Raw genomic sequence first — 115,534 nt, forward strand, 5'->3', positions numbered from 1 at the left:
CTATCTGAGCGTTACTAGGAGAATAAGGTTTTTGCTTGTACTGACAAAAGCCTGGTGGATAGGCAGGATAGTTTTGTTTTTAATCTATTTGTCCAACAGTAGATTGTGCTTCATAATAAGGAGCAATAGATAGGTACATGTATGCACTTTGTAGAATGGGGTGCCCAATAATTAGTCTTCGTTGGAATTAGCAACATTCTCATCTCACCGTTCAGAAGACTTGATTTTGGTGAAAGACAGATAGGAAATAATGGGTAAGCAGTGGTGCTTGCTCTCCAGGTCGTGGAGAGCTACACTTGAAATTACTGTCACCCAAGAGACACATTTCCTTCCATCACTAGCGTGAGGCCAGCACCTTTCCCATTCCTCCAGCAGCCATTGTTTCAAGCTGGGGACCAAATGCCAACCACAATCTCCACCAGGTGAGGGCCTTGCCCACTTTCCTGAAATACAGGGTGGATGCCACACTGGGAAATTGTACACAGAAAAGCCACATGGTGGCATATTGAAGAGCCACACGGTTCTCAAGCTGCTGAGTCGGTATCACTGTATTAAAGTATTGGGCTAGGATAGGGGAGAGACTGGACATGAAGCTCATTGTGAGTCTTTGGGTCAGTTATTCTCTCGCAGCCTATCCTATCTTAGAAGTGGATAAAATGGAGGAAGGGAAAACCATACACGCTAACAGAAGCTCCTTGGAGAAAGGGCAGGATAAGAGATATAAAAGTGCAAGAGGGTGCACAAAGAACAGTGTGAACAGCATATGCCCATGCTGAAGTCTCTATTGAGGGCTGCAGTGTTAAGTTCTTGGAAATCTGAGCATCCTCCTGGCAACGGGGCTACAGTTTAACCAGGTTGCAATCAAAGGAAGGACAGACAGTGAAGTGAAAATCTTCACCAGCATGGGCTCTGTGAGAAACCCGGCTACATATGGTTCTGGAATTAAGCATGCAAAGTGGAGCTTGGCTGCAAGCAGGCCCAAATTATTGCTGACAGCAGCACTCTTGGGAGGTGTGCCCATGAAACTGTACAGGATACAAGAGGAGTGTCTTGGGATTGTTCAAAACGTTCTAGGGGATGCTGAAGCACAACGCTTATGCAATCTGGAAGTTGCATCCCAGCACTTTGTAATATGTCATAAAGGATCCTGAGGCTCTCCTTTAGGCTCATAAAGTTCCAGGGCTTGCCAAATTCCAGGACTGGGCCTGCACTTTCATGGTTTTAGCCTTCTTCTCATGGTCTCTAGAGGAAGGAGGAAAATAAGACAATAGGCTGTCCCATCCCTTTAATAAGAATCATAATTTATGGAAGTGGGCAGTGGAAGCTTTTCATGGCATAGCTGTAAATAGCATCCCATTAAGCTTCCATTAGAGAGACAGGACATTTTCCTCCAGGCGTTTGGGAACCTTATTCTATGAACTAAACTAATGAGGACCTGAAATATGGGGCAGGGACACTGACCCCTTAATGGCACTCTAGAAAGATCAGAGCCTCTCTGCCGAGAATGTACACATGTACGCGCACACACACACAAGGAGCTAAGAGCATCTTTGCAGATGGGGATTTTAGCCTGCAGCTGGAAAGCTGCCCTTTGTTTTGAGTTGGAGCCTAATTCCGTCTGTGTCCTCAAGTTGTCTATAAACCACAGTAAAACCCTAAAATGACTGGGTCCAAGACAGCTTACAAAGAAATCCAGACAAGAACAGGTGTGTTGCCCAAGCTTGCTGCCACGCTAATCTGTATGTATGTTTTTTTTAATTGAAAAACAAGCTGGGGAGGGGTGTGTGTGTGTGAAGAATCCATAGCCCCACAAAGCAGGAAGATTCCAGCCTGAAAAATTATGAAGAAAAATCTTTTAAAAGGGGGAGCAGCATTTGAGCAAAGCTTTAGAGCCGGAGTGGGGAACCTCTGTCCTGAACTGAGTCCTGTGGCAGCCTCCCTGGGGCTGGTTGGCCAATGAGGATCATGGGGCCCAGCCGCGCTGTGCAGCAGCCTCCCCAGGGCTAGGCAGGGATCACAGGGCGCATGATGTACTGTGCGGCAGCCTCTCTGGGGCCTGGCTGGCTGGCCAAAATTGTTGCAGGGCCTGGAAAGGTTACTGTCACAGTTCAGTTTGCATTTGATTATCCCAGATGGTATGGTCTAATATGCTACTGAGTTCCTGCTGGGCTTTTTTTACAAGCCCTGGACCTATGTAATTGCCTAGGGCGGCAGGCCATGTGTGTGTGCCAGATTAGGTTCTCCCCACATTACTTCAACTAGAAAAACAATTATTTGCATTAATTTTGCTGGCCTGAATCATTTTCCCTCGGTGGAGCACTGTTTTTTAAGTTGATAATTTTTTATGGCCCGCGAATGATGTTATAAATATCCATATGGCCCTTGGCAGAAAAAAGGTTCCCCACCCCTGCTGTAGAGAGAGGGCTGCCAGCTTCTTTAACAAATAACCCTGCTCCTGTGCCATTAACACAGATTACACACTGATCTGTAGCAGGTGAGCCTTTCTTTGTCCAAGATATAATGTGATGGGTAAAGCTTAGTTTCTACATATCTGCCTGTTAACTAAAGGTTCAGAACAGACAGTGGGGGAAAGAGTTGGCAACTGTCAGGTGTTAGAGAAGGAACAAGGAAAGGGGAGACACCTATGCAAACTGGAAGAGGTACACAGTACCAGAGCTTACAAAAAGGCACAAAGCAATTTGTATTAATAACAGTTACTACAAAAAATCCAAAGTCAGTCAGTTTGTAAATAAAAGATAACTTTAGTGAAAAGTCCAAAACAAGAAAGTATTAACAGTGAAGCCACTTATACTGTTCATACATTGACCTATTCAGACTTTGATACTGTGCACCTCTTCTTTTCCAGATATTACAGAAAACCAGGATGAGGTTTTGCCATTCCCCCAATGGTTTTGCTCAATTATGCAAGCCGCCGGGTCCCCATTGGAGAGAAAGGTGGGACAATAATGTAGTAAGGTATAAATGAAGTAAATAAATAAAATTCCCATCCTATTATTCTTCCCATAACTATTTTGCAATCTGACAGGGAAAAAAAATTCAAATTTTAAATTGCTTGCAAATGAGACATGAAAAGCAAATGTATATATAATCTTCAAATTTAACTCTGATTTTGTTTTGCATTGCAGAATTCAGACAGAGACTTCTACATTTCTTTAACACCCTTGCAGATTAAACAGTATGTTTATCTCATCACCTGCACTGAGAGTACATGCCTGATCATCCTAGAAAGATAAGCACAGCAGTTTGATCTTAAAGCTGGAAGGAATCTCAAGGACTTAAAGCATATGCTGAATTGCTTTTCATGATTCCCCGGTGTCTAGGGGCAGAGAGCAGGGTGTTGTCATCCTTGCTGCTGGGGGTGCTGCTGCTCTCTCTCTCTAGCAAAACTTGGCTGGTAAAGCAGATCTTCATGCTGTTGCCTGAGGCACAAAATCCAAATGTCACGCTTCACTTGTTAACATCTGGCTCTATCCCCCTGGAAATGCTTCTATGCAAGTCATATTTAAATGACTGGGAACGCCCATGAAACTGCTTTAGTCAGAGAGCAAGGTCAGTATTGTTTGTTCTAATTGGCAGCAGCTCTCCAAGGTCTCAGGCCAAGGTCTTTCACATCACCTACTACCCGATCCTTTTAGCTGGAGATGCCAAGGACTGAACCTGAGACCTTCTGCATGCAAAGCAGATGTTCTACCACTGAGCCATGGCCCCTTCCCTTCTGGGAACGACACAAGGGCACACCAGGTACACAAATTTTCTGCTTCATAGGCTACATCAATCTGACTCCCACCCTTTCCTTTTTCTCTTCCTTTGCTGGATTTTAGACCATGTGTTCCCAGGGTTAGAAAGGCAAGTGGCATACTCTAAATTGCAACTTGAGCTCAGTGACATTTTTATTGGCAGGACTAGCTGTATAGGCAATAATAGAAGCAGAGCTTTCCCAGAGGGCAGATTTCCTCCTTGTACGCAGTGATTTAGATTTTATTCACCAATGTTTTAGGGTCACCAAACTCAACCTGAAGCCTGGAATTCTCCCAGAATTACATCTGATCTCCAGACTGTGAAAGTCAGTTTCTCTAGAGGAAATGGGAACTATGAAGAGAACTATAGCATCCCATCCCTGTTGAGCTTCCTTACCTTCCAAACTCCACACCTCCAAAATCTTTGGGAAACTTCAGAGTTTGCAACCAGAGGTTTTCAAATTATGTGTCCAGGGTCTGGGAGACATCCCACAAAAGCTTCCCAGGATAGATCCAAGTGGGCAGCTCATCTGAAGAAGTGTGCATGCACACGAAAGCTTACATTATGAATAAAACTTTGTTGGTCTTAAAGGTGAAACTTGACTCCTACTTTGTTCTAAAGCTTCCTAGGAGTTCTCAATCAGATCACCTCAGCACCATCCATTTTCCCTCATGAATGTACAGCCACAGAGGTATGCTCAGTCTTTACTTTCAGTTTGTATGGTGCACAAGTGAGGTCCACAAAGCCAGAACCCCAGGTTGACCACTAAGCACATCAGAATCCTTTGCAATTCACAGGATTCCTTAGCAGACATGCAAGGATGTGCTGGCAGTTCCCTGAAATGGCCAAAAGTTTGAAAACCACTGAGGTCAGCAGCTGAGTCCGGACCTGGCAAAAGCCACTAAACTAAACCATCTCCAGAAGGAAAAGGGGATGGGGGGAACAGCAGCTCCTATTGTTTTACATAAAGGAGAAAATCTGCTCCACCAGGGCTGGTCTCAACCTGCACATTCCTCTTGCCAGTAGCTGGGAGGATGTCAATGTACAGCTGACTTGCTACAGCATGGAAGAGGCCATTGTTAGTCCTACACAAGAAGTCACAGCGGGCACAGATATCTCAGTGTTCCTGGCCCAGCACAATCTTCCCTTTCTCTCCTCCCTTCCCCCCCTCACAGCTGCAAACCCCAACCATTTGAGAATAAGGCCTGCTGTGGTTAAAAGATAGTTTATCACTAGACACTTCTGTCTGGTCTCGACCCCTGACTTCAGGGTGAAAGGAGACCACAGGAATGAAAAGATGAAGGGGTTGAAAGAGCCAAGAGACCAACAGACAGAAAGACGAGTCTTGGAGAGCCCACATCCCTGCTCCCCACCTCACTGGACTTCTGCCTCTAGGAGAAGGAATGAGACACAAATGAAACTGGAAGTTGGGGGGCATACACAAGAGCAGCAGCAAGGACCTCTCCTTGCTTGAGGCTACTGGCACACCCATCACACTGGGAGTAACAACCCACCCCCCTGCAGAAAAGATCAGGCTCCTTTTCAAGGCCCTGATAGCAGGACCAGCCCTAGACTGTCTGGAACCCTAGGCAATGCTAACTTCTTGCAGCCCCCTCCCCCCAGGCACTGATAGTCACTGGGTCACATAGGGGTGTTTAATTCATCACCCCAGAAGGTTGGCACCCTAGGCAATCACCTAGTTTGCCTAATGGCAAATGGCTCTGCTTGGCGATTAGAACAGGCCAGACAAGGGGAGAGTGCACATCATCCACAACCCAGCACGTCAGTATGCAAACTCTGCCTCAAATGGCACGCTACCCCTAAGTGTTCCATCCTCTCTCTTATGCAGACTGTACTTTGCTTGCATTTAAAAACAACAACAAAAAGTGCATTCACATAGAGGATCTGAAATGAAAGGGAATGACAGCAAGCCACTGAGATCAAAGTTCTGAATCAGTCATTACGGTCTGGCGGGGCAAGGGGGGGAGGAGGATGAGTTTAGATCAAAGTTCAGCAAGCTAAGCCTTTGAGTGAAGCCAAAGGAAAAGTTCAGAAATGTTAATACTGGTGGCCATGCAGTGTCACACTGCATAAAGTGCCCAATACAGTTAGTGGTACAGGATCATATTATCTGACTCCAAAACTGCCCAGGAGGCAGAAGAAAGTGGTTCAGGAGAGGCCAGTCAGTTGATCGATTGCAGCCAGAATGTTGGTTGCCTGTGGAGTCTCCAAACAACATATGTGCAGCGTTTGGTACATTCCAGGAGCCTGGATCTTGCTTAGGTGGGAGACTTGATGTGGGGCAATCACAACAGCATAGTCTGTTTTCACCCTTCAGCTACTGCCAGGAGAGCCTATGAGAATCCAGCTGTGTTCACAGAGGAAAGCTGGAGGAGCAACAAAGGTTCAGGAGATCTCTGCAGTGCCTGCTCAGGCCCAGCCTCTTTGTTTTTCAATGCCAAGACAGGAAAGAATGTTTCCTGAATTCTGGAGGGAAAGGAATAAAGCTGCAACTACCCCACATTCAAAGTACCATAGGCGCAAAACTGGAAGACAACAGAGTAAAGGAACAGTGTGGTAAAAGCCCCAGGTCAAGTAACAAACTGCGAGGCCTTGATGAGCAGATATTGGGATCCAGGCTGGTTCTCACACATCGTTTCCTCCCCCTGCTGTGCTTCCAAATTGTGGGCTGCCTCTCCAAGGAAACTGGACCCAAGAGCAGGAGGTTCAGTTTCTTCTTGGCACACATGGGATGCAGGATGGACTGAGGGAGAGTCACACAGGAGCAACGTAATTCCCAGGGAAAGTGCCAAATTTTTGTGTTCTTCTGGATACACCTGAAGTAGAAACAGAAGTACAACAGGAAAGGGTTCAAGGTTGCTCAGGCTGCAGCGAAAACTCTCCTCTAGAGTGCCCTGAGCCAGTATAAATACTGGCAACAAGGAAGCCAAAAATGTACCTTGCTGCCTTGTTCTAAGCACCAGCCAGATGTTCAGCTCTAAGGCACCCCCACACTCTGTGCTTCTGGGGACCTCCTACTGTTCTGGCTGTACATAACCCTCAAGCAGAAATGCTTTTCTACCCACATGCTGCTGAACTGCACAGCCCATAGTGAATGGGAAAACTCAAGAGGAAGAGGCCGTTAATCCATGAAAAAACCTCTGCTTTGCAGGCAGAAGGTCCCAAGTTCAATCCCCTGCATCTCCAGTTAAAAGGATCAGGTAGGAGGTAGTGTGAACGACCTTCAGCTGAGACCCCAGAAAGCAGCTGCCAGTCAGAGTAGACAGTACTGCCCTTGATGGACTGATGGTCTGATTTAATATAGGGCGGCTTATATGTACCTGGTAATGAATGCCAGGCCAACAGAACTGCAGAGGTTCAAGAAGTCCTCTGATTTGTATTATGCTCCTGCCACCTAAATGGCAGCTTTCAATTGGTATCCAAAGTCCAGCCACCGGGACTTTTCTAAGATCATGCAATGGAGCCGCTGAAGCCCTTTCTTAGCTTTAGGAAGAGAATCTTTGCAACAGCCTCTAAGGGGGGCTTTCCTTCCCCACTTCTGGTCCTAGGACTGCCTTCCTTTTGTGTGTGTGTGTATTTTGTGTGTGTGTGCATGCCTGGAAGTCATGGCAGACTTCTGGCAACCCCTAGTGGGGCTGGGAGGCAAGGATGTTCAGAGAGATGTCTTCTTATTGCATGCCTCTGCATCCCAGCCCTGATATTCCTTGGAGGCCACCCACCCAGGTACTTGCCAGGATTGGCTCTGCGTAGCTTCTGAGATCTGATGAGACTGGGCTTGCCTGGACTATCCAGGTCAAGGCCTAGGACCACCTCCCTGACATCATTGTAACATCAGGCTTTGCAGCCAATTCTCCCTTCTTCCCAAAGACATACCCACAAACCAGCCGTCGTCACACTGTTGCATGACGTCTATCCGGTCTCCTTCCAGAAGCTCCAGCTCATCTTCATTTTGAGGTCTGTATTGGTACAGAGCCTTGTATCTGCAAAGCACAAGCATTTGGTGAGCACATGTCTCCTTTATTTATGAGCAAAGAGCCGCAAGCCAGTTTTCTAGCATTTTTTTAAAGTATTCAAAATGCTGAAAACTTAAAAGCAAATAAAATTATGAGTGCGTGCCCTGTTGTTCTAGAGTTCTTCTCTGCAGGCTGTGCGAGCTGCAATGAACTGAGCTATGCTTTACACATGGAAAAGGAATGTCCCGAGGCAAAGTCTCTGGCTGCTGTCCTCCCCCCCATCTCATCCTCCCCTGTGGGGGGCTGGGGAAGGCACATCAGCTTGGAAGTGCTGAGTTGTCTCATCCTTTCAAACAAGGAGCTGGAGTCTGCAACGCCTGGCAAAAGGCTGGTCAAGGTGCAGGTACAGCAGCCAGCAGCTTCCGCTTCCTTAGGCACTGTATGAGCCGCACGGAGAAAAAGGGCCCTTGTTCCCAGCACAATCCAGACACTGTCCCAGTCTGGCACCCCAGGAGGCCGTCTGCAGCCAGCCCTCCCCACGGGTCACTTCACAGGGATGCATGGCCTGGCCAGCTGCCAGCCCAAGCATGGTTTCCCCTCTCCACCATTCCACCACGGGTAATTAGCCTGGCTTACGGAGTCCACTGTATGTCGGCTGGGGCAGCTTCAGAGGGGCGCTTAGTGGTGCTTGGTTGGGAAGCTCGAGGAGCAGCTGCTTCAAGGGCTGAGCTCTGCAGAGAAAGGAGGGTGACATGCTGAGCACCACCTGAGCCAAGAAGTCGGACAGAAGCACAAGGGAGGGAGGAAAACATTTCTCAAAACGGGCAGAGGGTTCAAGAGTGGAAATGGACAAGGTAATGCTGAAGGATGGCACCATAGCCCACCTGTGGGACACAGAGGACTATTAATAAGTACAATATTGAATGTGGTGAATGAGGAGAGGAAAGGACCTAGAAATCCTTGCTGATTCTATGGCATACCCAAGAAGTGCAAATTCTGTTCCAAAGTAAATAAAGAAAATAATCATAATGCATTTTTGTTTGCCACAAAGGACTATAGAAACAATAAAACAAGGAATTAATAATACAGTTATGGCACATATGGAAAACTGAAGGACAAAAGATCTTTGTAGATATGAAATTAAGGGCCACTCAGAAAGGAAGTGGGGAGCTGTCTTTAGATTGGATACTTAGCCTCCTCTGCCCGATTATTTGGAGCTCTGTTTGAGGTTGAATTTCTTTCTTTTTTTGGGGGGGGGGGATATAAATCTCTCCAGCCTCCATGACTTTCACTTAGAGCCAAACTAAACAATATGTTTTCCCACAAGTCAGGTCAGGCCCCCCAGGGCCATTTCAGGTTAGGAAAATGCCATCAGAGGGGGTAAAACCCCTTTCCCCCCTGTACTGTGGGTTCCTGATCTGAATTTGGCCCCAGTGTGCTTGGAAACAGAGTTTCCAACAGCTGCTGTATGATTAGAATCAGGTTAGGGAAATCCTGACCCAACTTGTGGAGAAACATATAATCTAGTTTTGCCCTAACTGTGAAGGATAGACAAGAAGCTAGATGCTTTGTGAATGGATTGCAAGCATGGCTTTTGTTGCTAAATAGTATCTATTGAGGTTTCTTAATTTGGAGTGAGGCCCTGGTGAGTAGGGAGTGGAAGTTTAAGAATTCTTCCACTATGTCCCTTTCTCAACCTCAAATAGTACTCCAGTACTGCTCTTGGGCAAATAGCAGCTTCAGGGGAGCCATCTGTAATCAGGGTATAGAAGAGGGGAAAAACCCTCCCACTGTTGTCTTGATCCAAATTGAGGGTGCCTGCAGCTGCTATCCAAACTGAGGGTGCCTGCAGCTGCTATTCAGTATTTAAAAAAAACTCCTGATAGAACATTAACAGATCTCCCAGCCTCTTGTACAGTTTGGCCCTCAAGACTAACCCAGTTTATTTGATTCATATTAGTCTCTGGGCCTAAAGACTGGAAAATAGCCAATGTCATACTGATTTTTAAAAAGGGATCAGGAGAAACTGTAGCTTAATGTGTTATTGAAGACAGAAATGTTGAATACATGGAAGGACAAGCCTTGTTGAACAGGAATCAGCATGGTTTCTGGAAAGGTAAATCCTGCCCCACCTAACATTTATAATTTTTTTAGAGTTTCAACAAGCAGGCAGAAAGGATAACCCGATAGACACTGTATACTTGGTCTTCCAAAAATGTTTGACATGGGGCATTTCCAAAGATTGTTAGTACATTTAACAACCATAGGGTAGAAGAATCTGTCCTTTCATGGCAGTTGTTTTAAAAAGCACACACACAGAGTGAGAATAAATGGGCAGTCTTCACTGTGGAGGGAGTGGAACAGTGAGGCGCTGGGATATGTGCTGGGATGAGTGCTATTTAATTTATTCATAAATAACCTGGATCTGGGAGTAAACAGAAGTAACCAAATTTGTGAATGACACCAAACTGATAACAATGGTGAAAACATAAGGGGGTTATTTGAGGTGCTCCAAAAGAACCTCTCCAAACTAGACAACTGAATGGACCATGAAATGGCACATAAAATTCATGGTCCATAAATGCAAAGTAATGGCATCGGGGGGGGGGGAATACATTTAAAAAATAAAAATAAAAAAAGGACTAGGAATCATAGATAGAGAATAAAACTGCCAGCATAGCAATGCTCTCATGCAAGCCCTCGGTGTGGCCTCATTTGCAATACTGTGCACACTTCTGGTCACTGCATCTCAGAAAGAGCTGAAGGGCTGGGGAAAGTGCAGCAAAAAGCAACCAAAATGATCAGCGAGTTGGAGCATCTACATGCCCTGTGAGGCAAGGCTAAAACATCTGGGAGTAGGGAAAAATGCAACTAAGAATGGCATGACAGAGGTTTCCAGAACTACATATGGGAATGGGGAAGAGAAAGCAGACAGAGGGAAACTTTTCTCCCTCTCCTATAATACTAAGGGTCCTCCCTATGAAACTGACTGGCAGCAAATTAAAGACAGACAAAAGGAAATTGTGCTTCACATAATGAGTAGTTGCCTTGTGGAACTCACAGCCACAAGTATGAGGCAAAGATATTGGCTTAGATGAACCTGGAAAAGCGTTGGAGGAAGAGGGAAGACACAGATCCCTTCTCTTGTTTGTCCATTTTGCTATTTTTTTTTAAACATACATGCCCCAGCCCACATTTTATATATTTGTGGGGGACAGAATTTAAACCCTTAGGTCTGTCACCATAACACCTAATCTGAGCCTCTGTCGCAGCACCCCCCTTCCAGTGTCAGGTTAATAACAGCTCACCTATCAAAGGACTGTTGAAAGGAATGTTGCGAGAAAGTATGGGAAGCACAAAGAACACTTCAAAAAACCTTGTATAAATGCTGAGACATATCTGCTCTTTCAGCTCATTTTATGTTTCTAGTTGCAAAACTGGCATCCTTTGCCACTTGGAATTTGCTAGGTTATTTAATCCCATTGCCTCTGAAAATATGAAATTGTTCTCACTGTCAAGTGAATGGGGAGGACTTCAGGATCTCCCCAGAGCCAGAATGTAAGTAAGTTCTCCCTAGTGCTGTAGAAGTGGGGAAAGGAAACGCCTAACAAGAACACAGCCAGACATCTCACCTGCAAGGGAAAGAGCACTCTTGGTGGTAAAGCTGAGGTAGGGACAGCAGGCCGTGGCATCTCCTGCTTCTGGAAGGTCAAGACCGTCTGTGGGGTGCTAGATGCTGTTACTGGACTCTGGTTCGGGGGAGAGAATAAGGCAGGTCGAGGAGCACTCTGGGGTCTGTGGGGCACAGCCTCAGAGTGTTTTAGTTTGGGGGACACGGGGAAAGTGAATCCAGAATGGCTAGAGGAGGATGAGAGCACATCTGTGGCCAGGGAGCTTCGCAGGGTTGAAGGCAAAGTGTCAGACTGCCATCTGCTGCCCGGGCTGGGTGAATGCAGCTGGGATGGTGAGCCGGAATGGGCTGTCCGGAGACTTGGGGAGGGAGGAAACTCCTCTGCATTCTTCACTCGTGGCTCCTTCAAGACCTGCACATAGTTAGCTGGGAAAATGCCTTGCCGGCTGGTGCCAGAGATGCGGCCTTCGTACCAATTCTGGTCCACTCTGCGAACCAGGCAAATGCGCTCCCCCTAGCAACAAGGGAAGAGGAGGGAAAGAGTTAGAACATCCTCAGCAATTTCCACTAAGGCAGGGCCAGCGTGAAACTTCCAGCTCTTTGTAGTTAAAAACTGAAGCCTGGTTCCCCAATACAATGGAGCCATCTTGATACACCTGCAGACTCTTTCAGCCAAGCTATAAGTTATCCTGCCCCACTGGTCCCTCCGGTTCATCCTTAGTAGAAGCAACCCCAGCTAATCTTGCCTTATGGAGGAAAACAATCTCCTGAAATACAACACGACTCATTTTACCCCAGGAAGCACTCCTTTTGGCATGTGGTTTTTTTGTTGTTGCTGAAAAAGAAGGTCTCTGGATAGGTTTTATGGCCAACAGCAAGGTAGCTTAGCGATTAATGGTATGTGTGTGTGCTGATAAGCCATCAATGGCAATAGCTTTTAGTGTGTATGCAGAAGCCAATGCCCCACATGCGGCATAATAACCCATCTTCCGCACTAAACTTATAGTTGGAAGCACGTTTCACGTAGCATTCTGTTGTGTGTGAAACAACCCTTGCGTGGTCTCCTGCATAGTCACAAAAAATAGAAACTGTACACAATCATGCAGTCAGCCAACAGACAAAAATGCTACAATCACTGCCTCGGAGCAAAGCAATGATCAGCATGAATGGGAACAACAGCTGTAGTCTATCAGGAAGGCAAGATCAGACTGCTGACTGAACCTCTTCCAGCTTCCCAGAGATGCTGCTGGGCCCAGAGTGAGTTTTGGCTCACCATCACCTTCTCCAACTTAAACAACAATCTTGGCTCTTACACTGCCTGTACCAGCCAACTCAGGTGATAAATAACTAGGTATGTCAGTGAACACCCTCTCAAGCCCATTTAGAATGCCTTATTTTAGGAGACTGGCGCACCTCTGAGAAGGATTACATGTTCACATCTACAAAAGAGAAAATGACCTTCAGTGTTCTTTTTTTAAAACTTCTTTTTGTTTCTTTGTTTGTGGTGGCAGGGGAACAAAGTTCCAAATATTTTTTAACAACTAGAAAATGTTCAGCATCTGCAAAACAACCCCATGTTCAGAGGCATCACTTAGCTATACACAGATTCCTGTCCTTCCTTCCCAGCTTCACGACAACCCTCTTCCCAGAAGCCCCCAGGTATCCCTGCTTACCCCAATGCAGTTTGCAAAATAACCACCACATGAAACATCTCTGAGTGCTGTTGAGTTGTCTGTTTTTAAAATGTTTTTGTTGTATTTTATTGTTTTATCATATGTTGTACTCTGCCCTGAGTCCTACAGGGAATGGGCGGAATAGAAATATACTAAAATAAATAAATAAATAACCCAGTACAAAGTTTCAGAGGGGAGCCATGTTGGTCTGCAATAGAACCTCCGGGTTCACCAAGAGACCAACAAGCAGCACCTTAAGAGACCAACAAGATTTGGAGGTACAGGCTTTCGAGGCAAATCTCCCTTTGTCAGATACGGGACAAATGGAGCTTTGACTCTCAAAAGCTTATATTGCAAAAATCTTGTTGCTCTCTGAGATGCTTCTAGACTCAATTCCAGCTGTTCCCATGCAAAGCTTTCAGAATAATGGTCAGGACACAGCAAAGAATAAGTAGGTTAATGCTCAGTTAAGCAAAATTGCACAAAATGTCTCTCTAAGTTATGTTTTGTATAGTGATGTTCTTTGGTGCATCATTTTCCAAGGGGAAAGGGAGAGGAAAAGGTCCAGGATGAAGAATAAAATCCAGGCCAGCTGGCAGATTTTGGAAGGTACCGCTAAAAGGCCATAATTTTTAAGTTATTACTTTTTTAAACCTCCATGGGAGGCTCCATTTTGGATGTTCTGCCTTGGGCATCAATAGATCTTTGGCCAGCTGAGATTCCACTTTATGAGAAGCAGAGACAGATGATCAGACAGACAGTAAGGAGCAGGCTTTGAAGCCCCTTCCTGCTGGCCCCATTTAGAGCTTGAATATATCCTCCCACCAGTGGCCTCCCTAATTTTCTGCTTTGTTTGGCTTTGGTACCTTGCGAAATGACAGCTCCACCTGCAGGTCTCCTTTGAAGTTGTACTGAGCCACAGCCTCTCCATACTCCAGGACTTGGATGGTGGGGGATTTGATGGGCTTGGGGATTTCTGTTGGAGGAAGCACCTATTTAAAAGAGAAGCAGCAACTGGTTATAGTATTATTGCCAAGAACGCAGGATTCTTGAATTTTAATTCCATGCTGAATTTATGGGAAAGTCATATTTCCAAACTTCCAGCATTGTTGGGCCATCTGGAACTCAGAGAAAAGGACAATCATGTACCATGCTGGTTGTTTACTGTCTCAACTGCTGACAATCTATCTCCGCAAATATGGGGTAGTTTGGACTTCCATGTTCAAGCAATGCTGAGAAGGGAAGGGATTGTATGGATTTATTCACATAGTGCTTGCCCTACACCTCATGTTTTGCAAGTTGTCTGCTTCCAAGGTACCACCACAACTTAACTACCAGGAAACTTTACTGTACTGCAGAAGATTCCAGGGCATGTTCTAGATATGGGTGTTGAACTCATTTGTTATGAGGGCCAGATCTGCAACCTTGTTGGGTTGGGCCATTTGTGTCATAAAATGTAATGCCAGGTAGGGGAGATATAAACTTTATAGAGAACACAAACAAATACACACACACACACAGAGCCTAATCCACCTCATTGACTTGTTGAGCCTCAGCCAATAAAAGGAAGAGAGGCTTGGCTTAGTAGCTCTGTTGTGCAACTGAGAGAGCCTGGCAAAGCTAGCTCTCCTTCCCCTACTTCCTCCTCAAGGGAGGAGCTTTGCTCTGCAGCTCCTGTGCAAGTGAGGAAGCCTGGCAAAGCAAGTTGTGATGCAGAAGTAAGCAAGAGAGGGAGAAGGAAGCAGACAACAGTGAGTTGCTTGCAGGCCTGATAGGAGCCCTCTGTGGGATCTGATTCGGCCCCTGGGCCACATGTTTGACACCCCTGTTCTAGAGTGCCTATCAGTTTACATGAGGCACTAGGTATTGACTATGGCTCTACTTGAATAAAGTGTGGACCCTACAACACACTCAATACCTCCTGAAGTTGTGCATTTCAAAAGAAGATCTGAAGTAGTAGCCTAGAGATTTCATCAATGAGCAGCACCCAATAAGTTCCCAAGAAACCTCTGTGTCCTACATTGACAATCACTGGTTTAAGTCACAGCCTGTCCACCTCTTCTCTTCTGTTTGGCTTTGCCATCCCTTGCTGCAGACTTAATTTTGTGGCAACACAAGCACAGATAATGTCTATGGCTTCCCCTAAACAACGTATCTCAGCGAAGCGAAAGCTTCTGCCCACAAAACAGTGAAGAGTTGCTCTGTGATGATTTCAAGAGGTCATCTTTCCATGTTATGCATGAACTGTGCTGCATAGTGCTTTGAAACTCTCTGGTTCCTAAATTCCCATTGCACTAAGAAACAGGTGCCAAGATATAGAAGGCAATATCAGTTCTCAGCATCTCCCATTTTTTTTCCTACGGGTCCAAGTTTTTAAAAAGCTGCAATCTGCAAGTCCTTCCCCCTCCAGCTCCACCTCTTCTTATTACCTGAAACAGGTTTATGCTCCTGGATGTACAGTTACTGTCTCAGATAGGAAGCAAGGCAGCCATTCATATGTATGGGAGGGAACTGAAGTGCTACATGGGCAATGCAATCCTAAACACGGCTACACCCTTTCAAACCAATAAATGCAATGTATTGAGAAGAATGTATTTCCTAAGAATGCTTAGGATTGCACTGATGGAGACACAGCTGTGGTGGGAAGCAAGTGCTGCACCTTTTCCCAACATTGGTTTGCTCAGCCTTCACTGGGAGAGACACCCCACTCTGCGTATGCACCCCACCTCCAGGGCTCTGTGCAGCACACAGGCCCCTCCTCCCACTCTCTTTCTGCATACAATGATGGCCATTTTGCTAGTTTATCAACAGTGGCCTTGAAAGGGCTAATTGGGCAGTCAGATTCCACAGTTTAACTATGCCCTGTATGGAAACATTGTTCCTTTGTTTTGGAACAAACTGCTTCTTGCTTTTTTTTTTTTTAAATGCATCCTCCTGTGGGACTCTTCTAGCTTTTTCTTTTGCCTCCAAGGTCTGCTTCCCTCAGATGGCCAGAAAAATCAGAAATCGTCTGCTGCCTTCAAAAATTTTTGCTCCTCTTCTCTTGGGCCTTTCACCAGCACCTGCCCCCTCCCATGAGCATCTTTTGTAATGCTGCCTCCGGCACAAAGCACTAGTCCTCATCCCCCGTTGAAATGAATCATACAGTAAGTGGAACCAAAGTGGAAGCACGCTCTTCCTCCTGTTTCCTGTCACCTACTTCCTTCCCCTCCCTCCCTCTCCTGTGCAAAATTTTAGATTGTGAAATCCTCAGAGTGAAACCATGCTTTCTTGCTATTCTGTAAATATTGATGGGGTTTATAACATTGATGGAGTTTATAATGACTCAGTGAAACCTCTGGTTTTGTCCCTCAGCTGCAGCTGAAGTGAAATTTAAGTTGTGTAAATAGATTTTGCCATACGATTCACTTCTCCAGGGATCTCTTTTGTCCTCCTAAAGGATTATAGCCATCCCCTAAGTGAAAGACCCCCTACTCAACTTCTTCAACATACTCCTCATGCAAACACAATGTATGTTCATCCATGAGTGTCATATTATACCTAAAAAACCTGTAGTGTCTTGGGGGAACAGTGAGAAGAAAGGAAGGACACAAAGATAGGTAAAACCAAAAAGGGTAATGTTTCTGAAACACAATTTTTTTTGCCACAAAAGCTGGCTTCTGCACTACTAACTCTGCCCTTAAAGCTGAACAAATTTAATCAGAAGAATGTTGGCTGCTACCTGTTTCTACCACATGCCAAATAAAACATGTATCCCGATGTGCAAGTAGGGTATTGTCCCAGGATAAGCAAGGTCATGCTCTTCAAAAGGCTTACCTCCACATAGTTGGCAGGGAAAATGCCCACCCTGCCATGGTGTTCTCCTTCCAGCCAGTTTCTATCGACTTCCTTATGGATATAGACAATGTCACCCTTCTGCAGAGTTAGTTCCCTGAAAGGTCAAACGGCAGCATAGGAATCCACCAACAGAAACAGACCACATTAAAAAACAAAACACGAGCCATGTACATATGCTAATAATAATGCAAAGAGACCAAACATTGCTAAAAACCCTCCAGGTACCACTGTACTCACTTTGGAGACTCTGCCTGGAAGTCAAATTTGAGGCGAGCAGCTTTCATCTGGAGAGAGAACAAAATGGATTAAAGGGGATATGAAGTTTGAAAAATACCCATCTGGAGCCTTTGCCACTGGATTTCAGAAGGACACCTGGGCCCCTAGCCAGCACAGGCACACAAAACAAAACAAAACAAAAAATGCAACTGGAAACCTCAGGATCAGATCAAAGCGAATACATTCCACTAGACTGCAGGAGTCTATTGGCTGAGAAAGAAAGCTTAGTTCCACATGAACAACAGCAAACATCTTTCAGGACTTGCCAAAGAGGTTTAGTTCAGGCAGCAAGTGCTTTACTATTGTGCTGCCAGCCTTCTTTCTATGTCCAAGCATACACTGACAACAAGGGAAGAATTTGTGCTGATCGAATTCCAGTAAGAATATTCCAGGATTCTCCTCTGTTGTCTCCCACTTCTAGAAAGGAAGTAACATACACGGATCTGCCTTATACTGAATCAGATCATTGATCCATCAAGGCTGGTATTGTCTTCTAAGACTGCCAGTGACCCTCCAGGGTCTCAGGTAGAGGTCTTTCATATTAACTACTGCTCTGGTCCTCTTCAATTGGAGATGCTAAGGACTGAATTTACGACTTTCTGCATGCAAAAAAGAGGCTCTTCCATTGAGCCACAGCCACAACCCCTTGGACAGAGGCTAGGCTTATCCAGCCTCAAAAATTCACAGAGATTACGGTCAGATTTTACTCCAGCAGCATCTTAGAGATCCAGCTAAGACAGAGGTCCTGTACCTGAACTGAGGGGGATTAGAGTCGGGCCTCCAACTCCCAACCCTGGACAGTGCATCTCTTGTTCCAGCTCAGAAGGTGAAGAGTCTGGGAGTGATACAGGATGCTTCACTTACTATGAAGGCCCAGGTCACAGCAGTTGCTCAATCTGCCTTTATTACCTTTGGCAGGCCAGACAACTGGCACCCTATCTATCCCCCCCAGGATTTAGCTACAGTGATCCATGCAACGGTCACTTCCAGGCTGGATTACTGTAACTTGCTGTACACAGGCTTCCCCTTGGGACCGATCTGGAAACTCTAACTGGCGCAAAATGCGGCAGCATGGCTGCTAACTGCACTGCCTTTACAGGCAAGCATCGAGCTGCTTCTGCGCCAATTGCACTGGCTACCAATTGAGTACCAGATCCACGTCAAGGTTTTGGTATTGATGTTTAAAGCCTTACACAGCCTGGGACCGACATACTTGAGGGACTGCCTCTACCCATATACACCACAGAGGTTGCGATCTGCTACCCAACACATCCTGACCCGAAGGACACCCGTTTTGCTTCAACCAGGACCAGGGCTTTCTCAGCTCTGGCCCTTGCCTGGTGGAATCAGCTCCCTATGGAGATCTGGGCCCTACCTGAGTTATTACCATTTTGTAGGGCCTGTAAAGACAGAGCTATTCTGCCAGGCTTTTGGTTGAGGCAGTGGGCATCCTATTCCAGCTACTATTCTGTCAGTTGGGCTCCCTTGTTGTGACATCATGCATTACAGCCTTGTCGAGACATCATGTTTCACTATGGTGCTATCTTATTTATTATTACTATCATTTCTTCTTGGGCCAAAAATTGCTTTATTCTGGAAAATGTGCACTTTCGACTTGTGATTCACCTTATTTTGTTCTATTGTTCTTGGTTTGCTAATTTTATTGTAATGTTTTTAAATTTAAATTAAATTGTAGGGTTTTATTGTTGTTCAGTTTATGTTGTGATCCGCCCTAAGCCCATTATGGGAAAGGGTGGAATATAAGCCTACTAAATAATTAAGCCTACTAAATAACAATATTTTGGGGGCATAATCTTTCTAGAGTCAAAGCTCCCTTCATCTCTCTCAAAATTACTAGGGTTATGTAAAAGAAGAGTAGGTTTTATACCCAGCTTTCCACTACCATAAGGAGTCTCAAAGTGGCTTACAATCTCCTTCCCTTCCTCTCCCCACAACAGCCACCTTGTGAGTCAGGTGGGACTAAGAGAGTTCGGAGAGAATTCTGACTGGTCTGAGGTCACCCAGCAAGCTTCACGTGGAGGAGTGGGGAATCAAACTCGGCTCTCCAGATCACAGTCTGCCACTCTTAATCACTGCACTACGCTATACTCTATCCCCACTTTAAATAAAAATGTGAAGTGCTGGATTTTCCTTCATCTACCTCCTCTCTTAGTGGGCACAAAATAGGAGTTAAAGTGTGTTAATGATTTATTAGCTAAAAGCAAACATCTGTGTGACTATGGCCTGAATTAGTTGTCTCAGAACAGCTAAACATGCCACTTGGGAAGGAAAAACATATAAGTGTTGTTATCAACACTGGGGAGATAAGATGGGATAAAGTTTTAATTAAAAAAAATCCTCAGTGGTATTTATGCGCCAAAGCTGGGGGAAGATACCTTCTGACCACAAATGCAGTGACTGTACAGACATATGAGCTTTTCAAGTGGCAGTTCAATGGAAGTCCCCAGAGTACCCTAGGAATCTGATGAGAATTCAGTTAGAACCTTTTGACATCCTACTTCCAGGGAGTGCAAATGGGCATAAACCAGTTTTATGTCTTCAACCTATTATTTGTGTCCTCTTGCATGGAGATACCAGGCAAGTGGTTAGAACTTCCCATCTCACCTTGTTCTCTTCTTTCTTTGTGGGACTATCCAGGACTGCGTCCAAAGCCTCAGGAAAGGGGATTCTCCCCACATGCCTCAAAGGATCTGTGTGAAAACATATAAATAAAACCTCTCTTGGTTATTTCTTAAAACTGCCTTTCCTAGCAACTACAGTGATTCAAGGGTGCTTAGTAAAGGTCTGAAAGCAGGTAACAGACAATGAAAAGCAAGCTAATTATCCCTTAACAAAATGCTGCCCAGAATAATTATCTGTAAACCACCCATCTACAAAGCACAAACTCACATGTCTTCAAGAGGGTACCTCCACACATACTCTGAGGGAGTATTATATAAAAGCAGAACTACCACTAAGAATGAGCAAAGGCTCACCGTACAACTTGGCATGAGATTTCAACATGAAGGAGGTTCTAAAACAGGCGTGGCCAAACTTGCTTAACATAGGAGCCACACAGAATAAACATCAGATGTTTGAGAGCCAGAAAACATGAACATCAGATGTTTGGAAGACACAAGACAGGAAGACAGGCAGGCAAATAGGTGGGGGGAGGGGAGGGAGAGGAGAAAAGAAAGCAACTTTAAATGCATTGCAAAAGCTGCTATTTGGTTTGGCTTGGAGAAGTGATTTAAAGAGAGAAATGTCTTCTCCAAGCTGGCTGACAAGGCAGGCTTCAAGAGCCACACAATATCTGTGAAAAAGCCACAATGTGGCTCCCGAGCCACAGTTTGTCCACCCCATTCTAGAAGGTCTCTAGGGGTGCACAGGAGCATAATAGAAAAGACAGTCCTTTAAGTATGCTGCTCTCCCCAACTGTGTAGGTTCTAAAGATCAAAACAACCAGCTTGCATTGAACTCAGAATCATACTGGTTAGTGTAGCTGTTCCAAGAAGAAAGTAACATACTCCTCTTTGTACATCCTAACTAATAGCCAAGCAGCCCTATTTGTACTAACGTCCAGATCATCTTGAAGGACAGCTCCACATACATCGTACTGCAACAGTTACAGAAGCATGAGTCTGTGCAGCCAGGAGCATAGAATGCTGGAAGGGAAATAATTTCTTCAACAATTGCAGCTGATAGAATAAATTCTTTGCCACTGCATTTACCTGACCTTCTAACAAAGACCTTCTAACAAAGCTTTTTACCAAATAAACTTAAACTTACCCTATCCAAAGTGGGCAGAGCACTTTACTGACTAGAATTACCTCCATCTTGTCTGAGACAGAGGCCATGACTCAGTCGGAGAGCAGCTGCTTGGCATGCAGAAGGTATCAGGTTCAGTCTCCAATATCTCCAGTTAAAGATCAGGTCAAAGGTGATGTAAAAGACCTCACCCTGAGACCCTGGAAAGCTGATGCCAGTCTGAGTAGACTATGATGGATCAATGGTCTGATTCAGTATAAGGCAGCTTCATGTGTTCATCTGGATTACATTTTGGCTTGTTCTTCCTCAGTCACCCAACCACAACCTCCAAGCACTGGCACAGAGAGTGCTGCCTCTGACAGATTGTTCAAAGTATATGCCAATGACATGCAGCTCTATAACTTCCCAGACCCATCAATGACACTCACCTCAAAAGCTGCTTAGACATTCCATTTAGAAATCCTCCACTGTGTCTCTCAGGGTCAAGTGACACATCATGATTTGTCATGTGCAAGGCCCAGGTTCCTCTAACCATACTTTGACTGAGACAGTCAGGTACAAGGGAACTCAGTTCCCAAGCATTTGGGAGCATGATCGGGACTGGGGAAAAGGGTCTTCAGCCTTCCCCCCATGCCATTTTCCCCACTTGAAATGCCCCTGGGGAATCACTACTTGCCCTGTTGGGGAAGCCGATGTACATGTAGCCGATGAATACATGAGCAGCCTCACAACAGACAAATAATGTCTCCATGGGATCATTTAAGGCGGGAAAACAGCACAGGTTGAAGCTCCTTTTTCTTCCATTGTGTTATAGTCCTGATCCAAAATCAGGGCACTGTACACCTGGGGAATAAGTTCCCACACACCTGATATTCTAAAGTCAGGGGAATCAAGAGACTGCACATTACAAACCATAACAGAAGACAGAGGTCCTTTGCTTGGGTCGCTGCGGCCCGGGAAGGGAAATCCCCCTGCCAGTTTTTGACGGCGCGCCGCTGACAGTGTCGGGCAGGGTCAAGAGCCTGGGGGTGCTATTGGAGCCTTCTCTGACGATGGAGGCTCAGATAGCAGCCACTGCCAAGTCCGCTTTTTTTCACCTTAGGCGGGCGAGGCAGTTGGCCCCCTTCCTGGAACGCGACGACCTAGCAACAGTGATTCATGCTACGGTCACCTCGAGGTTGGACTACTGTAATGCCCTCTACATGGGGCTACTCTTGTGCCGGACCCGGAAACTGCAGTTAGTGCAGAACACTGCTGCCCGGCTGCTACTAGGGCTCCCAAGATGGGAGCACATTCGGCCGGGGCTCCGGGATCTGCACTGGCTGCCAGTAATATTCCGAGTCCAGTACAAGGTGTTGGTCATTACCTTTAAAGCCCTATATGGCCTAGGACCTGCCTACCTTAGGGACCGTCTCTCCCCACACGTTCCCCAGAGAGTACTACGCTCGGGTTCACAAAACCTGCTGGTAGTCCCTGGGCCAAAGGAGGCCCGCCTAAAATCCACCAGGGATCGGGCCTTCTCAATAGCGGCACCTTATTGGTGGAACCAGCTGCCGGAGGAGGTGCGGGCCCTGCGGGACCTAGGGCAGTTCCGCAGGGCCTGTAAGACAGCCCTCTTCCGGCAGGCCTATAACACCTAACTGATAATGAGAACATCTCTGGATGGAACAAAATGCTTCTATAGACCGCTGGTTTTATCTTATCTTGTTTTATTAATTATGGTTTTAATTGTATTTGTAAATGTTTTAAATCGAATTGTATGAATTATTATGCTGTGAGCCGCCCTGAGACACTTCAGTGAGAAGGGTGGGATATAAGTCCACTAAATAAATAAATAAATAAATAAATAAATAAACAAGTAGTTTGACCATCAATTCCATTCTATCCTAAAGACAGGATGATAATATTGATCAGTATACAGTGTCAAACATGGCAGAAAGACCCAACAAATCAAAAGGTATGTGTTTTCTATATTCAATGGTATTTGAAGACTGTCCACCAATGGGACCTGTGCAACAATGGTCTCTAAGCCAGACTTTAAGTCTGAAATGGGGTTGAAATGGGTCAATCCCATCCAGGAAAAGTTGCTCCACTGGTACTCTTTCAATTAATTTGCCCAAGAAAGGTAAATATGACACAGCTTGAAAACTAGCAATGATATCCCTGTTAAGAGAAAGTAAATGATTGCTTCTTTAAAGGTCTTTGGAAACTTACCCCTCTATCTCAAGGAGTCAATAAAGTGAAACAATGGACCCTCACAGTCTCTCTACAAGTTCTAATTAATCAAATAGGAAACGGTTGGGACACTTCTTACAATTCTTGCCAGGTACTAGAGCAACAAGCTAGGAATGCATGCATGAACACGCAGGGCCAGATTTCATCTCCCTCCTCCTGGGTTACAGAAAATGGAGAGAACAAGGCATTCCCCCCTCCCACTATGCACACATATGCACACTGAGAGAGGGGCTGCCATTTGGCCCTTTGAAGTTTCTCAGCTTCCCACACAAACAAGAATTATACCATTTCTTGGAGGAGAGCTCTTCCAGTTATTCCTGGCAATGCCGGGACTCCCCTTCTCCATTCTCGGGTTGGCAGACACGTGGCACTGGGCTGCAGGAACGTTTTGTCCCGTGGAAGGATGGGTACTTTGGTCAGGCAGTGGGCCGCTGGGTTAGAAAAAATAATAAATGTACATACAGTAAGAAAGACATGGCCTACCAAATGGAGTGCTGATAACAGAACTGGAAGACCACCGAATCCAAGGGTTCACCAGTACCCTGTAACACCCAGCACGTTTCTCTACCATTCTGAGCTCCAGGTTTCTTTTAATTTTCCCCTGCATTCTGGGACCTCCCAACCTAACTTCAATTATCTGTATGGCAGAAACTCTGGATCAGAGCATAGAAATATCATGGTCTAATGGCAAATTGGTCGGCCCTCATGAGGATGGTGAAAGCAGCAAATCTCGGCCACTTGTCAACATATTTGGGATAGGGAGACTCCCATACATGCAACAACACCACCAAAATTACTTTGTAAATTAGCCAAAAGGAGGGGGGAAATCTCTTAAAATGGTATGATGAAGACTTAAGATGCCCCAGAAGAAGAAAAAGAATTTGATTGATACCCCACCCTTCACTCAGAGTCTTAGAGTGGCTTACAGTCTCCTTCCCTTCCCACAATAGATACCCTGTGAGGTAGGTGGGGCTGAGAGAGCTCTGAGAGAACTGTGACTGATCCAAGGTCACCCAGCTGGCTTCATGTAGAGGAGGAGTGGGGAATCAAACCTGGTTCTCCAGATTACAATCCACTGCTCTTAACCACTACACCAACCTGGCTCTCAGGGAAAGGAAGGAATGTTGATGCAGACTGAGAAGGCAGGGGGGAAAGATAATATTTCCAAATTATCCTGTGGTGCAGTTTCTCTTCTCTCCATATTAAAAAGCTTATTTTGATGTGCAAGTACAGGTCAAAGTTTAACTACCAGTTCACTCCCTAGACTGATTTGCAAAGGTGCCAAGAAAGATGCAAAAACTCCACTGTAACATCATAACTTCCTTGAACACTAACAGATCATAATAAAAATCCTTGGTGTGCAAGCTCAAAACATGATTCCATCTTCTCTTAGATCCCTGCATTCATTTTTGAGGCAGAGTAAAAGGAGGAGAGATGAAAAAAAATATTGCGATGAGATACACAGGTGGACAGAACGGAGTGAAAGCTTGTCTGCGCATTTTAGAGACAATTCTACATTTCAAGTAGGAGACGACATAACCCAGTCTAATATTTCCCTCACTGTTTGCCAAATTCCACATCTGCAATGTACAGAAATAAAGCAACTTGCTAAAACTCATTCTGTGTCCTCACAGAGCCACGTAGGCATGACTGATGCCATCAACTCCATCTGTTTCACATGCAGAATTGTTCCTCAGGGCAATCTCATCACAGCCGGAACTGAAGGAAAAAACATGCCTTCCAGGAAAGACCCAGCACTTGAAAGCAACCGCAAAGCCAAGCTTCCTACCTGAGAACCCTCCCTATGATCTCCAAGTTCTTACCCACCACAGTCTCAGAACTACCTGGCTTCCACCTCCTCTATTTCCCAACTCCCATCCTTCTATGCCAGATCTTCTCTGTGAAAGAAAAACCAACTGATAAGGCTGTTAGAAATAGGGCAGGGAGGCTGGAGAGGAGACCTCTTGTACATTGCCTCCCTTACCTCCCCCCCCCCACCCCATTCCCTATTTTCCTTTATGTGCAATGGACCTGCCAGTAATCCCTTATCCCAGCCCAGGGCCCCTGAAGCCTTCTTGGCAAGCTGAGGCCAAGCTCAACAGGAAGCACTGAGGCAGTAACAAAAAAAAACTGGCAGGCAACAAGCTATTTTGCTGAAGTTTAACTTCAGGTTTTTTGTATTTCTTAATTTAAAGGGACAATGCCCACTTCCGGGGTGGGGGAGAATGAAAAGTGCCCTCCACATTGGACCACAACCAGAAATGAAAGGGTCTGTTGCTCTAGAGGAAGCGGCAGAGTTACCACTATTCATTCTTCATGGATTAAAAGTCTGAAGTTTTGAAGTTGCGAGTTGCCTAACAACGAATGACTAATCATGCAAGCCAAATAGTCCTTGATTTTGGTGTCGTCCTCGGCCTTGAACTCACCAGGTAATTTTCAGCAAGCTGCTTCCTTGGTGTGGGGATAATACAGATCTATCTTAAAGGTTTGTTGTAAGGCTTACTGATATATCTAAAATACTCTGAAGCACTTAAACAGAAGACATGTGCCAGACCTTTAAAAACAAACCTCTTTCAGACAAAGCAATCCTCAGCTGCTCCAACAAGGTCACCAAAAGAACAAGGATCCAAACCCAAAAATAGGGCTCCTGACTTACTGGAGAAGTCTACATGAAAATAAATAATATCTGTTTTTACATCTAGTGGCTAAAGAACAAGTCCTACATCAGTTTCTCCCGGGGGTTATTTTAGAGGGATATATGCCCAGAGGAGAGGCAGGAAACAGTCCTACCACAGAATACTCTTGATTTCTGGCCTGGATGAGTCTGCTACAGCCAAAATGACAGACTCTTGTGGCACCTTCAGGAGTCACAAATTTAACATGTCAGAAGGTTTTATAAACCAGGGCCTACTTTTTGAGATGCACAGAGTTGTCATTCATTCAAATCTAATGGGGTTTGCGCAGGAAAAGCCTTTGTGGATGCTGTTTCATATTAATTAGAAGTCTAGTTGTACCTTGAAGATTAACAAAACTGACTCCAGCATAAGCTTTTGTGAACTGAAGGCTCACTTCAACAGTTGCATCAGCGTCTTCTGGTGAAGTGAGCTCTGGACCCAATTTTACTAGTCTTCAAGGTGCCATTAGATTCCTGTTTTCTTTTACTGCCACAGACTAGGATGCTTACTCGTTTGGAATTAGTGAGGTGGTGGGGAGAGGAGAACCTGCCCTCGTGCACCAAAAATGTCCTCTGTCATCCCCGACCAAATGACAGCTTCTAACCATGCCAAGCGAATCAGATGATTCTGCAGTGAGGTGAACACGTCATAAGATTAGCTTGGCCATGAGCCTGCAGTTTCTTGTCTGTGATCCACAAATCCTTTGTAGGTGTTTCAGGACTTTGGAACTTGAATTTTAACACAAACATCTAAGGCCCCTCTCAAAGACCTGCAGAGGCAAAAAAAAAAATTCCACCCATGTGACTTTGCACTACCCAGCTTCTTGTTTAAACTGGGATGCAATTCATGCAAATCAGCTCTGCGTGCTCAGTTAGAATGCCACCCCAACACTCATCCAGGTTGTCAGTCTTTAGCGTGCCAAACAAGCATAGTTTGCAGGGGTAGTGGTGCAGTTTAAATGATTGACCAGGGCCCAGGTCTCAGTTCCTTTGTCACATGTTTAAATCAGGCCCAACTTGGAAGAAGCAGAGCGTGCAAATTGAGAACGCTTGTACTCCACCTCTTGCTTTCTAAGGTGCTCTGTGCAAGCAAAGAACAATAGTGTGTTAGGGACTACTGCTGGTTTTTAAAAGCCAGCCTCACCACCCTCTGGAGTTGGCTCCTACAAATTCAGCATACCACATCTAGAGTTCCTATATCAAAACAATTGTTATTGCCACTACCAGTAAGCATGATGCATACAAAAATCATTAGAAAAGTCCTGTACAGAAGAGTCCCATATTGGAACAAATACTGAAGATGCAAGACACCCAGTGTGATACTATGGTTAGAGCACTTGCCTAGGATCAAGGAGACGCAGGTTCAAATCCTCATTCTGATATAAGACTCACTAATTGTTTTTGGATTACTCTCTCTCTCTAATCCACCCTACAGGGTTGTTGTGAAGACACAAATGGAAAAGACTACAATGTATACTACTCTGAGGTGGGGCAGGATAAAATACACTAAATAATAAAACAGCAATGCAATGGAAAGTACAAGAACATTCAAGGTGCGCCTCCTCAAATACAATACTCTCAGTATTTAAGCTGATTCTTGCCTGTTGCAGCCCTACAGTTTTTATCTACACAGGGTCCTGAACTTCCAGTGTGTTTTTTGGTCCTGCAGGGTTTCTCCTGGCATGAACTGGGGCCTCAGCACAAAGGAAAGGGAGGTTAATACACCCCACTCCAAGCTTCCTCAATTGAAGACACCTCCCCAATGGGTTCTTGATTTAAGAAACGGAACAGTGTAGATAGAGGGGAGAGCTTACTTCCCCTAGTGCTGCTGTTCAAATTCCATCCTGCCTGGCCAACAGCTGACAAAGAACATGTCCAGAGTTCCAGACACAGCATACTGCATTCCTGTGTAGTTTTGCTTTAGGGATGCCTTCCTATGGAGCTCCCTGCACCCATTCCAGAGGCAAATCAAGACTTTCCCATTTCCATTTTTTTTTCATCATTTGCAGCTCCCATTAATGCAACTCCGAATCTTCTGCATCAGCATTGGTCTTGTTGTTAGTTCTTAGGTGTATTTTTAATTTTTATGCCGCAACCGCTGAGAAGCAATGTATAACGAGTTCAACCCATAAAGCTGTGCTCAGCATACAATGAATGGGAGTGGAGGCTCCAATAAGCTCCTCCCCCCTGGGTGTGGCGATTAAACAACAGCTGCAACAGTATCCTCATCCCTCCTCCAATATGGAACCAAACTACATAGCACCAGGGCTGTTTCTGACACTCCAGACAGCCATGATGACCCTTGCATTCTGCCATATTGGACTTTGCCCTTTTACCTCAACTACTACCATAAGTCAAACTCTAGCAGCAGACTGCTTAAAATGAACATCAAAAACATGCACCCCTCCCCCCAAGCCCTGGAAGCACCTGGCTCCTTTTCCTAACGGCCCTCTCACAGGCAGCAATCACACAGGAATGGATATTGCACAAGTTTTTTACTACAGCCATAATCCACAACTGGATTACTTTGATCACACAGGAGGAAAGATCTAGCATGAGTTAGTGCTGTAGCGCAAGGAATATTCAGCATCTCCAGCAAGGAATACTCAGAGTTTCAGGTGGATACAGCTACAGGAAGCTGGACAAGACACCTATGAAAAGATGAGGTCTGTAAGAATTGCCTTGCTGGGTTTGATCGAAGAGACATACTGTCAGAATTTTAAGTTAATAGTTCAGCTGGTCATCTGGTCTAGTGGGATGACAAATGGCACAGTGAGAACAAAATTTTTGTGCACTTTGCAATGTGGGGTGTAATAAGAAGCTAGCTTTCACCTTTACCTTTTTAGGTTGTTTCTTAAAAATTGGAAGGGGGAGAAGAAACATCATGAAGATGAATACTGTCTTTCTTTCCCTGTTACTTCCCCATCCTTATGGTTGGTATGGGACACTGCACTGGTGCCTTGCACAGAGGAGGTGGGGGGCTAGAAGCTTAGAATAAACTCTGCACCCAGTCCAACATTCTGTTCCCAACAACAGCCAGCCGCATGCCTCTGGAAAGTTCATAGGCAGGTATGATGTCACATCCTTGCCCTGCTGTTTGCCCCTGGCATCTATCAATCAAAAGGTAGACTGCTTCTAAGCATGGAAGCTCCATTTGACAGTACCCCAAAAAAGCTGTTTTAAAAAAATCTTACAAAAGTAACCAACCAGTCACTTCACCCAGGGGCTCCCCTACTCATCTTTCCCTTAAACATTACACAAACCCTATCAAACCAGCTTGTGCCTGGAGCAAAAAAAAAAAAAAAACGGGGGGGGGGATCCCGAGGACCCTGACCAATGCAGTTCTCTCTCCTATCCCCGTTCCCAGCAGGTTCTTCCCTCCTTCCCCCCCCCCACTCTTTTCTAGCTCATCCTGCACCCTCTTCATTGCTCGTCCCCCCCCTCCTCCTCCCCTCCCTTTTCCTCCGCTCCAACTTTTCCTCCAGCGTCGGATCCACCCCAGATGCTTCAAGGATGACGCCACCCGTTGCAAGCCAAGGTGTGGCAGCTGGAAGAGGAAACTCCTTGGGCACCGCTCGGTGTGTGCCAGCGACTCACAACCGTGCCCTGTCCGTACTCACCGGCGGGCAGCAAAGGTCGGGGAAGCGACGCCGGCGGAGGAGGAGGAAGCGGCCGAGTAGCGCTGCGGAGAAAGAGACGGAGAGGAAAGAGCTGAGCTGGGCGCCGGAGCTGCGCAGGGCTGAACTCCCGTCCCGTCCCGCGCAGAAAGGAGCCAGCAACAAAACAGTTAGCCAGCGGGGAAGGAGGGCGGGAGAGCGAGTCCCTCTGGCAGGGCGCTCAAAGGAGCCAGAGCCGGCGTAGGCGGGCGGGACACAGCTGGGTCCTAAAGACCAACAGTACAGCGCAGGCGTCTTACTCTATGGCAAATGTCAGGAGTTTGGTAAATGTTGACACTCACCGGTAATTCTTTTACTCCTTTATCTTATTATTTTAAAATTAGTTTCCGTTTGTAGTCACTTGTATAAAGCATTCTACGATAATATACATTTAACAGAATGGCAGACGCTTCAGTGTCTTTAAATTAATCCCCCCCAAATACTGACTCTTATTTTCCCTGCACTTCTTTCAATACAACAGTTTAGATTAGTCTAATTCTTTAATATTTTAAGTCTCCATATGTACATACCTCTTAAGGAACAAAGTGATTTAGTTCTAAATTAACCAGATTAAGGTTAGATTGAAAGAGAACGTTACAAAACCTCAGTGTTTACCAATAATTGTCAAAATCATTTGGGATCTTTCAGTAAATGGCAAAATATCAAATTCATTTCCATCATTTACTGATAAAATACATTTTCCATGGCATATCTTAAGCAAGCCCTATAAAATTCCTGACATTCCCCCCCCACTTAAGTACTACAAGTAAATGTCAACATTTACCAAATTCCTGACATTTATCATAATATACAGCTGTGACAAAGTGACAAAAAAAGGAAACGGAAAATGGGCAAGGCAGCACAAAAAAGTATACAAAATTTTAATTAGTTTATTTACCAGAAAGCACACCAAGGCATCTTGCTGAACATACTTGGAGTATTACATTCTCTTCATCAGAGAAAACCTCCTTTTTCTTACTTATAGGCACTTTTATCTTCTTGTTGAGTTCCTTTTACTGATGAGAAAACACAACTGTAAAAGGACCTCTACATCTAGGGGGATGAGTAGCCTATAAAGAGGTGGGGAAGAGTTTGCTTTGGAGAAAGGGTAAATAAAACTGGCAGCACCATCTTGCCACCATTCAACTTCCATTGCGACTGTTGTTAGAAGGGGTTCTGGCTCAGTGGTGGAGAATCCTGTCAGTTTTGCATGCAGATGGTCCCAGGCTCAATCCACTGCATCTCCATTTAAAAGGATCAAGCAGTAGATGATGTATGTGAGACCCTGGAGAGTAGCAGCTCAATGGTCTGACTTAAGACATCTTCATGTGTCCAGTGCCTTTAACAGCTGCCTGACACACAAGAATTAAGCAAATGAAGCTTTTCCCTCTGCTTTATCTCCATGCCCCCAAAATCTCACATCCTGTTTACATGCAGACTTCAGTATGTCTAACCCAGCATACTTCAAATTGATTTTCTTCCTGAAACTTTTTTTTTATCCTGCCTTTTCTAAACGGGCATCAGCGAACATATTTTAGAAACATTAAAAACTTAACCAATATTCAAATTAAAATAAAATACAAGTAGAATAACCATAAAAAACAAAACTAAGCATGTAGCCCTGACTCAGCAGGGCTGCCATCACTTATGTTGCCCCTAAATGCTGCACAGAATTGTTTTAAAAACTTGCAGGGCTTTTTTTGTAGCAGGAGCTCCTTTGCATATTAGGCGACACCCCCTTGATGTAGCCAATCCTCCAAGAGGTTACAGGGCTCTTCTTACAGGGCCTACTGTAAGCTCCAGGAGGACTGGCTACATCAGAGGGGTGTGGTCTTATATACAAAGGAGTTCCTGCTACAAAAATACCCCTGCATTTGTATTAAGTTGATATTAAAGATACAGAAGCTAGACCACTGAAAGAGTTAGCAATCCTTGGTAGAAATGCTCCTTAAAGTAGATTTTCTGTAGAGGTTTTACAGTCCTCTGAATATGGGGCAACTTGTTCAGTGCATGGGTAAGACAAATGTAGTAACACAACATCAGGATAGCCAGTGCAGCTGCAAGACACGCAGACATCTGTGCTGCTAGCTACTAGCAGTGAGTGCCAACACAACAGTTACCTTACGGGCAAGCTGGCGAATCTCAATGGCTCTAATGTCCTTGTCCAGCTCTTCACTGAGCTGCTGTAGCTCCTTCTCCAATAACTCCTGGCAGAGGATAGAAACATGCATGTCAATTACTGTATATAACAGCATTCAAAGGACACAGTAAACCAGACTGCTTCTAGGAAGAATCAGATAAGAAGACAGAGGAAACAGAGACATTCCTGCTAAGAGATGCTGAGGAGCTAGGATCAGGGCTGGATGTAGAGCATCTGCTCTGTACACAGAAGGTCCTGGGTTCAGTCCCTGGCATCTCCAGGATTAAGTAGTAGGTGATGTGGAAGACCTCTACCCAAGATCACTGCCTGTGAGATGCACAAAAGGCCTGACTCAGAATAAGGCAGCTTCATGTGTTCATCAGTCCATGATGGGGAGATGTTGCTCCAAGATGTGGACATTGCTATAATGTGGTAGAAAGTGTAGTCAAGTCACAGCTGACTTACAGCACTCCCATAGGGTTTTCATGGCAAGAGGCATCCAGAGGTGTTTTGCTGTTGCCTGCCTCTGTGCAGCAACGCTGGACTTTTTTGGTGGTGACTCATCCAAATACTAACCAGGGCTGACCCTGCTTAACTTCTATGAACTGACAAGATCAGGGTCATCCAGGTCAGGACCAGTGTTCCCTCTAAGCTGAGTTAGTGTGAGCTAGCTCAGTTTTTTAGCCTCCGGCTGACATATTTTTGTCTTAGCTCAGGAAGTTTGCCCCAGAGCACAATAATTTATGCAGTAGCCAAGTAGCTCACTCACAGCTTTAATGCCAGTAGCACACAAAGTAGAATTTTTGCTCACAAGACTCCACAGCTTACAGGGAGTATTGGACAGGACTGGTACCTAAACTGTGTGGTGTGTGACCACCAGATACTATTTGTGTTGACTGACAGTTCAATGTGAAGGGACAGAGGCCTGGAGCGTGTCTTGATTCTCCCTGCAGACGGAGGAATCACATAGGGATTGCATACTCTGCTTCGCTGTTCCTGCACCAAGAAACATTCTCACACATAGAAAACTAGCATGGCAGGGAGAAGGTTTGGAAGTGACTGAAAAATGCCTGCTGAAATGTCCAGAGGCAGAAAGCCATTGTGGAATAGGCTTTAGTGCCTTGAATAGCTCCTTGCCCCTCACTCCGCAATCCAGGATCAGTCATGTAACATAATACTCCCCCCCACCCCCCAAAAATGTTGAATATATTATATAAAACAGGAGAAATTATACCACTGCACTCAGTTTACATAATTTATTCAGGCATCTTCTCTTGGCACAGGGTCTGGATTGCTTGGGTTGCAGAATTAGTTTTAAGCCTAAGTGCTCATGGTGCAGCTGGCGCTGTGGGGTCAGTTCTGAGGGACCAGGGCATCATTTCATGGTTCTGAGTCCCGGACTACTCTACTTCACTGCCTGCAGTATGCAGGTCTTTTGGCAGCTTGTATAATAATCCTCAAGGCAGAGGAAGGGGGGAGAGGAAATAACAAAGAATCCTACTCCATGGAAGCCAGTAAACACAGCTGTACTTCTGCCGTCTGGGAGAAGCCTTCAGGGAGGGTCCTCAGCACACTGCCATCCCCTCCTGCTTGCAATCATAGCCTCTGAGCTGCTCTTCCTTTTTTCCAAAGACGTTTATAGCATCTGCTTGGCCAGATCCCAGTCCTGGCTTTGCAACCACAGGCTGAGCGTGTGTTTCCCTTGGCACTGCAAAGCACACTCACCTCAATCGGTGGGGATGACGTGCGATGTTGTGCTGGCAATGCTGTGGGGGGTTTCTTGGGCTGCAAAGGGCAAGAGAGTGCAAATTAAATGATAAGCAAAGAGGCTGCTGTGTTCATTAATAATCCTCATACTAGATCCTTTGGTCTATGGGGGGGACTTCCCACCACAAAAAGTAATTCTCCAGATGGAGCTCCGGCTATTGTTCAGTATCTGTGCTTTTTCTCTCTCTGTAGTTTGGGTATTATGAGCCATGCCATGTAACTGTAGAGATGCTTATGTAGAAATTAGTTGCGCTGAGTTCAATGCAATCCACTTAACCAGAAAGTGTGCATATAAGGTTATAGCCTTGGCACCCCATTATGCCTGGACTTACTGGATTGTGTATGTGATTTATAGGAGAGCATTACTTGCTAATGAAGCTGAGAAAATTCTGAAATAAAGTTGCTGAAAGACATCGCCATTCCCTGTCCTGGAAACCCACTGATTTCATTCCTTTGGTATGTCAACTGACTCTCATGTATTGTTCTTCAAATACTGTTCTTTTCTCTCAAGAATTTCGCAATGGCTGTTGTTGAATCAAATAAATGAACTGAATTAATTGGATCATATATTGTCAAATCCAGACACAAACTGGGCCCATTGCTGATGCAGCTACATTGTAAAATCTATGGTGGGCTGCCTACTGAATCAGGGTGTTCAAGGATGGACGATTTCCCGGGTTCATAATCAAAAATACTCCTGGGTTCCTTGGCTGTAGCATCAACCACTTCCCAGTTTCGCCTGTGAAGAAAAGAAAAGTTGATCTCAAGAGGGCTGTGAGTGCCTCCATTTCCTGATCCAGTTATTATTTTCCTTACGGTTGTCTAAGCCACATATTGTGTGGCTCTCGAAGCCCCTACCACCCCATCACCCAGCTTGGAGAAGGCATTTGTCCCTTTAAATCTCAAGAGGGCTGTGAGTGCTTGCAGGTGACTTGAAGAATGCATTCAAAGTTGCTTTCCTTCCACCTCTCCTCCCTCCCCCATCTATTTTCCTTCCTTCCTTCCTGTTGTGAGAATTTTGGATTTGGGTCTTAAAAATTGTATTCTTGTGCTTTATATACTATGAATGTATTAGACCAACTTTAAGTGAACCAAACTCCCAAAATGCTTTTCAGCTCTCTGACCTCTCACTGACTACAACAGCCAAAAGTTGTGTGTAATTCTCTGTTCCCAGGAAAAGATAAGGAATGACTTCTAAGGGTAATAAAAAATTAATATTGAGGCATCCCTCTGAAATGCAAGAATTTAAAGTATTTATGTTACTAAATGGCCTGAACCTGTAAACATGTAAATAACTGAAGGTATGGAAAAGTGGTTTGTCAGGATGGACCTGTTGTTACCAAAGCAAACAATAGCCAGCAGAATTTACACATGTTACAGGATCTTCAGATCCTTTGATGTCTTTGATGTTCAACCTATATAAGCTGTGCTTTTCAGAGAATCAGGACCGCTTGGTCAGATCAGCAGAGAAAGTTACTCTATCTCCTGCTATCTGCCCACGGTCTGAGAATTCTCGTGTGTGTGTGTGTGTGTGTGTGTGTGTGTGTGTGGAATTTCTGTTACTTTGTCTCTTACTTTATTGCTAGTATAGCTTTGATAGAAGGACTACTGTATAAGTGTTTTGTTGAATCGTCTGGGCACCAGAGGGCTGCCCACCCCAAAATTCTGTCAAGTGTTAAATGTTAACTTTATTTACAAATAAAGTTTACATTGTTGCATGAGTTTAGTATTGCTTGTTTTACTTTTAGCTAACCTTAGATAGTACAAAAGCACCAGTGTGACTGCCTGAGCCTGGGTAAGGGGCCATATTAGAGACAAAGGACCAAGACTGGTAGAGGGTTGCCAACAGTGGGAATTCTGCCCACACTTCCTTCCCAAACATCTGAGGATTATTCTATGTGGCTCTTACAGTAAGCAAGATTGGCCACTCCTGGTCTAAGCACTGGGGAGCTGGAATGGGACTGGCACACTTGAACTGGTTCAACAGTTTTAACACTGGTTTAATAGGGAACCAAGTGCCAGAACTGCAGGCCTGCCTATCATCCTATAATCTATTTATATAATTTCAGAAATAAAACAGAAACTTCGATTTCATAACTCATGAGTTTGTGGCTCCTACCACATGGGCTTTTTGCTCTGGTTTGGGCTCCCAACTGCAGCAGAAAAGGTCCAGCAGGAACTCATTTGCATATTAGGCCACACTCCCTGATGTCGCCATTGTCTCACACAGGTCTTTTTGGTAGAAAAAGCCCAGCAGGAACTCGTTTGCCTATTAGGCCACTCCCCCTGATATCACCATTGTCTCACACAGGGTTCTTTGGCAGAAAAAGCTCAGCAGGAACTCATTTGCATATTAGGTCACATACCCTGGCACCAAGCCAACTGTGTTCCTATGCGTTCCTGCTTTAAAAAAAAAGCCCTGGAATTCACACTGTGCTTTAACTCCTCCTCCCTGCCTTGCAATCTTCCCCTGAAGTAGGATTTCCAGTTCAACTTCCTCACATCTGAAGAAGTAAGCCATGACTCATAAAGTCCATCTTGAAATAAATTTTGTCATTTTCTAAGGTGCCACTGCTCTTTTGTTCTATTGAGCTCCAAAATGTGCCCTCTACTTCACCACTACTCTCATTGCCATGTTCTCCCTCAGCCACAATCTCCTTCCCTTGTGCCACTAGAAGGGCTTTTTTACATCAACAACAGCTAGTTCACTACAGTATTGTAATGTTATAACTATTTATTTGATTGGTTGAATTCTCATCTTAATTTTTTTTTTAAGTCTCTAGCCCTTTTTATTGCTGAGAAATTTTTCTTTCCTTCTATTCCAGAGAGGAGGAGGGTACATGAAGGACTATCTCCTTCTGTGTTTGAGCTGCCCACCAAATGAAGGCCCTGCTCTGTTGGTTCCCACTGCATTAAGTAATTAACTGAACAAAGGAACCAACTATTTTCTGGGCTCTATAATGCCCCAGGCCTTCACTACCTAAGAATAAGCACTGCAGTTAACCCTATCAATCTGTTAATGCTGCCTCTATGGGTAGAAGCATGACAAACTCTGGGCAGGTGCCAATGTAGGAATTGCCTTTAGCCTCTGGTGATTTACACCACATAGTCCTAAGAAGAGTTATGTCATCCTAAACCCACCGACGTCAACAGACTTAGAAAAGTGTAGCTCTGCATAGGGTTGTGGAGTTACAGATGTTGCTAAGTGAAGATCCGAAAATGTGGCCACAGCAGCCCCTAGGACCTGGCTGTTCAAAATGGTGTTTCCAGGATTCCTGCAGTCTGTATTTTATAATCCTTTGTGATGCACAGGGATTATCGGCAAAATGACGAGGAAGGGCTTCCGAAGGATAGGAACCCTGAAAGCCTTTGGGATGTGATGGAGGTGCTTTCAGCTGCAGTGCCTCGTCAGCAAGCCGTAACGTCATATTTCAGCACTGCAGTCAGAACGGCTCCAGATGGACATTGCCCTTAGTTTAACTTTCAGCCCTCCCTACATATCAGAGTGAAGTCAGCATCTCCTATAGCTCCAAAACACCAGACCTTCTCCTTTACATAATTGTTCCATATTTCTCCCTTTCCTCTTTGTTTCTGCTGCTACAATTCTTATTTTCCTCCGGATTATTATTTCTCAATTACGAAAATCCACTCTCACGGTTCTTTTCTTCAAACCATTCAGAATCAGTTGGCCAGAAAGTAATTTTTCTCTCTCCTTGTTTTGACAAAGGCACTCACCCTCTCCGCTTTATGTGGTTTCCCTGCTCTCCAAACAAAACCCCCAGAGGATATTACCTTGTCCATAGAAGCCCCTGCAAACACTGTAGAACTATGGTTAGACTAAATGGACATGGGTGGCTGACTAGAATTTTTTGCCACTGAAGAAGCATAAAGAATGGCAGGTGTTAAGTTCATCTGGAGAAGCAGTAAGTGAAAGGAAGATGCTGAACCCTTCTCCCCCTGCCCTCTACCACTTTCCTCTTAGCTGGGGGGGCGGGGCACGGGGAGGATGTAACATAAAAGTTCAGACCGCCTTTCTCCTTCTGTTCTTTCTCTGCACTGAATCATCTATTCCTCTCACTTTAAAGCCATTAGGTGATGTCTGCATTTGAAAACACAGGTCTGTTGCCATCATCTGTAGTTCTGCCCTAGATTCTAAGAAATGCATATTTCCTTTGACAAAATCAATGGAGGCAGACCCAGAGGGCCCCTATTATTACCCTCAGAGGCATTTCTAAACTAAGAAAGCTTTTAGCAAACAAAACTGTGCCTCTTCCCCATCCAAAGTACATTCAGTGACTCTGAGCAGACATAAAGAAGCAGAAGTGGAGGTGAAGTTCCACTTAAAGCATTTTTTTCCCAGCTCCTATGGTTGGTGTGCACTGACATGTGAAAAAAAACCCTGAAAGCTTTGTGTGGACCAGGTTCCTGAATCAACAGATGGCGACCAAGGAAATAGGATTGCCAGTCTCAGGGGTGGGGGCTGGAGTCCTCCCAGAATTACACTCGACCCCCAGACTGGAGAAAATGGCAGCTTCTGAGGGCAGACTCTATGGTATCCCACAGATTCTACATGAAATCCCTCCCTCTCCAAATCCCTCTCTCTACTGGCACCTCCCCTCCTCCAAATCGCCAGGAATTTCCCAGACTAGAGCTCACAACCCTTGCAGGAAGGTTGATTTGGACTGAATTTCAACTTTCCCAAGTTTTAAAATGCATGTGTCATCTGAGCCTTTATAAGAAGACTGCCTTTAGAAGTCATATACCTGTTTATATCAATTTGATTGCCATGGCTTTCCAAAAGCATACTAGGAATTGTAGTTTAGAGAGGGTACTGAGAAAGGACTCCTTAACTTCCCTCACAGAACTACAGTATCCGTGGTTCCCCAGGAGATGTCCTATCAAGATGCTCTTTCTCTCCACCCCTCTTAAAACTCCATATCTCTCTTGATAGTACACGCTTTTCTGACTTCTTCCTGTAGTTTAAATTGTTGTAGCAGCTCTCGGCCACAAAACAGAGTCACATTACTGTATTCACCAGTTTAAACCATTCTGAAGGCTGGAGGGGCTGTTTGATGCCAAATCCAGTGGTCGGCTTTTCTGCATGGACTTTGGAGACCTGGCATCTGGAGGAAACAAAACTGTCATTATCCAAGGCAAACTTCAAATACTTTGTCAAAGAACAGCAGTATCTTAAAAAGAACATAAGAGAAGAAGAATTGAAGAATTGCAGATTTATACCCCGCCCTTCTCTCTGAATTAGACACTCAGAGCTGCTTACAATCTCCTGTATCTTCTCCCCCCACAACAGATACCATGTGAAGGGCTCTCACAGCAGCTGCCCTTTCAAGGACAACCTCTGCCAGAGCTATGGCTAACCCAAGGCCATTCCCATCAGGTGCAAGTGGAGGAGTGGGAAATCAAACCCGGTTCTCCCAGATAAGAGTCCACACACTTAACCAATACACCAAACTGGCTTAAAGAAGTCATGTTGGATCAGGCCAAGGCTCATCCAGTCCAACACTCTGTGTCAAACAGTGGCCAAAAAAACTCCAGGTGCCATCAGGAGGTCTATCAGTGAGGCCACCTGATGGCACCTGGTGTTTTTTTGGCCACTGTGTGTGACACTGTTTGCCTGGGAAAGTGCAATGTGTATATATATATATATATACACAGTGTGTATGTGTGTGTGTATATATATATATATATATTTGGCCGCTGTGTGACACAGAATGTTGGACTGGATGGGCCATTGGCCTGATCTAACATGGCTTCTCTTATGTTCTTAATAGTTCTTATACCACAGATGACTGGCTAGCAATCTACTTTGTGGAAGTGCCTTGCTCTCTATGGGTATCATCCCTAGATGCACCCACTTTTGTTTTTCTTTGATAGTTATGAACAGCTTTGTTTTAACTCCTGATTCATGTTGGAAACTTCCTTAGTGCCTTGCACTAGATTTTCTCATCGTCCATCCATGAGGTTCTACATCTTACTCATCATTTCTTATCCATTATTTGAGAATCTCATTTTTCTAGACAAAATGACCACCTCATTGGGTTTTTATTCACAAGCAGAAACCAGTTCCTACCTCTAGAGCTGTAGCAGATGTCCCAGTCCTGTTCTGGTTCTGAAAGAGACAAGAGAAAAGCTTGTTTGAGCAGAGACAGAGACAATGACTGCTTGCACAGAGAAACAAGAGGCAATGATTTGTGAAGCTCTCAGTTCTGCTGAAGATACAGAGGCACTTTCAATGCCAATGGAGCATTCACACAGTTTCCTGGCATTTTCCTTGCCTGATCCCTCCGTGGCTGCCATTCCACCCCAGCCATCAGAGGGTCTTTTTACTGCCAAGTGGCAGCCAATTTATAGAGACCCTAGTAGGGTTTTCACAGCAAGAGACTAACAGTTGTTTTACCATTGCCTGCCCCTGCATAGTGACCCTGGTATTCCTTGCTGGTCTCCAATCCAAATACTAGCTGGGGACTACTCAGCTTCTGAGATCCGACAAGATTGGACTAGCCTGGGTTATACAGGTGAGGGCAGTAGGGGGCTATTTATTTATTTTTAAGACTTGTTAACAGTTACATAGGTATGGTGTTATAATGCTCTATTGCAGCAACATTATCCCAACTTTTTTTTTAAAGCAAGTATCTAGCCTAGGGGTCCCCAACATGGCACCTGTGGGCGCCAAAGTGCCTGCCAACACCTTTTCTGACCAAGTGTTTTTAGAAAGTGGATGGCCACTGGAGATTTGATTGGCCATACAGGTTTTTAAAAGCATTGCCTTGGCAGCAGCTGTCACCACAGCACAAAGATCTTCACTGTGTAAGTGAAGGTAAGCTTCAGCAGCCATTTTATAGCTGGCTCCACCTCCTGCAGCAACTGTTCTGCGGCAACCATTTTGTGGCCGCACCAACTGCAGTTTCTCAGAATTTCAAAAGTGCCCGCAGGCTTAAAAAGGCTGAGGAGCCCCTTCTATTGCAGAATTATAAGAGGCCTCTTCAGCCAGTATGTTTCAGCTTACAATGCTGCAACAAAAGGGCCCTTAAAAAAAAAGAAAAAAAGCTGGAAATGATAACACTGGTAAAATAGACATTATAATGCTATTGCTGCTGTAATAATTGCTGGTTTGTTTTGAACCTGAAAAAGCCTTCCAGTGGTTGGGAGAGAGGAAGGGCAGCAGTGGGAACTGAGGTAATGAAAATGATGCCAATGTGGGCAAGCTCTCAAAAAATACACATTTTCCTATCCACATGATGTTCAGAGGCACTTTGACTGCCATATGTCCCAAATCAATTTTAAGGAAGATTATAGCATATTGGAAGAAAAAGACAGAAGCAGGACAAATGGAGGATGGCATCATACAGAGGTTCCTGAAAAAAATACTTCTGTATGGAAGCCAATGCAGAGCAAACGATCCATGTGGAAACAATATCTTTTTAGAACACATGTCGACTACAGAAAATGGATGGTACTACAGCCCATCCTGAACATGTGATAGAGGGATCTGGAACCCTTAAAGCTGTGTTCTATATAGGGATCTGACAGGAAATGAGAGTGGTTAAGGTTTACATTTACTTGTCAGACAACATTGATAAGGATCGCAAGTGAAAAAACCATTAAAAAGGGTATGTCGCCAAATGATGAATGGTATCAGTATCACAAGGGAGGTGGGGAACTTGTCACAATGAGGTAATCCCATGACTATTAGAACACCTGCGGCCAGTATTACTATAATCTCCATATTGCTGTTTGGGATTTGTGTCTTTCTCAGGGCCATCTGATGAATTCATGGCCAAATCTTTAAGTGACTAAAGCTTGGCTTGTTGTCCCACTTATGCTTGTTCTAGCTTATTTTTCTTTCTGTTATGAAAGCTGGGGGCTAAGAGACTGATCTGTGGCCCAGGAAGATGCTGGTTTGAATCTCACATCAGCCACAAATTCATGAATCGGCCTTATGCAGACCATTCTCTTTCAGCCTCAGTTCCTCCACCCCAAGAAGCATCTACCATGTGGAGATAATAGAACTGCAATGGAGGAGGAGATTGGATTTATACTCTTCCCCTCATTCAGAGTCTCAGAGTGGCTTACAATCTGCTTTCCCTTCCCCTCCCCACAACAGACACCCTGTGAGGCAGGTGGAGTTGAGAGCACAGCTCTTAAAGAACTTGTGACTGACTCAAGCTGCAGAAGAGTGAGGAATCAAATCTGGTTCTCTCAAACTCCTAGACTGCACACTCCTAACCACTACACCAAGCTGCTAGTAAAGGGCTTACAGCAAGCTAACATATGTATAATAATGTAAACACTATTACTGAGATATCTGGTGGTGGAGGCTTAGGGTGACTCCATAGGGTTTTCAAGGCAAGAGACATTCAGAGGTGGTTTGTCATTGCCTGCCTGTGCATAGGGACTCTGGACTTCCTGGGTGGTCTCCCATCCAAACACTAACCAGGGCTGACCCTGCTTAGCTTCCAAGATCTGACAAGACCAAGCTAGCCTGGGCCATCCAGGTCAGGGCATTGTATTACCTAACAGGCAACAAACAACAGCCTGGAAAATAATGCAATGAAATATTAACCACAAGAGGGTGCTCAATAATCACATGCAGTAAAGCGTATGTGTTCGGGGGCAGACACTGCCAACATCTTCCAGGGTTACTGGTTTATTCCTCAAGAGTAATTTGCCGCTCTGACATTGCCTTACCAGGGAGTTTGCTATGGATCTGCTGGAACATGCTGCGGTACCAGTCTCGGGGGCTGTCCACACTCTGTAACAAAAACCCAGCATACCAAAATCACTAGCAGAGAAAAAGCTAAAGGAAGAAGTCTATGAGGCTGGGATAACAGTGATTGGCTGGGCAATTTGCATCTTCCCTACAGAATTCTGCAGTCTCTGGCACTTTAATACTTAGTGGAAAGCATGACCATTACTAGAAGAAATATAGGTTTCCTCAAGCATGAGGAGATTGTGCATTCAACTGTATATACACAACCTATATCCGTTGTTTTTTATGCATAAACTTTGTTTATAATCTGCTGTTTGTATTAAGATTCAAGGTGGATTAAAGAATTAGAAAACAATGCAGTAAAAGTAGATTACAAATTAAAGAACAATGCAATAAAAACAATATAATAATCCAAAAAACTCCCAAAACAATATTACATAATATCCACAGACACTAAAATTACAGTCTTATTCCATTTATAAAAACACTCTCCTAAATAGCTATTTTTTACACATTTTGCTAGGGTTGCTAATCCCCAGTTGGGGGCAGGGGATCCCCTGGTTTGTAGGTCCTTCCCCCCACTTCAGGGTTATCAGAAAGCGGGGTCGGGGAGACAGCCATCGGGTACTCTATTATAACCTATGGAGACTGGTTCCCACAGGGTATTAATGGAGAATCAATCTGTGGATATATGGGGTTGGGGGGGAGGGGGCTGTTTTCTGAGGTAGAGGCACCAACTTACTGACATAGCATCCGGCGCTTCTCAAAAAACCCTCCAAGTTTCAAAAAGGGGTCTAATTCTACGAGCTCCAAAAGGTGTCCCTATCCTCGATTATTTCCATGGAATGAAGGCATTTAAAAGGAATACGGTCCCTCTAAATGTGGTGGCCAGAACTCCCTTCAGAGTTCAATCATGCTTGTCACAACCTTACTCCTGGGTCCACCCCCAAAGTCTCCTGGCTCCACCCCCAAAGCCCCCAGATATTTCCAGAGTCAGACCTGGCAATCCTACATTCTGCAGAATTATAAATGTGTGGAACTCTTCCTGACTTCACCAGGCAGGGCATTCTACCAGGTGGGAGCCACAACAAAGAGTGCTAGAGTACAGGTAGTTGTTGATCTTACCTCTTTTCAGAATGGCTCTTTTGGAAAGCTTTGCTCAAATAAGTGAAGCTATCTCAGTAGAGCATACTAAAGGCAGCAGTCCTGCAGATATGAGGGTCCTAGCCCATGAAGGACTTTGAAGGTAACAACCAGCACCTTGAACTAAATCCGGAAACTAATTGGTAACTAATTGAATGACTGCAGAATAGGTATTATGTGCATACTCCATCTAGTAAATGAGCTGCAGTGTTTTGCATCCACTGGAGTTTCCACGTCATCTTCAAGGGCAAAACCATTTAGACAGCATTCCAATAGTTAGCCATCCAGATTACTACAGCATGGACCCACATGGCCCAGGTTAGTCCTGCCAAAGCTAGTGGGACCTGCCCTCATTGCAAGTAGCCCTCCAAGGCAACAGCCCATCAGAAATTTATCTGAACATTAAATAGCCAGCCTGCCCCTGATTGGAAGCCAGACCTCCAACAGGCATGCCCCTTCCAGCTTGATGGCTCCTCCCCATCTCTGGGGCAAATTCTCTCCTCCCACTTCCCCATCTTACATCCAGGACTTTTTTTGTAGCAGGAACTCCTTTGCATTTAGGTCACACCCCCTCTCAAGTAGCCAATCCTCCTGGAGCTTACAATAGGCCCTGAACTAAGAGCCCTGTAAATTCCAGGAGGACTGGCTACACCAGGGGTGTGTGGCCTAATATGCAAAGAAGTTCCAGGTACAAAAAAAGCCCTCCTAAGCTACATCTGTAAGAGTGTTCAAATTCTGCTTCAGATGGGAATCCTAGTTAGGTAAGGCTGACAAGGAAAGGGAAATGGAAGCTGTATTGGAGAGGCAATGAAGGAGGGCAAGGGAACATGCTGTCTTAGTGCTGGCCTCCTATTAGCAAAGTACTATTTTGTAGAGAGACAACATTACATCTGTTCCAAATCAGTGTGTTTTCTTATTTGTGGGACAGCTTTCATACTCTCAGTTCAAAATAAAAAAATGCCAAAATGTGTGTGGTATATGATTTTATAAAGATGATGCTCATGTAGGTCATTGGAAACATTGTTCATTTCAGTTCATGCACCCACAGCATTCCCTATTAATACAGATTTTGGATAAACTTAAGAGGTTTGCATCCAACTGCAGACCCAGTCCAGCTTTGATAGCTGGAGAGAAAGACCAAAACATTCTCAGCCCATCAGTATGGCTGCATACACAGAATTTAGACAAGAGGCCAAAAAGCTGAGATTCTCATATGCTCTTTTTACATTTATTCCATCTGTGCACTCACCGATCGTGAGGCAATGGGCATCCCAGACTCATCCACTGGTCCAATCCCATCATACTTCACCCAGCATTTTTCCTTTCTCCTGTCCTTCATCCAAGTGGCTGACCAGTTGGGTTGTATGGCACCATTTACAACTGGCCTTGTGGCTGGATCTGCTGGCCAGGGAACAGGTGCTGCTGCTTGAGATTTCAGTGGTTTAATTTCTTTAGCAGGCCAGGTTTGGTACCAGTTGCTTGCTGCAGAGAGATAAGAACAGTTTACAACAAGGATTAGACCAAAGGAGCCAGCTGTGCAGGGAGTAAGGGAACTGTGTTATTTCCTAGACTAGCAGCATGCCATGCTTGTGCGTTTCCCAGAGGCATCTGGTTGGTTGTTTCTTAAAAGGAATGTTGAGTTAGGCCAGAATTGCTTGGCCTGATTCAGCAACATAATTTTTATGTTCGTACAAGTCCTCAGAAGAAACAATATAGCAGGATATTCCAGGTATATTAATTCAGAGCAGGGAAGAATGGATTCTGGACAAACAAAAGCTACAGGCAACCCCTCTGAATTCTTCTAGGTATACTTAATATCTCAATAAGGGCGGACATTGGCTCCAGTTCTCTTCACACCCATCATCTGTACTGGGTAACCAGGAATACGTCCCACCTAACCTCTGAAGGGGGACATGGGGGTAGTAGAGACAAACAGAAATTTGCAAAGAAATGATATGATGAAACTGGACTGGACTCCGGTCCTCCCCCCCTCCCCCCACAGTAAACTCTCTTGCCAAAAGGTTATCTTGTAAGAACCTGTCAGCTTTTCTATAGGAGCACAGAGGCAGCCAAGCTTGGGGATTTTGAAGCTGCTTTCTATCAAACTCAGAGATGTCAGCAAAAGGACAACAGGATGATAAACAGGCAAAAGGCCACAATGTGTTTAATCTCTTTGCCAAGAAGAATCTTTTATCCCACTCCCACCCCCCCCCACCCCCCAAAAAAACATTTTGGCTGGAGTTACCAGACTTCCATTGGGCTGTTTTCCACGGTTGTGACATCCCATTGTTCACAGTGCGAGGACTTGTGTCATGGAACTCAAAATTCAGGGTGTTAGAGCCACAGTTACGAATCACAGGGACCTTCAGGGAACGGATACAACACAGCCGATTAGCACTGTGCTGCTGTTCTCTTCTTTCCAGTATATAACAGTTTAAAGACTAAAGTGTATTTAGACTAAAGTGTATTTAGTGTATCTCTTCCTTCAGAACTGGTCCCCAGATTCAATTTAAACACCATCCTTGGAAGATTCAATGGCACATACATGAATAAATTTGTCCTTCTCATCTTGGGGCAATAGACAATTTCTCCCACTATTTTTTTTCTATTACATTACTAAGCAATAAAAATGTGGGTTAAAACTGCTTTCTCTTGCTGATTTGTATCCAAACAGTTAAAGTAAAATACATGTGTGGAAATAATTCATGATTTACTCAGCTGAAGTCAAAATTAATATAAAAATAACATAAGCTACTTCTTCATGCTTTAGCCTATGCATTCTTACATGTTCTAATTTATGGTTGTGATAAGCTTGTCACAGTTTTAATACAGTATTCTGGATTAGGGCCCGATAAATTCAATTTTTATTGTATTAAAATTCTATGTGAGCCAAGTTAAAGGTAGTAAGGTAGCTTAGGAATTTCCCAGGAGTAATGTCATCCAGATAGCTATTGTTTTATTTTTCTTCCACCACAGCATGCAGCAGCAGTCAGAAACAAGCACTGGGGACTGGCAAGTCTAGCTGAAATGTATGCTTCTTGTTCCATATCATTGTTTGCACTTACATCATTGTGATCCCCAGTTCTGATTTGGAGGGCAAGCACAATGGCAAACTATCACAAACTGTGACTTTCTGTGAAAGCAGAAGAATTAGAGTATGTGAGAGGGAAGGATGAAATAGGCAAACTGTGGTTTGGTACTCCAAAATGCCTACCAAAATCTCATGAGGTAATCTCACAAGATGAAGTGGACTCTGAGTTCTGCGGATGCACTTGCCCTCTGAGTTCTGTGGCCTCCGGGGGAGGTGTTCTGTGCACATGGCAGGGAGCGTCAGGGCAACATAGGTGGTTTCTGGGTGGGGGGGGGGTTTGTCTGCTGCTGGGCTGCTCACTCCCAGACACACATTCCAGCCGCTGTCTATGACAGCGACCTCCTGCACTTGGTACTTCTGCTTGTCTGCCTGCCATTGGCAGAGTCTCTGACAGCAGGAGGGTGTGAGGGGATTGACGGCTTCTCCATGGTCCCGTGCGGGCCTGTCCCGCCCCCACCCCAACCTTGCCACCAGGCCAGGCTTCTCGTGTGCGCATGCCCAGCCTCACTTTTGTTTCCTCCCCATGTTGGTCGGACGCCTCTCCTTTGCCTTTGGTGGTCTGCCCATCATTGGCTCCGTTCTCTGGTTGGGGGTGGGTTGGGGATGGCTATCAGCCTCTCTGGGGCCTCCTCTCCCCATCCCTGACTGTCATGAGCTGTGGCGAATGTGCCAGGACTGGCCAATGGGGGGGGGGTGAGCTGGCCCTCCCCTCTGGCTGCCTCCACCTCCCTTGCATGCCTATGCCAGCAGCGTTGCCATGGCGACTGTCTTCCTCACGGCAAGCTATGCCTTTCCCCTCCCCACGCTCCAGCATGCCAAAGTCCTCAGGAAGTCTACTATTGGCACGGCAGTTACACCATGGCCAGCCACCACATATGTCTGGATTGGGCTGTTAGCCTACTATTCTTTGAGCTTATGTATTTTTAAAGAGAAAAAATTCAGATAAACCAAACAATTCCTTGCTGGCAGGATCTTCTTTTCGTCAAGCCAACAACAAATTTCAGAGGAGTAACCATATCAATCTGTTGCAGCCAAAACAACAGAGTCTTGAGGCATGTTAAATGACAACAAATTAACTGAGGTAGACACTTTAAAGCACTGTAGCTTAGGCTACTTTTTCAGATGTGTGAACATTCACTGGTCTGAATCTCTTATTTTTTAATGACATGTTTTCTCCAAAAAGCACAGATGTTTTCTCTCATTTTTACCACACAGCCCTTCCTTCTATGATGTGTGTATGACCAACGGTTCTTACAGAAAAGTAAGAGAAATATGCATGTTAAACTGATACTACCAATCTCACAAACTTTATTATGTGTGAATGAATCATAAACAATATGTTGATTTTTATGGGCTATTCTACCATTTGAAAGATACTATGACATCTCGATTTGTTTTCATATGGTATGGTGTGTAGATCACATAACTGTTTTCTGGTTGCCTCTGCAGTCTCTTCCTTAAAAGACTCTGGTACTTGGTTATCTCATTGCTTTGCCACTCAAGATTTCAGTTTCTTTTGTTAAGGAAACAGAGTAGCACCTTTAAAACCAAATAATGCTTCACTTAAAGAGCATGAGTTTTTGTAGGGTATTATGAACTCTCCCTAGTAGATAAAATGACTAAATTGACACTATCGTACTTTGGTTGCATTATGAGAAGACAAGAGTCACTAATACTAGGAAAAGATGAAGGCGGTAAAAAAAGAGGAAGACCCAACATGACTTAAAGCAGGGGTCCAGTACTGGTCTGCAGCCTGTTAGCAACCAGGCCACTCAGCCACACCACCATGCCCTCACCACAGTGCTACGAAGCCTCGTCCCCCCGCCCCCCACAGTGCCTCCTCCCCCCTCCATTTTTACAACTTTAAGACCCGGGAAGGAGAGGTGGAGTGCCTCCCAGGCTCTTTAAAGGCTGACACCCCTCCACACTGATCAGCTGATCGGCAGGGAAAACTGCGGCGGGGGCGAGCAACCTGCTGAAAAAGCGGTGCTGCCCTTGCCTCCTCCCCACTTTCTTCCTGGGCATGGGAAGGAAGTGGGGAGGAGGTAAGGGCAGCACCGCTTTTTCAGTGGGTCACTTGCCGCCGCTGCAGTAACCCCTACCGATCATCTGATTGGTGGTGGGGTCAGCCTTTAAAGGGCCTAGGAGGTGCTTCACTGCCCCTTCCCGGGCCTTAAAGTTGTGAAAACGGAATGGGGGGAGGCACCACAGGGGGGGCGGGGGGGGGAGGCCGAATTCAGTGCCCCTACCCTGCCAGCTCTGGGGCTGCGATGGGCAGGCTGGCTCTGGGGCTGGTCCCTGATGCCAAAAAGGTTGGGAGCCATTGACAAAGGAAGCCACGGCCCTCAGTTTGCAAGAGCAAGGCTGTTAACATCAAGGGAGCGTGGGATATTAATATGATTAAATAAATAAGATTAAATGAACAATAGGACATTAGGGAAGTTATTCAGCCATAGGGTCACCTTAAATCACAAGCAACTTGATGAAACTTAACACACACATCTACTTCAGGGATTCTCAGTTTTGTTAAGCCAGTGGGCACTTGGAATTTTGAGAATGGGAATTAGGTTATATCAGGGTGCTAAAGAGAGCTGAGTATTCTCCTACAACAGAGGCAACTGTTTTTGAATGGGTACTTCCTATATACACAAAGGGGATACTTTCTGGGTTCTTTTGAAACATTTCTAAAGGTGGGCACAAACTGGGAAAACGTGGTTTGGTTCATGACATGCTCAGTTCGCAAACCACAAGCTTATAGCTGCCAAATAAACCATTTCCATTCATGAGGTTTGTGACATGATAGAATGCACCCCCCCCCCCTCAAGCATGCTAGAGATACTCCAGGATCTCCAACTGACTCTCTATCTGCCCTCCAAGTTTAGTGAGGATTGAAAAGTGATTTCTGGGAAGATGAGAGGAGCATGACCAGGAGGTCCAGGAGTGTATAGAACAGACTCTGTGCAAGCCAAGCACATTAGACTTGCAGGGTACCTCGCCCTGATACTCCTCTACTTGACCTCCAAGTTATGTGTAGATTAAATTTCAGGGGTCCAAGTTATGACCCCTCCCAAAGAAGATGCCCTCAGGAAAGTGCTTTTGGGGGAATGTCAACCACAGGTTCAAGCACACATCAAATGCACAGGGAATCTACTGGTTTTTCCAAGGCAGGAGAATTCTTCCCTGTCCTTTGCTTTGAAGTTGCTTTGAAGCTTGGTAAACCTTTTGTTTGAGTGGAGACAATTCACAAACTGCTATGGACAGCTTCAAAATTAGTGGAAAGGCTGACCTGCCTTGAACTTCAGTTCGCAAACATTGAACCAGCTGAAATTCATCATGAATTTTGTGGGCCAGTTTGTGTGGGGGGTTGTGCCCATCCCTAAGCATTTCCCGCTTTTTAGTATGGAGAAGAGATGCGTTGTCAAATAAACAAATGGGCACCAGGAAGCTCATGAGGGAACACAAGGGGATGAACAGATACTACATGGGGGATCACTAATCTGGCCAATGTGAGCTGTTAGAAAGAGAAGAGGACAAAGTCCCATTGCCCAATTTGAGAACTGGGTCTCCCGTAGCGCAAATCAGCCATGGCCAGGCTATTAGATGTGATGAGTTTGTCCCCATTCATATAGAAAGTGGAGAGCAATTGTTTTTAAATGGAAAGGAATCAAAGGTAGCAAAATTATCCCCCTTTATTTTTGTTGCTCTCCATTATTTGAAGAACTTTTCTTCCTAAACCTACTCACTTCCAGTATGGAAGCTGGGCTGGAAGAAAAATGCGCAGTGAGATATAGTAAGAAGGAAGACATTTACCATCCATTACCCCTCACACAGTCCTTTTCTTGTAAAAATTAGACTGATGTGTAGCTGCTTGTTATATGGATGTACAGGACAGACACATGAATAAACAAACATGGCTGCCCCCAGCCAAGGGTTGCCAACTCTGGGTTGGGAAATTCCTGAAATTCCCCCAAATTCCTTCTCCGTATGGAGATAGGTGGCCTTTGCAGACATTACATCCAAATTACTTCCTAAAGAAAAGCTAGAAAAGAAATCTAACACCTCAATGCCATGATTTGAGTACCTTCAAGTTTTACACTTGCTAGACAACCCGAAAATCAAAACAGGAATGAAACGCCCACACGCAGCATTTGAAGCACTAGTCATGCAACCCAAGACACAGAAAAAAAGAATTATCTCCAAAATTTACCAAATTTTACTCCTCCTAACATTAAAGATGGTGGCTAAACGTAAAAACTGTGTTGTAATAGGTGGTTTTAACTACCTGCAGATTGATTGGATCAATATGTATTCAGGTCAAGAGAAAGCGATTGAGTTTCTAGACGCTCTCAATGACTGTGCTATGGAGCAGATGGTCACAGAACCTACCAGGGGTGGGGCAATCCTGGATTTGGTCCTAAGTAATGCCCAAGACTTGGTGAGAAATGTAAAAGTGATTGCACCGCTTGGAAGCAGTGACCATAACGTTATTGATTTCACCATTTGTATAAATAGGGAGTTGCCCCAAAAGACCAGCACAACCACGTTTAACTTTAAAAGGGGTAAATTCTCTGAGATGAGGAGGCATGTGAAGAGGAAAATGAAAGGAAAGGTAAATACAGTCAAAACCCTTGGGGAAGCTTGGAGGCTATTTAAAACTACAATCCTAGAAGCTCAGATAAAATATATGCCACAAGTTAGGAAAGGCACAAACAGGCCTGCATGGTTAACAAACAAAGTAATGGAGAGTTTCCGGAAGATGGCGGAGTGACGCAAAGCTCCTTTCCCCGTCTCGGGAGGGAACTTTGTTTGTGGGGTAATCGAGGGGGCTTCCCGGCCGGGAAGTACCTCTTAAGGAGCTGTCTGGAGACGCTCCGAAGCCTGGGGGGCTTTCTGGACGTGGGGGAGGAACGGAGGTTCCTCACTCAGTGCCAGTTTTCCCCCTGGCCGATACCCCAGCAACACCTCGGTGCCTAACTGTGCCGCCGGGAAAGGGAGATTGGAGAGGAACCTTAACTCCCTCAAGTGCACCCCGTAGCGTTTTTTTCCTACCTGGGTCGTCCCACCCTTGGAATGCGAATGGTGCAGCTCATGGCGATGGCGAGAAGAAAATAAAGCTGGTAAGCGGTTTGTGTGCTGCACAGGCTGATAGGGAGCGGAGCCGCGGCGTGTGGGCATCGGTGGAGGACGTGAATGGCTGAGGAGGCGGGCGGCTTGGCAGCTTAGCGGCGACTGAATGAGCGATCGTTTTGAGGGGAAACAACAAAGAGCTTGGCTGTGATCAAAGAATATTGGCAGAAGGAAGACAGGGGGAAGTAGGGGGTTGAGAAGCGATTCTTCTTTTCCTGTCTCTGAGACATTAAAAGTGGCTGTCAGTCCGTGACCGATGTGAGAACTGTGATCTGAGTTAGGAGAGAGGAAGCTGTCGGTAATGGCGGACGGGAGCTGAAGTTCTCCTTCAGGAGGCCGGACGTGGAAGACGCAGGCGGCGCTGGTGGTGAGCTGAGACAGAAACTTTCTGAGTGCGTTTGATGATCTTAACTCCCCCCCCCCTTCGCTTGTCCACCTCTGGTTTTCTTTATTTTTTTCTGCCTTTCATCTGCGTTGTCGCTGGAGCCTTATTTTTCTTTTGTTATTTTACTTTTCACCTTGTTGAAGAGGATGGGTTTTGTTTACGCAAATACCTATTTTTGGGATAATTAATCGTTGGTATCAGCTCAAAGGGTAGAGTAGTGGTTCTTAGCAGCTTTTGCTGCGGCTGCTCTCTATTGAAGATTGTGGTTTTTAAATTTATAACTATTGGAAACGGATTAGGCACTATATCTGGATCTTTGAAACCTTCCTTCTTGGAGTATAAGAGACTGGAACTTTTGGACTCTAGAAAACATTTTCCTTTTCATCTTTCAAAATGTGGGGATTTATTAGGGCTAAAACTAGAACTTGGCTTTTAGAACACTGAAGACAGCTAAAAATCTATTTGACACTAAGACACTAAGACATTAAAATTGGACACTAAGCTACCAAGACAATATTAAGATCCTGAAACAGTTAAGTAACAAGAGAGGGAAGAAAGAAGGAAGAAGAAGGAGCAGAGAAGATAAGGAACAGAGAAGATAAGACTGTGTAAATACTTATGTTGATTATTTCTTGACTCAGAACTGTAATTTTTGAGTTATTTACTTATTCACTTACTATAAATAATTCTAGGGCTAAATTTTGATAGGTAATCCCTAATGCATTAATGAAATGAATTGATTTAATATCTGATACCTAATAATTGATTGAATTATTGACTGAGCTCAAAGAATTATTGATTTTATAGAATTGCTGTATTACTTATTGAGCATTTTTATTGGATCCCAGATAAGCTTGAATCACTGACTGAGCTTAAGAAGTTATTTAGCTGAATATTGATTATTGATAGTCTTTCCGCTTATTGATATATTGAGCTGTTGAAAATTACAAATTGGGTCAGTTTATAAGGTTAGTGACAGTAGCATCATTATGACGGAAACAAAGATTAAAAAATACCTACAAGGTACTCCTCCGGCAGGGGGAAGTAAGGTGCAAGCCGCTGTCAACCAAGACGCGTTGGAAAAATTACAGAGTACAGTTACTGCTGGATTTAAACAGAACCAAGATGCTTTAGATGGACTGAAAACAGACTTGATGACTCAAATCAGGAAAACCAATGATCAATTGGCAGAATTTCAAAAGCAGCTGTTGGCCAATACACAACAAGTTCATGGTTTGACAGCTAAAGTTGAGAGAATGGAAGATCGGGAGAAGCGCACAATCAATACGGTTAGAGAAAACCAAACAGGATTGATGCAGCTAGAAGAACGGGTGATGAGGCTCGAAATGGAGAAAGCTTCAACTATTCTTCGCTTTCAAAATCTACCAGAAGAAAAGGAGGAAGATATAATTAGTAAAATTAGAGACATCTTAATTATTGATGATGAAGAACTATTGGAAGAAGGTCCAAGAGATATTCTTTGGGCCAAAAGAGTTTCTTCGAGCTACATAAGGAAATTCAAACTTCCCAGAGAAGTTCAAGTAAAGTTCGCCCGTCCAGAAACTGTGGAAAGGATTCTGCGGAAGGCAAGAGATTATGAAATGAATTGGAAGGGAACGAAGATCAAAGTACTGAAAGAGATACCCTGGAGTGTCCGACAGAGGAGATTCAAGTTCAGGAAATTGTCTACTTGGTTAATGAAGCAAGAAATTCAATTTAGATGGCTTGTCCCGCAAGGTCTTTTCTTTACATTTCAAACTAAGAGATACAATATTACTACTGAGGCAAAGATGGAAGAATTTTGTGATGAGTTTGTGAAGCGAAATGGATCTGAATCGGGAGACGAACAGGAGGTAGAAGGAGCTAAGAAGTTCACTGATGATAAGTCTCCCAAAAAGAAACCTGAGAAGATCAAAACCAGGCTCCAGACTAAGAAGGACTCAGCCATGATATCGGATAGTATTCACTCACCAAAATGAATTCTAAGATGGAAACTAAAATACTCTCTTTGAACGTCAACGGATTAAATGAACCCGGGAAGAGGAAGAGAACTTTTCTGCAATTGAAAAAATCTGGCGCCCACATTATCTGTCTACAAGAAACGCATATTAGGAAAGACAATGTGAAGTATTTGGAAAATAAGAAATTGGGTACTTTATATGCTTCATGTGATCCTTTTAAAAAGAAGAAAGGGGTAGCTATTTTTGTTCCTCATCATATTAAGTCGAGCTGCCTATTTTCGGATGAACAAGGAAGAATCATCATAGTCGAGTTGGAGTTAAATGGACTTAAAACAATCCTTGGAAACATTTATGCCCCTAACGAAAATCAAGAAAAATTTTATCAAGTATTGTGCACGAAACTTAGGGAATTCAATTCAGATAGGTACTGCATAGTTGGCGATTATAATGCGATATTTGATATCAAAATGGATAAAAAATATGACGACCCTCAAAAAAAGAAGAAGAATCGGAATTTACTACCTAATTCTTTTTTGACGCTGGCTGAAGAATTAAACTTAGTAGATGCCTGGAGAACAAAGAACCCGAACACGACAGATTTTACTTTTTATTCACATTCACATAAATCTTGGTCCAGAATAGATATGACCTGGGTATCCTTGAGTATGATTCTGTCAGTTAACCAAGTTGATATCCTCCCTCAGTCATATGCTGATCACAACCCAATTTTGTTATCTTTACAGGAGCAATCAAGAAATCCTCGATGGTCTCTCAATTTGCAAATTTTAAAAGAAACTCAATTTCTGGAAGTAGCTAAAAAAGAGATTCAGGAATTTTTTAAACTCAACTTGGAGAAAGACACGAAGATCCCAGTTATTTGGGACGCATTCAAGGCCTTCTTTAGAGGAGTCGCCATCCGTTACTCAAAGAGGAGGAAGAGAGAACAAAGAAAATCTTACAATGAACTTGTAACAAAATTGAAATACTATGAGAAACAACAGAAAACTGGGAATCCAAGAGAGGTGAAGGCCAGAATTACTTTTATCCAACATCAGATAAATATTCTTTTAGCAGAAGAAATGGAGAAAAAACTAAAATGGACAAGACAAAACTATTTTGAAAATGCTAACAAAGTGAGTAGATGGTTGGCTTACAAATTAAGGAAGGAAAAGGAGAAGAAGATCATAAAAATGTTGAAAAATGATGCCAAGGAGGAGGTGTTTCAAAATTTTCAAATGAAAGATATTATTCAAAACTTTTATAGGAATCTGTACAAAAGGAAGAGATTGAACAATTCAAGCAAGAAAATTATATTAAAGGAGTCGAAATGAAACAATTAACAAGGGAACAGCAAGCAAGTTTGGAGAGCCCAATCTCAATGCAGGAATTGGTTGATGTAATTAAAACCCAAAAAAGTAACAAGACCCCAGGTCCAGATGGACTTCCGATTGAGTTTTTTAGAGCCTTTGAAGATTTGTTATTGCTGCCCTTTAAGAAGGTAATTGAGAATGTCTATCATTCAGGCGAGACTCCAGATTCTTGGAAAGAAGCGCTTATTACTCTCATTCACAAAGAAGGCACCGACCCATCAGAAATTAAAAATTATAGACCAATTTCACTTTTAAATAGTGATTATAAGATTTTTGCAACAATTTTAGCGAATAGATTGAAGAAGGTGATTACCGACTTAATTCATGAGGATCAAACGGGTTTCGTCCCAGGACGACTAATGAATCAGAATGTGAGGCTACTTTTAAATGTGATTGAATATTACAGAGATCACCCGGACAAAGAATTTGCTGCTATTTTTGTGGATGCAGAAAAGGCTTTTGATAATGTTAATTGGAATTTCACCAAAGTGACATTGGATGCGATTGGTTGTGGTGATAGGTACCGCAGAATGGTCGAAGCGATTTACTCAAAGCAGAATGCGAGAGTGAGTTTTAATGGAGTGATGTCTGATTTAGTAGAAATACAACAAGGCACTAGACAGGGATGCCCGTTATCCCCATTGCTTTTTATCTTGACGTTAGAACCTTTAATAAAGAAGATTAGAGAAGACAACAAAATTCAAGGAACCAGAATTAATAACGTGGAATTTAAGTCTTTGGCGTTTGCGGACGATTTAGTATTTATCTTGGAACAACCCATCTCTTCGATAGTCCCTCTGAAGCAAAGACTACGAGAATTTGGAGAAGTATCTGGTTTCAAACTGAATGTGTCTAAGACAAAAATTTTAATGAAAAATATGGAGAAAATTCAAGTTGAATCTTTAGAACAGCTTTCAGGATTTAAGCAAGAAAAAAAGATAAAATACCTTGGAATTTATTTGACGAATGATTTAAAGACTTTGTACAGAGACAATTATGAAAAAATATTGAAAGAAATACGGGATGATCTAACTAACTGGAAAGATCTCCATATTTCGCTCTTAGGTAGAGTTGCTACAATAAAGATGAACATTCTTCCAAGGATCTTATTTCTCTTCCAAACAATCCCAATCACCTTACCCAAACTATTTTTCCAGAAACTTAACTCTATGATCAAGTTGTTTATCTGGCAAGGGAAAAAGGCCAGAATAAAATTGAAAATTTCACAAGACAGCAAATCAAGAGGTGGTCTTGCTCTCCCAGATTGGAATCTTTACTATAAGGCTTGTTGTATTGCATGGTTAAGGGATTGGTGTAAGCTAGATAATAAGAGGCTAATGACTATTGAAGGCGTAGGTTTGGGAGAAGGCTGGCACAATTATATGTGGTATCACACTCCTGTAAAAACTGGACGCTTTTTCAGACACGAAATAAGAAGATCCTTGTATAAGATTTGGGATGAAATTAAGCTGATGTATACTTATACTCCAAAGTGGCTATCTCCGATAGAAGCTCTGACTCACCCCAACTTGTATAATTGGGATAACCCACAAGATTATGCCTATTTGTTGAATAGCCAAAATGATTTGATTGAGGAAGAACTATCTAAGTTAAATTGGTGGCTCCAGTGTCAACTCAAATCAAGATTTCAGAAAGACAAAGAAAGGGGCTTTTCGAATAAACCAATTGAATTAGATCTTATCTTAGAGTCCAAGCAGAAGATAATTTCTAAAACGTATGATTGGCTACTTCAAGTTAAGATGCAGGATGAAGTTGTAAAAGAAGCTTGGATCCGCTGGCTTAAGGATTTTGGCTATAATATTGATCTGGATGAATGGGAAAAATTATGGAAACAGAATTTAAAACTAATAAAGCCAACTAATCTCAAAGAAAATCTATATAAAATGGTATATAGATGGTATCTTACACCAAATAGACTGGCCAAAATTTACCCCACATACTCTAATAAATGTTGGAAATGCCAAGAAGTTGAAGGATCGTTGTTCCATATATGGTGGCAATGCAAAGAAGCCAGGAAATATTGGGCTCAAGTTAATATTTGGATTCAAAAAATCTTGAAAATACAAGTTAAGCATGTGCCAGAATTGTATCTTCTGAATATCTGTAGGCAAAATTTGCCTACGACCAAACTGAAAGTGTTACTGTATATAGTTACCATTGCTAGAACTTTGTATGCCAAGTATTGGAAAAATGATAGAATCCCGAACAGAGACGAATTCATTAATAAGCTGTTGGAAGTCGCTGAATCTGATCTAATGTCCACAAGATTAAGACAGGGTAATGTGCAAAAATGTCAGGAGGAATGGGACCCCATTTATAAATGGGTCAAAAGTAGAGGCTTCGACATGGAGTAGCTAGAATTTTTTTTTTTCCTTTCAAATCCTCTCCAGCCCCCAGTGTGTATGATTGGGATGTAGTGGTAGACGTTAGACATAGATGTGTTTTTGACTGTATGGCGCGCCCAAGCGTCTAAGGTGTTTGGAATGTATCTTTTTCGTATGATTAATGTTGATTGTATTTGTTCGTTCTTTATTCTTTCTTTTCTTTGTATGTCCATCTTTTCTTAATAAAAAATTTCATATATTGAAAAAAACAAACAAACAAAGTAATGGAAACTGTAAAAGGTAAGAAGGACTCTTTTAAGTGGTAGAAAGCTAGTCCAAGTGAGATTAATAAAAGGGAACACAGGCTGTGGCAAATCAAATGCAAGACTGTGATCAGGCAGGCAAAAAGGGACTATGAGGAGCATATTGCAAAAAACATAAAGACCAACAATAAAAATTTCTTCAAATATATTAGAAGCAGGAAACCAGCCAGGGAGGCAGTGGGGCCCTTGGATGACCAAGTGGTCAAAGGGTTACTGAAGGAGGATAGGGAAATGGCTGAGAAGTTGACTGCATTTTTTGCCTCTGTCTTCACTGTGGAAGATGAGAAGTGTTTGCCCACTCCAGAACCACTAATTTTGGAAGGGGTGTTGAAAACCTGAGTCAGATTGAGGTGACAAGAGAGGAGGTCCTACAACTGACTGACAAATTAAAAACTAATAAGTCACCAGGTTCGGATGGCATACATCCAAGAGTTTTGAATGAACTCAAAGTTGAACTTGTGGATCTCCTGACAAAAATATGTAATCTTTCATTGAAATCTGCCTCTGTTCCTAAGGACTGGAAGGTAGCAAATATCAGTCCCATCTTTAAAAAGGGTTCCAGAGGAGATCCGGGAAATTACAGGCCAGTCAGTCCGGGAAAGTTGGTAGAAAGCATTATCAAGGACAGAATGAGTAGGCACATTGATGAACACAAGTTATTGAGGCTCAGCATGGGTTCTGTAAGGGAAGATCTTGCCTCACTAACCTGTTACATACAGTTCTTTGAGGGGGTGAACAAACATGTGGACAAAGGGGACCCAATAGATGTTGTTTACCTTGACTTCCAGAAAGCTTTTGATAAAGTTCCTCATTTGGAAAAATACATTAAAACTGAAGGAATAAGAAAAGAACAAACAGAAATGGAAATAGTTCTGCTTGGAGATAATGAAAAATTAATTTCAAAACTATATAAACTGCTTCTGAAATGGTCTACAGAAGATGAAGTAGTGAAATCTCAAATGATTAAGTGGGCAATTAATGTAAATAAAGAAATACAGATGGAAACTTGGGAATATCTTTGGAAGAATTCTATAAAGCTTTCAACATGTCATAGTATTAAAGAGAACTGTTTTAAAATGATGTATAGATGGTATATAACTCCTAAAAAGTTGGCAAAGATGAACAATAAGATGCCAGATAGATGTTGGAAGTGTAAAAAACATGAAGGTTCTTTTACCATATGTGGTGGACTTGTGAAGGAGCAAAAAAGTATTGGCAGATGATTCAACAAGAAATATCTAGGATCTTGGAATATGAAATTAAGAAAGTTGCAGAGACTTTTCTGTTGGGATTATATATGGAAAAATTTCCAAAAGAAAATAGAACTGTAATTTGGTACTTGTTCTCAGCTGCTAGGACATTGTATGCGCAGTTGTGGAAGCAAGAAAGAATACCAGAGAAATGGGATTGGATTATAAAAGTTATAACATGGAGTGAAATGGACAAATTGACAAGAATTTTAAGAGACTATGATCTAGAAACTTTTAAGTTAGAGTGGAAGAAGTTTAGAAGTTATATAGAAAAAGAGTGGAAAATAAAAGGACATTGGACAATTTTTGATAATGATTAAGTCTTAAAAGAAAGAAAAATAGAAATTTTTGTTTTATTAGTTAAGGGTACCTTTAAATATTAGTATTTTAAGTATACAACACCGGCGGGGGTCAAGTAATGGGGGGAGGAGGGGTTAGAAAAGTAATATATGAGATAGATAAAAAGAAGTAATTAATAATGCAATAATTAATTGTTACCATATGTTACTGGAATAAAATTGTTTTAAATTGATAAAGTTCCTCATCAAAGGCTCCTTAGTAAGCTCGAGAGTCAAGGAGTAAAAGGACAGGTCCTCTTGTGGATCAAAAACTGGCTAATTAATAGGAAGCAGAGAGTGAATATAAATGGGCAGTTTTCGCAGTGGAGGATGGTAAACAGTGAGGTGCCGCAGGGCTCAGTACTGGGTCCCATGCTCTTGAACTCGTTCATTAATGATTTGGAGTTGGGAGTAAGCAGTGAAGTGGCCAAGTTTGCAGATGACACTAAATTGTTCAGGGTGGTGAGAACCAGAGAGGATTGTGAGGCACTCCAAAGGGATCTGTTGAGGCTGGGTGAGTGGGCATCAATGTGGCAAATGAGGTTCAATGTGGCCATGTGCAAAGTAATGCACATTGGGGCCAAGAATCCCAGCTACAAATACAAGTTGATGGGTTGTGAACTGGCAGAGACTGGCCAAGAGAGAGATCTTGGGGTCATGGTAGATAACTCACTGAAAATGTCAAGATAGTGTGCGATTGCAATAAAAAAGGCCAACACCATGCTGGGAATTATTAGGAAGGGAACTGAAAACAAATCAGCCAGTATCATAATGCCCCTGTATAAATTGATGGTGCATTCTCATTTAGAATATTGTGTACAATTCTGGTCACCGCACCTCAAAAAGGATATTATAGCATTGGAAAAAGTCCAGAAAAGGGCAACTAGAACGATTAAAGGTTTGGAACACTTTCCCTATGAAGAAAGGTTAAAACGCTTGGGGCTCTTTAGCTTGCAGAAACATCGACTGACATGATAGAGGTTTACAAGATTATGCATGGGATGGAGAAAATAGAGAAATAAGTATTTTTCTCCCTTTCTCACAATACAAGAACTCATGGGCATTCAATGAAATTGCTGAGCAGTCAGGTTAAAAGGAAGTACTTCTTCATCCAAAGGGTGATTAACATGTGGAATTCACTGCCACAGGAGGTGGTGGTGGCTACAAGCATAGCCAGCTTCAAGAGGGGACTGGATAAAAATATGGAGCAGTGGTCCATTAGTGGCTACTAGCCACAGTGTGTGTGTGTGTGTGTGTGTGTGTGTGTGTGTGTATATATATATATATATATACACACACACACACACACACACACACTGTGGCTAGTAGCCACTAATGGACCACTGCTCCATATATATATATATATATTTGGCCACTGTGTGCCACAGAGTGTTGGACTGGATGTGCCATTGGCCTGATCCAACATGGCTTCTCTTATGTACGCACTCCTGGCATAAAGAATGCAAGACGCAGCTAACACTTACTCAATGGGAGACAACCTGGTTGATGGGGGCATTCCAAACCAAATCCCTAAACATCTTCCAGCAAAATTTTAAAACATTATCCAGATGGTACCATACCCCTGTCAAACTTGTGCACATGATTCCTAACTACTCACCTCTTTGCTGGAGGGGATGTGGTACAGTAGCGAATTACATCCACTGCTGGTGGGACTGCCCAACAATCCAAAAGTTCTGGGCAACAATTATACACCACATACTTAACCTGACAGGGATCTTGCTTCAGATGGACCTGCTGTTGATCCTCCTTAACCACTGGCAGGCTGCCAAAATACCTGAACACAAACAACCCGTCTCAACAACCCTCCTAACTGTGGCCAAGTTAGTCATTCAGAACTAGAAAAGTTCCACAACCCTGACCGCTGACAGTTGGCTCTCCAAGATCTGGGACCACCTGATCTTGGACAAGATCACCTCTGATCTGGAACAAACAGACCCGTATGAATCCTATTTAAAATTTGTGGCCAAATGGTGCCCGATCTTAGAAAAAATAGACTCAGAACCCTGATAATGCTACCCCCTCCAATAGGAATACAATATATAGAGAAATACTGCTTCTGTAACCCCTCCTTTTTCCCCTTCTTTTTTGTAGTACCAAGGTGTGTCTTCAATTCCTCCTAAACCAGTATATCTTTATCTAATGAGTGTATCACCTGTTTGTTGTTATCTATGATTTTGTCTTCTTGTTTAAGTTGTCTTGTTAAAGCTAATTTTGTACTTTAACTGACAACGATATCTTCATGACTTTATACTGTTACAAATCACAATAAAAACTTGTTTATTTAAAAAAAAAGATTTGGGAAATGGAGAGACCTCAATGGAGTATAATGTCATGCAGTCACCCCTCCAAAGCAACCATTTCCTCCAGGAGAACTAATGCTTGTATCTGTAGAGCAGTTGTAATTCTAGGAGATGTCCAGGACCCACCTAGATGTTAGCAACCCTACTCCCGCCATGTTATTTTAGCTGCCAGTTTCTCTCTCTCTCACTCTCTCTCTCTCTCACACACACACACATTGGTACACACACTATTTCTGAACATATTAAAGTCTCTGGAGCCCACTCACTCTGCGACGTAAGGGAGCCCATGCAGTCTGTGGAGTAGATGTTGCCCTAGGGGATATTGGGCTCATGCTGTTGTTAATAGATGGCCTTTTCTGGAGGTGTGAAGGGATAAAGTCATCCAGGTTGAGGTCCAGAGTTGCCCCAGTTTCTCCAGCTCTGGAGTGAGTTGACAGAGAGGTGAGTCTGGGCTGTCCTTCATGGGAAGGAGAGGAATGGTTGCCATTGATATGAAGACTCTGCTCTGTGTAGAATGTGCCCTGGAGAAGAAAGGAAAAGAGATGAAGGTTAGATAACTGAAAAGAGAAAGTATTTAGATCAGGGGTGTCAAGCATAAGGCCCAGGAGCCAGAGCCAGCCTGTCCAGGAAGCAACTGGTATGTATGGAAATGTATGGTACTCTCCCTTTTATGGTATCACTTGGGAAAAAAACCCATAGTCCTGCAAATGATTAAATGTGTTTATCGGAGCTTTTGGGGATTCCCCAGTATATCAATTGCTTTCACTGCTAGGAATCAATTGATTTTGTTTGTATTTTGAGTAACAAATAATATTGGTAATTGGGTTTGCCTGTGTCCTTTATAAAGTTTATATCTCTATTACCTGGCATTACATTTTAAGCACACATGGCCCCACCCAACAAAGTTACAATTATGTCAGATCTGGCACTCATAACAAATTAGTTTGACACCTCTAATTTAGACATTTTTATCTAGGCCTGGTGCTTACAAACCTAGTGCCACTGCCAAGCCCAATTTACAGTTTATTCCCAATATGACCCTTTTGAAAGCCATTATACACTTTTACAATTGCAGCAAAAGTAAGTTTTTAACTTTCTCAAAAATTTCATGCAGAATATTTTCCAGCAACTCTTGATTATTTGTGGAAATATTCATTTGTATTTGACAGATGACAATTATGGCTATCCAACAGTTAATATGGCTATCCAACAGTTAATATCTGATAGTTGAAATCTAATGGAATCTGGCAGTCTTGATAAGTAGCATGCAGAGTGACATATTTGTATTTGATAGTAAACATGCAATAGGGTTGAACAACTAAAAGCTTTTGATGTTTTCATACCTAACACCTGCCAAATTCAATCTAGTGGTGGTGGAAAGTGCTGTCACGTTGCAGCCAACTTATAGCAACCTTGTAGGGTTTTCAAGGCAATTGACATTCAGAGGTGGTTTGCCATTGCCTGCCTCTGCATAGTGACCCTGGATTTCCTTGGTTGTCTCCCATCCAAGTATTAACAGAGCCAATCCTGCTCAAGCTTCTGGGACATCCAGGTGAGCGCAAAAATCAATCTAATGATGCCAGTAAGTATACACTTCTTGAGATAAGCTTTCGTACTCAAACCGTGAATGGTGAAATGGAGAAAAAGTTTCCTATTTAAATATTTTAAAGTATTTGTGTTTGTTCAAGTAGAGACAATCTTCATATTAATTTAAATACATCACAGGATTTCTGTACAGTTCATGGTACTTGGTCACAAACTAAATAAGTATAGAGGGTTCAGGCCACTGGCTCCTTTCCTCCCTAGTATGGTCCCTGTGCCTTTAAAATTGATGCATGACAGGCAGAGGTCCAGCAGGTTAAGCCCTCTCCAAGCCTCACTGGGGAAAACATCACCAGTTAAATTTCTATCCTGTAGCTGTAGAGGCACAGGTGTGTCATGTCCCAAAATACACAACAACTCTAGGTATAAGGAAGAGGAGAAGCAGTTAGGAAAATGGACTACATCTTAATAAATGAGGGCCATCAGCATCGCCAGAGAGCCCTCAAGGCTGAATTATTCAGTAGCTAAGAAATTCTGTTTAATCATTGCTATGATCCATGTTGTCACTGGGTACCACACCTATATCACTGTCTCTAATTTCACTGTCTACTGATTAGCAATGCAGGCATAACCAAAATGGAGTGTGCACAAACATTTGAACAGGCACAAATGCATATAAAGCTTTTGGCAAGGTGTGGAACTTTGCTCTTTCTGGATGAACCCAGAGAGATTGCTTTTTTATTATTTTGCAAAATATAACATCATAAGTAGAGTCTATGGATCAGTTTCTCTTGTTCTTTTCTTGCCTTAGTTCCCTGCAGACATCATTCTTACCCATCAGAGGGCTTTTAAGAAAAAGATCAGGAAGTGCTACATCACAACGGCACTGCAGCACAATTATGTTCTATTGTCACAATCATATAATACTATCAAGCTATAACAATCCGTCAATTAACAATTTCTTTTAAAAAGCTTGAAAAACCCCTCTAGTGAAGAAAGAAGGATGGCCACAGAGGCTGATGTAAGAAAATGGTGACAATGCAGGCAGCTCCTGCAAAAATGTAAATCTTCACATCCACATGGTTTCAAAAGACACTTTGGTTATGATCTGTCCAAAAAGCAGAATGGGGAAGGGGGAGGGGGAACGCAGAAGATGAACAAAACAGAGGATGGCATCATGTGAATGCTCTCAAAAACAGCTCTGTAGTAAGGAAATCAAGGAAAAGCAAATCATCCATATGGAAACAAGTAATGAGTGAGAGGGTGCAAAGCAAGAAAAATAAGAGGGGTATGAGTTATCAGCAGTAACCCCATCAAACAAGCAAAGATCACAGGCCATATGGAGAGGCAAGGAGATGTGTATGCCTGGAAGCCCTTCCCAAGTTCCCTTTTGTTTCTAAGCCTGAAGGCAGATGATGGCCCTTACAATTTAAATCGTGTGATGAGGACCAGAGTGCTTCTTTTGGGGGTTTAGATAAAACTTAGGCAGTCTAATATGGGAATTTGTCAGGCTCATAAAGGGGCACAGCCATTAGCAGCCAGTCAAGTTTCATGGAAGCCAGTGGCCAGTCCAGTGGGAGAAGGTCAGTGGTGAGTAGTACAGTTCAAACCAGGGCTTTTTTGGTACAAAAAGCCCAGCAGGAACTCATTTGCATATTAGGCCACATCCCCAATGTCACCATTGTTTCAGGGCTTTTCTGTAGAAAAAGCCCATCAGGAACTCATTTACATACTAGGCCACACTCCTAGACAACAAGCTAGCCGGAACTGTGTTCCTGTGCATTCCTGCTCAAAAAAAGCCCTGGTTCAAACCAAACAAAGTTCACCTTCCAGAAGAAGCAGCCAAACAACAAAAGAGCCAAAGGCAGATAAGGCAGGAGATAAAATATCTAAAATGCATCAGGGCAGAGACTCAGCCATGATGTTGTCTGCAAAAACAAGCTATGCAGATTGAAGAACAACTGCTGAGGCTGGGCTTTATATGGCCTAAAGGACAGGCATTGGTCCTTAAAAATCAGCTGACAAAGTGTGTAGACATGTGGTAGGGCTGGTGCCTCCTTGATGCACAGAGTTCAGACCACAAGACTCATAGTTGTGCTACAGTGATGGTGGCACAGATTGTAAGACAATGGTAAGACAACATACAGCCCTGGCTGCGCACAAAATCTATGCCTGTGTGGGTATATTTTAGAGAGATGTCCACCTAAGACTGCCGCTGGGGACTGGGACTAAGCTTCTTTGTTTGGAAATCCAGGGACAAATAACAGCTCAGCCACTCCTTTACATTTGTACATGTTATCTAATCATGACTCACACATGGTTCTCTAAACGTCATGGTATTTCTTCCATGGGAATATGAGACAGGAATGCCTCCCTCTGGCTCCTAGACAAATGCCTGACCAGAAGTCCCAGTGCCTCAGCCAGCAATGGATTAATCCCTGCCCTTGTTTGCTAGAGGCATCAACAGCTCCCCTGGGATCTTTATTCCACATCCCAGAGCAATCTGTTCAGAAACATTTCCTGTTATTTAAAGTCATAACACAGTGATGGTAAAAATAATAATAGCAATGTTATCATGAGCAAAGCACAATCAGGAGCTCACATTCAGAGGCTGAAGCATCCCAGATGTGACTATCCAACACTGCCAATCACATGCAGAAAGCTGAGGCTTCTAGCTGACCTGGGAGGAGAGAGAGAGAGAGAGAGAGAGAGAGAGAGATGTTAATGACATGTGAGGTCACCTGGAATGAAGGAGGAATGTTGGTCATCATATTTGCAGTTTACAGTAGCCATCAATTACTGAACGTACAGAAATTTGCATATTTATATCAACTTTATACAGATGCCCTCTTGAGATTTTGTAAAAGATTTCATAAACAAAAACTAACATTCATTTATTTTCTTTTTCATTACCTAGTATGATCCTTTATCAAGACTACAAACTAGCTACTTTAGGAAACTAAGGTTTAATTCCAATCACATTTCACATTTGAGAGCCAGTTTGGTATAGTGACTATGTGCACAGACTTTTATCTGGGAGAAATGGGTTTGATTTCCCATTCCTCTATCTGTACCTGCTGGAGGGATCTTGGGTCACTCAGAAGTTCTTTCAGAGCTGTTGTCTCAAGAGCAGTCCTCTCAGAGCTCTCTCAGTCCCATCTACCTCACAGGGTTCTGTCGTGGGGAGGGGAAGGGAAAGGAGATTGTAAACCATTTATGCCAATAAAGGTATTGACTGACTGACTGAAAGTCACTCTGAGACTCCAAATGAAGAGCAGAGTACAAATCCAATCTCTTCTCCTCCTCCTAAACACCTTTTTAAAAGTATGTTTTTCAATGCAATCCTAAAGCCATCCTTATCCCCAGCATAAGGCTGGCATGATACCATATTGATGTAAACCTGGAGCCAGCCAGCTATGCCTGTGCAAGGACCAGATGTAATCTGATGGAGTAAAATCTCAAATATATATTGAATTCCTCTGAAGCCTCTTACATTGCAACATAGAAGCTTGATTCAAAGCTTCCAGTCCAGGAACCCTTCATCTGTGCTCCACACATGAATGGATGGGGAAGGGGATAAACAGAAGTTTGTCTTAATATCTGCATATGACCATTGAGTGTCTTAAGATTTCTTCGCATAATTAAATGGTTCTGTAAAAATGCATAGGTAAATATGCATAAATCTTTTTGTTTAATAGCATGTGGCAATTGAGTGTCTAACATCCTTATGAACAATTACATGGCCCTATTAGTAGGTCCATATGCTGAAGCATAGATCTCTTTACTTAATAATAAAAGAAGGATGATTGAAACCGCATTCATACCCAGCTTTGAAGTTCTCTGAGCTTCAGGTTCTCTGGTACTTCCTTCCCTATTCTGCTCTTCCCTATTCAAACTGAATATTCCTTAGTTTAAAACAAACCACAATTTGACATGGCATCAGCACCAGCCCCTTTAATTAAACTGCAATTTGTTTCCTGTCCTCAAGTGTGAAATTTAACTGGGATTAAGCCTTAGTTTCCTAAACCTGAAAATTTGCAGTTTTGATGCAGCATGCAAAGGGTGGGAGAAAGGAAAACTTGAGCCTGCAGATATTTATATAGACCCTACCCAGAACCCATCACTCCAGTGAGCAAACTTTGAAACTTTCCTCAAACTTATGTGATTCTTTCTCCAACAGAAGAGCTACATAAATCGGAGAAAGGCTCCTTGAAGGATGGTTAGATCCACCTCAATATAAAAGGTGTTAAAAATAATATCTAAGTAGTTAATGCTCTTAAAATGCATTGTGTTTCTGCAATTTAATCTCAGATGTATCGAGACCAAGTGTTTGAGCCTTCAGCAATGAAATCTTCCTCGACCCACTAACATTTGCAATGCCACACCTGCTTTATAATCTCTCAGTAGGTGCTTGCAGACAACTCTCAGTCCCAACTAACAAGACATTGACAACGGCAGCAGAACCAATTGTACAGATGGATTAATTGAAATCTCTCATGGAGCAAAACACTTTCTTGGAGCTTTTCTTGTGCCACAATGCTCAGACAAATGGGAGCACAGCCTTCTAGGTATGCTCTAAAGCAAGGGTAGGCAACTTTTTTGGCCTAAGTGCTGAAAAAAACACAATGTCTACTTATGAACATGTTGGAATGTTGGCAAACAAAATGCGATAGGAAGACAAGGATTGTACTTGGCCAGACATGCTTGGAGCAACCAAAGCCCCAGCAGAACTGCCAGCATCTCAGGGTTTTGCCTTTGACTTAGCTCGTGGCTCTGTGGGTCTGGGAGGAAATGATGGACATAAGCCATGCCTGCCGCCTTCTCCAGCATAACTAGCCCCAGCAGTACTGCCAATGGCTCTTTGGCATGGGAAGAGGTCTGGCCCCTGTGCTAAGCAAACTTGTCCAGTATGCCACTGTTGGCACATGTGCCAGAGCTGCCTATTTGCACACCCTTAGCAGTGACTCTGTGACACATCAGGATGCAAGGTAGAGCAAGGATGACTCTACAGTTGCCAGCTCCAGTTGTGAAATACCTGGAGATTTTGGGGCTGGAGCCTTAGGTTTAGGAAAGGGAGGGACTTCAATGGGGTATAATGCCATAGAGTTTACCTTCAAAAGCGGCCATTTTCTCCAGGTGAACTGACCTCTGTTGCCTGGAGATCAGTTGTAATAGAATGAAATGACCAGTCACCACCTGGAGGTTGGCAAACCTAAAGAAGTCATAGGATTTTTTTCCCCCCCTCGAAGCAAGAAGGGAAGAACACGGCACAATCCCATACAAGTCAGCAGTGCTACCGACTATAAAATTACCAACTCTTAACCCCCCTAGCACACCTAGTCCAGCAAACAAGAGGGGTGTGAGAATCCGGCAGGTCACAGATCTGATAGGATGATTAACTGTTTCCAGTGCATCTCATATTAGATCCTGCTCCAGGTAAGTTTTAAGGAAACTTCGAAGTCCCTAAACTCCCACTTTAACAAAGTAGGACTGTCTCATCTATTATCCACTTCTGACACTGCACTCCACTGGACAGTGGAGAAACAAATTTTCCTTTTGGCAGCTGGTACAAGGCCCACAGCGAGGTCACCGCCTGGCCCCATTTCCCTGCCAGTATAGGGATTTTTTGTTGTTGTTTCTGGCCTTTCATTACTGCTGTCACAATGCAAATCATTTTGCATTAATTCAGTCTCAAACAACGCTCTACAGTTTGTTCCCTTGCATGGCTGCATACTTGCGGGGGTGTATAAAAGTGGATTCTGCAGGAGAGGAAGCAAAGGTTTAATAGAGTGGGAGTCAAGAATCTCTAAGGGGATGGAGCCTGCACAAGGGAAAGGTGAAAGGAACTGGGAGATGCAAGCCTACAATGCTGCCCATATATAGAACAAGCAAGGTCTGACATTTACTGAAACTTGCAGCAATGTGAATCCCCTCCCCAAATCCCTCACTTTAAACAAATGAGAAATATATATATATATATATATATATATATATATATATATATATATATATATATATATATATATATATATACTGAAAAGTATCCAGCAACAAACAAGAAAAATGACAGCGAAAGGGCTTTTTTGAAAAGTGTTTGTTTAGCATAGAATAAAAGAAGTTAGAGAAAAGAGGACAAAACCTAATTTTGCCAGTGAACCAAAGGCTGCTATAAAGGAATCATGTAAAGATCACCAGCAGTATTTCATGTTGTAATTTTACACAATTTAGCTTGATTCTGCAAGTCAAAGGGACAGGCAAAGAGCTATTCAGAACTCTGAATCTCCATCTCCTGACTGCTGTTTGTAGTGTTATTCTGAAATCCCTCTGGTTTTCTGGGCATGCACCAAGCACTGTCCACCTGTTTTCAAATCCAGAGGTGTGGGGGGCCTTTAAATTGAAAGCCAAAATTTCCTTGAAGCTGAATTCTGCAATCCACATTCCATATGATTCTTTTACATAGGTCCCAGAATAATGCACACACCATGTTAAAGCAAGGGAAAAAAAGAATATACCACAAACTTCTGCGCAAGGGATAGATTTCCATTAACATGTTTGTATGCCAACACATGCATTAACCCAAGACTTCATGTGGACCTCACCACACACTGGTTTTTCACATGCTACTGGCTAGGTCTTCACATACTTGCAGTAATATGCAAAATGCCAATCCATCTGGTACATTAGAAGAGTTCAGAAAATCTACCACCACTTCTGCCTCCTCCCTGTATCTCCAAATAAATTCAGGGTTTAATTTGAATTGGTTACAATCTTTAGAAGAAGAAAAGATTGGATTTATATTTATATCTCAGAGTCTAAGAGTGGCTCACAATCTCCTTTATCTTCCTCCTCCACAACAGACACCCTGTGAGGTGGGTGGGGCTGGAGAGGGCTCTCACAGCAGCTGTCCTTTTAAGGACAACCTCTGCCAGAGCTATGGTTGACCCAAGGCCATTCCAGCAGCTGCAAGTGGAGGAGTGGGGAATCAAACCCAGTTCTCCCAGATAAGAGTCTGCACACTTAACCACTACAGCAAACTAGCTCTCACTTACTCTTCCTCCAAAGATTTCAGGATTTTTCTTTGTTCTTCCCTCCTCATTTCTATCCTCAGAACAACCCTATGGGGTAGCTTAGGCTGTCAGAAATGCTTGGCCCAAGATCACCCAGCAAAATTCTCCCCAGTCCTAATCTAATGACCAGGGCTTTTTTTCTGCAGGAGCTCACAGGAGTGAAGTTCCCCCTGGGCTGGCCAGGGCTGCAGCTGGCCCAACCCACTGTGTGGCAGCCATGTGCTCCCAGGCCAGATGGTGTGGCCTAATATGCAAATGAAGCTCCTGCTGGGCTTTTTCTGCAAAAAAACCCGCACTCCTAATGACTATGCCACATGCATGGACTCTTAACCCTAACTGAGGATGATGACCGAAGATCAACCCTGTTGTCATGAGATCTGCCTTAGCAATCATCTACAGCTCAAATTAAGGACTGTGCATTGAATCTCAATCTTTTGAGGCACCAGGTTATTATCCAGTTCTGTAAATGGGCTAACTACAGGCCCTTGAAAATAGTATAGACAAGACAAACATGGTTCTCCATCAAACAAGACTGTTTCCCCAAACAATCAGTACAAAGCAGACTCCTTATTTTAAACTATTTTAACTCTTACAATTTTCTCCAAAGCCAATGTAGTCTGGTGAGGATGCTGCAGATTCACTATAGATTGTGTGGAGAAATGCGTTGCTTCCTAGAAAGGTGACAAGCAGGTTTTAAAAGTTTCTGTCCCTGAGCTCAGAGACAAGCAAGGGCGGTGGTGGGGGGGGGGGGGTGGAATTAGCCCATAGCACCTGGGCTAACACTTAAGATATGCTAATGGATGTGACAGAAGAGACAATGGGATGAGTTAGCTCATCCTCTTCCTTCAGGTAGGAAACAGAGTGGGGAGGATGTTGGGCTAGACCAGCAGAGCTGGAGATTTCCCAGAATGCCTTCCAGGATGCATTTGGGACCTGAGTGATCCCAGGATGCATTTGGGACCTGGGCAGAGCAGGTAACAAGGGGTGGAGAGTGATGTAAAGTGGGTGGATTAATAAAAGTACTTGCCCCAAAACAGGGAGCATCTCTTGGTGCTGGTCTTGGAAGAAAAGAAACTGCTGTACTCTGGACAGCAGCCAGTGGCCATATTGACTATGTGGCTGGATCTGGCTGTCTGGGAGGATGCAAGAAGCATGAGGTATCCTTAGAACCTTTTGTAACTCACTAAGCTTAGAATTGCCTGCTTTATTTCAATGTCTGGTAGAGCATGTTTTTTAGAACCAGGGAGAGAAGGATGCTAAATTCAGCAGGTGGTGACAATCCACCCTAGTGGCAGGAAATAGCACCCTCCAAGAAGGGGTGCAAGCCCAGGAGGGGGCTGACAGAACCTGGTCTATAAGTCAAATTGGGCCAGTTCCATCACAGATCCCATCCCAGTCACACAAACAGAATTAAGTTTCCATATTCCCCTATGGAAAGGAAATAATAAACAGGTTGAACTATGTAATGTAGATGCATCTGAAAACAAGAACACAATATCCATTCCTTCCATAATGGATCTATGGAAGTTTGTAGCCTTGGTTTGAATTGGTGTGGGCAGAGGATGGAGAAAGCAGTATTGCTAATTCCAACTTCCACTTTTATTTATTTATTTAGGTATATGAAATGCTCCCTCTAAGCCGTTGAGTCTTGTGAGCAAAAATTCTACATTGTGAGCTACTGGTATTAAAGTTGTGAGTGTGAGTGATTTGGTTAAATTAGTTTGCTCTGGGGTCATCCTTCCTGAGCAAAGACAAAATGTGTGAGCTAGGGTTGCCAGGTCTGTGTTGGAAAATACCTGGAGACTTTGGGGGTGGCTCAAGGAGTGGCTTCAGCATGGTACACTGCCATAGAGTCCACCCTTCAAAACAGCCATTTTCTCCAGGGGAGCTGATCTTTCCCAGCCATTTCATGCTTTCCTAAACCCAGAGCATTTTATATTTTTGGTTTATATTTTTAGTTTCTGCTGTGATCCTTATGCTTTTTCTTGAAGTTTTATTTTTTAAATTGCCTTGCCAAATCCCACTATTCTTCCACCTTTCCATTTTAAACAAAACAGTGCAAGAGTTTTAAGCATGTTTGTATTTTAAGTAAAAAATAATATCTTCAATTGTGTTTCTCTGTATCATTTATAAAGTTTATATCTCCACTACCTGGCATTATATTTTATGATACACATGGCTTGGTCCCACATTTATATCAGATCCAGCCCTCATAACAAATGATCTCAGCACCAATGCACTATACCATGCTGGCTCTCTATTTATTTATTTGCTACAAATACACATTTTAAGCACATGAAGCTGTTTCATGCTGAGTCAGGCCAATGGTTCATCTTGTAGTATCAGTTAGGCAGCAGATCTGAGAGGTCTCCCACAGAGAACAGTCTTTCTCTCTACCTGCATCCAAAATCCTTTTAACAGACGGAATCAAAGGTGGAACAAGGGACCTTCTGAATAAAAAACATGTGCTGCCACTAAGCCACTTACATGTTTGATTTTTGTTTCACGCTTTACATTTATGGCTTTAAAAAAAGAAGCTAAAAGACTAAAGAGGGAAAGTGATCAGCCTACAAACAGAATATTTACTCTGTAGTTCAAGTGGGTTAATCGCAAACTAAAATGTAAAGAAGTTTCTTATCAGTTTTCTCTTGGCGAAGAGTTTACTAGACAAACAGTTGTGGAGAATATGGATTGGTCAAAACTGGGTCACTCTACTCTTTGTAGAAGTTATCAAAGAATAGCCAGAGAGTATGCTAGAAAATTAGCTTCTTGTTCCATCCCTCATTAAACATCTACTGGACATTTTCATAGCCAGATCTCATCCACCCAAATCCCTCCAATCCAAGAAGGAATATATTGTGGTCCTAAGTATTTCCAACCAATAAGAATGTGGCTGTTCTCCCTGGAGTTCCATTCCAGCTGCTCATACAGAACTCATTAACTGGTAGGTTAAATAATTGGCCAAAGCACATTGCCAGTCAGCACCCCCAGCATGAAGACAAATATCATCTCCCAAGTTGCAAAACAGCGTGTATACACAAGCCAAAATACAACTGACTTCTATAATTAAAAGGAGGCACACAGACACAATAGACTCTGATGAGAACAGAGGAACACTGGAGGAAACTGCTACTAGGGCTCTTCTATTGAATCAAATGGTTTCTATCACAATCTCATCTTGGTCTAGAGATGCCAGCCTCCAGTTGGGAATTACAGCTCATCTCCAGACTATAGAGATCAGTCCCCCTGGAAAAATTGGATGCCCCACTGAAGTCCTGCCTTCCCCAGGCTCCATCCCAAATCTCTGGGAGTTTCCCAACCTGGATCTGCAACCCTGGCACCTTTCTGCAAAATCAGTTTTTTGCCCAAAGAAAGGAAAGGTCCCCTGTGCAAGCACCAGTCGTTTCCGACTCTGGGGTGACGTTGCTTTCACAACATTTTCACGGCAGGCTTTTTACGGGGTGGTTTGCCATTGCCTTCCCCAATCATCACTTTCCCCCCCAGCAAGCTGGGTACTCATTTTACCGACCTTGGAAGGATGGAAGGTTGAGTCAACCTCAAGCTGGCTACCTGAAAACCCAGCTTCCGCCTGGGATCGAACTCAGGTCGTGAGTAGAGCTTAGGACTGCGGTACTGCAGCTTTAACACTCTGCACCACAGGACTCTTGGTTTTTGCCCAAGAAACACTGCTTTATATTTATAAATAGCCATCTGATTGCATGGAACTTCATAGAGTCACATAGGCAGTGCAAGGTCCCTGCTGTGAGAAACTTCCACTCTAAATTTATACGGTGGAAAGAAGAACAGAACAGAGTGAGGAGTGGGAGATGAAAGCCAGAAGGGTCAAATTTCAGCAAACACAGCTATGTGGGTAGGGTTGCTAACCTCCAGCTATGGCCTGAAGATCTCTCAGAACTGACTACAAAGATCAGTTCTCCTAGAGAAAATCACTACTTTGGAGGGTAGACTCTATGGTACTATATACGTTGCTGGGGTCCCTTCCCTCTCCAAACTCTACCCACCCCCAAATCTCCAAGAATTTCCCAACCCGGAGTTGGCTGCCCTATACGTTTGCTTTGTTTTAACTGGGGAGGAATTCACAGGGTATGGATCTTCCCACATTGTATTTTCTTTTGAATGTTAGCCTTGCCTAACAGACATTCTAAAGCGTGGTCAAAATTGCTTTGGTCGAGGATTTTTTTTGAGCAGGAACACAGTTCTGGCTGGCTTGGCATCAGGGGGTGTGGCCTAAGAAGCAAATGATTTCCTGCTGGGCTTATTCTACAAAAAAGCCCTGGCTTTGGCACTTATACCAGTTCCACTGTTGATAAAGTGCTATTGTTAACATTTTAAAGGAAAGAAAACAGGTTTTTAAAATGTATTTATTTATAATTGCTTTTAAACCACCCTCCCAGTGTACACACAACGCTCAAGGCAGTGAAGGATGTGTACAGGATGTCTTTTTTCCTTTAAAGAGAGAAGGCTGATTTCATGTAGTAAAGCAATGCAGGGTTAAAAACCCTCTTCTCCTCTCCTGGAAATCCAGCTGGGGCCAGGAATGTTTGTAATTAACCTCTGAAAATGAACAGAAATCTTTGACCTTTGTCATCATTAGGGTTGCCATCTCTGGCGTAGGAAATTTCTGGAGATTTGTGGGTGGTGCCTGAGGAGGGTGAAATTTGGGGAGGAAAGAGCACTTAGCAGGGATGTGATGCCATAAAGTCTACACCAGAGGTGGCCAAACTTGCTTAATGTAAGAACCACATAGAATAAATGCCAGATGTTTGAGAGTCACAGTACATTAATGTCAGATGTTTGAGAAATGCAGGACTGGACAGAAGCCAGGCAGTTGGGGGGGAGATGTGGAAAGAAAGCAACTTTAACTTAAAATGCATTCCCCAAGCTGCTGGCTAGCTTAAATTGATTTAAAGAGAGAAGTGCTTCTCCAAGCCAGCCAATGGGGTGGGGTGGGGGGCTTTGTGAGCCACACAATACGTGTGAAAGAGCCACATGTTGCTACCAAGCTGCAGTTTGGCCACCCTGATCTACAGTCTGGCACTGCCATTTCCTCAAGGGAAATTTATGTCTTTAATCTGGAGATCAATTGTAATTTCATGAGAACTCCAGGCCCCACCCAGAGGTTGGCAAGCCTAGGTTTGGCCCATATTTGCAGTTTTTTGAGGTATTTGTTTTCAGGCAGAGAATTCAAACTGATTCCTCCATACTTAAAATATGTTCTTTCTTCAACCTCAGTGTGATGGAAATAGTTCCAAAGCACGTTCTGCGTCCTGGAAATAAATGCCTCCTTATGCAGCACATGTCAATTCAAAACTACTACTGTCACACTTTAAAACTGTTGTTTCTGTCTTTACCCTAGGGCTGCCAAATCCAATTCAAGAAATATCTGGAGACTTTGGGGGTGGAGCCAGGAGACATTGGGGGTGGGGCCAGGAGACATGAGGATGGAGCCAGAAGCAAGGTTGTGACAAGCATAATTGAACTCCAAAGGGAGTTCTGGCCACCACATTTAAAGGGACCTCACACCTTTTAAATGCCTTCCCTCCATTGGAAATAATGAAGGATGGGGGCACCTTTTGTGGTTCATAGAATTGGACCCATTGGTCCAACTTTTTTAAAACTTGGAGGATCTTTTCTGGAGAGGCATTGGATGCTATGCTGCAAATTTGGTGCCTCTACCTCAAAAACAGCCCCCCCCTCTGAGCCCCAGATACCCGCAGATCAATACTCAATTATTTCCTATGAGAATCGGTCTCCATAGCGAATAATGAGTGCCCAGCAGACATCCCTCCCCCCCACCCCGCTTTCTAATGACCCTGAAGCAGGGGAGGGGGGCTCCAACCTGCCTCCACCTGGGGATTGTGCAACCCACAAAGAGCAACATGGATGATAGAGCAGGGAAAGTAGGTTAGAAAAACCTCTGTGAAGACCAGCCTCCAAAGTACAAAATTTACTATCAAATTATAATACTTCAAAATGTCTAAGACATTCTATATACAAAGTAATGAAAAGGACACCAAAGACCCCACCCAAAGTCCTTCACACAAGTCAATGTCCAAACTTTCTTATCAAAATTGCAACCTGCACCCACCTGGGAATTGGCAACCCTACTTCACCCTAAGGGAGCTGGTGAGGCCTTCATATAGCTTAGCACAGCACTGATCGAAGATTGAAAGATGTGCATATGGTTTGCTGCTAGGGTTATTTTCCAATTTGATATTTTATTTAATAAAACAGACACTTGGAGCAGAAGCTTGAAAACTTTTGTTGATCCTACACTTCAGTTCATTAGAGTCTGTCTCCCAATACATGACAATTTAATTGGCTCAACCTTAATGTTCAAGCCCTATCCCTGCCCTTCCAAATCCACCTGAATTTACTTTCTCACTTCCCAAAAAACTCACCAGGCACTGCACCAAGATTACGGTAGTCAAATAATATCCCTCCTTCCACCCTCTGACCAGGCATTTTAAAAATCATATTGGTACCCCAATGTGTGGCACACAATTCAGATTCTTGCCTTCAAGGCTATGCATTTATTGAGAGCATATAAGTTTTCCCCCTGCACTGAACTCAGCTCAGCACATACACACACTCGCAGAAAACCAGCATACTTCCCTCAGGCAGATTACCTAAGGATTTCTAATAGCTTTCCTTCAGGGAATTTCAGCTGTTTTCCTCTAACTAACATTAGCAAACTGTCAGCTTAGAAATATCTTCAAGCATTCATAAAAATATTTTGTCCCAGGGAGGACATATTTTCTTCCTGCAGCTATGTATTGCTTTGTGGAATGCCAATCCATGAGAATCATGGGGAATTATACTGGGGATTTTGTGTGATGTATGCAGAAATGAGTAATTCATTTTCCCACCCAGCAACACCCTTGACTTCTCCATTTTGAAAACGTCAAAAAACTTTTTTTCAGTTCTTCCAAAACATACAATATTTACATTGTGCAACCCATCAAGCAAGACCAAAAAGAGAAGCAAAATTATTTCCCTTCCTATCAGCGCTCCATCTTTTTTATATTTCAACTGTTTGGAAGGTTCCTTCTTTTAGGTTGTATATCATGTCTGTCCCCTACCCCTATCTTTTACCTGAGAGGATACGGCACTGTTATAAAGACAACCCTTCTGGATACCGAAGGCCTGACTAGTCTGGCATCCAATACCTTATTGGTCAACCAAACACCTCCCAAATACCTATAAGCACAGAGGCTACAATCTTCCCCCTGTTTTTATCCCCTGGCAACTGATGTTTATAGATAAAGTACCTTTGGACAGGAAGATCCATGGCCACTAGACTTGCCAATCCCCAGGTCCCAGCAGGGGTTCTTCCATGGGGGGAAGCCCCGCCCCAGAGGACCATGTGCCTTTGCACCTCCAGAGGCTTCAGTCTCCGATTGAAAGGCTTCCTCTTGGGATGGGGTGTCTGTATTGCTGTGAAGAAGTTGGCAGCAACTCGTGAGTAGAGAGGCCAATCCCTCGTTTCAGAGTCGCCAGAAATGGGGGGGGGGGGACGTCTGCTGAGCACTTCATTATTTCCTATGTGAAGATCGATTCTCATAGGGTATAATGGGGAATTGATCTGGAGGTTTCGGGGACTCTGGGGGAGCTGTTTTTTGAGGTAGAGGCACCAAAATTTCAGCACAGTATCTAGTGCCTCTCCCCAAAGTACTCCCCAAGTTCCAAAATGATTGGACCAGGGGGTCCAATTCTATGAGCCCCAAAAGAAGGTGCCCCTATCCTTCATTATTTCCTATGAAAGGAAGACATTTAAAAAGGTGTGCTGTCCCTTTAAATGTGATGGCCAGAACTCTCTTGGAGTTCAATTATGCTTGTCACACCCTTGTTCCTGGCTCTGCCCCCAATGTCTCCTGGCTCCACCCCCAAAGTCCCCAGATATTTCTTGAATTGGACTTGGTAACCCTAATAGCTACTATGCATTAGCCATTGATAGAGCTATCCTACATGACTTTGTCTAATTCTATTCTAAAGCCAGTCATGTCAGTGGTCACATCACTACATTTTGTGGCAGTGAGTTCTAAAATTTATTAGGCACTGGGTACAGACGTTCCTTTTGTTCTCTATGAATTTACTCAATGTCCCTGAGTTGTATTATTATGGGGAAGGGAGAAAAGGTTCTATCTACTTTCTCCACACCATAAGTAATTTTTAAACCAGGTTTTAATAAGGGCTTCAGGGACATTATTCAAAAGAACATATGTGGTCAGGGCACATAGTGACCGATCACACAGAAAGGCCCTTGATGTTAAAGAGGCAAATAATCCTAGCAATTGTGCAATTGAAATAGCATTTATTTATGGGAGACAGTCACTCCCACTAAGATAAGAACTTGTTCGTGTCTCTATAGTGTGACCTTTCTTTTCCACTTTTCTTTGTATAGTTGTTGATTTTGGGATCTTGGAGTGCTTTCCAAGCATGGCTAAGCTGAACCACCACACCCATGCTACTCAACACTATGGCCACCATCCAGTCCAGATAACACATTTATCTGTACTCCAAAACTGATGGAATGAAGGCAAAATCTAAAGTTTTGTAACCAAGGTTGCTTTCACATGGAGCTTGTACTTCATGTCTGCCCCTCAACAGCAGTGGATTTGGGGGGGCTTCCTCATGACATGGTTGTATGCTTGCTCACCATCTGGTTTTTCCCAGGCTCTGCTCTGCATTTCCCCAAAGCAGCTTTGGTATGATCTTTGGTATAATCTATAGGGTTTTTGAGGCAAGATGTGTTCAGAGGCAGTTTGCTGTTGTCTGCCTCTGCTTCTATCGAGTACTTAAAAAAAAAAAAACTGGCCAAAAGCTTACCAATAGCAGGAAATGGTGGATACAAGGAGAATGCACAGGGGGAATTCCTATACAGAGGCATTCAGAGCAGCCATGAGAACAAAATGGGGGAATTGCCCTTGTGTGGAAGCCACCATTTCCCCAGGAACCCCAGTGCCTGATTCCCTCTGTGCCTCTTGCTCCAGCTGTCAACATAACGATTTTAGAATGAAGGGTGGTTGTTACCTCTCCTTTGAGAACAGAAATGATCACTGATCCTGAGCATGTATTGAAGTGAATTTTAAGACATGTCTGTTTTAAATTGTAGCTCGTCTATCACCATCCTGCATGAGTTGTGTACAAGGCCCAAAAATCTTTTAAAAGAAAGCTTCTACCAAGACATGTTGATGGGTGAGAGAGGGGGGGAGTGAGGATTCACTGTCTTCAACGCTATACATAAAAACACAGCGCTATAAAAATCTGGAGTAGCAACTGAAAAGGAGAGAGATGCCAAGGCAATCTAATATTTGTGGGATCATGTGGATATATGTATCACACTTTCTCAATGTTTTATTTATTTGTATCCCACTCTTCCCCACTATTGTGGGGCTCAGAGAGGGTCAAACACGCAATAAACAAAGCTATAATACAATTAATACATACCAGTTTAAAGCAATTCCAAACATTTACAATTGCCAGGAGAATTGGGGCTCACTCCCAGGTCCCTCATCTGACTTTGGGGCTCCTCCATGGCAGTGCTGCTCTTCTTCCACAAGGTGTGCAGGCAAGCCCCAGGCTCCTTCCCTTAGTCAGCAAGTAAAAGGAAGATACTTCTCTCACTGGCATGTGCCACTGCTGTTGTGCGACTCAGTGAAGGTATTTAAAGTCTAAATACCCACCTTTCCTTCCCTGAGTCGCTCCAAAGCAGCGGCACATGCCAATGAGAGAAGGGAAGGTATTTACTTGCTAACAACGCTGCAACCCTGTCTCCCTCCCTCAGTCCTGCAGCAAGCGTGTTCCTCGCCAGTTGCCCCAGGCTCCCCCTCCTGGGTGAGGGATGGAGGACTGGAAGAGGTGGGGTGCTGGAAATTCAATAGGGGGTGCTGTTCCATGTGCTCCACACTAGCTTTGGCCTTGGCTGTATTTGAAGCCAGGTTGAAGCTCCTTGGCAATGGGATCGTCAGCGTGTTGTTGTTCAGAGCCTCTTTAAGGAATATACCAGGAGAGGCGGTCCCAAAGATATGTTGGTCCCAGACCGTGAAAGGCTTTAAAGGTTAAAAACAATATCTTGAATCTGATCTAGTATCCAGTCTGGAGCCAGGGCAGCTGGTAGAGCACCAGTTGGATATGGGCTCTACTAGGGGTTTCTGTAAGGACTTGTGCTGCCGCATTCTGGACTAGTTGAAGTTTCCAGGTCAGCTTCAAGGGTAGCTCTATGTAGAGTGAATTACAGCAATTAGTTTGGAGGTGACCATTGCATGGGTCACTGTGGCTAGGTCTGGGCAAGGGTGCTAAACTGCCAACTGCTGGACTTGGCAAAGGTAGAAAAATGCCAGCCTGGCTACATTTGTGATCTGGGCCTCCACTGAAAGGAGTGTGGGGTGTGGGGAACCCATATCCTTCCTTTTTTAGAGAGCCATTGTGGTGTAGTGATTAGAGAGGCAGACTCTAATCTGGAGAAGCAGGTTCGATTCCCCACTCCTTCACATGAAGCCTGCTGGGTGACTTTGGGCCAGTCTCTGACTAGTTCTCTCAGAACTCTCTCAGTCTCACTTTCCTCACAAGGCAGCTGTTGTGGGGCAGGGAAAGGAATGTGACTGTAAGCTGCTTTTAGACTCATTAAGGTAGTTTTCTGCCAGCACTGGGGAGAGTGGAAAGGGAAGCAAAGGAGACAGGCCATGCCAGGTTTTGCCACCCAAACTGTTGCCAGTTCCCACCCAGCCCCAGGCAGAGAGGAGATGATTCAGCATCTCTACTTGTACCAATTCCAAGTGCTCCAAGGGAGAAAGAGGTTCCACACAGACCACACACCCATTTACCTCATCTGCAGTCCTCCAAGGAGATGGAAGACTTAATGACCATAAAAAGAAGAAGAAATAAGAAGATGAGCCCCTGGGAAGGATGAAGGTTATTAGAAGTTGCTTGCATTTGTGGAGCATCTGTGAACCTAAAAAGTTGCTATGTGGAATCAAACCACTGATCCATCTAGGAATGCTACCACACAGATATACTGCTTTGCCTTGGTTTCCTTCCTGCAGCACTGTTTTTCGGAGCAGTGCACCACATGATCTCATCAATGCAATCCTAAACCAAGAAAATATTCAGCACAATCCTAAATAGATGAGCCCTTCTAAATTCCGTAAAGTCTATTAATCTAGAAGGGTATAGCTGTTTAGGATTGCACTGATCGCCTACTCTAACTGGCAGCAGTTGTGCACATGTGAAGTTCTTTCATTGGAGATAGCAGGGATTGGTGTGGGCATCTTTTGCATCCAAAGCATGTTCTCTACAGCTAAGCCATAGTCCATTTGCCATGAAACTCCTGAAGCCAACTGACACATGCTTGCTTGGTCACTTGAGGATTAGAGCCTCAAATGATGGCTTGCACAAAACTTCAAGGAGAGAATGGATCTTTCTCTTCACCATTATCTCAAACACTTCAAGCTTTCAACACAGAAGTAGTGTAGGCTTTAATATCCTGCTTTCCTTTACGTCAAGGAGTCTCAAACAGGCTTACAATCTCTTTCCCTACAACAGTCACCTTGTGAGGTAGGTGGGGCTGAGAGAGAGCTGAGAGAACTGTGACTGGCCAAAGGTCAGCCAGCAGGCTACATGTGGAGCAGTGGGGAATCAAACCTGGTTCTCCAGATGAGAGTCCACTACTCTTAACTGCTACACTACACTGGCTCACATGTTGAGCAAGGAACATGCATATGTGAACCCACTCTCAAAAGGAACATGTACTATTTCCAGATAGAGTTGATGATTCTATTTTTACCTGAGTAAGCTATGCTTCCACTCCTGACCTTTTGCAAACCACTCACAAATCAAATTACTCCCATGCAATATTTTGCATTCAGGTAACAACTTGTGAACACATCCCACAAACCCATACAAATGGGAAAAGATAGAGATTGGAAATTATAGTTTAGGCTATACCATTGTACAACCATAGTGCATTTCCCCAGAACAAGGGGAAGGGGGGGTGGGATATGGGTATCTTTTGCTGGCACATGGAGGTCCAGAATCTCAAGTCTGGGCTGCAAGTCCATTACTAAGATATGGCCTGTTTGTGCCATTTTAGAAATAAAGAGACATTTTTCATTAATGACTCATCAGATTAAATGTGTAGAGTGGGATCAGTTGTGTGAGCACACACACTCTTTGACAAGTTTTGTAGACAAGGACCCAGAACAAAGGTGCTTGCTCCCTCAACCTACAGGCAGTCAAGCTTGCTTGGAGTCCAGTTTATAGAGCTGCATTGCATTTCCAGGTAATGTCTCTGAAGGATCTGAAGGACCGCTGTGTGCCAGCATGCAAACATTTCCACACCCTGCAGTGCAAACACTTCAGAAAAAGGCAGTTCAGGGGAAAGGGAAGGGGCCAACTGCATGCCTGAGCAGGAAAAGAAAGGAAAGAAAAGGAATCCTGCAGGGAAGGAAAAAATCCACCAGTGTGGTCTGATCAAATGAATTGCTGGTGTAACTACTGCATCAGCAACAAATTAGGTAGTTTGATGGGCAAAGCAGAAAAAATGCCCAATCACTGTTTATAAAATGAGGAGAGCAAGGAGGGAGGTCTTCTATCAACTCCCAGAGAGCAGAAGGGCTCATGTAAACCCAATCTCTATAAATTTAAACTGGCTTGGTGGTGGTATGAAATGGGTTAATGACTGTCAAAGCAAGCCTGAGAGCTGTAGCGCTCTAGCTGCCAAGGCCAAGAACTCTTTTTGTTGGAGATCCAGGTTGCATTTCTGGATTCACTCCAATTACCTGTGCAGAACCCTGCTTTTGTACGCAACTCTCCCTAGATCGACTGAGGCTGATGGAATGATACATATACTGCAGTGTAGCTTGAAAATGCCTCTATTAAGAAAAAAATGTATCATGACTGATGCATGTTTCTTTTCTCTCCTGAACCCAATCCGCATGGCATCTTTCACTGGGATCACCTAATAACATATTGGAATGAGGGCATTTGTAAGGAAAGGAAAGGTCCCCTGTGCAAGCACCAGTCGTTTCTGACTCTGGGGTGATGTTGCTTTCGCATCGTTTTCACGGCAGACTTTTTACGGGGTGATTTGCCATTGCCTTCCCCAGTCATCTCCACTTTTCCCCCAGCAAGCTGGGTACTTATTTTACCGACCTTGGAAGGATGGAAGGCTGAGTCAACCTTGAGGCGGCTAACTGAAAACCCAGCTTCCACCGGGGATCGAACTCAAGTCGTGAGCAGAGCTTAGAACTGCAGTACTGCAGCTTTAACACTTTGTGCCAAGGGGCTCTTCGAGAGCATTTGACGTCACCGCAACTCTTCATAGGGTTACTGCCTTTCAAGAGCCAAGCATCATTTATCTGGAGCTGCTAAAAATCTGAACTACAGTCCTCCACTCCCTGTTTCCACCACACACATTGTCTCATGAGTCATCAAAGAAACATTTCAATTTAATTTCTGAAATCTCAAAAAAGACTATCATTGGGCTTGCAGCTTGAACCTCCCTTGACACTGAGAAAGTATATCTTCCTCTCCTTATGTTCTCGATTTGTTGTTTCATAAAAATAAACTTTTTTGGAGGGAAGGGCAAAAGTATATGAAACTGCTTTATTCTGAAGCATACCTCTGGTCCATCAAAGTCAGTATTGCCTACTTAGACTAGCAATGGCCCTCTAAGGTCTGAAGCAGAAGATTTCCAGAACACCTCCTACCTGATCCTTTTAGTTGGAGATGCTGGAGATTGAACCTGAGACCTTTTACACACAAAGAAGATGCTCTACCACTGAGCAACAACTTCTCCCCATGTATGGGTGGGAGAAGGAGTGGAAGTTTTGGCAAAAAACTAAAAACAGCAACAACAAGGATTATTGTAAAGTACCTACACAATACCAAAACTTTATGTTTTATTGATTTTTACTGGTATATGAACTAATTATTTAATATGATTTCTATGGTTTTTATACTCAAACCCTTGATCTAATGACAGCTTTTGTTCTTTTTACTGTTTGTATAATCTTCATTTATTTTTGACTGGTTAATGTAATGTTTTGTATGTTTTATGGTTGAATAAAATTTAAAAACCAGCAACAACAACTGGCTTCATCCCACCAGCTGATTTTTCTTCCTCTTATTCTTCAACTGATCTAGAATGGGAGGGAGATGCCAGCTGGGTGAGAGAGCGAAAATTATATGGGCGGTGGCTGTTCAAATGAGGGGGCTAAGATCTACGTTCCTTAAATATGCCATTAGCTATTGCTAACCAAGCGCTGTTGCTTAAAGATGCTATTAAGCCACCATTTGCTGTCCTGATACAGAGATGCTGGTGATGGTGGAAACTGCCATCAAGTCACAGCTGACTTAGGTACAGATATACTGTCCTCGCATTCAATAAAGACATATTATCATCCCAACCACACATAAGTTTTAAAAATCAGCAAACCTGCAGCCAGAAATTAGTTTTCCTTGTCCAGTTGTAACTTGTAAATAAGTCTACAATATAAGAACATAAGACCCCCTATTGAATCACACCAAAGCGGAATGTTCTAGCACATCTTTCTCACAGTGGTGAACCAGATGTCTTGGAATGCCCACAAGTAGAGGCCAAACCATACCCCCTTGCTGCCCCCATTATAATTGATATACAGTAGTATACTGCCTCCTCCGAACATGAAGGTTCCATTCCTCCAAGAAAAACTACATTGTGTAGAAAGAGCAGGAACTGGCAGAGAGTATGCTGGGTGGGGGGGGGGGAGACAGCTGCAGAGGGGATGCATCTGTGTGTCTCAGCCATGTGAAGATGCTTGCAGCATGGCTCTTTGCTTTGGAGAGCTACTCCCAGTGTTGCCTTGAGCAAGGTGCCAAGCCCATTCCTACTCATACTCCCTAAAGCAGTGCCACATCCTTCTCTCAAATGACTTCTGAGCATTAAGTCTCAATCTCTCCCTCAGTTCCATTTATGATGAGGGAGGGGAGTTTTATTCCAACACGAGCACCAAGAAATATGCCCTTGCCCACAGTTGTACTCATCTTATCTTTGCTGTCAAGTTCCTGGATCTCCTTGGAGGGATGCTGGCACTGTATTTGGGGGGTGTCTGGATTCAATCAGTTGTTACAGCCAGCTCAGTGTTGTTCCTTTCAGCTTTCCACGTAAACATTTCCACTCCTCCCCACCCAAACATTCCCTCTTCTTTCCTCTCTGCATCCCAGACTGCACTGCTGATGTTTATCCTTGGGTCAAGTTAATAACTGCCCAGTTTGCCTTCAACTTGGATGTTTCCTATTCAAAGATTCTCAAATCCTAGATAGAGGAAATACTGGGGGTACTGAGAAACCAAACCAAACAAGCTGTTAAGAAACCACACCAATAATTCATACAGCATACTATGAATCCAGACTCACAGTAACCAAAATGATATCCCTCAAGAAACACAGCATCATTGAATCACCTATATATGAGAGACTAAAAACTGCTTGTAGCTTGTTGCTTATCTGCCTGTCTGAAAGCTCCCCCACTCCCTCACTAGCTGATCTTGGTGGAATGCTCATGTCATGGAATGTTCATGGAGAAAATGTTACACAATAAAATGTACCCAAACAGTTCAGCCAGGAATGGACTGGAAAATTAAAATGGCCATGGATCGAGCCAAACTGACTAGGTCCCTGACGCATTAGAAGCCAGCACTGCAGAGGCTACTCAGACCTGGTCAGCAGTGTCAATTATTGGTGTTGGCTGGCCTCTTGACTCTTCCCACATTGCTGCGAAGAGGCAGCAACTCAGGGAAGATGCAACTGGTGGGTTGGCACCTATCAGTGTTGCTGTGAAGAGTGTGAGGTCAGTTGCTGCTGCACCACAGGCAGAATTATGGCCTTCCAGGAGCTTTCCCTGTATGTTAAATGGACAGTCCATCCCTTAATAGTAAACTTGGAGATGGGGAGATTTTATTTTATTTATTTATTTGGGATTTGTATCCCGCCCTTCCCACAAGTGGCTCAGGGCGGCTTCCAACAACTAGTCAACATAAATTTAACAATTTTAAATATAAAACAATTAAATAATTAACATTTAAACATTAAAACCAGTAACATTTCACTCCATAAAACAATACAGCTTAAGACCAATAACATGTCATTATATATAAACAGATGGCTGGCCAGTTACGTCAAGTTTTATCCCAGCTAGGTGTAGGCTAGCCGGAAGAGGGTCGTCTTACAGGCCCTGCGGAACTGAGCCAAGTCCCGCAGGGCCCTCACCTCTTCCGGCAGCTGGTTCCACCAAGTGGGGGCCATAACGGAGAAAGCCCTTTCTCGGGTGACTTTCAAGCGGGCTTCTTTTGGCCCGGGGATAGAGAGGAGATTTTGTGTTCCTGACCTCAGTGCTCTCTGGGGAACATGTGGGGAGAGACGGTCCTTCAGGTAGGCAGGTCCCAGGCCATATAGGGCTTTAAAGGTAATAACCAGCACCTTGTACCGGACTCGGTACATCACTGGAAGCCAGTGCAGGGTCCGAAGACCCGGCCGAATGTGTCCCCACTTTGGGATGAGAAGCCCAGAGACAGAATGACTGAAGAATGGCACAGAGCTGAGGAAAGAAGAAGCCAATGTGAAAAGGGAATAGTCCTGAGCAGGTAGTATGGCCAAATGAAGGTTGGGATGCTGACCAGGAAAGAGGGCAGATGAAAGATGTGAGGCAGAACAGAAAGGTTGAGAAGCAGAGCTATGAAAGAAGCTGCAGGTCTGGAAGCGGGGGGAGCCTGAAAGCCAGTTGAAGTGCAATGAAATAGGTGTGTTTGCAACCCTCATCACCTGACATTTACTAGCTGTTTAAGCAGGAGGTTTTATGAGGTAAGGTTTACAAAAGTAATATGGGACGTGGCCCAGTTTAGACAGCTTTAAGGGGGAGGGGAATGCAAGAGCTCAGAATCCTTATCGCCATTCAAGACTATGAGTGGAAATTAAACTGTTCATCTATAAAGGGAGGGAAAAAATCTTTTTTGTCTGTTGGCTCACCTTTCCCCTTTTATAGGCCTTAAAGAAAGAACGGACAGGAGGATGAGTGAACACCACTCTGCTTCAGCTATGAGGCCTGGTCTTACGTTGTTGGTTGATTGATGCAGCTCAGGAGTCCTCAGCCTTGTTGAATGCATGGGTACTGAGCACCACAGCAAAATGGCTGCCAGTGGGTGGTACCACTCGCAAAATTGCTGCAATGAGTGCCAAGTCAAATCACAAACATTAGATCCACAAAAGGTTAGGATGTCCCAAACAAGGCATCCTTGTATGATGAAGGCAGGTACTTCCAAATGGATGGTTCCTTATTTGGCTCTTCTGAAGCACCTCCTATGTCAGTGAAATGGAAGAAAGCAGGACTGGCTGTTTACTTTGGGGAAGAGATGCTTTGAGGAAGAAGCAAGTGGGTGCCAGGAAATACAATAGTGGGCACCATGTTGGGGGACTGCCATAGCCTACTTTTCTTAGGCTTGGTACTTCCCAGGAAGATGTGTTCACCAGCCAGCAATGACTGTGGACATTTTTACTCCTGGTGAAAGATTAAAATGACAACCGTCTCTAATTTTTTAAGAGTTAATTTATTCTCACAGTCTTGTACAGTCTGTCCTCTTTGTAGAAAAACTGAGGTACTCAGCAAAGCAGAACTCAGAAAAAAGGGCCACCAAGGAATCCTGACATCATATTGAAAACAAATTTGTGGCACAGGAACCATAAAATTGCTCCGGTTTCAGAACTTCCCTTAGGTTTACCAGCTTCCAAGTGGTGGCTGAAGATCTCCTGCTATTACAACTGATCACCAGACAACAGTGATTAGTTCACCAGGAGAACATGGCCACTTTGGAAGATGGACTCAAGCATTATACCTCATTGAAGTCTCCCCCGTCCCCAAACATTGCCCTTCTCAGGCTCCAACTGAAAAATCACTAGGTATTTCCTAACCCAGAACTTCAACCCTAACTTCCGTTGAACCACTGGATAAACCAGAGAAAAATTCAGTGAAGAGCTGTAAAGAGGAGAGAGCCAGAAGGCAAGCCATAGAAAAAGAAGTCTCAGAATTGAATCTCCGCCAGCCTGCCGCCTCTCGGCTAGGCTGGCAGGGATGGTTTGCCTCCCTGGAGGGAGAGCGGACTCCTGAGCGCACTTTCAGGCGCGTCTTTAAGTGGGCAGGGCTGGAACGTGCCTCTAGAGGCCTCCGCCCCCTCCCCCTCAATCCCTCGACGATTGTTGGTGCGAGAGCAGCATGTGCGAGCTCTCGGCCAGCGTGAGGGATCGGGCCCTAATTGCACCAGGTTGCTGCCGGCTTCGTCGGGATCGATGGCGTCGGGTTGAGGAATCGCGGCGTTGGATCACAGGCTTTTGTGCTGCTGTGTTATTTGTTATAAAAAGGGATGTCGGGGGGTTGTTTTGTGCTGCGTGGCTGGGTGCCTAGGCCGGTAAGGGCTTGAATTTAGGGGCCTTTGCTGCTGATCCTTCCTGGTTTTGTAAAAAACCCCCCCCATTTTTTTGTAAAAAAAAAAATCATCCTGCCAGTTGTGTGGGTGATCTGATACCCTGGCATTTGCATTAGGGGATTCCAAGTTTTATTCAGGCCAGTTAAATTGGATAGCAGGGGTTGTTAATTCTCCCCTCAGTTTGACTCATCTCATCAGGGGCCATTTTGAATTTAAGTCCTCTGCCTGGATACAACAGCCCTGAGGCTGTTCTCTGGCGGCCATTTTAGTTAATTCCTGCCCAGTTACAACAGTTCTGAGGCTGTTCTCTGGTGGCCATTTTGAGTTTAATTTTTCTGCCTGGATACAGCAGCCCTGAGGCTGTTTTTTGAGCAGACATTTTTGTGCAAAATTAGGGCAGCCATTTTAGGTGGGGCTGTTGGGTCCTTGCTCATCTGCCTCTAAGGAGATTAGTACCGGCTGGGTTTGTGGTGCATTTAAAATGTCTGGTAAAAAGGGAGTAGGGAAGTCTAAGGGGAAACAGCCAGCGCGTAAGGTGCCTAAGCCCGTGCAAAAGCGGCCTCCGCCGCCTTCATCTTCGGATGAGGAGAGGGAGGATGAGGTAAATGCAGCCATTTTTTTGAGGCTGCGGGCTTTGGAGCAGGCAGCAGGGTTGCCACCTTCTTTGGTTCCTCAGAAGGGGGGAGTTTAAAAAAGGGCTTTGCAAGCTAGTATTCTAACAAGATTATCCATTCTAGAGGGCAGGTCTGCTGCTGGCGCTGGTGGAACCGTGGGTGTGGATGCTGGAGCGGGTCCTCCTTCTCCTGTTGTCGGAGCAGGTACTGCTTTGGTACCTGCTGGGTTGCCAGGTAAGTCTGGTGATGGTTCCACGGCATATTCTGGGCTTGTTTGGCCATGGGGGCCTTTTGGCCCTGTGGCTCCTAATAGTGTGGGTAATGTGGCTGCAGGTTCTAGCACTCCTTCCTCTTTAGGTGCAGGGTCCCAGGCTAGCTGGGCGTGGCCACATGGCCAGTATGGTCCTTGTGGGAGTTGGCCAGGAGCTGGGCAGCAGGGTGCGGCTCCTGCTCTAGCTGGGGGTTGGGGTTTCCCCTCCCCGTATGGGGTGGTCCCATTCGGAGCCATGCCTTTTGGCGAGGTTGCCTTGCCTTTAGGAGACCACCTGTTGCCATCTACAAGGGACACGATCCTCAAGGGAGAATATGTGGACATTTTCTCCCTTTTGTTTAGGGAGGTAAGAGAAAAAGGACAAGGAGGATCTTGATGATAAGGAGAAGGAGAAGTTGAAGAAGAGGAAGGTGGATCGGACCTGGGCCAATTGGTTGCCTGGGTTTTTCGTGTGATAGCGCGTGCTCAGCCCTGGCAGGCAACAGCACTGATCCAGTACATGGATATTATATACAAAGTGTATACGATGTTCAGCGGCCCTGCCTGGATTCAGTATGACGAGGAATTCAGGATGAGGGCCACTTTGTACCCTTCTTTACCCTGGGATCACATCCACCAGCAACTTTGGCTTCAAGTTATGTCATCGGCTCGGCCTAATTTGGGTGACCATTCTGACAGCGGCCATTTAGTGGCTAAGGCTTCCTCTTCTCCTGCTACTTCTTCATCTTCCTGCAGTTCAGCAGGGCAGGCGGTTCAACCCTGCTTGCTTTGTTGGGAGCTTGGGTGACGAGGGGTGAGCAATCGGAAAGGTTGCACTTTCAAGCATGAATGCCCCATGTGTGCCGGCCCACACTCATTTAGCAACTGTCCAAGAGTTCGGCCGCGTAAGGGTCAAAAGAGAGAGGGCGGGAGTGGGGGTTCCTCCCAAGCTGGAAAAGGGTCCCAGCCCGATAAAGGTGGGACGTCTTGAGTGGTGGCTTTATAGGTACCCACGTAGGGCTGACAGTTTATATTTGTTGGAAGGTTTCACATTGGGTTTTAGAAACCTTAGTTTGGTTAAAGGTTTAGAACATGTAGTGGAGGCTAAGATTGCCAAGGAGTTGGCTGAGGGCAGGATTTTGGGTCAATTTTCTAGTCCTCCAGTGGTTAACCTTAGGGTTTCTCCTTTGGGGGTGGTACCAAAGAAGGCACCTGGTGAATTTCGTTTGATTCACCACCTTTCTTACCCCAAGGGTTCTTCCGTTAATGATGGGATTCCTGGGGAACTATGCTCTACCTTTGATCAGGCCGTGAGCGTTGTTCGACGCTGTGGTCAGGGGGCTGAGCTGGCAGAATGCGATATCAAATCTGCATTTCGCCTTCTCCCTGTCCATCCGGATGATTTTGAGCTGTTGGGTTTCTCTTTTGCAGGTAAATTTTACATGGACAGGGCTTTGCCTATGGGCTGCTCTGTCTCATGTGCGGCTTTTGAGCGTTTCAGCACATTCTTAGAGTGGGCTGTACACGAAAAAGTGGGCTTACAGGATGTGGTCCATTATTTGGACGACTACTGTTTGTGGGTCCTTTAGGGACTGGGCGTTGCACTCAGTTGTTGTCCAGCTTTATTGAGCTGGCCGCTGAGTTGGGTGTGCCATTGACCAAGGAAAAAACTGAGGGCCCAGCCCAATGCCTTGTATTTTTAGGAATTGAGTTGGACACCCTGGCGCAATCATCTAGAATACCCCTTCAGAAGCTGGATGATTTGAGGAATAAGACTGGTATTTTTCTCCTTAAGAAGAAGGTGACACTGCTTGAGCTTCAGCAGTTGGTGGGGCATCTTAACTTTGCTTGCAAAGTGGTTGCCCCTGGAAAGGCTTTTCTTCGCAGGTTCTGTGATGCTATGGTAGGCCTTCGCCTGCCTCGGCGGGGAGGGCGGGATATAAATAAAAAGTATTATTATTGCCACAGCACAGGACTAGGGTTACCAGCAGCATGAGGGAGGACCTGCGGGTGTGGCAGGAGTTTTTGGAATCCTTTAATGGGATTTCTTTTCGGAGGGAGGACATGAGACTTGAGGCGGAGTTTCAGGTCATGTCCAATGCTGCTGGGTCATTAGGTTTTGGGGTTTACTTCTGTGGACACTGGTGCATGGAGGTTTGGCCTGATGCATGGATGCAGGCTGGTTTGAGCCGGGATCTCACTTTTTTAGAGTTTTTTCCCATTTTGGTTGCGGTTTGGTTGTGGAGAAGTGATATGGCTGATCACACCATACATTTTTGGTGTGATAACATGGCGGTGGTTCATGTTATTAATTCCCTTTCATCCAAATTGCAACGGGTGATGAGGTTGGTGAGGGCCTTCACTCTGTGTTGTCTGCGGCTTAACATTTTGTTTTTGGCCAAGCATGTTCTTGGGGTGAATAACGGGGTGGCTGATGCTCTCTCTTGTAAACAGATGGAGAGGCTTCGTCAGCTGGCCCCGGAGGCCGATCAAGACACGGCGCCAATGCCCCAGGAGCTATGGCTGATTGGAGAGCCGAGGCCTGCAGAGCGATAGGCCTAGCCATGGCGCCTAGCACCAGGAAGCCTTACGAACGTGCTGTGCGGCAGTTTGAAATAGAGGGGAGGGAAAACCATGGAGCATTGATATCATAGTACCAGGGAAAGACATGGAATCTCTTTCCTCTGAGATTTTTCTATGATAGGATGAATACCCTAGTGAAGATTCTTTAAGAACATACCTCATTGGGGGTCCATCTTGGGCCTACTAAGCTACAACAGCCCTGTTATGCCTCTGTTCCACCCATTATTGTTGCCCTGACATCATTGCTATGTCCAGTGGCCATTAATGTTCCAGATTAGATTCATTTATTTAAAAGATTCACACTCTGCCTCTCCAGAGCCCTACTCCAAATTGCTTGTAAAGTAAAAACAAATATGATGAAAATCATAAACACAAACCATAAAATTACCAATATTAAAACAAGTCATAAAACGGTATTAAACAGTCTAAAGTGAGATCCATAAAAGAGTCCTCAGGCTAGAAACATACCATAAAAACCAACTTTAAAAGATGGAAAGCTTATGTTAAAAATCTTGAGAAAGAGAAATGTTTTGGCCCGGTGCCTCAAGGATAATGAAATATATGGCAAGCAAGCCTCAAGTGCGAGGGCGTTTCAAAGGCGAGGCACTACCACAGAAGAATCTGTCTCTGCCACACCACTGTAGGTGAGGGTATAGGGCTCTCAGATGATCTGGAGACAAGTGTCCAGTCCTTTCAATAGAGATTTAATGTGTGAAAATTGGGCAGATTAAGTGTTTTATGGCATAGAGGTAAATAATATTCAATTAAACCTCTATTTAAATAACCAATTTTCTCCAGATCAATTGGCAACCAAAGGCATGGAAAAACGGTTTTTGAAAAGGATCTTAACCTGGTGAACTGAAATCATAGGAGGAGGTAGTCCTTCAAGTACCCCAGCCTCAAGCTGTTTAGGGCCCTAAGGGTAAGAACTGGAAATCTGAATTGTGCCTGGAAACAGATGGGTAATACAGGGGTAATCCAGTAGCCAGCCCCGACAATATCCTATCTGCTGCGTTTTGGACCAAATACAGTTTTTGAATAGTTTCTAAAGGCATGGAAAGGGCATTACAGTAATCTAAACAGGATATGATCAGAATATGGATGGATCAACTTGGCCAGATCATGTTTTTTGAGGAATGGACACAGCTGATATATTAGCCAAGGCAATTAAAATATGCTATATGCCGCAGAGAAGACTGTAGTCTTCAACCATAGGTCAAGGTCCAGCAGCCTCCCCTCTAGCTACAAATCTGTCTTTCAGTGTAACATCATGCTGATACATACTGATGTTACACTGGCCCTGATACTTGCACTTTTAGGACCTAAACTGGAAGGTATATATTGGCAATATTACTATATCCAGTATATGTAATTGCTGCTGACATAAGACCAGATACATTTGTGGCCTCACAACAAATAATTTTTTTGCATATCATTCATTTCCAGATTGGAACATTCCATTTTGAGTCCTATATTAATGGTTTATTGTCTTACAAGTGTAACAGGGACTTTGTTATATGTTGTAATTTGTGCTATTTGACCTCTGAAGAAGGCCTCTGTAGGATGAAACACGTCAAGTCATATATGGTTCTTTTTTGTGCCTTTGTCATTTTGATGCCAGACATGTGTGCAGTGTGATCCGCTTGCATTTGAGGGCCAAACCAGACACTGCAGCGTCCATGGGCCCAACCAATGAATGCTGACACCATTTTAGAGCTCAACGTGACCATTTAAAAATGCCACAAGGCCACCACAGTATGGTGGGAAATAGGTAATCTCATTTCCCCTTCTCTATGTTTATGGAGAAGTTCAATTTCCTATCTAAAATAGTGTCAGTGTCCAGGGGTTGGACTTATGGATGCCATAATGTCTAGTTTGGCCCTGAGAATCTTTCACTGGTATAAACCACTGAAAGCCTGAAAGCCTTGTATGTTGTTAACTATGAAAGGCACAGAACATGTGGCAATTGTAGGGCTGTAGGCCAAGGGTGTTGCTAGCTTGACCCATAATGTTATTGTGTAAACACTAATACGTAATGCTGCCTTAGCAATGGATTATGTCACTGATCTCCAATTGCTGCACCAGCAACTTTACTGTCATTTTGTTTGTTTACCTTTTAAGAGGCAGAGAGGAAGATGGGACAGAAGTCCAGTGCCTCGTTAAAGACTAACAAAGTTTATTCCAGTAAAAGCTTTTATGACTCAGAGCTCACTTAATCTCCTGTCCTGTGATTTTGGTTTGAAAAAAATCTCTTTAAAAAGTTTTCCATGCCATCCATCTGCATCTGTTGAAGGGAGCTGTGTTATTTTGCTGCAAAAGGCTAACATGGCAACCGCTCTGGAGTTGTTATACATTAAAACTAGGAAGTGACATGTCATTACGTTTTAATGTTAAAAAATATTAGAAGTTGTTCCCATGCTGGAATCCTAGATGTAGAAATGATGAAAAACTGGTCGAGAGGACCAGTCAGTTTCTCTGCCATTTCTCCCCCCTTTGTGAAGCCCTGACTTGGATAGCCCAGGTTAGCCTGATCTCATCAGATCTCGGAAACTATGCAGAGTTGGCTCTGTTCAGTGTTTGGATGGAAGACTTAAGGAATACCAGGGCTGCTATGCTGAGGCAAGTGATAGAAAATCACCTCTGAATGTCTTGAAACCCTATGGGGTTGCCATAAGCAGCGAGAGAGAGAGAGAGAGAGAGTCAAAATACTGCCAAAAAGAATTTTGATTCTTTGCCATATGCTTGACCTTCTGGTGACCATAAACCCAGGAGAACTCAGACTTTCCCAGATATTAAAATTGCTACCTAGGAAACCTGGTTTTCAATCAACTCTTGAAACTCTGAATCCCACACCATTACTCCCACTTGCTTATTCTCAACTCCACTAAGTACCATGTTCTGCCAGTCACAGGGTTACAGCTGTGCTGTATTCCCCCTGCCAATCTTTCCTTTGCCAGAAAACTCCAAAATGCCATGACTAGACATCTGTCTCTGTTTGCAGAGAAGTGAAAACTCCTTCCTTCTTTGACATCTTCATTCATTTAAGTTTGCAAATATATCTCTGACAAATTGCTTAAATTCTGGAAGTGGGGAGGAAAAAAGACGTATTACAAAGTAAAACAAAAACCTAAAGTATTTTGTTTAGAAAAACTTAAAACTATTTTGTTTAGAAAACTCAGTATGAACTTGTCACATTCTAACCATTAGCTTCCACTCCCTCACTAAGATTCCCTTTTTGGATGCTGGCAAGGTTCTCTTAGACATTGGGTGGAGGATGTAAATAACACAATGCCCCCTTTGTGGGGGGGGGGACAGTCCTCCTCAGCTTATTAAACCAGCTGCTAGAGGATTCCTCACTGCACAGCACCCTTGGAAATCTTGACCCTTGGACTATTTGTTTGTTCCCCCTGCTACATGTGAGATAACCAGCAGCAACCCAGGAAGTCTCCCAAGGAAATCCACATTTTTGCGTTTCTTCTGCCAGAGGCTTTATTCTTCCAGTCCCCCCCCCCCCCCACTTCATGGCAAAAAGGAATCTTGACATTTAACCAGCCAGCCTGGGATCTGGAAGCATCTGCTCTGCCTGTACAGAAGAGGCTCACCCTATTGGTCCTTTCCCCAAACCTGCAAGGAAAATGGTTAAAATTCTGACTTCTCCTAGTTTCTACCCGCCCCTGCTTATTCACACAAACCCTCACTGCAGAGGTTAGCAGATGCATTTCCTACCTTCCAGAGAGAGCCGGCAGGAGGACAGAAAAATAAATAAATCCCAGTTTCTTGCTCCTGGTCCAGAGAGCGAGACCCCCACAGTTGTATCAACACTGCCTTAGTACCAGGCTGGAAGACTCCGGAGCATGGCAAAGTTTCCAAATGCAAACTGGCGCTCTGTTAGCTGCAGGAGACAGGCAGAGAGCGCAGAGAGAAGGGGAGGGCGCTGCTGGACTGAAAGAGTATGCATCTGTGTGAGCGCCTGTGTCTTTAACATTCACACTGTGAGCTGCAGGGGGAGCAAATTAACAGGGAGAAAAGACATACACACGCAAAAACGTGAAGGAAGACAATGCCAAAGAATGGAAATGATTTTCCAGACCAGGGCATGAAGGACTCAGAGGGGTCTCTTTACCTAAGTCTCACAGCACTCACTGGGGGATTAAAGACCCCTGCGCATGCCACTCAACTAAATTGCTGGTCTGCAAGCATCAGGAGATTCCCACAGCCTCTTCCAGAACTTGTCAGAAAGCTACAGCAAAGAACAGTGTACAGACTAGAAGAACCAGGCATTCCACATACATTGACAGCAGACATGGTTTGGTAAAGAGAAGTAGTTGCAAAACAGGGGTGGGGGGATGGGGTGGCAATGTGTTTAGTCCAAATACTGGGATGAAGAAGTGAGCCCCTTTGAGTCCTGCTGATGGGGAGAAAAGCAGATAGGGATAGTTTAAATAAATACCCAGTCTGAATTTTAAAAATGCAAGGTCTACTTGGGAAGAGGTTGTTATGCTGGCAAACCAAATGCAATGGGGAGACAAGGATTGTACTTGGACAGATACGCTCAGAGCAAGCCAAGCCCCAGTGGCACTGCCAGCATCTCAGGGATTTGTCCTGGATTCAGCTGGTGGCTCTGCAGGTCTGGGAGGCAACGATGGGCATTCCTTTTTCTGTACCACTGGCCCCAGCAGTGCTGGCAATGCCTTGGCTGGTTGGACAGAGATTTTGTTTCAGGTGCCAAGCAAAATATCTAGTTTGCTGCTGCAGGCATGCACGCCATACCACCCTTGCCCCTAACATAAAAAGCAAAGAGAGGTAGGACTGCCCGCAGGAAGTAAATTTTGGATACTATTATGGGCAGCTGGAAAGAAATATCTCTGAGCCAGGGGATGCAACACATCAACAAAGTTCTCTCCCACTATGCAGGTCATGTGTAGTAGGACCTCTTAGTGGATCATGACCCATGTTAATAAGTACCTACTGAGGTGCCATTTGGCATTTTTGGCACAGGAACTGAATCTCCAAGCCAGCCCAGATTACCATCTCTGCCTCCCTCACCATTCTGCAAATATAGGGCCAATAAACTGGACTACCTTACAAAGTCGGTGTAAAGATTACTGGGATAAACCCCACCCCCCTCCCATAGCTACAAATGTTAAGAACTGCTGTTCGTTTTCAGTGCTTTCAGTGAACCGAGTATGTGGAACGAATCCTCTCTGTCTTCTCTCTGAATACTGAAGAATTTTCCAGTCTACTTGCATGCTCCAGATTCAATCCTAAATGTGATGCCAATGGGCAGTGGAGGAGTTCCAGCAAAAATCAAACTAAACACTGCAAAAGGTCTTTTGGAGTTTTAAGGGACATGTTCCGAGTGTGGGAGTGGGGCTGAGTTCCAGAGAGCCGAGGCACTGAGCCAAAGCATTCAGGTCATTAACGGGAACATGCACATGTGCACACACACATGAATTCTGCCTTTGTTCATTCTGTCTAGTTATGAACCACACAATCACAGAAGCATTACAGGCACGTGTGTACATGTGTAATGCCCACACACAGAGAGCTAGGTAGGCAAACATATGCCCACAAGTAATTTCAAGTAACTATATACACACAGGGACATGCTTGCAAAGAATGCATGCACACGTATTTGAAGAAAGAAAGGCACACTAGTAATGTGTCACATACACATGGGATCCATGTCCAGGCATCTGGAGGCAGGTTGACTATGCTTCTTCACATCCTTCTCATTGCATAAGGGCATCTTGTTTTATGCCTCTGACCATGTGTAGAGATGCTCTAACCACCAAGCTTTGGCAATCAGTTCCCATGGCCATGAGGGATGAATAGCTGAACCAAAGGCAAGCCAGCCAGACCCGTCAAATGGAAGATTTGATGTAGATAATTAGAGATTTGCCTCCAATACACAGAATAGTGCCCATTCCTCCTTTCCTGTTCTGGCTGATCCCATAGCTTTGTTGTCCCAGCCGTGAGGTTTCCTAAACTGCTTGCATGGAACAAATGAGACAACGGAATGGTAAACTGCCTGGGTTGATTGGCTGGAGCATTCTCTCCTCTTTCCCTGTGATCTCATTCCAGCTGACCTTGGCCTTAGAACTGGGGAGGGGTGTTGCAAGGAACTCTCCAAACAAAACATCCATGGGATATCAGGCCAGGTGCTGGCACTCTCTTGCTAATGCAACAGGCTCACTCACCCTTGACAGATGCCCTGTGCAAGATCATGAGAAAAAAAAATCGAGACCAGATGTGGAAATGGAAGTCACAAGACCCGCTTCTGTTGCACCATCACTTGCCTAAACACAGCATTCCTTTCACTTCCCAGGTTCTCTGAATCGACCCCCTAAGTCATAAGACACCTATGAGCACATGAGATAGGAGGGTGAAAGTCAGCTTTGTGAAAAATTACGCATCTCCTTAGGTCATGCCTCCTTCTATATGTATCCCCATCCCCAGCATGGTTCATACATGCAGAAGAATTTCCCAGGTGGGGGGGGAATACTCCATTGCAAGTGAAAATTAGCACAGAAACAGGTGCTGTGCTAGATTTCTATTTAGTTTTTAACACAAATTCCTAAATGCTGTTTTTAATAGAAAGGTGAAATTCCAAAGTATGATTTTTCATCATCCTCCCTCAGTTTTTTTGTAGCCCATTCTATCATCTTAGTCTCCTGTAGTAGCAGCGGACTTCTGAACGGACAGTACCACTCCATACTACAGTGAGGAAAAATAACATTTTTTAAAAAATGCTCCCTTAGGTGAAAAACTCTCTGCAAGCAGAAAACTAACACCAAAAATTGCAGAATTATCATCCCTGATTTACTAGGTTTATACCTGCAAGCATTTCCCTTCACCCACAGTTAGGTAATTTAATAGTTGTGTAGGAGACAATGAACTAAGGGAACCTGCCTTGACACAATGTGTGTGTGGGGAGGTAGGGTGGCCTTGGCTGGAGATTGCACAATGTCTACAGGAAGCAAACAGAGCAGGGGGTAGAAAGTACCTGGAGAGTGTAGAACAATAGCAGGGCTTGTCTGTTGCTGTATGACACAATGCCCTTACTCTTCCAAGGGATAGCCATTAGAAGCCTGTTAATCTCTGATATTTTATCTCCTCCATGAACTACCAAGATGTCCTTAAGTAAGCCAGCAGTCTTAGTCCTAGCCCTCCTCCTAATCTATAATAATACTGGCCTATATTACAGATTTGTTGTATTTTCACTGATATTTTCACTCATTAGCATTACCTAGCTTCCAACTATTATCATTATATGATATTGGATTTATACCCTACCCTATACTCTGAATCTAAGAGACTCAGAGCAGTTTACAATCTCTTCTACCTTCCCCCACCCCCACAACAGACACCCTGTGAGGTAAGTGGAGCTGAGAGAGTTCTCCCAGAACCTGCCCTTTCAAGAACAGCTCTGAGATAGCTATAGCTGACCCAAGGCCATTTCAGCAGCTGCAAGTGGAGGAGTGGGGATTCAAACCCGGTTCTCCCAGATAAGAGTCCACACACTTAACCACTACACCAAACTGGCTCTCTTCTGACATGAGTCCACGTATACAGACAGCAGAAAGTAGTGGGAGATGAGCATGCAGATAGAATGCGGTAATTCTACTCATTGCTTTACAGATGAAAAGGCAAATAACATCTTAAAACAAAAAGTCTAATTTGTCTTTTGTTTTGATCCATAGCTACAGCATTACATCAAGCTTTCTATAGCAAGGAGATAAGGCTGAAAACATAAGGCAAGAGATGCGTCTCTGACAAAGTGGTCTCTAGCTTATAAAAGGTTAAACCACAACACATTTGTTATAATTTTAAGGCATCACAATAGCTCTGGATGTGCCTTCGGTTGTTACTAACAAGCATGTGTGCGCCCAGAGCAGGCATTTCTCTACATACTCTCCACTCCTGATCCTAAGCAGGACCAGCGAAGGAACTGAGGAGAACCCACAACATGTCTGGTATAAGGCAGAGACTTAGGTTCAACCTGTGTACCTCATAATGTATGCAGAAGCTTAACAAACACTACCCATCTGGAATTTTAAAGCACTGGTGGCTCTGAAAAGTTTGTGTGTATGGAGAAGACTTGATCACCAGCTTCTGAATGGCTTGGCCATGTAATCACTCCTCACACCCCTTTCAAACTGAAAGCCATCTTGTAGCTGCAGTGCTGTTGACATAGAAACTGGCTGTTGATACTGGCACAAGCCTTGGTGAGGCCTTAATGGTCTCAGGGTTGGCCCCCACAGGGCAGATTGTGTAACAACAAACGTTTGGAAAGCAGTACACTGACACCAGCAGGGTATCTTAGGCGAGCGTTTGATCCAGCATCAAGAGATGAATAACTCCATTCATTGAGCAAACAGTTTCCTAACAAAGTTTGCACAGCAAGCAGAGGCAACATTTTGTTTGGGCAGGAAGACAAGACAAGAAAACTGGCTCAGGACACTGACCAGTCAAAATGCAAAGAGGAAACTGGCAGCTTAAACCACAGAGCAAGGATGGCGGATCATCACCATCCAAATAAGCCAGTGTTAACAACTGCTGGTATTCACTGTAACAAGCAGAAGGGACGGTTGCTACTAGATACCTGCTTTGCATCCCAAAACGAGTTCTTCACAGGACCACTCCAACACATTTTCACACCTAATGTGGAGAGAAAATGTCACTCCTCATCACATAAATCAACACAGGACATGACCTAGCAAGTAATTCTGCACAAGTCTCACTGAACTCCTGTACATTTCAATAGGACTTGTCTAATATATTGCTTTCAGACTCACTGGCTAAATTTGTATCCCTTTCAGTGGCCCTTTACAGCAGGGGTCCCCAACCCCCAGGCCATGGCCCACTACCGGGCCATGGCCTGTTAGCAACTGGGCTGCCACTCCCTGACCTCTGCCCCCCTGCTACTGCCCCCCACATGCCCTTTGCAGCACTCCCTCCCCTGCGCACAAAGAGGGGCAAAACATGGTGCAGCCCACCCCCTCCCCTCCCTTCCCCAGGGCTGCACCGTGTTTTGCCTCCCTCCCCTGCCAGCAGAGAAGCAAGGAGCCTTGGAGTCACCCCTACCTGCTTTGGCAGGGCCCGGGCTGATTCTATGGCATTTGAAGAGCAGGCTGAAAGAAGAGTTTCACCCCTCCCTTACTTCTGGAAGTGAGGGGGGGTGAAGCCTCCTTCACCACACTATTGAAATAACTTAGAATCAGTCTGGGCCCTGCCGAAGCAGTAGAGCCGGGGAGGGGGCGGACTAGGGCTGCCAATCCCCATGTGGGGGCAGGGGATCTCCCGGATTGGAGGCCCTCCCCCGCTTCAGGGTCATCAGAAAGCGGGGGGGGGGGGAAGGGAGGGAAATGTCTGCTGGGAACTCTATTATTCCCTAGGGAGAGTTATTCCCATAGGGAATAATGGAGAATTGATCCGCGGGTATCTGGGGCTCTGGAGGGACTGTATTTTAAGGCAGAGGCACCAAAATTATAGCATCACATCCAGTGCCTCTCCCCAAAATACCCCCCAAGTTTAAAAAAATGCCCCATCCATCATTATTTCCTATGGAAGGAAGGCATTTAAAAAGTGTGGTCCCTTTAAAAGTGATGGCCAGAACTCCCTTTGGAGTTCAATTATGCTTGTCACACCCTTGCTCCTGGCTCCACCCCCAAAGTCTCCTGGCTCCACCCCAAAGTCCCCAGATATTTCTTGAATTGGACTTGGCAACTCTAGGGCGGGCAGTGGTCCCTGGTGCCAAAAAGGTTGGGGACCACTGCTTTACAGTATCCAAAACCTACCTCATGACTTTGCTTCCTAATAAGATCACCACTCACTCTTGAGTTTACTATACCAATAAAGCCAAAACAGTACAGCCATTGATGTTCAATAGTTACACCTCCAACAGGAAAAGTTCCTGCTGTATTACGAGCCATTCTGCTCAGATGTGACCAAGGGTCTCAAAAAGGTGGCACATAATTCTCTTTTCCTAATTTTACCTTCACAACAAATTCTTGGGGACTTGGGGATGGACAGTAGGGTTTAAGCAGGGGAGGGACCTAAGTGGGGTACCATGCCGTACAGTTTACTCTCCAAAGTAGTCATTTTTAAGGGGAACTGATTCCTGTGTTGGAAGTATCTGGTATGATGTACCATGTGCCTCAGAACTCCAGAAGAAAAGTGACCACAAAGTAGGCAGGACAGACAGGCACACACTAAACAGTTTCCTGTTTACTTTTTATGATCAGTCTCCCTTTGAAGTGCAGATTAACACTCCTAGGGAAAAGCAACTTACTTTCCCTCTCTCTCTCGCTCCCTCCTTCCACCCACACAAGATGAGGCTGCAGGACGCTCCTCTCTGCATCCAATTCCATCTGCCAGGTAGATAAAAAGGTAAAGGTAGTCCCCTGTGCAAGCACCCGCCATTTCTGACTCTGGGGTGATGTCACATCACGTTTTCATGGCAGGCTTTTTTTTTTTTACGAGGTGGTTTGCCATTGCCTTCCCCAGTCATTTACACTTTCCCCCCAGCAAGCTTGGTACTCATTTTACCAAACTCGGAAGGATGGAATGCTGAGACAACCTGGAGCCGGCTAGGCTACCAGGTAGATAGCATAGGATATTTCTCTATCTCTTACCCTGCACTATCAGACATGCATTTCTAGAATAAAGTAGATATTATTGTTTCAACTTGAATCTGGCTCTGTGAAACTTTGTAACCATATGGTCTGTTCTGATTCAACAGAAGCTCCTCTGTGTCAAAGCTTTGTGCACTCTACTAAGGAAGGATCTGGACCACCAGAGCCAGTACCCTTCCCAGCACTCTGTAGTCTGGAGGTCAGCTGCAGTTCTGGGAGAACTCCAGCCACTGCCTTGAGGTTGTCAATAAAAACACATCAGACTACCATCACAACAGTAAGCAAAGCACTCTGTTGCCAGCACATACTCAAATTTTTCAGACATTCTTCTTGCAATCTTACACTAACATAAACAGAAGGTAATCCTGTAGGGTCCTTCTCAGGATATTCTTGGGAAAATGGGCAAGAAGTGGATTACTGCAAAAAGACTTTATTGTCACTCTATGGGCATTGATTAGAAGGATCCAGGGGCCACACTATGCATGCAGCACCTCTCTGCATGACTGAGGAGCCTGCAAAAACAGAGCTCCATCTCTCAAGGACAGCAGCCAATGTTTGTCAAACCCTTACATGCATTCCAACAAGCATGCTTGTTTGCACAGGTCTTGCTGTTACGGCTTTACTCCCAGAATATGTGAAAGCAGATTATATTTATTGCCAATACATATCTCTCCCCAAATCCCCAGCTCTCCTTTCACAAAGATATGAATGCAGCAACCCAAATGGGTTCTGCTTTGTAACAAATGCTTCCCCCCTGCCCAGCCCTCCTTGGGGCACTAAGAATCCAACACATCCACCACCTCACCTTCCTCCCATCAACAAAACACATGTGGCCTTTGATCCTCGCCTGGCAGCTGCAGAGCCTCTCTTGCTGAATTCCCACCATGGTGCTCTTAGGTTACACTAAAATATTTAACACAGAACTAGAGGCTGAATGCTTCACTGGCTTGGTGCTGAGATGCTCAGCAGTCAGGTCTCTAAGAATGGCCTGGTGAGATCAGGTAGCATACTCTTCTGCCATCAGTGGAATGTGCCTAAAGGGACCAGCGCTTCCCTTTCTTTCAGGGGAAGACTGGCAATGTGGCCCTGTTTGCTCTCTCTTTTGCCCCATCAATAGGCAGCAATGACTTTATCCTCTCTGAAGGAACACAGTGAAGACAAAAGTCTTGTGGCCAAAGAGTGAGAGAGCGGCAGGGCTCAGAGACCTCTCTGGTGCTCTATGAAGAGGGATGCTGACAAATTCTAAGGAATGCATTGGACTGAGAGATGAATAGATACTGTCCTATGTCTAGTTTTGAGCATTAGAACAAAGTTAGAGTCCAGTGGCACCTTTAAGACCCACAAAGTTCTATTCAAGGTATGAGCTTTCGTGCTAGTTTTGAGCATGTCTTTTGAACTGTTTTCATTCTTGTAGGTTTTTTCTTTGGAACTGTGGCTGGGGGGAGGGGGGAGATGAGAATAGATCTTTCTGACTGCTTCCAGATGGGAGCACAGAAGAATGCACCTGCCACAGCATCAGCAACCGGGGTGAGAGCATGTGGAAATGGCATACACATACCTCTGTTCTTATGTCACTTGCTGCCACTGTCACTGTCACCCCCACCTATCTGCCTCTCTCCTCTCCCTTTTTCCTATCTGCAAAAGCAGATCCATGGTGGCAATTTTGTTGGGATCCCTTCCCCACAGCCTACAAACATCTCCCCACCCCCTTCATTGGAGACGTGGAATGCAGTGAGCTGCCCTGAACCATTTTGAGAAGTGAATCTTAGCTCCATGGGTAGAACAGCCAGATGAATGCTCCCCTTGCAATTCCTCCTTTAACCTGGAGGAAAATGGCTTTTATTTTTAATCTGGATTTTTATTTACTTAATTTATACATTGGCTCTTCTCCCAATGAGGGCCAAAAGTGGCTTGCATCGTTCTCCTCACCTCCATTTTATCCTCACAATTACCCTGTGAGGTGGGTTAGGCTGAGTGTGTGTGATTGGCCCGAGGTCACCCAGCAAGCTTCTATGGCAGAGTGGGATTTGAACACAGGTCTCTCAGATCCTAGTCAAAAGAAGCAGCCTGTCAGGAATTCTCAGAATTCCCAGGATTCATTTAACACAAAAAAGAAAAAAGGCCAGGGCAATTAACACAGGCAAAAATTTACATTGTACCTTCACCTCTCAGCTAAGAGGATGAAATCTAGCATACATATAGCCCAAGACGCCCCACACTACAAACGTTAGTGTCTAACTGTAAAAGCTGGAAACATAAAAGATAGCTTGGTACAGAGACTCTCAGGCATGGCACCGACCAAGCCAGATGTGGGACGGAATGTAGATACAAAACTGCCTGATACCAAGCAAGACCATTTAGCTCATTCAGGTCTCCCCAACTGGCAGCAGCTGTCTGGAGTCTATGTGGCAGACAAAGTAGAGATGCTAGCCTCCACGTGAGGCCTGGGGATCCCCAGGTATTACATCTAATCTCCAGACTACAGAGATCAGTTCCCCTGAGAAAATGGATGCTTTGGGTGTATGTAGCTTCTATGGCACTGTACCCCATTAAGGTCCTTGTCCTCCCCAGGCTCCATCCTCAAATCTCCAGGAGCTTCATAATCTAGATCTGGCAGCCTTACTTCCCATCTCCCACTGAGTGACCAGGGGGACCTTAAGACAAAGGTCTTTTCTTATCCTCTCCTCCCTGAGATCACTTTACTGGAGATTCTAGGGACTGAACTTTGGACCTTCTACGGACAAACCATTATGGGATGCTTTGCAGTCTTACCAGGAAATAAAGTTTGAAAATACCACTATGTGTTTGTGTGTATAGAGACTTCCTTCTTCTCAGTCTACAGAGTGAGAGAACAAGGCTATCCATCAGCAGCCAGGAACGTATATCAATGATTAGAAGTGACAAGTTGTATTTACAAGCTGTGGAGAAGATTAGGTAAGATACTTAAGCATCGCTGGCTTACTCACTGATTGGGCTATTGATATTTTTTACACATGCCACACTTCTCCAAGTGCCAAGAAGTTCCAGGGTTTACAGCTTACTGAGGTTGGCTCCCTTTGGAAGAGAGATGGATATTTCTGAAATTTTTGTAGTTTTTGCTTACAAACAGGGCTTTTTCTCTGCCAGAGCCCACAGGAGCAGTGTCGCCTAATATGTAAATGATCTTCTGCTGGGCTTTTTTCTACAAAAAAAACACTGCTTACAAACATGCAAGGAAGAACACAAGTGGAGAGACAGAAGAAGATCCACCACCCCCACTTTGGAGGGGGGGGGAGAGAGATCTCCTGTATCTCCAGTAGTGACTGTCTGTTCCTCTTGACCATCTAAAAGTGCACTTTCATTTTATACAGACACTCATCTACTGACTCCATCCACTTGGGCATGAAGCTCACCTCTTATAAATTCTGATGGGCATTTGAACACAACCATTTCCTGATGCTCAAGGCCCACTGAGGAGATATTTACAATTGTTATAACACATTACTCTTCCATTTTGTCATGAGGTAGATGGAGCAATAGTAATCAGAGGTCAGACCCATAACAACCATTTGTGGTGTATCCACAACAGGCAGGCAACACGTGGTACACACACCTACTAGTCAAGATAGCTAATCTATTTTTAAAAGTCAGAGTATTTTTAAATATGTTTAATTGAATGTTGAATGTCTGCCACATAGCAATCAGAACACCAGCATATAGCATCCAGAACACCTGTATACATCTAGTCAAGCAGCTCATAAAATAAAATATAGGTACATTGCAGTGCTGTATTCAAATGCATGAGCCGGTCTCACACCGGGTGATGGGGGGATTCACAGTGGCAGCCAGGAAGGAACATGACTATGCTTACAGGCTTCATGTGTTTTCTGCTGTTAATAGCAAAGCTGTTGCATTTTGTTGCAGGGTGTTGCTAAGGCCAAGCATGCACACTTAATCTGCTTTGTGCAGAATACAGGAAGTTTGGGAATGTGACTACCAAAAGAAACTGGGACCAGATCCCTTTTAACCCAAAAGGTGCTTGCACTGGCTGTGATGGGAGAGGTGGCGAGAAGGGAATAATAGGAATAGAACGAGAAGCAAAACCTACAGGGGTAAGCTGAGAAGGCAGGTCTCTGCTGCCTGGCACTGATTTAGGCCAACAAGAGAAACGGAGCCAGAAAGTGTTTGTTTAACTTTTGAAAAGGCCACAGGAGACTTGGAAACTAGATGGAACAGGTTGAAGAACAAAGCTATTCTCTGTACGTGTGCAGGTGGCATGGGAGATTTGTTCTGTGGAGCAGACACACAGCCCTTCATCCTTCCTGGTGCTCTGTCGTTTTCTGTCTGCCAAAATTCTGGCACCTAGGGCTGAGCACTTTTGAGCATATGCAAAGTTCCACCCAAACTGAAAGTAGCCTATTTTTCTTTTCTTTTTTTTAAAAAAAGATCTTTGAGTAAATCGAATAAAAATATTCACTCAGTGTGTATATAGTCCTGCTTTTGTGACATCTTGTGACTTGTCTGCAAAACATTTAAGGATTTTGTAGAATTTGGTATACTGTCTGCAAGTCACCCTTATCCTGCTAGCCTAAGGCAACAATTTCCCCACAGACAGTGCACTGCTTGAAACTGTTAGTGTGGGGATGAGGTGGGATATTATGAGATACTGCCAGTGATTGTGTCCATGTTCTTCATCTCAGATGCAACCATATCTTAATGCACAAAGGCTGTGCTGTAACTAACACAGTTATTTTTATTGGTTTATTTCATTTATATACCACCTTTCTCCACAGTTGGGGTCCAAAGTTGTTTACATCATTCTCTTCCACTCATTTTTTTCCTTTACAGCAATCTGGGGAAGTAGGCTAGACTGAGAAATAGTGACTGGCCCAAGGTCCTACAGCAAGTTTCTGTGGCAGAGTGAAAATCTAAAACCGGGTCTCCCAAATCCTAGTCTGACCGTTGCCCACTAAAGAGTGGGATTGGAATGGCTTTATATTCTCCATTCTTGCAAATCAGTCAACTTCTGGTTGAGCTCTTGAAATTTTGCTTGGGTGGCACCCCTAGCTAGTTTCAGGACTTATTTGGTTGGATGCTTGTACCCCGCTTTCCTCTTCAAAATGGCTTGTAACATCACTCCCTCTGCCTCCTTTCATCCTCACAACAACCTGTGAAGTAGATCAGGCTGAGAGAAGAACTGGCCCAAGGTCACCCAGAAAGCTTCCACAGCCAAGCAAAAACCTCGAGAAGCCAGCACCTCAGAGTTAGGCTCCGCTCCGCTCTTCTCTTCCTCTCCTCTAACTGCACAGACTACTTGAGAAAAGGAGGCTGGGCCTGTCCAAGACAAATTGTGTACACTTCTTATTCTGAACAGTTAGCTCAAAAGAAGGGACCACAATCTCATGCCCTGCTGAGGTGAAGCTGAAATAAGAGTATCTCTCTGTATATGGCTCTAGCATCCCCTGAAGCAGCGACTGCTTGAGGGTGGGGAGGCCCTGCCTCTTTAATAGAGGTGGGGTGTTATTTACCTCCCTACTATGAAAAGCTTCACCTGTTTCCATATATCAAGCCTCTATTGAAGAGACAGGACAGTTTTCTGCAGACCTGCTGGCAACCTCTCAACAGTTTCTTCTTTCCACTAAACAGTCACAATTTAGCCTTGAGGGTTTTTTTCTGGGGCTGTGCCCCCCCCCCCCCCCAAACAGCAGCCCTTCAAAGGCTTTTAAAAAGCTCCTGCTCTTGTGGTTTTCAGAAAGAAATGTGAGACAGTCTAGTTTTTTGGGGCTGGGGGTGATTTCTGTTGGTTTTTTTTTACTTTGACTGCTTCAGCTGTAGTGTTCTAACACGTTGTTGCTTGCGTATTATATTCCCCTTTTTAAGGAGAACAACTAGGATTACCAACAGTGTAAATAAATACATTCTTGCTGCATACAGACATTTCATTGCTCTGGAACGGCAATGAAACCCCACCACCACCTTTTCGCCATGGTTTGAACAACCTGCCAGCGAGCAAGCTGGTCTGTTTGAGTCTGCAGTCTTGCCGAGGTGATCTGACCACCCCTCCATATCCCCCGAAAGTATCCCAAGTCATTTGATGCTTGAAAATCCAGTTTACGTAGGGAAGTTCTCCTACCCGTTGAATGAATGGAAAAGCGGCAACTCAGCAGTATTCTTCTCCCACCCCCATCATCCCGCGGTGTCCTCATTTCATCCGGCCCCCAAACGGAGCCCCGCCTGACACCGCCTTGCGCTGGCACCATAACTTTGTTTTCCTCTTCTTTCCTAGAACTTGTAACATGACTCACCTGGACTTTGCCCTTTGTGTCTGGCAACGTCTGCTGCCAATGGACACTAAGAACAAGAGAAGGCCGATTGTGTTCTTGCGTAACTACCACCGCCTCCTATGCATCAGGAACCGTCGGTGAGTGGAAGCGTCCTTCATAACATAAACCGCCTTAAAGGCCGCGCAAACTAACTCGACTGTCGGGACCAGCAGAATTCCCTGTCAGCTCGTATGGTAAGAAGCACGCGGGGGACCTATCCAAAAGTCGTGGAAGACCAGCTGTGGGCTCTTAACTTTGTTCTATTGCTTCAGAGGAACACAGCTGCCCACTTTGCTCTGTGGGATAAATGAAGCCCAAAGGGTACTTTGCTACGGCCACCTGAGTGTAGAGGACTGTCTGCTCGAAAGCACGCGCTTGTAGAAAATCACGGTTTAAAAGTGCACGCCGTGAGACCTCACTGCTCTGTAAGAAGCCGACGCCACTGCCTGCGCCTTACCGAAATACATGGGCGGGATGCTCAACCCATGCGGTTTGACTTACTTAGTTTCAGTTTAAAATAAAACCAGCCTCTTCCTCCGGCACCGACGTCATCTAGAAAGCCAACAGCGCCCTCTGCTGGTGAAGTGGCAGTAAGGCTGTTGTAGTAAGGCTCCAAGGGGGCGGCTGTATTTCAAAAGTTTACGATTCTTAAAGTATGCATCTAAAACGTACGAAGGGAACTTTGACTTTCGAAAGCTTATAAAAATTTTTGTGGGCCTCTAAAGCGCCACTGGAATAGATTTTAACTGTTGTACTTCAGACCAACACGGCTGCCTTCTGGAACTATCTAAAACATAATGCATGAAGATGAACATGTGCTGGTGCATCATACCAACTAGACCAGCCAGGCAGCTGGAACTGACTGCCCTTCCCTCCCCGGTGTATGTTCAGATTACTGTCTAATAATATGTGAAGAGGGCCTTTAAGATATGAACAGAAGAATTGCCCCCTAGGCTTGGAGAGATCTCAACCACCAAAAAGGGCTGAGGAAGGCTTCCTCAGGTGGTGGTGGGCTCTCCTTCCTTGGAGGTTTTTAAACAGAGGCTAGATGGCCATCTCTCAACATTGTGGATCTTGTGAATTTAGGGGGAGGTATTTGTGAATTTCCTGCAATGTGAGGGGGTTAGACTAGATGGTCCTGGAGTTCCCTTCCAATTATATTATTCTATTTATCCTTGAATTTAAAAAAAATATCAAAAGTAGCATTCACTTCATCTTAAGGAAATTATGTACTTCTTAAGGAAATTGTGTATTTTTTGCACAGTATACAGATCAGACCAATGAGACTTGCTGGTAGAAGTGTGGAATTCTGGGAGCCATGGTTGCAGACCCAGCACATTTTCTCTTCAGCCATGATAAAGGCAAAGGAGACAATTCAGCCAGGGCGATTTGGCCTGGAAAAGGAATTCATGTAGCAATCATTATTGTACAAAATGTAAGAAAGTAAAAAAAAAATCTGGATACAAATACATTTATTAATTCAGAAGAATTAAAAAAATTAATATACAATTGAAACAAGAATCTTTGTTCTTATATATTACAATGGCAGTGAGATTATTATATGTGCAAAAGTGGAGGAGTCCAGTATTGCCAACAACAGAGGAATGGATGGTGAAGGTGCTGGAACAGGGGCGTAGCCAGGATTTTTAAAGTCAAAGGGCATTTTAAAAAGTTTGGGGCAGGGTCTCTTTTCCATCCTCTGCAGGGCTCCCGAGGTTCCTGTCCTGCAATGCCTCCATTACCTGTGTCCAGCTCGGAGAAAGAAGCCTCTCTTGTGACAGGGCAGGAGGAGGACTGAGAGATGCGGCAGGGCAGCAGTGCTGGGCCCGGAAGAGCACCTTGTTTGCCTGCCACCAGGAGAGACTAATTCCAGCCTAAATATCTATCCATCTCTATTGTTTATGCACTCTTGTGAGACCAGAAGTATTATTCAGGTAAGAACAGGATATCACCTGGGGAGACAGAATACATACTTATAACGTTGATGAGCAACGCAGATGCATTAAGAGCTCACGGAAGAATATGATCCCACAGCTGCAGGTGAGGATTCTTGCCTAGTAGACCTGATTGAGGATAAACCCTTTGCTTTTACCACAATTTAGAACATTTTTTTTAAAAAAATCCAAGTTTTGAGCATTTTGTGGACGTTGATTGTGCGTAAATGTGTGTGTGTGTGAGAGAGGGATTGTGAACATTTTTCCACAGAAAATCATCACAAGTCTTTTGCTGCAACATTACTGCCTCTCTGGAATTTAACACCCTTTAATATTAGTCCAGAAAAGTATGTAGTGAAGCAACATATCATTTCTAGAGGGAAATGAACTTTTGTATGCAAGGCATGGGTGAAGAGCTGACAAACAAATCAACGGGCTGTTTAGTCCTGTTTTTCGGCTAGCTACCAGAACAGCAAGGCCAGCCCCCTCCCTCATCTCTCGTTTGTATTTTTATCTCATCCTTCCTCCAGGGAGCTCAGGACAGTATATAGTCCTACCCCCCCCCTCCATTTCACTCTCACAACAATTCAAGAGGTAGGTTATGCTAAGAGAGACTGATTAGCCTAAGATTATCCAGCAAGATTCCTGGCTGAGTGGAAATTTGAACACAGCTCTTCTCAGGCCTTGTCCAATGTTCTTACAGCTATGCCACACTGGCTCCTCTCAAGCTTCAGCTACATTTTAATGAAATACTCAATTAACTGGTTCAGATTGGCTAGAAAATGTCACAGGCCTGCCAGAAATTACTGGGCTTCTTCCTTCACTTCCACAATTTTTTATTCCAGAGACCTGCAATCATACATGGTTCTGGAAGGCTATTAGCTTCCATTGACATTGGTATCAGTCCATGCCATTTTGTCACCCCAGAAATCTAAATGGCATCCCTCCCCTCCTGAGTAACCAACATGTGGCACAACCCTTTGGACAGTTCTCCTGTGGAAGCCATGCTGAAGTGAACAGAGACTGCCCAAGAGTCCATCATGTCCTGCAGAATCCTGAGGTTGTATCCTTTTGTATGGTATCTTCACCACAGCAGCAACTTAGAAACTCAAATCTCATCACTTCCAAAAAATTGTTCTTACCATCCCCCAGTCAACTTTTCACACCTGAATAGTCAAAGTGACGCCCCTTCTTTGATGTGAGACTGAAGGCTAGGCATTCCTTCTGAAATCTGCCACCCAGAGAATATCTTGTTGACACTCAAATCCCATAACTGAATCCCCAATCACTATTTCTATCCATAACTGCTGTATAGTATAACAAAGTCTGAGTCCAGTGGCCTCTTTAAGACCAACATATCTGAGGAAGTGTGCTTGCACACAAAAACTCATACCTTGAATAATACTGTGTTGGTCTTAAAGGTGCCACTGGAATCAAACTTTGTTCTGCTGCTTCAGACCAACATGGCTACTCACCTGATGCTGTCCAGTACAACAAGTTCTAGTACTGCAGCAGCTGAGAAATACATGCTCTGGTTAATTCAAACAGTATCTGAATGACCCCAGCTTCCTAATAGTGACCAAACTTCAAAGACAATCCATGCATTGGTTTGCCTCATCTGCAGTTTGCATGAGTGTCAAAAGCATCTATGATACATTTTCAAAGCCTAACCCCCTTGACCCTCAGTTCCTCAGAAGCCAGTCCTACTGAATTCAAAGGGACTCAATCAAAACAAGGCAAAACCCAGCAGACTTCATTTATGCCAGCCAACAGCAAAGCCTAAATGGGAAGTGAACACATTCTAGAATCCTCCAAAATGTACAGGAGCTCCTCAGTAGATGAATGGATGTGGGAAGGGTAGCCAAATGGTGTCAGTTCTAAGAACAGGGGTGTATTATTTCTTATCCTGACTTCAACCCCAACTGGTGATGGAAAATGCCCTCAAGTCGTAGCTGACTTATGGCAACCCCGTAGGATTTTGAAGATGAGACAAAGAGAGATGGCTTGCCACTGCCTGGCTCTGTATAGCAACCCAAGACAACCCAAGTACTAACCAGGGCCAACCCTGCTTAGCTTCCGAGATCTGGTGAGATCTAGTGCATACTTTATCCTGAGGGACAGCAGAAAGTCATCTTCCTAAGGCTTGTAATAAGTTCCCACTAGTTCCTCTGGGGGATGGCACAGCTGCCTGATCCCAACCATATTTAGATATTTAATTTTATTCAAACTGAATTTCCCCATTGCTGCAAAGCTAGCTAAATGTAGCACTTGAATATTTTGACCTCTCCTATTCTGCTGTTTTGTTTTTCATTATGTTACATGGGTTATCCATTCACCTGGTTGAGAGACATTCAAACAGAGCTGGAGGCAAAAGGAACAAAATATTTCTGTTGCCCAGCTATCTCCTATGAGCATATGGAGCTGCTTTATACCAAGTGAGACCACTGGTCCATCTGATTCAGAAATGCCCTCTAGCTTCCCCAGGATCTCACAGAATGGTGTTTCCCAATGCCTGTTACGTATGTCCATCTAACCAGAGATGCCAGGACTGCGCCTTAGGGCCATCCACATGCAAAAGGTACTCTCTGCTACTGCTGAACTACATTCATTTTTTTCTCTCAGAAAGTCTGGGACTACTTGAACACGTATCAAAAACAACACTTTTGAGACCAAACCTGTAATTTAATTTTTAATTTTTTTCTTAAAGATGACTTTCCAATTTACATTAAGACGGTTCTAACAAATTCATTCCTTGTTCACAAAAGAGAAATTATATTAAATAATTTCTGCCAATAAATAACATTTTTTTCACCATTCTTCTTTAAACATAACTAAAAAAAAAAGAGCAAGAAAAATAAAGGAGGCAGTCTCCAGGCAATGGGCAAACAATACTTCAGAACCAAGAACCTCAAGTCCTCACCACACGTTCCCAGGGCTTGCAATTCCACTTTGGATGGGATGAACAAAGCTGTTGTGGTGCCCCAGTAGGGAGAATCTGGCTAGTTCAGGTCACTCAAGAGATGGGGCGAGTGGTCTGTGGCAGTCTGGGATGGCCCCAGAGTAAAAAAAAGGTTCTCTTGGAAGGGGTGAAAGCACCTTTCTTCCTGAAGCCTGGAAGACCCATTGTGGACTCCCCTCCTTGTTACATGCACCTTGCTTTTAACATGCAAGATCAAATTTAAAAAAAAAATAATCATCATATTAGGCTGCTTCAGAGCAAGCCCACAGGAAGGGGGCAGTGCGCACTGTGTTTAATACTCTGGAGTCCCATGGGCTAGTGGGGTATTTCTTGGCCTTTTAGTTTTTATTTGCAGCTCTTGTTGCTTCAAAAGTTTGCTCCTGGATTTAATGAACAGAACAAAACAGAGGAGAACGGAGGTGGGTGGGAAGTGAAACTGAGACAAGATTCCTTCACAGCGCTCAGACAGAAATCACAAGGTTTTTTCAGAGAGGTGGGGCAGGTAGCCCAAATACATTTCCAATATATCTATGTTGGGAAAGAGAAGGCAATGTATATATATATTCCACTCCCCAACCCAGCACTGTTTTCAACTGCCCCTTTCCCTTTTATAGCTACAACAGAGGAAATAAGAGCCAGTCACTGGATGCTGCAGCATTTTAATGAGTTTAATGGCTATTCCTTCTGAAACTTTCTCAACAGCCCCTCTTCCCCCAAGTGATCTAGAGTAGCTGAAGGTTCATGTGCTCCCTTTCCCTAATGCCCCCCTCCAATCTTAACCATGGTTCACATGTTGGCACTGACCTCTACTATGGTTAACACTAACAAGGGTTGCCTCACCACCAGTTTCAAATCCTGATTAATTGTACCTAGCTAAGAGGTCAAGAAATGTCACGTTGGCACCAGACCTTAGAGAAGCCAGCCATCACTGTTATGTTCCCTCAGGTCAAAAGAAGAGGGGGAAAGGAAGCAGGAGGCTCCCCAAATTAATAATGGAAGCTAGTTCCAGTGCTATTATTTCCAACGCCCATTTACTTACATAACAATTTTTTTTAAAGGAAGGAAACTTAGAAGCAGACCTTGGACAGTGAAGATGGGAGAAAATATGTTCCTGTTCTAGACCAAGGTCTACGCTTTTCCTCTTTTCAAAGTGCCCAGGATTTAATCAAACTCTCTCACTGGAAAGAGGAAGCCAGTTCAGAGAGTGCTGCAGGAATGAGCATTAGCAAATCAGGGGTTAATTAACACCCACTCTCCCCTAAACTGTGTGTCACTGCTGCTCAACCCCGCACAAACACTGCATACTGTGCCAAGGAAACGAGGCCTCAATGCCAGCGTTCCCTTGGCAACCAGAGCCTAGGTCTAGCCTGACAGCAAGTTAGTTGCATGCAACTGAAT

The 115,534-nt window shown here is 44.1% G+C and overlaps 1 protein-coding gene across 2 annotated transcripts; it reads right to left on the bottom strand.

The window, feature by feature from the left end:
• Window positions 1-5,646: 5,646 nt before the first annotated feature.
• On the bottom strand, window positions 5,647-96,259 carry SORBS3 (sorbin and SH3 domain containing 3). 2 transcript variants are annotated; one of them, XM_060250744.1, is made up of 21 exons: window positions 96,031-96,259; window positions 65,917-65,994; window positions 62,039-62,293; window positions 45,507-45,624; window positions 44,511-44,743; window positions 42,097-42,160; window positions 39,479-39,517; window positions 38,426-38,513; window positions 34,033-34,129; window positions 33,349-33,408; window positions 31,604-31,690; window positions 29,448-29,509; window positions 23,439-23,584; window positions 19,776-19,861; window positions 17,112-17,158; window positions 16,854-16,968; window positions 13,904-14,029; window positions 11,366-11,878; window positions 8,370-8,464; window positions 7,654-7,760; window positions 5,647-6,596 (listed from the first exon to the last, which is right to left on the bottom strand). In XM_060250744.1, the coding sequence occupies exons 2-21, from the start codon at window positions 65,932-65,934 to the stop codon at window positions 6,535-6,537; spliced, it is 2,418 nt and encodes an 805-aa protein (XP_060106727.1). In that variant the 5' UTR covers window positions 65,935-65,994; window positions 96,031-96,259; the 3' UTR covers window positions 5,647-6,534. The 2 variants fall into 2 exon arrangements, with proteins under 2 accessions (XP_060106727.1, XP_060106726.1); XM_060250743.1 differs by having other exon boundaries at window positions 31,598-31,690; window positions 39,479-39,511; window positions 96,031-96,258.
• Between the last annotated feature and the right edge of the window lie 19,275 nt (window positions 96,260-115,534).

This window comes from Heteronotia binoei, chromosome 12 (genome assembly GCF_032191835.1).
Source record: "Heteronotia binoei isolate CCM8104 ecotype False Entrance Well chromosome 12, APGP_CSIRO_Hbin_v1, whole genome shotgun sequence".
Classification (NCBI taxonomy): domain Eukaryota; kingdom Metazoa; phylum Chordata; class Lepidosauria; order Squamata; family Gekkonidae; genus Heteronotia; species Heteronotia binoei.

What these genes read in the sequence shown, in the direction of transcription:
- SORBS3 (XM_060250744.1), bottom strand. An exon ending in GATCCATAGCAAACTCCCTG is followed by an intron (nt 39,518 to 42,096) that starts GTAAGGCAATGT and finishes TGTCTCTTTCAG; the next exon opens with AACCAGAACAGGACTGGGAC. An exon ending in TGGAGCTGTCATTTCGCAAG is followed by an intron (nt 11,879 to 13,903) that starts GTACCAAAGCCA and finishes CCTTGTTGCTAG; the next exon opens with GGGGAGCGCATTTGCCTGGT.